The sequence below is a fragment of the Amphibalanus amphitrite genome, unplaced genomic scaffold (genome assembly GCF_019059575.1).
Source record: "Amphibalanus amphitrite isolate SeventyFive unplaced genomic scaffold, NRLGWU_Aamphi_draft 000638F_arrow, whole genome shotgun sequence".
NCBI classification, from domain to species: Eukaryota; Metazoa; Arthropoda; class Thecostraca; order Balanomorpha; family Balanidae; genus Amphibalanus; species Amphibalanus amphitrite.
The window spans coordinates 1,766-108,188 of record NW_024882132.1 but is presented as its reverse complement, the minus strand read 5'-3'; the positions used below and the strand labels follow the sequence as shown (position 1 = coordinate 108,188).

Here is a 106,423-nt window from a genome sequence, read left to right as displayed (position 1 = left end):
TATTTTTTACAGAAAAGTCGGCTCAATATTAATGGACTCAATGAAAACAGCTTTATTATCACAATTAAATTCATAAAACATATTTACAAAACTGAAACTCACATGTTTTGAAGCTCAGCATTCTAGATACGAGAGCCTTACTGATGACGTCATCAAAACTCAAAGGCACTTTATAACCCAAACGGTCTCGAAAGAGCAACATTTAGAACATATACCAGCATATTCACGATAACTAGCGACACCTATATAGCAGATTATAGCTATGCTAGCGCTACCTACAACGCATGTATGTACAGCCCGGGTTACGGACAAAAGTACGTATCGCTAAAGTACGTAGGACAAAAGTACGTAAGCAAAAGTACGTAGGATTAAAGTACGTATCGCAGAAGTACGTACAATATAAAGTACGTATGGATAAAAGTACGTCAAGGACAAAAGTACGTATCGCAGAAGTGCGTACAATATAAAGTACGTATGGACAAAAGTACATCTGGGACAAAAGTACGTATCGCAGAAGTACGTACGTACTGTATAAAGTACGTATGGACAAAAGTACGTCAGGGACAAAAGTACGTATCGCAGAAGTACGTAGGGTATAAAGTACGTATGGACAAAAGTACGTCACGGACAAAAGTACGTATAGCTAATGTACGTAGGGTAAAAAGTACGTATAATGGACAAAAGTACGTCACGGACAAAAGTACGTATCGCAGAAGTACGTAGGGTATAAAGTACGTATGGACAAAAATACGTCACGTACAAAAGCCTACGTATAGCAAATGTACGTAGGGTATAAAGTAGGGTAGCCTTGGGCAAGACGCCCCAGATAATTTATTTTGCTACATAGGTACCTACTTTTGTCTCACATCACCTGGAAGGCCAAATTTGTGCTCAATGTGTTCTTTGGACATTTTACTCTAAATTCCATCCCTCAAATTCATTCACTTATGATCGGACTCCCAGCTAGGAAGTGCTTTGTGAAGCAACTGCAAATGGGACATTTTGCCCCAACCCCAGGGCAAAACGCCCCACGGCCTGAGGCAAGAAGCCCCATACACTAGATTAGCCCTCGCGGGCCCGGGGGAGCGTTTTTCGCCCCCCCCCCCCCCTCCTGGCAAATATTAGCGATAGCTCCCGAACGCTTAGGGATAGGAAAGCAAAACTTTCAGTACCTTTTCTCCCATCAATTTGACATCATCTGAAGTAAAAAATTTGGACCTAGCCCCATTGATGCCGTCACAAAGTCGATTTTTCTAGACCCCTGCACGGCAAACTTCGGTGTCACAGACGCGAACTTCAAATAGCTGCTAAAAATAGAGTTTTAAAGATAAAGACAAATTACAAGCACGGTTGTGTAGCATTTGACCTAGACAAAAATACAAAAATAGTTTTAGTGACCTGAGATCAGAGGTCAGGTCAACGACCCCGAGCTGTGGTTTTAGTTTTTCGCAAATAACTTCGACAAAAAAGGTCCTAGAGCTACGGCAGTGGTATCATCGCATTTGTCTTGTCAAGCCGCGTCGAATGATATATATTTTGTTTGGAAAAAGGCAAGTTTTATGTTGACCTCATGTGACCACGAATGACTTTTGGTTGACCTTGACACATCAAAAGTCGTTTATGATGGATTCGTACCCGCTGATCACGAATCTGGCATCTATTTTCCTCTAAGCCTTTATTTAGAGCCTCCGGATGGCAAAATTGTCTTATTTATTATTACTAACTTGAATCAGTGAAATAGCCTCTAGCAAGGACTCTCTTCTGTGACCTTGACCTTTGAGCAGCCTTGTATCGTAAGATGAACCACAAATAGGGACCTGATAAGCCTCAAAACATTTCAAAACATCTTGGAAGTTGACACACAAGATGTACGAAAAAGTGTAAGTTTGAGGTCAATTTTGAGCATGACCTTGACCTTGACCTTTGATGTTGAGCACATTTTCGGAATTCTCAGATTCTCTTCTTTCGTTTGACACCCAATGTTACCGGTTTTATGCATCCTGCCGTCCTCTAGTACGCTCACTTTGAGATCACTACACATGTGCCGGTTTTTGCCTTTGACCTTGACCTCTGACCTTGAAAATTGGCCTGAGGTCAAAAAATTAGGTGCTTTAGAAGCGTCTCGTAAGGACCTTTCGTTTGGTATCGCCTTTGTTTGCGTAGCTCTCTTATTTACGGAGTTAGACAGGGGGGCGAAAAACGCCCCTGTCTAAACAGTGTTTACCTCGGCGGGGCGACTTGCCCCGGTCTACCCTACGTGTGGACAAAAGTACGTCACGGACAAAAGTACGTATAGCAAATGTACGTAGGGTATTAAGTACGTACCCCACCCTTGGGTTAAGTTGATCAATGTGTAATACCTTTCTTATTCTTTTTTTAATGAGCATTTGTTACAAGGCATAGCAAAATTTCTCGATGAGTAAATGGGCGAAATGGACAAAGGTATATTATTTGGTATATGAATTTATCATGAGTTCCCTGTAGTATGGCAACAGAGCAGCAATAAAGAAAAAGTGGCTCAACTTACACTACTATACCCTACTTCTAGCATACGTACTTAATACACTACGTACTTTGGCATACGAACCGTGCGTACTTTTGGCATACGTACTTTTTACACTGCGTACTTTTGCATACGAACTTTTGCGTACGAACATTTGCGTACGTACTTTTGGCATACGTACTGTATACACTACGTACTTTTGCATACGTACTTTTGCGTACGAACATTTGCGTACGTACTTTTGGCATACGTACTTTATACACTACGTACTTTTGCATACAAACTTTTGCGTACAAACATTTGCGTACGTACTTTTGTCATACGTACATTTTACACTACGTACTTTTGCATACGTACTTTTGCGTACGAACATTTGCGTACGTACTTTTGGCATACGCACTTTATGCACTACGTACTTTTTCATACGTACTTTTGCGTACGAACATTTGCGTACGTACTTTTGACATACGTACTTTATACACTACGTACTTTTGCATACGTACTTTTGCGTACGAACATTTGCGTACGTACTTTTGGCATACGAACTTTATCGCCTACGTATATTTGCGTACGAACATTTGCATACGTACTTTTGTCCTACGTACTTTAGCGATACGTACTTTAGTCCTAAAATCGTACAGCCCTCGGCAGACTGCGTGGTAGGTATTCTCTTTTTGACAAAACCGATAAATTAATAACTCAAAGGCTATGTTATCAGTCGGTTGGAACTCACTGCTAATAGCTGCGCCATGCTCCACTCCTTCGATTGGGGATATCACTAAACAAAGTATAGGTACCTATACCTACGCCTTGTGGTGGCAACAAAATGCAAATGTTTGTTTTGGGGGCAGATATGATATGAACTTTGGGTTTGTTGCCAGACTGGATGAAAAATGAATACGATGGTAATGCCAATCTAAGATGCGTAGTCTCGCGCGTCTTCTGTTACGATTTCTGAGTAACCGATAGCATATAATTTGCGTTATTCTCGGTTTTGTCGAAAAAAATAACCACTCAGTTTGCAGAGGGCTGTACAGTGTACACTGTACAGGGTGTCTCAAAAGTTCGTATACACATTTCCCATGCCCATAAAGCATATAAGAACCGGCAAAAAATTTAAGGTTTTTGTGTCTGTGTGCACACTAGACAAATATGCCTGCTTTGACAACTGATTCGGGAGGTTGGAAATCAAACCCTTTGCTGTATCTCCAAAAATATTTGCCCATACCGATTTTCGTCGCTCCGTCAGCTGCCGGAGGCTGATAAAAGGTTACCAGCTTTCAAGCTCTTGTAAGGGAATCCTCTGCAGTTTCTGCGTCGGAATTAGGTTTGACGAGCTCCCCGGCAACATCCGCTTCTCCCTGAAAGCCGACAGCGTGCATCGACACCATCCGTGAGTATTTTGTAGGTCTTCTCTGGCGCTAACTCCTTCATGAATGACTGGCGCCGACCTCCCAAGCACCATTTTCCTTTTCAAAACAACCCCATTCCTGAACAAATGGGAAGTGCCAGGGAAAAAATTTCGCAGCATATCGTAGAAGAATGTGTCGGCCATCTGTTTCTTAGACACATTGTGCAAATTTTGCAAATCCCAAACGCTCGTCATTCCCCATGCCAAGACCTTCGCTGGGTTGCGGAGTGTTTTCCTCAGGAGAGGTTCTGCTTTGTAAACGGCCAAAACCTGTCCATCGTGTGGTTTTGTCGGGATTTTGTGTCTAAAAGAAAGCTATTCGCTCCAGATCTGCCTCTTGAAACTTCGTAAGATAAAACTTTACATTAATTGACACTTTTGGAGGGTCAGTTGTCCTTGGTGTTGATGATTTTCGTGTTATTTTCCCAAAAAATTTAGCGTTCTAGATATTATAAACAATTTCAAATGATACTTTGTCTCTATTTTACGATGACCTGCAATTTTTGAAACTGGGTAACCTCTGTCTGTGAGCTTCTTGTCAGTTGTCAATAGTTATGCCTTCATTTTCAGCTGCTTTCCGGAGCACGAGTCTGCTGCCGTACGAGGGTCGTTCAAAACGCTGTTAGTCTCGCATGGTTTTGTCCTTCAGAAATTTTAGCCACCGTTTTTATTAGATGATCATCATGTTGTACTCATCCTCGCCGACACTTTGCCATGTGTCATTTCCGACTTAACCATTCCCATTACTCCTGAAACAGAGAGTTTCTCAGCCGACCCGATTTTGCAACCTCCATTTTCATGCTTGACCCATGGTCAGAGATCATGAGATGAACCCTTTTTGTGGGCTCATGAAGGGTCGAATGCGCTTGAAAACAATGCGACTGCTGGGGGAAGGTTGTTACCAATGCCCATGCAAAATTTCGACTGTTAATTTCTCGTTTATTCAGAATTATTGACAAAAAAGCATGGCTGGTACCTGTATGCGAACTTTTGAGACACCCTGTACACTGCACAGCGGCCTTGATACAGAGACGGACGTAAGTACCTAGGCAATATAAGGATCTTTAGCATCAGGTGGGCACTGGGACATTAGGCATTAGTGTCGCCACGGGGGGGGGGCAAGCGGGGCAGCTTGCCCCCGACCTCGGACCGGGCACCCCCTGAGATCGATACAGATCCGATGAGATTCTGGAGTCGGGAAAAATTGGGGATACCTTGCGGGGTAGGTACAGCCCACCGCTAAAGTAATGTAGGGTTTTACCAATCTCAACGGTTGGCTTTGACTGGCGATTGTTTAATGCGGAGTGATCGAAAAGGAGATGTCAATAGCTAAAGTTGCAGCTGCAAGGGTGAGGATACATATAAGCTACATTCAAAGTTTCATTGTAGTCTGGCTAATCGTTCCAAAGCTTCAGAAGCAGAACATACCCATGACTGAAACCCCACATTACTTCTGCTGTGGACTGTACCTTTCTGAGAATGCCTGTGAGGCCGGACCCGGTTAGCATGGGCGACGGGCGTCGAAACCGGGGGGACGGGCCACGGGGGGACGGGGGACGCGTCCCCCCCATTCGAAGAATCCGGGGAGGGGGACGTCCCCGCAAGAAATATTCCCATGAATGATATAAAAAGTGACCTATGAAATTGGCCTTTGAGAATTGGCCTATACTGTTGTTTTGAAATGAAATTGCAGATATAGAAATTGAGTAATACGAATCGCTGGCACTGTAGGTAGGTACCCTTGCTTACAGGGCTGCGGTCTGCGGAGTAGATTGACTTTTGGTAACTCCGACTCCGGCTTTTAAAAATCGCTCGGAGTCTCCGACTCCAACCCCACCCCCGCCCACGGCATCTCTAAGCCCGCATCGGAGTGAAATAACTTGTGATGTAGTGCTTTGTCTCACTGAACGCTTCTTGGCACATTCAAAGATTACATTACTTAGGTGCCTACAAATTACAATGAGGTGCAGATCTAGACTGTCCGGCCCGGGTCCTCGATATAGGGAGTGGAGCCAAAGCTTCAGTTGTAGGGGCGACCACATCCAACAAGGGCTGGAGATCTGTCCCAAAGTCTCGGGGTGGGATGACAGCTTGCACTGCGAGACTACACATTTTAGGATATTGGTAACAGTCAAGACCCTTAGCTCACTCTCAAACGGCCTTCCTCCCGTTCGAGGCCATCTGACAGTACCTATGGTCTCACCATGGGCTTGCTCTTGATTATTCAGGGAAGGCAGTATGACTCCAAACATTTTGGTCATCATGGGGAAGTCAGGCCCTTTTGTCCCCCACAGTGACGCCAGTGACGGATGCCAGAACATTAGACTTTGAACAATAGCCCTCGCCCTGGCAGGGCAGTTTTCCCAACGCAGCCTGGCAGGGGGGGGGGGGTCGATGCGACCCCCTGGCGTTTCGAAAATAAGCGTCGTAGTGCTTCGCAACAAAAACCACTCGATTGCTCCCAATGAGTAGGTACTCGTGATTGGTGGTATATTTTTGACCCTAGGTAGGGGAAAGTGGGGTAAAACGGTCAGGGTATGTAAGACGGGCATCCCCTCTGCAGACCAAACCAAAAGCGCTACGAGCGAGAAAAATTTGGACCAGAATTGCCTTTCCCACTACACACCACCATTGAAGTCTGGTGAATTTGTGTTCAGTCGATAATCTTTTATTTTTATTTCTTTAAAACACTCGTTTCATCGAAAACATCCATGATGTATTGTGCAAGCTTTTGTGTGCAGCACTATAGAGTTAAAAACTCGCAATCACTTGTGGTGCACTCATATTGCCACAGTGTTCATTTACCGCGGATTTGCTTTGTCTGCATTAAATTATCCACAGAGAAAAATCGTGCTGAACTTCTGACATTGAGTTTTGGGTAACACGGGCAAGTATGAATCCAATGGGTCTGTAATGGTGAAAATATTTTTGTTGCTGCAGGAAAAAAGAAGCATTTCTAATAAAAATATGTTCGATTCCGATACTCACAGACATGTTATTCCTTCGGCACAGTTTATTCTCGAATAATGAATGTGAAAAACGGTTCTACATGGCTTCTGAACTAGGGCCTATATACGAGCATGTGCCTTCTGCCGCATCTCGTATACTGCCTTTCCGAAGCACTTGAGACCAACGAGCGACTGTATCAATGCGGCTAATCTCGGGCATTTGTTGCGAGCTGTGCTTGCGACCCATGTGACCGTCTTACCCCATGGGGTGGGGTAAGACGGGTTTTTGCAAGGTTTTGCAAAAATGGCTGCAGTTTATTTGTTGAATCAGGTCTAAGTCTCATCTTCTGGCAAATGGAAGTAAAATGTCTACCTAGTATCCATTAGGAGTGTCACAACTTTAATATCTCGGATTTTTCCTAAAGGTCATATGAGGTCAGGTCATTTTCGTGACCTCACCATTATAAGTCAATGGGGAAAATGAAAACTGCTATTCTGGCACCGGAAACAAACTCCAAATATCTCAAACACACTGAATCATGATTTCATGACCTCCTTGCAAGGTTCGATGCGTCACTTTTGCGATATTGACCTTGCATGACGTCATTCATGACGTCATCAAGGTCACATTAGTTTTTCGTCAATAACTCCCAAACAAATTGAGCTAGCGAGTCTGGGAAAGCCACCAATGGACTCAGGAAGACCTGCTGAATCGAATGATATGCGACATGACCTCCTTCGACCAAGTTCGTGACCTGGGGGCGCTGACCTGACCGTGACCCGAGGTCAACACCCTAAGTTGACCTCATCCAAACAAAAAGTATATAATTCGATGCGACTTAGCGAGGCGAACACGATGCTGCCAAAATCGCGGCACTGCGGCCGTTTTTGGCGAAGTTATTCACCAAAAACGGAACCGTACCTTGGGGCACTTGACCTGACCTCAGAGGTCACCGGTTGACCCAGGACCTTAAAATCGGGTATCAATCTCTGCGTTTCGTAACTGCGCACACGCTCGTGTTTTCCGCGACACGCTAGCTCCACCAGAGGCGAAACGGCGAGGGGAGTCGTGCCCTCCCCCCTTAGGTTTTTCGCGAATATCTGAAGAACGGCGTCGCACGGCGCCGCCGTTTTTTAATACAACTGTTCATGCAACTTTTCCAACTCGTACCCGCCTCCCCCCCCCTCGGCCGGTGCGTATGTAGAAAACCAATAGGTCCGGCGAGGGTTAAGTCTAATCTGCAGGGGGCAGTTTCTGCCCCCCCCCCGTAATTTGTGTGTGTGTGTGTGTGTGTGTGTGTGTGTGTGTGTGTGTGTGTGTGTGTGTGTGTGTGTGTGTGTGTGTGTGTGTGTGTGTGTGTGTGTGTGTGTGTGTGTGTGTGTGTGTGTGTGTCGCCGCGCGCGGTGTGCGTCCCCAGTTCAGAGTGGCCGACCGGCGCCGGCGGTGCCGCGTTATCTGGTGTCCCCGCGTCGGCATGGTTGGGCCGATAGCTCTGTGATAGCAGCCTGGCGTGCCCGCACCACCGCCGAGTGTCAATCCCGACTTTCGCGCCATCGGTCAGCCCGCGCCAAAACGGGACAGCACCATCACACCGATCTGCCAGCAGCAAGGTGAGCGCCGAAACCCCCACGAAGGGTGTCGTTTTCCGAAAATGATTGGTAGGGTCCAAAGACGGCGGACGGCCATATATGATAGGGCTTACCAGGGTATAGGGTTCCCCAAATGTGCCTTTCTCATCGGATTTATGCCGCTATGTTTCAGTCTTGGTCAATGCATCGACATGACAAAATAGATTTTTTGTATTGTGTTATATCGTAACAAAACTTCGCATTGAGATGGTTAGGGTATGAAGGTTAACAAACAAACTAGTCGATGCTCAGGAGAAGGATCAAGATGTATTTTTGATAAGTAAAATTACTAAACGTAGGTATGCCTATCAAGGTGCATCCTTGACAAAAACACATCCTAAATAGTTCTAATGGACATCAGACCAAATTATATGTGAACGTGCATAACAATCATATCAATCATGCAGGCTCACCTGCACATCCACTTACCACATATTGCGTCATTGAAATATCTAGTTTTATTAGACAGATTACCGTTTGTCATGCATGTCACCAACAGCAGAGACCTGCAAGGCGCATTAACCTAATTGTTTTCTAAAGGTATATTCCCTAGCTCAAGCTATGCAAGGCGGCGTAGGTAGGAGTTGCTTGAAGCGGAACGATATTGAAAAAGAACACGACGATTTCATATTTAATTTCTGAATAGATTACACACGTTGCATTACCTACTTGGGAACATCACAGACGGAGTTGGGATCAATGTTCAATTCCACATATCAATGCAATTTTCCTTGCTTTTGTGCATCGGATAGGTGAAGCGCTATGAGAGGCACCCTAGGAAGACATAAAGACATAAATTTGCAGTACAACAAAGAGCCACTGGGGCCCATACTTGGTTGCAGGAAGAAGTCACTAAACCGATAAGTCGGTACTTACATCGGTAATTAATTCACTTTAATGTTCTTTAAATAGAAACTGTTTTTCCCCATAAGGTGAACTTCGATCGTTTCGTCATAGCTGTGTCGCAATGCGTCAACCTCTGTGATTCACATTTCACGGCGACCGTATCGCGCGACGCCCATGTAAGCCGCAGCGTCGGCCCCGATTGGGGGGAGGAGGGGGGGGGGGCACTACTCCGGAGTCCGGTTACTTCCGACCCCACACAGCCAGATAACGTCGTTCATATCGCGCTGAGCACATCAGCCGTGACCGCGGTTCACTCTGTTTTGCGTTCCACTCCATTGGGCGATACAGGTCTTTGTTACTTTACCTAGGTGGGCATACCGCACTTATCGACTGTCCTGCTGAAGCGCCTGGTTCGCCACGCCACCCATCCCGCCCAGCATGCCACATTCAGCCACTGTCCGAGCGCCACACCCGACCGTTGTCATCCCGGCCACTGTCCGAGCACCGCCTCGCCACTGTCCGAGCTGCTGTCCGAGCGCCACCCCACTACTGTCCGAGCGCCACCCCACTTTTGTCCTAGCTCCACCCCGCTATTGTCCGAGCCGCTGTCCGAGCGCCACCCCGCCACTGTCCGAGCGCCACCCCGCCACTGTCCGAGCGCCACCCCGCCACTGTCCGAGCGCCACCCCGCCACTGTCCGAGCGCCACCCCGCCACTGTCCGAGCGCCACCCCACTTCTCTCCTAGCTCCACCCCGCCACTGTCCGAGCGCCACCTCGTCACTGTCCGAGCCCCTGTACTAGCCCTACCACGGGTACTGCGCTGCCCAAGCGCCACTCCCCGCCACCCAGTGCCAGCACGGCGGGTGGTCTCCGTGGTCTGCAGTGGCACCGTCCCTGTCGGCCCGCGCGGCACTGCCAGCGGCGCCGGCTGTGGTCTGACGTGCGGTGGCTGTTCGCAGATGCCCGCGCCCAACGCCGTCCCGCGGCTGGCCGCCCTGCTCTGTCTGCTGGCGGCCGGAGTCGGCGGATCGCTGTACGCCGACCTGTTCGGCAGCTCGGCCTCCGTGTGCACCGAGCAGTCGCCGCTGGGCGCGCCGTGCTTGTGTCCGCGCGAGCAGTCGCGCCTCCACCAGGGCGCCGACTGCTCGGACCGCCAGATCGCCGAGCTGCCCGCCGAGCTGGAGCTGCCCGACGGCATTCCGTCCGTCTCCTTCCAGCAGAACCGCATCGCCGAGGTCAAACGCGATCAGTTCCGCTACAACGCCGCCGTCGAGGTGCTGCGCCTCTCCAAGAACCGAATCGCCGCCGTCGGGCCGCGCGCCTTCTCCAACCTGCCCGGACTGGAGCTGCTGCTGCTCGACAAGAACGGCCTCGCCGAGATCGACGCCACCGCCTTCGAGGGTCTGACGAGGCTGGCGCGGCTCGACCTGGGCTTCAACCAGCTGCGCACGCTGGAGCCGTCGCTGTTCTCGGGCACTGCGATCCGTGAGCTGCAGCTGCACTACAACCCGCTGGTGACGCTGGCCCCGGACACGATGCTGTTCCTGCCGCAGCTGCAGAAGATCGACCTGGACAGCACGGACCTGAGCGAGCTGCCGGCCGAGCTGTTCGCCTCCTGTCCGCACCTCATCACGCTGCTGGTGCCGCACAACCGGCTGACGGAGATCCCGCACCAGACGCTGCGGCGCGCCGCCGGCCTGCGCCACCTCGACCTCAGCGGCAACCAGCTGCAGACGGTGCCGGCCGGCGCCTTCGCCGAGTGCCCCGAGCTGCGCCGGCTCGTGCTCAGCTCCATGAAGACGCTGCAGCGCGTGGAGGGGCACGCCTTCAGCGGCCTGGACCAGCTCGAGGAGCTGCTGTGCCAGTTCAATCCGGCGCTGACCGAGGTGGACGCGTCGGCATTCCGCCACGAGGGCTCGGAGAGGTTCCTGGCCAGCCTGCAGCTGGTCGACCTCAAGGAGAACGCGCTGACCCAGCTCAGCGCCGAGCTGCTTCCCTGGAGCAGCGTCGAGTTCATCGACCTCGAGATGAACCCCTGGACGTGCGACTGCGAGTTAGAGTGGGTGACTGGAGTCAACCACTCCTTCAAACAGGAGCCGCTCTTCAAGTGAGTGCGCACTTCTTTGGTAACGGGCGTGCTGGAAACTAGTTAGAACGGGTTTTAAGTCCCGACGTGTCGCCAAATACATAACCAGCGCCGTGCTGGGGGGGGGGGGGCGTGATTCACGCCCCCCCCCAGATTTTTCGCAACTACCTCAAAAAACGGCGGCGCGTAACGCCGCCGTGTTCGGCACACATTATTATACATCTCCTCTGCACACGCTGTGAAATTTTCAGACCAAGGCCACTCAAGGTCAGGCTACCAGGTCACTTTCAGTGACCTCACCTCATAAAAAGTTTCAATGTTTGCCGTAGCTACACCGAGTGACTAATCAATAACTACAATAACTCGGTGAACTGATTACTGGGGCGATTTTGCTGAAACTTGGCATGTAGGTAGGCATCCAGCAGGCAATGGCCGTTTTCACGACGGGCTATCCGGCGAGTGCGCCTAATTTGACCAAATATGCACCTAATCTCTTTTACAGCAAATATCTGTATTTTATGAATTTATTTCAGTGTTTTCATTGATGATACTCTGATAATATGACAAAGCAGGCATATAAGCAATTAGTGCAACCCTAGCTGATAGCTTGAAAGAGACATTGGCAGTTTTCACGACGGGCTATCCGGTGAGTGCACCTAATTTGACCAAATCTGCACCTAATCTCTTTTACAGCAAATATCTGTATTTTATGATTTTATTTCAGTGTTTTCATCGATGATACTCTCTGATAATATGACAAAGCAGGCATATAAGCAATTAGTGCAACCCTAGCTGATAGCTAGTAATAGACACACTGAACCTGATTGGACCAAATCTGTACCTAATCTGCACCAAATGTGCACCAGATGTGTACCAGATGGCCGCCGTTAAACGGCTATACTGAGCCTGATTTGACCAAATCTGCACATAATCTGCACCAATTGTGCACCAGATGTGTACCAGATGGCGGTCGTGAAAACGGCTAACGCAATTCGTATGTGTTGACGGTTACCGACGGATGCTGCTTCACATTTCACGTGCAGGGAGCGCTTTCAGATTTCGAGAACGGCTGGGCCGATTGCGCTCAAGTTTTGTACACGGTTGGGGACCGGATATTAGGGTGCCGTGCAAAAGTCAATTTTGACTCAGTTTGCACGTGCGCACGTGCAGGATGCCGCCTCCAGATCCTGGGACGGCTGGGCCGATTGCACCCAAATTTGGCACCCTGTTAGCGACCGCCTAGCCCTCGCCAGGCCAGGGCCTTTTTCATAACCCGGACGGCCGGGGGAGGGGGGGGGGGTACGACACCCCTGGCGATTGCCTATGGCACTTAGAAACGCAAAATTTACAGAGTAGGTGGGCCCATAGGAGATCTCGCCCCTGTGCGAATTTGGCTACTCTAGGTCAATATTTTTTGGGGGGCTATGGGGGTTATAAATGCAAAAATTTCGCTTAAATACAACCCTGTAGTTTAAAAGATTTTCGCTTATATTTTTATCTCACTGAGATAGAGCAAACACAAAAGCATCAGTGAACTCAATAGGTCCGTGCACATCGAATGGTATACCTACTTTGTTACGAGTTTAAGTTAGCTTCAAATTTTCCTAATTTTTAGTGAACTTAAATCAATTAATTAAGTTCAAGTTAACCAAATTGCACCATATCGCATGTCATTCGATTCGGCTGATCCCAAGAAACACAATGATACGATTTCTTGAAGCTCTAGCCTCATTGTGGGCGAAGTTATTAGCAAAAACGTAGTTTGACCTCCATTTGACCTCAGCTGACCTGAACTAAGTAATTTTTCAGCAAGAAAACACCGAATTCATCTTTAACCCGCGCCCTAGACGAGTTATAGGTATTAGCTGTTTCCACGGCGGGTTATCTGCGAATGCCCAAACTTGACCAAATCTGCACCTAATTTCTTTTTTCAACAAATACCCTCATATCATGAATTTATTTCAATATTTGAATCGAAAATGATGGCTAATAAATTGAACATTCAGAACAATCCTATATTAGCAACTGTGCAACCCAAACTGATAACTTCTGAGAAATACTAGCCGTTTGTACGACGGGCTATCCGGCGAGTGCACCTAATTTGACCAAATCTGTGCCTAATCTCTTTTACAGCAACTATCTTTACTTAATGAATTTATTTCAGTGTTTTAATCGATGATGCTCTTTGATATTATGACAAAGCAGGCATATAAGCAATTAGTGCAACCCTAGCTGATAACTACTAAAGAGACACACTGAACCTAATTTGAACAAATCTGCACCTAATCTGCACCAGATGTGCACCAAATGTGTACCAGATGGCCGTCGAGAAAACGGCTTTAATGAACCTTATTTGACCAAATATGCACCAAATCTGTCCCGAATGTGCACCAGATAGCCGTCGTGAAAACAGCTATTAACCCGCGCCCGACTGGGGGTCCTGGATTTCCACGCCCTGCTGGGGGGAGGGGGTGTTTGTACACCAGCCCCTTCTAACTCGGCTCCTGGGCCACGTAGCGATACGCGGAAGGCGGCGTTCGAGAGAGCGCCAAAAATAATGACGAATGACGGAATCACTTCGGTCACTTTTTTGGTCAGGTCAAAGGTCAGGTCACCAGAGGTCATTGAAGGCAAATTTTCGCCGATTTTCAGGTTGAATGTCGACAATTTCCAAGAAGCCAACGCATAACTCGGGAACCAATAGAGAGAGAGAGAGAGAGAGAGAGAGAGAGAGAGAGAGAGAGAGAGAGAGAGAGAGAGAGAGAGAGAGAGAGAGAGAGAGAGAGAGAGAGAGAGAGAGAGAGAGAGAGAGAGAGAGAGAGAGAGAGAGAGAGAGAGAGAGAGAGAGAGAGAGAGAGAGAGAGAGAGAGAGAGAGAGAGAGAGAGAGAGAGAGAGAGAGAGAGAGAGAGAGAGAGAGAGAGAGAGAGAGAGAGAGAGAGAGAGAGAGAGAGAGAGAGAGAGAGAGAGAGAGAGAGAGAGAGAGAGAGAGAGAGAGAGAGAGAGAGAGAGAGAGAGAGAGAGAGAGAGAGAGAGAGAGAGAGAGAGAGAGAGAGAGAGAGAGAGAGAGAGAGAGAGAGAGAGAGAGAGAGAGAGAGAGAGAGAGAGAGAGAGAGAGAGAGAGAGAGAGAGAGAGAGAGAGAGAGAGAGAGAGAGAGAGAGAGAGAGAGAGAGAGAGAGAGAGAGAGAGAGAGAGAGAGAGAGAGAGAGAGAGAGAGAGAGAGAGAGAGAGAGAGAGAGAGAGAGAGAGAGAGAGAGAGAGAGAGAGAGAGAGAGAGAGAGAGAGAGAGAGAGAGAGAGAGAGAGAGAGAGAGAGAGAGAGAGAGAGAGAGAGAGAGAGAGAGAGAGAGAGAGAGAGAGAGAGAGAGAGAGAGAGAGAGAGAGAGAGAGAGAGAGAGAGAGAGAGAGAGAGAGAGAGAGAGAGAGAGAGAGAGAGAGAGAGAGAGAGAGAGAGAGAGAGAGAGAGAGAGAGAGAGAGAGAGAGAGAGAGAGAGAGAGAGAGAGAGAGAGAGAGAGAGAGAGAGAGAGAGAGAGAGAGAGAGAGAGAGAGAGAGAGAGAGAGAGAGAGAGAGAGAGAGAGAGAGAGAGAGAGAGAGAGAGAGAGAGAGAGAGAGAGAGAGAGAGAGAGAGAGAGAGAGAGAGAGAGAGAGAGAGAGAGAGAGAGAGAGAGAGAGAGAGAGAGAGAGAGAGAGAGAACTGTATTTACGGACTCATGGTCCAATTGTAAATGAGACAGAACCACTTTACACTGCCAACAGTGCCCGATTCCACACAGCCCTATATCTAGAGCGTATGCTCACATCACTGTTCACAAGAGCGCTCAAAACAGTGTTTTTGGTCAAACCGAGCCTTCGGAGAAATATCCATGATGACTTTCTGAACATAACATCAAAGCTATCAATGCCTTCGCGAACATGCATTGCAGAAGCACTACAGAATCTCTCGTAGCCAAAAAACATTCGAGCAGCATTATTCAGGCAAACCTTAAACTTGTTGATAACAGACACATTGAACACGTGCCAAAGGTGAAGGCAATATACAGTGGCACAATAGGACATATACAGAAACTTCTTTACCTGATACGAGCACATCGAGAATTTCCGAATCAGCGAGTTCGTTCGACAGCACAGTAAACGATATTGCTGCTGGATTTCCAAATTGTCAGTTGAGTCTTTAGAAATATTAAAACCTAAATATTTATAGCTATTCACATATTTCAGAGTTTCACCGCAAAGAGTAAGCTGTGGCAAACACATATTCTTGAACATTTTTGGGCGCAAGCACATACACACAGTCTTTTTCGTATTATAAACAATGTCATGTTCATTCGCATATTTTTCACATGTGTTTAGTAGGACCTGAAGGCCAAACGGCGTGGGTGACAAAAGAATCATATCATCAGCATATGCTATGTGGTTCATACTACCTAGGTAGCGACAGCCAACACCAGTGTTATCAAGGCTCACAGACAAAGAATCAACATACAGATTAAACAAAAATGGTGAAAGAATGCCCCCCATGTCTGACCCCATTGCAAACAGTGAAGCCACTTGTAACGTACTGTCCCCATTGCGTATGAAATGATTGTGTACCATACCAGGGGCGGCGGATTCGGGGGGGCAGGGGGGGCAGCTGCCCCCCCCCCCTGGCAAATTCGTGGGGGGGGGGGGCAAAAGTATCTTTTTGCCCCCCCCCCCATAATTTGTGACAAAACTTAGACAACAAACATACCTGATTGTTCTGTTCGATCATCTGAAGATGTAACCAGATGCCCATATACTTTATCATACGATGCCTTTCATGACAAGTGTTCGCGTTCAATTGAACTTTTCCTCTCTTCAACCTAGTTTTGGAGGCCTTATAAGCGTCAACGTGACGCAGCGGCAACCCAGGCCTTCAGTGACCGCTTACAGGGGCGACGGACACGGAGCGGCAGAGGAGGCAACGTTCCCTAAGAAACTTCTGGAGGAGGGACAAACGTATATTCTTGCCCCTCCATAATTCGTGCCCTAAACATGAGAAACATTTCCATAGCCTGATATTGCAGCTATGCGCTCCTACAGTTTGTCCAACGGTGCCTTTTGAATATGTTTAAATGCTAACCATTTCCGCTTTATAGCCTTTTTTGTCTTTTCAGATTCGATTTAGAGATATTTTAAGTGTGCAAGAGACGCAATTCACACCCTCAATGGTCGTTTGCCGCTATTTTGTACCTACATGAATGTCAAATCGCAAGCGAGCGGAGACGGAAGGGCTAGCCATTCGCTTGCGGGTAGTTTAGGACTGATGAGCGCTCGTAATAAGCCACTCCCCTGATTTTTTTTCGAGCGCAACAGTTTCCAGTGCAAGTAACATGGTAAACGCCGAGGTCGTTATCATTGACCACATTGACCAATGCACGGTATGACACCCAAAGGCCAGTCATCAGAGATCTGCTTTGGGCATTCGGAGGCTTGTGTGGGGCCAGTGTAAAAGCTGGATGTTCACAGTTCAGTATCCGCTTTATTTCAGTATTCACTATTAAATAAGTAAAAAATAACGTTGGAAACTTTTGAGGGTTAGGGCACTGATCATTAGTGGGCCCCCCTCTGGCTAAAGAATATAGAGCATCGAACACGAAAGCAAAATCTAAGGCATTTTGGAAAAATGAGTATGCCCCACAGCGTCCGATAACTACCACCTTCCAGTGGGTCAAGCCAACGGGGTCCAAGTCTATAATTGCACTTAACGATAGCACTAACCTTGTCTCACTTTTCGTTGAAGTCTGTTCCGAATGGTTTCGGCGACAGACTGGCTGCACTGAGGTCGTTTGGTATATGTGCAACTGTAATTAAAGCCACCTGAGGCGCCCTGACACCAGGCTGAAGCTGGGTTGGAAATGCTTCGTCTTTGCAGATATCACTGGCCGCTGATTCTCGAGTGCCTGAATCGGTAGATGTCGTGGCAAAATTTGGTGTGATAATTTGGACCTTACCGCAGTCAGCGCACCCTAAAGCCCTAATAAAGAAACGCCCCCCCCCCCCCCCAGAGCTTCTGGATTTTCGTTCCAGTCCACCGAATTCCTTTACCCTAGTCCGCTGCTCGACTCCCTCACCTCAGCCCTCCGTTCCCAGCTTGACGAGCGTTTCGGCCTTAGTTAAGCCTTGCTGTGGGCTTACTGTAGGATAAACCCATCGAGACAGCCCGTCTCGGTGAGCTTAGTTGGCGAACTACTGCCTTGGGGTGGGTTTCTGGCGGATTGCTGTCCCAATAGGTTTAGATGCGACCGACTGTCTCTGAATGTTTGAGCGGTCTCCTCCCGCTGTTAGCTAGTTTCAGTTGATATCTGTCTCAGAAATACTTTTTAAAGGAAGGTTAAACGGAAATCGAACGTAAAATGAACAGAGGAAATGGTAACGAGTTACCTCATTGAAGAATAGCGCTCGCCTACTCCAAAAGGTTCGGAACCGTTCTTCAAATCTGATTTGCGATCGGGTTATGGTCTATGACACAATTTTTCCCAATGGAGCTTTTTTCTAACACAGCAATACGAAAATGGTTATACCTACCGTCCACTGGCAGATCCAGGGAGCGCGTATATAAAGCAAATATTTACTCCCCCTCCCCTTGCATCGCCCGAAATAGATAAAACGTACCTTATGTTTCCTAAAAATAAAACTTTTATCAGAATTTTTTTTTTTGCTTCATACTGTTCAGCAGTAAGGAATCGAAATCCGAGGAGTTTTTGGATTTTGGACATTGGGGGGGGGGGGTATGTCCCCTACAGCGTCGAAAACGCCGATCTGGATCCGCCTATGACATCATCTCGACTGGGATCTTGCCCCCCCACGCCAAAATCGAATCCGCCGCCACTGTACCATACCATTCCACGAGAAGATTTACAAGGCAAGCATCCATTCCCCTACGCAAAAGCTTGTCAAACAATTTCCAATGATTCACTCGATCAAACGCCTTTTTAGCATCAAGAAAGCACAAGAACACTGGGCTATTGTTTCGCAAGTAGTACTCAGATAATTCCTTTATAGCATATATGGCCATGTCAGAAGAGTGTGACGGCTTAAAACCAAACTGATGGTCACTGGTACAAAAGACGTCACGGCTACGATTTAAAACGATTGACTCCAGCACTTTGGAGCTGACACTCGCTAAGGCAATCGGTCGGTAATTATCCTTATCAGAAATATTCCCAGTTTTGTCCTTCACTATGGGAACAATCACAACTTTGGTCAAACTTTTGGGCAGGTAGCCATGTTTTAACATCATGGTGAAACACAAGGACAAGTGGGTGAGACACATATGACCAGCATGCTTAAAGTGCTCTGCACTTAAGCCATCATGACCACTGCTCCGTCCTGACGCCAGGTCTCGCAAAGAGTTAGACATTTCCTGCACAGAAATGTTATGCACAACACCCATGTTCTCTCTCACTCGATGAAGTACAGATTCCTTTAACGTATCATCACAAACTGAATTCAGTATACCAGAAAAATGGTCTTTCCACATTTGTGCAATGTCTTTCGTCCCGCTCACAGCATTCACTGTTGTAGCAAGAGGAGGGGAGCTATTCAGATTTCTGACCTCCTTCCAAAAGGAAGCGGGATCACGTGGGTACCTTGCGAGCTTATCAGCTAAGTTCTTAGCCCGAAGATCCTTATCATTGCGAATGCACCATCGCAGGGAGTATTTGAAACGAGCCTTTGCTAAACGCAGCTGATCATAAATGTAGCCGGTCTTGGGCTTTCCGACAATAGCCCACAGACAATATATGTCACCAAGCGTCGAGTGAGCCTTCTGTACAAACTCACTCCAGCCCGGCACCGGCTTATGTCCGCCGCGCACCTCTCTAGCTATACTGTGGCGAGATGATTCATGCAAGCAAGATATTATTTCACTATAATATCTATCAATATCTGAACAGTGATCAACACAGTGCGTATCGTTACAATTTAGAACATTAAGAGGAGCATTTATCTCGTTTAGCCTTTCATTCACACCCGCAGTGTACAGTTCAAGGCGTGCACGATCGACCGTTGACCAGTCAACCACCCATTTGAAATTCTCTCTGTCTAGGTCATCTGGCGTTACTGAAACCCCACTGGGGATCCTGAGCTCAGCAGTCATAGGGAAATGGTCAGAGCTAGAAATAGAGTAGCGAATATCGATTGCCTGAATTAGCCCATACGCACCTTTCGTGCACACAATATGATCCAACCAAGACTCTGTACCATGAGCGTCATTTACATGAGTCACAGATCCCCTTCCCAGGAACACTGGATCAGCAACAATAAGGTCAGACTCCTGGCAAAATGAATCTAGTTCTTTACCAAAAGAGGTCTGTCTCTCTATATCAGCATTGAAGTCACCGAAGACGAAAACGTAGGGGGAATCAAACTCATCAATAATTGACCTAATTTTACCGAGAGAAAATACAAACTCATCAAAATTATGAGTTGCGTTATAAGGCAAATACACTCCCAATAACAGCATTTTGATACCATTAAAACAACATTCCAGTCCAATTATTCTCCGATCATCAAAACTGATGGGTTTCACCTGAGATGTTAAGTCCTTTCTCCACATAACTGCTACACCACCGTACGGGCGTCCTAGCACAATACCATCGGATACATCAATGGATGAAATTCCAAATGTCATGAAATCTTTGTGCAAGGTATTAAGGCTGGGAAGATCAAAAGGATAGAGCCAGTGCTCCTGCAGCAAAACTATATCTGAAACATCGCAAAGCAATTTGATTCCTCCAATGTTACGTTTAGAAGACTGGCAGTTATATGAACTTATCCGCATCTGATTGTAAAATATGTGGGACAGTACAGCAAGAACCAGACAGATGGAGAGGACGCCAGAATAACAAGTCATCGAGAAGATACAGGTCTACGGGGCTCCGATGAATCAGGATCAGATCTTTTCACGAAATAACGGCGCACGAGAAGGCCCTGTGCCCATATCTCTGGTTCCAGGACGTCATCCACTGACGGATCGGTCACATCGAGACGATAGGATTCATAAGAGTCATACCTAGTCTCCAGTTTGGTTGCCACCACTTCTGACGCTCCTACCTGCTCCTTGGCATACTCCTGCAGAGTGACAGTGTCTGTGCCAGGTGGGAGCCGAGATACGAAAAGCGAGATGCGCTTCACAGACTGAACAGCTTTGATCACATTTGATTTTTGGAGCCCAACTACACTTTTCGCTGGCATAACTTTGCCTTTCGGTTTCGCAGCAGCCACCTTACCTCGCTCAGCAGGATTGGTACCGCGCTTAGCCTTGTTGGCAATGTTCCAGCCCTCCTCCGTTGAAGGCACAGGTGCAGCAGCAACAGCAGCGTATGACGCCGCCGCCGCCGCCGCCTCCGGCACCCTACCCCCTGGATGGGCAGGAAGACGAGAATCGCCAAGCTCTGGCGCAGATCCAGGCGTTCTCTGGGTGGCGGGGTGTCCTCCAGGACGGGTCGAAGCAGTCGGTCCTTCCGCGCTGGCAGTGGCAGAGGTCCTCTCCTAGACCTCTGCCAATAGAGTTACAGCACCCCGGAAAAGCGCATTCGATAGCCCTATAAACGCCCTTTCTGAATAATTCTCTCAGATTTCATCTAACGCCAACGGTTTTGCCTACAGGGCGCAAAAGCTGCCAAAATAGCCGACTTTTTCGGAAACAGTTTTTCTGCAATAACTTTTGACCCAAGCCTTGCACTACAGGCTATTGCTCTTAGCAATCGCTGAAAGTTTCAAAGTGATCAATCACTCGGTGTAGCTATGGCAGACATTGACACTTTTTATGACGTGAGGTTTTGAGATATTCGCGAAAAGCCACAAGGGGTGTTCAACCCCCCCCCCCCCCCCGCCAGCAGGGCGCGGGTTTTAAAGACCAAAGAATGTCTTGCCCTCAATTTCGTAGCCGGACAAACTCTTGTAAGAAATGTCAAGGTCGGATGCTGTAAACAGTCATGTCCCCTAGTGACCTAGCACTACCAGTATGCCTGACGTTAAGTGACCATGCCGAATATTTTGGTTGTCATTTTTGTTGACGTCCTGTACGCCAGTTCCTGCCGTTCGCTACCAGATCTCCAGGAGGCCAATGAAGCGGGGGTATCGTGCGACACTCCGCCGGCTCAATGTGGTCTGGACGGACCGTCATCACGATTGAGCTATAAACGACTAACATCGAATCACGGCGCGAGAAATCGAACGGCGGTACCTGTCGACTTCATTGTGACGTGCTCAATAGCTGCACGCCGTTTACAGGCACGTTTACCAAAAACGCTACGGCAAAAAGTGACGCCGGTAATGAACAAAAAACACTTTTTCCGCGGCATGGCACTTACCCATTGATACAGTGACAAACTGACACGACTGGCATCGTTAGTTCTCAGGTGATCTCAAACACAAGACTGGGGATTCTTTTCAACAAGTCGTAACAATAATTTACGAAGATATCAAAATAAAGGAGCGAAAATATGTAGGTATATCGCAAACAGGCTAGAATGGTTACATAATCTGACATTTAGTTCCATCAAATAGTAAAACTTTTACGCTGTCAGACTATTCACATAGCCAGAGAACGGATCAGTGCGGTTTCATTTGACCTTACTGTCCCTGTGGGGTGTGGGCGAGGGTATTCCCAACGGCACCAATCACAGGCCTGGGCGTGCTCTGTGCTGCAGGCATTACCTACCTATTCGGTGTGATAAACGGTACTTGTTTGAAATATGATAATGATCAGACGAAATCATCCTTTGCATAAATTGAGATGTTTGGCAATTGATGGTACGTATGAAACAAAAATGCAATAATATTTTTTTTTTTCAGAATATTTTAACATGTAATAAAATTTATGAAGCTTTGTGTACCTACCATGCACCCATCCCATTCCTATGAACCCATGCACTCCAATTTTTCCCAATGTCTCTACGCATCTAGCAATTAACAAATAACATCATGCCTCCTCGCGAAGAGGAAAAAACCCTTTGGGCGAGCTGGGCAGAGCAGACTTGCAGTGCTCACTCTGCCCGGATGTGTATTGTCCAACCTGCCGCTGTGAGGCGCCGCCGGGCAGCCTGGAAAGCCGACGGCGCCGCCGAGCAGCCCTGCGCGGTAACTTGCAACGCAGCTTTCATCCCGCTGGCAGTGGATCACAGCGGTGGCAATGCTGCTGATTTGGTGATCTGACCCGCGGTGCCGCGTAATACAAATCTGGCAGGATGGATATTAAAACGCCAGCAGTGCTCCGATTGCTGTTATTTTGTCTCGAGAGGATCATAAAGATAAAGGAAATTCCCGAGAGCATGTCGCCCTCAGATTGTGTCGCCCTGGCTGCAGATCGTGGTCAAAGCACAGGCCACGTTCTATCTATGTAAGCGATACAAATCACAGTTCTTCTACATGCGTCACCAGGCGAGACCATCGAATAGCCACCGCTGGCTATTCCATGTTCCCCGAATCCTCCGCAGGGATTCGCTAATCTTAACCCTCGCCGGACCTATTGGTTTTCTACATACGCGCCGGCCGGGGGGGGGGGCGGGTACGACCCCCCCCCCTCGCCGTTTCGCCCCTGGTGGAGCTAGCGCGTCGCGGAAAAAAACGAGCGTATGCGCCGTTACGAGACGCAGAGATTGGTACCCGATTTTAAGGTCCTAGGTCAACCGGTGACCTCTGAGGTCAGGTCAAGTGCCCCAAGGTACGGTTCAGTTTTTGGTGAATAACTTCGCAAAAAACGGCCGCAGAGCGCCGATTTTGGCAGCATCGTATTCGTCTCGCTCAGGCGCGTCGAATGACATACTTTTTGTCCGGGTCAGGTCAACTTGGGGTGTTGACCTCAGGTCAAGGTCAGGTCAGCACCCCCAGGTCACGAAGTTGGTCGAAAGAGGTCATGTCGCATATCATTCGATTTGGCAGGTCTTCCTGAGTCCATTGGTGGCTTTCCCGACTCGCTAGCTCAATTTGATCAAGAGTTATTGACGAAAAACTAATATGACCTTGATGACGTCATAAATGACGTCACGCAAGGTCAACATTGCAAAAGTGACGCATCTTACCTTGCAAGGAGTGCATCAAATCACGATTCTGTGTGCTTGAGATAGTTGGAGATCGTTCCCGGCTCCAGAATAGCAGTTTGAATTTTTCCCCATTGACTTATAATGGCGAGGTCACGAAAATGACCTGACCTCATATGACCTTTAGGAAAAATCCGAGATATACAAGTTGTGGGACTCATAATGGATACTAGATCCTGCAAGTTTCATTTCCCTGTGACATCTCCTCTGGCAGTGAGGGCGTTGCGAAGTTGCGACATCTGAAGACCGTGCAGAGGTTCACTTATGACGTCATAGGTCAGTGACCTGACCTGACCCAAAAATGCGGTTGGTGTCAAAAGATCCGGCTTGGATCAAAGGTCAGGTATGTTAAGTTTCAGCTCTCTATGCCCAGCGTGTTCGGAGCTATCGCGAAAAAAACCCTATGGGGGGCGGCACCCGCCCCCCCCCCCTCGGCCGGCGAGGGTTAACACAAGACTTACCCCTGAGGCCTGAGAGCAGCTGAGTGGGAAGACGCCCCTGCCAGGAAAATGGTTCGATACAGAGGAGCCCATTGTAAGCGCTGGGTCAAAGGTAAACGTGAAATACTGCTGATAAAAAGCTAGAAATTTCCTTTAGCGCAGCTGTCTCATAGTTTACAGCCCACATAGTGTCTGTACATACATACATGGGCGTTTCGCGATGATCTCATGACGTAACGATGGGCCCGGATGACTCGGCCATAGAGGCCCGATAGGCCGATAGCGGTGTCTGCCTGAACGTTTATGACAGAGGTCGGCTTCCTATCAATGCTCCGATCAGCATAGCATCTCTCGAACACACTTGAACATCAGCTCTTCTGCCAGGGATGGGCAAAGTTCGAGGTGTCTTCACCACTATGTGCAGCAGGGGCGGATCCAGGGGGGGGGGGCATCTGGGGGCCGATGCCCCTAGCCTATCGAAAAATGCCGCCCCTCCGCCGCCGAAGGCGGCGGAGGGCGGCTTTTTCCATACGTGATGAAGTGCATTTTACGGAAATGACCCGCATTTCTTTGAAGCTCGTTTCATAATAATCTCTGGTAGTAACTATCATCATCATCATCATCATCATCATCATCAATTGTATTACGTCTAGAGACAAGACAAGCATGGGCATAACAAACATACACAATGCACACAAGACATACGCCAGAAAACATATGCACAATCATACCTACACCAAAACATAGGTATACCAAAAACAACATAACACTATCATATGGGTGGCGCTAATATCATTTGTATTAGTGCCCATGCCTCCCCAGTGTTCTGAGCCAGGAGCCAACTGAGCGAGTCGGTGACTCCACAGGGGGGTCTTGGGGTGTACATGATCTCAGGTGGGATATGACCTCCAGCAACCTGTAGAAGCACACTCATATTGGCCCCACATACGATGAACATAAATCTAACGATAGGCGCGCAGTGTCCCGATGAGGCATCCCCAAGAACAAGAGTGGCCAGGCTGGCAACCAGAATTTGGCGTAGGCGGTGATTTTCGCGGAACGCATCACGGAAGCACGCGATGATGGAGCGACGTAGAGTCTCCTGCACCTTCGGTATGTGCAGAGCAGCGAGCAAAGCTGTGTGGTGGGCTCTGGATGGCAAACGTAAGGCAGCTTTGACTGTTGCTGCTTGCCAGGACTCGAGACGAGAGATGTCGGCGGGTCCCAGAGGGCACAGAGCACAACCAAATAACAGGGTCGGGGATACTATGGCTCGCCAAAGGAAAGCTTTGTCAGGGCCAGGGAGCTGCGAGCTGAACAAACCCGCTCGGGAGAGACCAAAATAGGCGCCTCGTCCACGGGACACGCGTGCATCTATACGTGCACTCGGCCCTGAAGGTTCGGGTGCAGCTGAACACCAAGGTGCTCAGTGTATTCCTTACACGTGAGCAACTGGTTGCATAAGTGCCACTCAGGTCGCTGGGCTAAAAGACCAGCACCGAAAATGAAACAGTGACTTTTGGTTGCGCTCGGAACCGGGTTAACAAATTCGAGCCTCCAGCTAACTGAGAATTCTGAGACAGAATCCAATAGCTTTTGCAGGTCAAGTGCGTTCCCCGACATGACTAGGAGGTCATCAGCGTAAGCCACTACTGGGACGTGCTTATACCACAGACCATTGCACCAAGGCCGGTAGCGTCCAGTTGCTGTATCAGCGGCCTTAAGAAAATATTGGCCAAGCATGGTGACAGAAGCGCACCTTGCCTCACCCCTCGTCGTACGGAAAACGCATCCGATATAGAACCTCCGAACCGAACTCGTGCTGAGAGGTCGCTATACCAGAAGGCTAAAACCAGCCAGCTTCGGCGAGATAAGTAGTCTTTAGCCCGAAGTAGGATGCCAGCGTGCCATATTCGGTCAAAGCACTTACGAGCGTCGAGATTAGCGACAAACAGCGGGGATTCGTGCAACAAATAGTGGCCAGCCGCTTCCTGGACGAGTAGCGTTGCCTCTCTGGTGCCCCGGCGCTGAAGGAATCCAAACTGTAGGTCTGAAGGTCGGAAAGAAAGTTGGATTTCTCGAAGAAGCAGTAATTCGAGCAGCTTTGATACCGTGGACACCAAAGAAATTGGTCGGTAGCTATCCGGACAGTTTGGGTCCAAGCTGCTTTTTTTAATAAGTGGGACCACTGTGCTTCGCCGGAAGCTGTACGGTACTCGCATCTCGGCCAGGCTGGCAGATAAGAGGAGAGCGATTATGTCCAGAAGCGTTGGTGAAGAGCCATGGATAAGATGGTCGGCGGTGACACCGTCAGGGCCGGGAGCTGCATTCCTGTTTAGCTCCGTTATAAGGCCCGCTACTTCACGGGCACTTATGATCCTACTGGGACCCGGTGCTTCAAGCGCAGATGTCCTATATGCGTCTACTAACTTATGAACGGTCTCGTGCTCAGCTGCAAGCCCCTCAGAGTCACCGTCCCTGTGCGTGAGGCGGAAGTGGTCAGCAAGATCATCAGCCGAGAGTGTTGATCAACTATCTGAATTTATATTTAACCCTCAGAGTATGTCGCTTCTCTCCCTGAAGTCAGAGTGCCGCCCCTTAATTCGAAGTACCGCTACTTAAAGTCATATTGCTACCCTTTGAAGTAGTAGTGCCGCTCTCGGAAGTCGAAATGCCGCCCTCGGAAGTCGTAGTGCCGCCCTCTGTACTCGTAGTGCCGCCCTCTGAAGTCATAGTGCCGCCCTCCGCAGTCTTCGTGAAGCTCCTTGAAGTCATTGCGCCGCCCTCTGAAGTCAAAGCGCCGCTCTCTGAAGTCATAGTGCCACCCTCTGAAGTCATAGCGCCGCCCTCTGAAGTCATAGTGCCGCCCTCTGAAGCATAGTGCTGCCCTCTGAAGTCATAGTGCCGCCCTCTGAAGTCATAGTGCCGCCCTCCGCAGTCTTCGTAAAGCTCCTTGAAGTCATTGCGACGCCCTCTGAAGTCATAGCGCCGCCCTCTGAAGTCATAGTGCCGCCCTCTGAAGTCATAGCGCCGCCCTCCAGTCTTCGTGAAGGTCCTTGAAGTCATTGCGCCGCCCTCTGAAGTCATAACGCCGCCCTCTGAAGTCATAGTGCCGCCCTCTGAAGTCAAAGTGCCGCCTCTGAAGTCATAGTGCCGCCCTCTGAAGTCAAAGTGCCGCCTCTGAAGTCATAGTGCCGCCCTCCGGTTGTCCCGAAGTGACGAGATATTTCCCACCCAGTCGGAGTAAATAAGGCGCTTCAAATATTATCCAGCATAAAATTAGTTGTTGAACCCGATGCCTGACAAATTTGCTGTTTCACTTTCTCATTTTGGCGCCAGTGTTTACACGGCCAATAGCCATTCGTCTAATACCTATAGTAGGGCAGGTCATCAAGTGGCGTATTAATATGTTGGAAAGGGGAGGAGGCCAAACATGGGAATTAAGAAGGGGTCCTATCTTAACTTTAGGGGCCCCAGTGGTAACCTACTTTACCCGAGACCGGGTGCGGTTCCTAGCCAACTTTGCCAATTTTTCCCCTCGCATCCGGGCGCATAGCTCGTGAACCGTGAGTGTTACAGCGTCACGGAACAATGCATTTGATAGATCCTTGGAAGCTTCCACTGCGTTGTCCTTAGATTCGAGCTCAGTTCGACAATTTGGCCCACACTGAGAGCAAAAACTGCCAAAATAGACGGATCTTGCAGAAGCATTTGTTCCATTTCTTTACGTACTATACATATATCTACTCACTCCACGTATGGTAGGCACAGTTTTTACCGTAATTGTGTCTCTCTTATCGAAGGCGTTAAATTATCTATAGTATGACCTATAGTCAGTTGCATGCTCTAACCGATAAAGGTCATGCTGTACATAAACTGATCTGTGTTGTTGGGCTGAAGGCATTACATAATACACTCTTTCATCACTCTACTATGTCTTCTTTTAAAGTTATTGTTGAATTTTTTGGTGCCTTTGGTGACCTTTCTTGTGACTTCTACAGGCTCCTGCACAGACCGGTAGAGGCCACGCTGGTCACTGAGAGGTCACGCTGGTCATAGGTCGGTCTCTAAGAGCTCCATGTCGTCGACCTCTGAGGACCCTGCACAGGCTTTGGAGGCTCCACATCGGACCCTGTAGATCCTATCTCCGGCCTTAGATCCTTGAGGACTCAAGATGGTCCCCGAGAGCCCCACGTCAGCCTCAAAGAGCAGATATCGATCTGCCTAGAGTCTTGCGCTGGTTGAGGGCTGATACCCTAAGCTTTAGGAGGGTCCAACTCGGGCTATGAATTCCTCTGATGGCTCCATGTCGCCCTCCAGGGCCTCAGTCCGACCTCTAAGGCCCAATCATGCATAAGTGCTGAATTCTGCCTGTCGAGGCCTTCAATGTGGCCTCTGATGGCCCAGCACCAGTCTATGAAGACCCCGCGCTGGCTTCTGAGGACTCAGCAGTCAGCACCAATCTCAGTTTTCAGAAGACAGAGGGCCCCACGCTGGCCTCAGAGTGTCCAACGCTGTCCACAGAGGGCCCCCACACCGACCAAAGAAGGCACCAGGCCCATGGCCTAAGAGGGCCCAAATTGTCATAGGGCCCTATATGGCCTCAGAAGGCCCTACCCCGTTGGTCTTACAAGGCCTACGTGCGGGCTTTTTAACGCCACACGCCCCCCTCACATTTGGCCTTTTAGGGTCCCCAAAGCGGCCTCTGAGTGCCCCATGCTAGCCTCCGAGGGCTCGTCCTGGGCCTTCGAGCGCCTTACGCTGGCCTCTTAAGTCTTAACCCCTCGGTAGAAGTAGGTGTACGAATACTTATTTTTGGGCAGAAATTTTGTATCCTAGCCTGTGCATGTTACATGCGATGTACACGGTATATGTATGTTACGTGGTGTCATTCTGGCTTCTGAGGTCTGGTTTGCCCCTTAGTCGAAATTCATTAGCCAAGACCCTGAGATACAGTGCCGCCCTCTGAAATGAAAGTAGCTTCCTCTGAACTCGTAGCGACGTCCGAAGCCAGTTTACCCCCTTCTTAACCCTCGCCGGCCGAGGGGGGGGGGGCGGGTGCCGCCCCCCCATAGGGTTTTTTTCGCGATAGCTCCGAACACGCTGGCGATAGAGAGCTGAAACTTGGCATACCTGACCTTTGATCCAAGCCGGATCTTTTGACACCAACCGCATTTTTGGGTCAGGTCAGGTCACTGACCTATGACGTCATAAGTGAACCTCTGCACGGTCTTCAGATGTCGCAACTTCGCAACGCCCTCACTGCCAGAGGAGATGTCACAGGGAAATGAAACTTGCAGGATCTAGTATCCATTATGAGTACCACAACTTGTATATCTCGGATTTTTCCTAAAGGTCATATGAGGTCAGGTCATTTTCGTGACCTCACCATTATAAGTCAATGGGGAAAAATTCAAACTGCTATTCTGGCGCCGGGAACGATCTCCAACTATCTCAAGCACACAGAATCGTGATTTGATGCACTCCTTGCAAGGTTAGATGCGTCACTTTTGCAATGTTGACCTTGCGTGACGTCATTTATGACGTCATCAAGGTCATATTAGTTTTTCGTCAATAACTCTTGATCAAATTGAGCTAGCGAGTCGGGAAGACCACCAATGGACTCAGGAAGACCTGCCGAATCGAATGATATGCGACATGACCTCTTTCGACCAATTTCGTGACCTGGGGGTGCTGACCTGACCTTGACCTGAGGTCAACACCCCAAGTTGACCTGACCCGGGCAAAAAGTATATCATTCGACGCGCCTGAGCGAGACGAACACGATGCTGCCAAAATCGGCGCTCTGCGGCCGTTTTTTGCGAAGTTATTCACCAAAAACTGAACCGTACCTTGGGGCACTTGACCTGACCTCAGAGGTCACCGGTTGACCTAGGACCTTAAAATCGGGTACCAATCTCTGCGTCTCGTAACGGCGCACACGCTCGTTTTTTCCGCGACGCGCTAGCTCCACCAGGGGCGAAACGGCGAGGGGGGGTCGTACCCGCCCCCCCCCCCCCTCGGCCGGCGCGTATGTAGAAAACCAATAGGTCCGGCGAGGGTTAAAGGTAGTGTGCCACCTTCGAATGATTTCCCATTTTATTTTTCCTAGGATAAGAAGCTTCTGTTTTTACCTAATATCGCAAAAAAAAATCAAAAATGGACCTAAAATAGTGCTTTTTTCGCCTAAAAGTTTATCGGTTTTTCGATATGCATAACAACCGTAGTGGGCTGACCTGCAAACAGGCGTCGGCAACAATCACGAATGCGGCGCACATGTGACAATAAGCAAAGGTCATTATAGAGTTACGACGTACGGGAATGAGTTATCAGCTGTCTAATCGTAGACAACACAATGTCGAATTTAAACTGTAGGCCTGTATTGGTATTGTTGCTTTAATTTGGCTGTCGAACATTAATTTATGGTTTGAAATATTATTTTATGTAAAATAATTGATATGAAACAGCCGTCTCTAAAGTTATGACCCCATTTCACCACATGAAAGTGGCAGAGATGACAATGAGCAGAAGCCGCGCCCAAAGCCAGGGCCCCGGTAACGTGAGGTAGCCGAGTCGGGGCATCGTGCGCTGACCCAAGCCGGGGCCGCGGCTTTGGGCGCGGTCTACCGCATCCCCGCGGGCAACCCCGGGCTATCACATGACACCGGGAGGACGCGCGGCCCTGGCTTGGGTCAGCGCACGCTGCCCCGACTCGGCTACCTCACGTTACCGGGGCCCTGGCTTTGGGCGCGGTCTACCGCACCGTACCGCACCACCTAACAGGCGTGTTCGAAACCGCAGGAGATGATGATGAACGGGTTTATCGAAACTTGATTGGATGAGCCTATCGGTAATAGCGATTTCAGTGTGTGCATTTATTGTTCATAGGGGTGTGAAATGTGGTTGGGGTACGACCGACAACCCGTCGGGGCGAATTTTGCACTGGGGTACTCAAAATTTGAAGAATTTAAGACGTTTCCATGAGTTTTGAAGGTGTGGATAAGTTCTAAAAATCCGGTTCTCCTTATCTGGGCCATTAACTCCATACGGTCCAGGAAAGCTGGCACACTACCTTTAAAGGTGAAAGAGAGCTGAAACTTGGCCTACGTGAGCCCCCATCCAAACCAGACCTTATGACACCTGATTCATTTCCAGGTTAGTTCAGGTCCATAGGTGGATAATTGTGCCGAACGGTGGGTGCTCGGGCGCAGCAAATCCGCCGCCGCTCTAGCGGTGACCTTGACCTCCAGTCTGTTGCGGCTCCAAAGCCAAGCCGGCGTGGAATTGGGAGAGCTCGTGCACCCACAGTTCAGTACAATTCTCCAACTATGGTCAGGTCACTGACCGATGCATAAACCTCTAAAGGTTATAAGTAAACCTCTGCACTCTGCAGTCTGCACTGTCAAAAAAATGTTGCAACTTCGCAACGCCGCCAACGCCAGGCAAAGTGTCGGCGAGGATGATGGCACTTTCAGAAAGTAACAAGCTCCCGGGTACTCATACTTCGTATATCTTAGATTGTTCGTACAATTCATCTTGGGTCAGGTCAGTCACCTGACCTCCCCCATTATAAAACTATGGGGGAACTACTGAACTTGCTCTTTTTGGAACATATAGTTGTTATATAATCCGCCCGAAGACGCAAATAAATGTGTTTTCACACGCTCGTCAAAGGATTCCGTGCCTTATTTTGGCATTTTGTACCTACTTGTATGACGCCACAGAGAACGTCACAGAGGACGTTCTTTTGGGTCATAATCGTTTTTCGTTAATAACTTTCGACCAAATTAAGCTAGAGTCGGGAAAGGCACCATTGTGATTGCAATGAGCTTCCAAATCGATTGATATGCAGCCTGACCTAGTCCGAACAGTGTCCTGAGGGGGCTTGACTTGACGACCTTTGTGTCAATCTTGATTGTGACCTTTACCGAACAAAAAGTACCCACAACATTCGACGCAGCTTGAGAGGAATACCATTTTGCCTAAATTTTTGCTCTATGGCCATTTGTTTGCAAAATTATTTGCCAAAAACAAAAACCCGACTTTAGGGTAATTTACCTGACCAGAGGTCACCAGTTGACCTGAGACCCTAAATTTGAATATCAATCGCTGCGTCTCGTGACGGCCGTCAAGCTCGTTTTTTTTTCCACTGGACTGGAACAGACCCTATAAATGCCGCCCCCTTAGGCGGAAAATGTGCCGCCCCTGTGCTTGACTGCCCCCACCCTATCGAAATCCTAGATCCGCCCCTGATGTGCAGTATGCACCATATATATGTACATTATACAATGAATAGGTATGCCTATGCACTATGCAATTATGCAATAGGATTCAGCGTAATTGTCAAATTTGCTATGTAGTTTTGGCTCACCTTTTTCTTCTGTGAAATTGAATTTTGAAGTGAGTTTGCCTAGTGTTTTTTATCAAAGGGATTACCAGGAATTGGAAAATTAAAAAGAATCTGCTTGTGTTGTCTACTGCACTGGATTGCTCAGGATCAGGCAGTTCGTCAGCCGCTTAAAAAAAAAAACGCTGAGTGGAAATACTACGACCAACCTGACAGCTGCTCGCAGCCGTGTTAATCTTTCATGTGGCTGGTGAAACTTGTGGTGGCTAGTTTAAGGGATAAGAATAACCGCAGCCCGTGCTTTTTCTGCTGGCTAAACTATGTAGGCCTTTGACCTCAGGTGCTGACCTGACCTGCCCCGTGCCCGCAGTGAGTGGCGGACGGTGACCTGACCTGACCTGTCCCGCGCCCGCAGGTGTAGTGACGGTGACCTGACCTGACCTGTCCCGCGCCCGCAGGTGCAGTGACGGACGGTGACCTGAGCTGACCTGCCCCGCGCCCGCAGTGAGCCGCGGACGGTGCCCTGACCTGACCTGTCCCGCGCCCGCAGGTGCAGTGACGGACGGTGCCCTGACCTGACCCGTCCCGCGCCCGCAGGTGCAGTGACGGTGACCTGACCTGACCTGTCCCGCGCCCGCAGCGAGTGGCGGACGGTGCCCTGACCTGACCTGCCCCGCGCCCGCAGGTGCAGTGACAGTGCCCTGACCTGACCTGTCCTGCGCCCGCAGGTGCAGTGACGGTGACCTGACCTGACCTGCCCGCGCCCGCAGTGAGCCGCGGACGGTACCCTGACCTGACCTGACCTGTCCCGGACTCCCGCGCCCGCAGTGAGTGGCGGACGGTGACCTGACCTGACCTGCACCGCGCCCGCAGGTGCAGTGACGGTGACCTGACCTGACCTGCCCCGCTCCCGCAGGTGCAGTGACGGTGACCTGACCTGACCTGCCCGCGCCCGCAGTGAGCCGCGGACGGTGTCCTGACCTGTCCCGCGCCCGCAGTGAGTGGCGGACGGTGACCTGACCTGATGACCTGCCCCGCGCCCGCAGTGAGTGGCGGACGGTGTCCTGGCCTGACCTGACCTGCCCCGTGCCCGCAAGCAGTGGAGGACGGTGACCTGATCTGACCTGCCCCGCGCCCGCAGTGAGCCGCAGACGGTGTCCTGACCTGACCTGTCCCGCGCCCGCAGTGAGTGGCGAACGGTGCCCTGACCTGACCTGCCCCGCGCCCGCAGGTGCAGTGAGCCCCCGACGGTGTCCGGTCGGGCCATCCACACGCTGAAGGCGGAGGAATTCGTGTGCGAGGATGAGGGCGCCAACATCGCGCTCATCGTCTGTCTCACGCTCCTCGGGGTGGGCGTGGCGGCCGGCCTCATATTCGCGCTCTGGAAGTTCAACGTAAGTAGCCATCACTTCATAACGCATCCAACGTATAAGGTCTGATTGAAAAACTAGGGTTTAATCGAAGACTTGTGTTCAGTAGTTAAAAACATTATTCGTTAGAATTGTACCGTTTATATAATTTTAATAAGGTAGGTAGTAACCCGGTGACCCGACCAGACTTGAATGGAACTTGATATTTGCAGGAAATATGCCAAAATGATTGCCAATTGATATATCAAATTTGGCGGCGCTAAGCGTAGCCGTTTTTACATTATCTGCGAGAGACCTTGGAGGGCGTTGCATTAACCCGCGCCCCGTAGGGCTACCGGCGGACCCTACCACCCGTAGGGGGGGGCCGTTTCGGCCCCCCCCCCTAAGATCTCGGAAAGTTACCGGCCGATTTTCAAAATTCAAACGGCGTTCGATAGCCCCATCCGGGAACTACCTTGTGACCAAATTTCATTGACCTAGGTCAAACCGATGACGTCACAGGTCAGGTCAAAGGTAAGATTTTCACCGTTCACAGGCAATTCAAGAAATGTGCTGTGAAAGCGAGTAAATTGGTAATTTATTGAAAACCATCGATGGTACATTGTTCGTCAAACACATACTTTGCTATCTGAGGTCACTGATACCAGGTCAGGTCACAGCGAGGTCAGGTCACCGGGGGTCACAATATGAATGTGTCGTGTGATACATGTTTTATGGTCCATTTTACATGACAAATGCGATTATGTGGGTTAGGCAGCCTTTGGGGCCAGCCTAGGTCACGTTTTGGTAAAGGTCAGGTCAAGGTCAGGTCAAATTAGGTCAAATTTCAAAGTTGATATTTTTGCATAAAATGGGTATCAATTCGATGTAGCTCGTCACGGGGAGTCTAATGGTGGTCTTCGTTTTGCTCTACGAGTTCTAGAATTGCCAAAAATTGAGTTTGAAAATTTGACGTCATCATTTTTGAACAGTTTTTTCGCTATAACTTGGCCAAAAAACGAGGTATCGATCTGAAATTTGGTATGTAGATAGAAGACGGTAGGCACTATCACATATATTCCGGTTTTTTCGAAACTCAAAAAACTTTTTGGATTTTTTGGCGAATATATCCAAAAAAATGCTTTTTTGATTTTTGGGGGTCAAAACTCAAAAATTTCAAAAATTCGAGATAGCAGTTTTGTAGCCCTGTCAATTTTACACCTTTTATGTCTTAATCATTTTTCTGTATCTTCAAAGCTGTAGTCCTGACAGGTCTTCTCGCGAAGGTCTTTTTTCGGTCGAAAATGACAGAACATGACGTCACTCTGACGTCATTTGTGGCCAACCTATCATAGCCTTTGGAAAATTTTTTGGTCACAATGTGTAAAATTGATGCCCGGAGAGGTCCTGAAAGTTTGGTGGCGATATCTCCAGCTGTTTAGGAGATATCGACCGAAAAGGACAGGGAGGGGCCGTTTCGGCCCCCCCCCCTACGGGGCGCGGGTTAACCCCCTGGTCTTGCGAGGGTCAATGGGGCAAACAGATTTAAACAAATTTAAAATTCAAAAGCACGTTCTTACGGCAGAAGATTGCTTAAAACCATTCAAGAGACCCCAAATTTTCATTCATACAGATTAACCACCATTCGGTGCAGTACCCATTGACAAGTGGCGAAGTGAACGGAAAACTTCAGAACCACGTACCACGTGCCGTTGAAAATGGCCCTGTTTACCGGGAATTCGAACGTTAGACCATTTCGGCGCACCTGCAGCGTAGATTAGGTAGTTATGGCGTTATAGCCCCCCCCCCCCAAAAAAAAGGATGCATCCGGTCGGCAACTGTTTGGGTTCCGATCAGATGGGTCAAAGTAGTAGTTCCTTGTCCACTTCAGGCTGCTGAACATCGTAACAAAAAGTCACATGAATTCACAAATCACAACAGTCTTGTGGTGTCGAATAAATTGTGATCACATGAGCACTTGGTTATGTAGTGTTTTGTACTGGTTACTGTCAGTGGCCATGGCACTGGCCGGAGGTGACCCGAGTAGCTGCTGACGGTCCAGTTAGTGTCGCTGCTGACCGTTTGTTGCGACTGCCGCCCTCGAGTGACCGGTGCTCACTGCGCAGGTCTGCGAGACGATGGAGAAGAAGCTGACCACCAGGCCCAAGTACGGCGCCGTGCCGGTCCGCTCTCACCCAGACAAGATCGAGGTGGAGGGTCTGGAGTGGGACAGGAACGACATCGGCGTGTGAGTGGCCGGGAACGCGACAGCGGAGTGTGAGCGGCCGAGAGGACGACAGCGCGGTGTGAGCGGCCGAGGGGACGAAGGGAGGGGGACAGCGTGCGGCGGCCTGCGTAGACACCCGGCCGACACCCTGGGCCGGCCTCGCACTGGCCGTGTGTGTGTGCGTGTGTGTCAGATGTATCCATCGGCGCGACATGCCCGACAGTGACGCGGAGAGGACCGCTGAATCTGGAGAGAATGTCGACTAGACAGTGAAGGCCTTATATTTCCGGAGAGAGGGAATAGCGAAATTTGCAGGGATCTCCAACAAAGGTCATTGATTGTGAAAATTAAGTAGCCTTCAATTGAGGCCAGATTTAGCAACAGAAAAACTGCCGGATGCCGTTGCTTGAAGCCTAAAAAGTCGCCCACGAGTTTTGCCAGCCCCTATGAAGTCATATATGAAAACCACCAGCTATGCTGGCTGATCTTTCATCACATTAGTTTTGGTGTGTCGGGCTGGTGAAACTTGTGGGCAGCTTTCAGGAATAAGAGATAGCCACAGCCGGCAATTTTGTCTGGGCGAGACAACAGGCTCTGGTGAGGCGACATAAAGTCAGTGGTATCTATTGAGTGTTGACCGTCCTAGGCCTATCGCTAGTTGGCTTTGGTCGTATGTGCACAACTTTGACACAAATTTTATTCCAAAGAGGCATAAGTACTTCTTCGTGTTTCGATAGTCAAAAGCTTATGTGTTCCATGCCCTTAGCAATAAGTTGTGAAGTTGATGAAAGTTGCGTATCCAAGTGTAGCCACCCTTGGTCTGACGCGACACTGAGAGTTAGGCGTGCTGGTGTGTGAGCCCCAGTAGCGGAATCGCAGTGGAGGGATTCCTACTAACGGTGACCGAGACGCTAAATGCGCCTTGCCGTTCACACGCTGAATGCCCGAAGGTTGTTAGTTGAGACGATGTCATGCGCTGGCAAGTGTTTTGATGCCACCGAGTTGTGTTTTTAATAAATAAATTGTTTCAAACTTGCCTATCGTTATAAGGTGTGCGCGTTGCTGTAAGCCCTGTTCAGTGATTTTGTACCGCTCTGAAGAGACCGGACCCGTCGAGGAAGCGGCTAATGTGTTGCAGGGACGTGGCGATACTGCGGATTGTGACCACAGTGCCGAGACGTTCTGGGCCATCCACGGTGCCGTCCGGCAGATTCCTCGACAGGGCCACCTGAACCTGCAGCGGCCGGTCAACCAGTGCAGTGGTCCCGCGGGCCGGCCGCGTATTTACAAATTGCAACCGAGCTCCGCCGTGGGGTAAGGTGGGCAGGGGTTTTCGCACTACGGCTGCGGTTGAACTACCGTCTGTGGTAGAAACTTCAGGATGATGGCGCGTTTCATACGAAATCTGGCGCAATGTTTATTTGCTTCTGAACTTGTATTGTTATTGCTGTGAACTCTTGAAGTGGGAGTGTTTCAATAACAATTTGTGGATTATTTGGGTTTCTTGATATAAAAATCGAATAATATTATGAAACATTGTGTGGAAACCGCAAATACTGATATAATCAATTGCTTAGTTTGGGAATTGATACACATTTTGTAGAGGTTTGTCTGGCAAATGGTGTAACAAACTTCAAGCCTATCATGATCTGAAGCTGTTGCAACAAATCAAAATTGCTTTGATGTTCCATAGTACCTTGTTGGAAAGACTGGAGCATGGTTCAAGATGATGTGTAAAAATTCAAGAATTGTGCAAAAGCTTATGACTGAAGAGCGAAAACAGTTCTATATGATTGCTCAATGAAACGTGGAAATGGACGACAAAAGTAGAGTTTCAACATTCCAGCATGTGAGAATAACTTCAGAACTTCATAGTTCTTGTAGAATTGTATTCTCCTTTTGTACAGTTCTAGGTTTTGTTAGGGTATTTCAATTTCAATGTGTTAGTTGAGATATAGGTACACTTTGCGGACAAAATTTAGAATCATTGCATGGTAGGTACTTGTTCGGTAAAAAGGTATGTGATTAATGCCATGAGAAAGTTTTTTATGATTAAATATATGTTCATTGTTGTACCTACAAAAATGCAAGCTTACTAGCACCTAGTTATTGAATCAAATCGAAAGTATTTGCTATGAATGTAAATATGTACCTGCAAAGTATGTCAATAAATTTGTGTGATGTTGACCAGAGAGCTGTTGCTGTATCATCTGGGCATTTATGTTGCTTCTTACATTAGGTGTTAAGCATAGTAATTACCTATGGGTGAACTTTGTGCCAATATCTTCAATTCACAGTGTATGTAGCATGTCTACAACCCTCACTGATCCTGCTATAGCTATAGGCATTTGGCTCCAGCAAGACCAAGGGCATGAACTTCACAATTGCACAACCTTTTTATGCACCACTAGTCACTTTTTTTCCTTAAGGTGCACATGGCAGTGTACACAATAATGTGCAGAGGGCCTACACAAAAACAACATGACTAGTGTGCACTATGATGCACAGCATTGTACCCTGATTATTTGAAGATTCTAATCACTCAACAGTCAGGAGGTCATTTTTGAATGTCACATTTATTATACATCACTTGTCAAACAAGAGTGCATGATGACACACATTTTGACAAGCAATCATGGTAATATTCCAATAAGTTGGACACCTCCCTGGGCGTGATTTTCCAGGAAGGTACCTCTGCAGGTGTTGTGGTAGGTTAGGTTGAATTGGGGTTAGGTGAAGTAAGGCAGTCAGGATCAGGTCAGACCGTAAGACCTGGTCAAGTTGATTTTAATATTTCATTCTAATTTGACATAGATGCCTATTACCTATGTTTTTGCTCCAGACTGAACTTCATTAGGCAATGAGTTCATTTTGTGTTGTTTTTTATCTGTCTTGTTTTGTGTTTTTGTCCCTTATGTTTTGCCCCATAGGCAAGGGTGGAGCTTTTCCAGCGAAGGTGGTGCTGGTGGGGCAAAAAGCTGTCAAACCTGCAATGCTCGGTTGTTAAGTTAGATTATGTGCAACACTGAATCAATTCTTTTAATTACAGAACTAACATTTTGAATTACACAGACATTTCAAAGCTCCTCAATGCCAACAACATAGTGGTTTGCTAAGCAACGAAGTTCTACAAATAAGCAAAAGTTGGAGGGGCAGAACGCTTTTTTTCTGACAGCTTCGTAACATGTTACGAAGGCACTAAAACTACTTCAGTACAGGGTGTAACGAAATTATCCGGACATCTATTTTTTCGCCATATCTGTTTGCACAGTTTCCTAATCCTTCCTGATGTTAGAAGTGGGGATATTGGATGAATACGTGCCTCTGCTATCGGTTTTCAACTCAGCAGTGACCTGACCTTGTCATGTGACTGTTGCTCTGAGTAGGAGTCGATTCGCAGACGGGTTCACATGGTAGTTTTCGTCCAAGGCAGTTGCGAGAAAGGGATGCAATCTCTCCTTTCGTGGTAAAATTGCATGGCGGCATCCACGGCGTCATGAGCCAGAAGCTGGTCTGCCAGCAGCTGGACATCAGCAGCAGCCAATTGCACATCTGCCTGAGGTGTAATAATCTGGGACTTCGGTGGCAGACTCAGCCCAGTCGTGACCACAAAAGCCGCCCTTTGCCAAGTGGTGAGGAGAGTCATCAAGATAGCGGCAAGGAAACGGCACCAATCAATCCGCAAATTGACTCGAATTCTTACCAAGTCAGATAATAAGAGATCCCATATCATGCTTTACCGCTACCCGCCCTTTAACTTGGTTCTAGTGCCCTTCAAACTGAAAAAGACAACGAAACTGACGGGAAAACAACCAGTTCACCACCTTTCGCCTCACGCCAGATCGCGTCCACTGGTTGAAGAATGATAAGGGTGAGGTGGTCTGGTTGGATGGGTAGCCGTTCGAGCTGTATTATCTTTTGAACCGTCAAATCGGCCATGTATGGGCGGCCAGCCGCTCGAACTTCCTGGCCTTCGCCGCCGTCAAACATCCGGACAACATCCAGAACTGGAGCATGTTCAGCTGCCTAGCGATCCTCCAATAGAACATAGTGTCACAAAATACCGCCATCAACGTCAAGTATTACCGGAGAAACATACTGGCCAATGAATAGTCGGAGGCGCTCAACCAGACGGTATAGGAGGCCCTCCTATACCGTCTGGTTGAGCGCCTGAGGGCTCGGTTTCTGAACGCGCACTGATGCCTGATTCAAGCCACGCTGTCTTCATGCGGGACGGCGCGCTACTTAAAAGTCCCTAAAAGAACGGGAAGTGATGCCGATAGAACCTTCAATCATTCTGGGCTAACGCTTATGACTTGGAAAAAGTCGCGATCCCAATTCAATCGAAAACCTGTGGGCTCTTGTTCAGTATGTATGTATGTATGTATGTATTGACACCAAAAGCCTTCCACATATGGTGTGGCGATTACGGCTTAGGTGACTGAAGAGACGCCCGCCACAAGCACCGCCCAACCGCTGCCACAGGTTTAGACGGCGTTGGTCCGCATCAAAGCCAGTGTGCTGGAGAATACATTGGCTGAAATGCTCCAAAACATTCGCCACTGTGTTTTTATGAAAGGTGGCTACATGCTCAGTCAAAATAAAAAGTACCAGAATGTTTTGCTTTTTAATTACAGCGGGAAGAAAGATGTCCGGATAATTTCGTTACACCCTCTGTAATGTTCAAGTGGTTGCTAAATTCGAAATCAGCTCCAAAAACTAGCCTAGAAACATGTTAAACTCGAAAAAGTGAACCGAGGTCATCAAAGGTCATTGAGCTGACCTGACCTTCATGTGACACCCACCCTAATGTATGGGACCAGCATCATATCACATATTTCAACGCTTGAAACCACGTAAAGACTGCAAACGCGCGGCTAATGTGAGCCGACATACGCCGAATCGCGATTCGGGCCAAACATGGCCTCGAGAAATAGGTCACAGGTCAAAGGTCATTTGGGTCAGGGTCATGAAATTTTCAGGCCAGGAGTAAAATTGATAAAATCGGGGGTATTGAAAGTTTCGTCGCGATCGGACGGTTTTTACGCGAGTTACTCACGAAAAACCGATGGGGTCCGCTCAACGCCTCCCCCTATACCGGCGAGGGAAAAGCGCAACCAAAAAGACAAAAATATGCACATGCGATAACCTATACTGCGAAAAAAGGTGCATCATTTTTTAACGTCGCCGACAAATTGTAATTACCCCAAGCTCAGGCGGATGTATGGTAGAAAATACCCCAACTGAAATACACTACGGCGGAAATAAAATACCCTACGGCGGAGCTCGGTTGCAATTTGTAAATACGCGGGCCGGCCGGACACGCCGGGCGCCGGCCGTCCTCTGTGACAGCTCTGTCACCGGTCAGCTGCCCCCTGTGACAGCTCTGTCACCGGCCAGCCGTCCCCTGTGACGGCTCTGTCACCGGCCACACAAAGGTCAGCTGCGGCGCCGGTGACCGGCGCGGGGCGTCCCGGCGGCGCAGTGACGCGGCGTCAGCGCTCAGCCATGACCTCCCTGCTGGTGGCGGGCCTCTGCGCCCTTCTGGTCGCCGGACAGCACGGTAAGGCACTGAGCATCACCGTCCACGTCTGAATGTACCCTGAATCTGAATGTAATGTTATGGATACCAGATAACCACTGTCACGTGCTAGGTGCCTGACTAATGTGACTATTTCATTTTTTATGTGGGCGAGGATGGATGACATGATTATTATTAATAAACCGAGGCTTGAAATGATCTCACGCATGTCAAAGTGTTTTTATTTTAGGCAAAATAAATATCTTAAACAGTTAAACAAGCTTTCGGCATTACGCCATCATCAAGTTTGAATAAATTAACATGTTTTTGATTTTCAAAAGCTAGAGCACAATCATATTGTTACAGGCATCCTCATAGCAGCTCACTTTTTTAAACGTATTGCAATACGTTGTAAATAGTGTGGTACATTGCACATGGCAAGTAAATAATGTACAACAATGTATCATTACGTACGCTACAACATGGCATGCACACAATATATCATAGGTACAACAAGGTCAATAAATCTCATCTCAACATCAGCCGCATACATCAACACCCGGTCAGTAAACATTGACATTATAATCATATTGAAAAACATTGCCGCTGTTCTTAGCTCGATTCCAGTCAACCAGTCGTGAGTCGGGCAAGTCAGTTAGGTGCAAGTGTACGTGTGCGTGTGCGTGGTAGAGTATACATGTGAAACAAAGGGTAGAGATAAGTGAGTGAGTGTATAAGTTCGTGAGAGAGTGAGTGAGTGAGAGAGTGAGTGTGTGAGTGAGTGAGGGGTGAGTGAATGAGAGAGAAGTGTGTGTGTGTGTGTGTGTTATGACCTATGGTTTACGAGCGAGGGGCCATGAGCTTTTCATCATGTTTAATGTGGGCCTTAGGTCTCTAATTTTGATAGATTCAGTGATTTTTAGTTCAGCAGAATCCCGTCCCCAACCGATTACTTCAATAGTAAAGGCGGAGTTGATTTCAGTGCTACTTGCGTTAAAGTGCGAATCAGCAATATGTTCACCTAGTGGGGTGTCTGGTTTTCTCAGGCGAGCGTCACTTAGGTGCTCGTTGAATCGATAACGTACAGGGCGGGTGCTTTCTCCGATATAAAATTCAGTTCGTCCGTTTCTTTCACAGAGGCTACAGGTAATTTTATAGACTATGTTTTTCTTAGTACACTTACCCTTCAGCCCACTCTCACAGGCATGTGACAGTGCTTAGTCCCGGCTGGGCAGGGCGGTTTAGAGAAGGCGGAAGAGATAAGCTTGTTTCCTATTGTGGGACCACTAATCCAGGCTACTTTGATATTAGTTTTAGATCTTCTCAAAACACCATTGACTCTTGAGAGTCAATGGTGTCTGAAGTCACCATTGAGTTCAGACTAACCCGACCCCTAGACTAGAAGATCAAACTAAAAACCTCATTAAATCAACTCTGAAACAAAAAATCCCAGACGACTACATACAACGCGGCGTTGCAACGCCTTCTCCCACAGCACACCCGAACAGCAGAATTATATGGTCTACCGAAGACTCACAAAACAGGTAACCCGCTGCGCCCCATAGTCTCAGCTTGCGGTGATCCCCTAGATAAGCTGTCCTGGTTCATTCAGTGTATTCTTACCCAAATTCTAAGTCTTATTCCGGCACATCTACCCAACACAGAGGCTTTCCTTACTAAACTCAACGCTGCCTTCCCCAAGAGCCTCCCGCCTGGATCCATCATCTTCTCTCTAGATGTGTGTAACCTTTACGGGACCATCCCTATCCAGGAGGGGATTGATGCTGTGATAACCCTGATAGGAAATAATATCACCAAAGTCAATTTGTTCGGAATCACACTTTCGGATCTTCGCACACTGCTGAGTCATGTTCTTACTAACAATTTCGTGCGCTTCGGATCTAAAATATTCAAGCAAACGTCAGGCATCTCGATGGGAAACAGGATAGCCCCTCCCGTGGCGATCACCTTTATGCATATACTAGAGACTGGATTTATGTCGAGCTTGGAATTTGCCCCTGTCCTTTACTTACGCTACATTGACGATATTGTCGGGGTCTGGACACATGGGATTGATCGCCTGAACCATTTTTTCAACTGTATTAATGCTTACAACCGATCCATAAGCTTCACAATGGAGTCTACCTTCAGCACCGGTCAACTTCCTTTCTTAGATACCCTCATAACAGTATACCCCACCGGTGAGTACACCACGGAATTATACTTTAAACCGATGGCAGCCCCGATCATTCTCCACTTTACGTCCGCCCACCCCTGAGTACCAAGAAGGCCGTTCTCAATTCCCAGATCAAGCGAGCGATGAGGGTGTCATCTGACGACCGAACGAGGGATCGCAGCGTAAAGCGGATAAAACTTCTGTTTGAGCAGAACGGGTACCCAACAGCCATGTTAGACACGAGCATAAAGAATAACCTTCGCAAGCGTAGTGAACGTAAAACTCGGCGCAACAAAGAAAACGAGATATTCATGCGGCTTCCCTATTTAGACGAAAACGTCGTTAGAAGAGTCAATGGTGTTTTGAGAAGATCTAAAACTAATATCAAAGTAGCCTGGATTAGTGGTCCCACAATAGGAAACAAGCTTATCTCTTCCGCCTTCTCTAAACCGCCCTGCCCAGCCGGGACTAAGCACTGTCACACCTGTGAGAGTGGGCTGAAGGGTAAGTGTACTAAGAAAAACATAGTCTATAAAATTACCTGTAGCCTCTGTGAAAGAAACGGACGAACTGAATTTTATATCGGAGAAAGCACCCGCCCTGTACGTTATCGATTCAACGAGCACCTAAGTGACGCTCGCCTGAGAAAACCAGACACCCCACTAGGTGAACATATTGCTGATTCGCACTTTAACGCAAGTAGCACTGAAATCAACTCCGCCTTTACTATTGAAATAATCGGTTGGGGACGGGATTCTGCTGAACTAAAAATCACTGAATCTATCAAAATTAGAGACCTAAGGCCCACATTAAACATGATGAAAAGCTCATGGCCCCTCGCTCGTAAACCATAGGTCATAACACACACACACACACTTCTCTCTCATTCACTCACCCCTCACTCACTCACACACTCACTCTCTCACTCACTCACTCTCTCACAAACTTATACACTCACTCACTTATCTCTACCCTTTGTTTCACATGTATACTCTACCACGCACACGCACACGTACACTTGCACCTAACTGACTTGCCCGACTCACGACTGGTTGACTGGAATCGAGCTAAGAACAGCGGCAATGTTTTTCAATATGATTATAATGTCAATGTTTACTGACCGGGTGTTGATGTATGCGGCTGATGTTGAGATGAGATTTATTGACCTTGTTGTACCTATGATATATTGTGTGCATGCCATGTTGTAGCGTACGTAATGATACATTGTTGTACATTATTTACTTGCCATGTGCAATGTACCACACTATTTACAACGTATTGCAATACGTTTAAAAAAGTGAGCTGCTATGAGGATGCCTGTAACAATATGATTGTGCTCTAGCTTTTGAAAATCAAAAACATGTTAATTTATTCAAACTTGATGATGGCGTAATGCCGAAAGCTTGTTTTACTGTTTAAGATATTTATTTTGCCTAAAATAAAAACACTTTGACATGCGTGAGATCATTTCAAGCCTCGTTATATTTCATTTTTTCATTGATTTTGAGCTGAGATAGCCAAATTGGGATCCCTATATGTTAACGTCACTTTTCCGGAGTGTAAGAATATTTATGTACGACACTTTGCGATTTAAGACCACATGTGCTTAAATGATTATTTAAGGGAGTTCATTTATGAACAAGTGCTTAAACAATCATATAAGCACGAGTGGTCTTAAAATGCAAAGTTGAGTGCATAAATATTCTTGCACGACGGAAAAGTGATGTTAAGTGTATTTAAAACAATTTTAAGTCGTGATTTATTATCTCGAATGTGTAAAATTGCCCATTTCTGCATAGTTTTGTGTGTAAAGAGGGTTATTTGTGAGGTAAAGAAAAACTTGGGACTTGTTTTTTGGGGAAGAGGAAAAAGCACATGATCATAAATAATAACCCGAAAATATATGAAAATATATGCAGCTAAAAAATATATTTATAAACATGCGTCGTTTGTATTTGGCGTGTAAAAATACGAGTAACACACGGAACGTAATCGTTAGGCACTGATTCGAGCTGCACATCAGACGATCACTGGTTCAAGACAAGGATGCATGGGCTGCAGCTCTTGAAGATTCCGACGATAGAATGCCGATGAGAGTTCTCGCTGTATCCCAATCCTCAGCCCAATTGTTCGGCTCCTTGCATATTGCAATTGAATATTGAATCCTTGCAATTGAATAGAAAAAATATTCACCGGTTTTCAAGATATTACACTTTTACTTTTATTTAATTTTTGGATCTCTGCTATTCCTAGCAACTTTATTTGAAAGTGCGGCATTTGTTGCGCGCAAAACAGCATATAGGACATAGGTATATTTGGAAATTCCGACCTCGACGAGCGTCTGTGGTAGAATACCACTACATTGGTAGGGGAAAATACTGCTGTCTGCTACCATTTGCACTGCATGTGTCGCTATAGTTGCGACATCTATGCAATATGCATACGGCAAATCGCATATAAACTGCGACATCTGTGTGCGCCGATTCTAGTTATGAACGTTTCAAGGCGATCGTGCCGTCGGACGTCGGTGTAGCTATAGCCGAACATTTTAAGTTTTTTTTCGAGGTGAGGTCAGTTGGACTGACCTGGAAGCCTGACAATTTCAACTTTGTTAACCTCAACTTCCGGAACCGACTGAGCCGGTCCCGTAGCTCAGTCGGTAAAGCGTTGGACTACGCGAAGTGAGATCTCGCGTCCCGGTTATAACATGACCAGTGGCGCGGGAACCGGGGGGGGGGGCTAGCGGGGGATGAGCCCCCCAGCTTTTCGGCTGGGGGCTCGTAATGTATTTGAGCCCCCCTCCCCCCCCCCCAGCTGGAGGAATCGAAATCGGAAATCTACCAACATAATTTCATAGATTCATACATAGGCGCGGGAACCGGGGGAGAGGGCAGTGGGGGAAGCTTGCCCCACAACTCTGCGGCCGTGGGGGCGGTGCCCAACAACTTTTCATGAGGCCAGGAACCGTTGGGCAGCTTGTCCTCCCCAAATTAGGGGTTGTGGGTCACAAAGGAAGAAAGCATGTATAAGTGAAAAATCCGCCTCTTTCACTGGCTCGGCAACTCATTTGGCAGGTTAAACCTTTACTCCAGGTTGCCAAAACGGTAGTTTCTTCACTCAGCTGAGACGGAATACCTCACTTTTTTGCAATTTTGTTTCGTTTCTTTTTTGTTGTTGTTGAAAAGGCCATAGTCTAAAAAATAAGTGGCCTAAAACCGGTGAGAAAACTAGATTTGGGGCTACCCTAGGTTGATCTATTATGGTTCAGCCCCCCCCCCCCCCCCCGTCTGGAAGAAGTTCCCGCGCCACTGAACATAACAGTCCGGGTTTGAAGCGCGAGGGGCACTCGATGTTTATGAGCCTCCTGACAGGTACAGGTTGCCGTAGAGGTTGTATGGTTGCGGTTGGTGGCAGGCCGTAGTCAGACCGGCCGTGCGCGGCTATGCGCGTAGGACTTCGGACTCTAAATTCTGTCATATATCAAGAATTGCGCGATCGGGAGATGGAGGGCAGGGGCCGGCCAACGCAACGAGCTCTGCCTAGCTGGGGCTCTGTCCTTGTGAATCCTACCATTCAAAAGGCCTGCAGCTAGCTGTGGCTCTGTCCTTGTGAATCCTGCCATTCAAAAGGCCTGCAGCAGCACGGACTAAATTTATAAGAAAACTTACATATTTTCCGCACATGCTGTTAAAATTTCGGACCCAAGTTCTTTAAGCTAAAAAATAGCGACGCGAAACGCTGCCGTTACTACTTACATCACGTTACGACCTTCCAGACCAGTTGCACATGGGGGGTGGTGGGTGGTTGCCACCCCCAACCCCCCAGATAGTTTTTCTGCTCTGCACTCAACATTTTAAACCTAGAAGCCTGATTTTTCGTATAGCTGCTCCTCTATCCTTTCTCGATGTTCACTGAAAATTTCAAGCACCTGTGGTTTTTGGTTTCGGAGATATGACCTTATTTTTCAAGTCATGTCATGACCCAAATGACCAATTCTCAACACCTTGCGTTGGCTATGGGCCTTGTGAGCTTCTGACACCTTGATTTCGGCCTTTTTTGCCAGTCTCCCCTCCCACCTATCATGGAACATGTTCGACGATGTACAGATGTCAAGGTCAAGGTCAAGGTCAACCTAGGTCATCTAAAATAATTGCGTTTCAGGCAAGCTGAATTTACTTTTCGTGAAGTTTTTTGACTGCATTTTTGGTAAAAGCTTCTCAGATCATGATTTCGTGTAATATGGACACATAAACCATCGGTGCACACATCAGTATACACAGACACACACAGACATATAAACACATATAATTGACCTTGACCTAACTTGACCTGAAATGACCTCAGCACCAAAAACCTGGTCGGGTAGTGTGACAAAGACCTTCTAGCTGGCTTGGCACCAGAAAACGGCATCGTCATCGGTATATGATAAGCAGCGCACTTGATATCCAACGGTGACCCAAAACAGCAACATGTTTTAGTTTGACCTGACCTGAAAGGTCAATGACTGACCTGAGAAGAGAAGGTAAAACTGAGTATCATTGGATTCGTCTCTTCCCAAAGAATCATTTTGGTCTTTACCGCGAAGCTCTATCTCCAACAGGAACGAAATGGCGCGGGGGGTGGCACCCCCCCCCCCCCCATGTGCGTTCTAGGATGGGAAAATGGCATGTGCGGGCGAGGGTTAAGTAGTTATATGTACCTTCTACCTATATTATGTTTATCCATGTGCTGTGCATAGATGTCGCAACTGTAGCGACACATGCGGTGCAAATGGTAGCAGACAGCAGTAGTTTCCCCTGCCAATGTAGTGGTTTTCTACTACAGACGCTCGTCGAGGTCGGAATTTCCAAATACGCATACCACCATGTATTACCAAACGTTTTAGTAAAAGATTTGAAATCGTTAGATCTGCGCTGACGTCACACATTCAGAGGGGGCATCCTAATGCATTAGCCCCTCTGAATCCAAGTGCTGCAACTCTGAAATTATATATTTTCGATAAAGAATGTTTCATACCACGCAGTTGCTGGCTGAGTGCTGTACTTACTACAGATGAACTATTCCCCGAGTGCCCCGCCCAGCTGAGTTTCCCCCCCCCCCCCCCCCCCCGCCTCTCCCTGCCGCAGCGTCCGGCCGGAGGAGGGCCGAGCAGCAGCCGACCTCGCTGCACAGGTGGCTCATCTGCTCCCAGTCGTGTCAGACGGCCGACGCGCTGTACGGCGCCTGCGAGCCGGCGCACCGGTGCCCCGACCACCGGCTGCGCGCCTCGTCGTTCGTGACGCTGTGCGAGCTCGGCCTGGGTCACCAGGCCGTCTGCTGTCCATGGGTGCGACAGGGTAAGACCAAGGCTATAGAACTCCGGCGGTAAGACGGCGGTAAGAGGGTAAGACGGCGGCGCCGGCGGACGGTTATAGTTTGATGACCGCCCCAATAAATTGAGGTCGAACGGCACAAAACCAAGCGCACAACATGTGGCGCACAACAATTGGCGGAATCGAGCAGAATGAGTGATGTGAGTAAAGTTTGTTTTTATTGACGCAATGCTGACTGACTGACGGACTGACTCCTCCCTCTATTGATGTCGTGCTGAGCCCCCACTAACGTACTGCCCCCCCCCCCTGGCGTGCCCTCCGGCGCAGAGCGGGTGCACCAGCACGAGCTGATCCAGTGCGGCCGGCTGTGCGCCACCGACCGTTCGAAGCGGGCCCTGTACGGCACGTGCCTCTACCGGGACGAGTGCCCGGCAGACCGGCGCCGGCTGGTCGGCCGCCTCTCCGCCTGCACCAGCGCCGGCTTCAGGGGCAGGGTCTGCTGCCCCTTCCAGCCGCCAGGTGAGCTCCGACCCCTTCCAGCCGCCAGGGGAGCTCCGGCCCGGGCAGGGTCTGCTGCCCCTTCCTGCCGCCGATGAGCTCCGACCCCTTCCTGCCGTCCGGTGAGCTCCGACGGGGCGCGTATTCCACACGCAGCGGTAGCCAGTAACAGTTGATTACGTCAGTGTATCACATGACCTCACATTTGCCCAAGAGCAAAAATGGCCTCAAGGCAGTCAAGGTTGATCGTATATGAAGTCATTCATGGTGTATTGGGCCATTCCGACACGTTTTAATGGAAAAGACAGGGATTTAATTTTTCCCCTGTTGACTTACAATGGGGAGGTCAAGAAATTCATCTGACCTTAGGTCATCGATATAAAAATTCCGAGAGTTGCGAATTGTAGCTACTAATGACCTCGTTACATCCTGCAACTTTCAAAGGCCTCCACCATCTACTGTAGCTCTGACAAGGTGACAAAGTTGCAAAAAAGTGATTTGAGGTTGGTATATTTGAAGTGACCTGGTGACCTGACCTTGAAAGGTGGGAAGCTCAAACTTGCTGGTCAAAACAAAAAAAAAAGAAAAAATCAGAGATAGCAGTTTTATAGCCCTGTTATTTCTACACATTTATGTTCTGAACATTTCAACTCTGAAAGTTGACCTAATTTGACCTGACCTGACCTGACCTTCACCAGAGCATAACCTAAACTGGCCCCAAAGGCTGCCTGACCCACTTAATCGCATTTGTTATGTAAAATGGACCATAAAACATGTATCACACGACACTTTCATATAGTGTGACCCTCATTGACCTGACTTCTGTGACCTCCCGTGGTATCAGTGACCTAAGATAGCAAAATTTGTGTTTGACGAACAATTCTCCATCGACGATTTTCAATAATTTACCAATTTGCTCGATTTCACAACACATTTCTTGGAATGCCTGTAAACGGTGAAGATTCGACCTTTGACCTGACCTGTGACGTCATTGGTTGGATCGAGGTCAGTGAAATCTGGTCACAAGGTAGTTCCCCGGTGTGACTATCAAACGCCGTTTGGATTTTGAAAATCGTCTGGTAAATTTCCGAGATATTTGGGGGCCGAAACGCCCCCCCCCCCTACGGGTGGTAGGGTCCACCCCGATAGCCCTACGGGACGCGGGTTAATAAGCTGCACGTGCACGCCAACAGCGGTTTGATGTTTCTCGTGTTTCCGAAAAATGGTAAACACGTTCAACATCATAAACAGATCGGTTTTGAACGACTTACTAGACACCCTGTAGTGAGTGTAGTATACACCTTCGATAGTTTCGGTAGAATGGCTAACTCGGGCCCTGGCGTTTCACAGTCCTGGTAGCGAAGAATCAACTGAACATCACCCACTTGAACGGTCTGAAGAGCACCAGTCCCTTCGACAACCGGGGTGAGCACCGAGCACTGAGCGCGGTAAGGTTTTCGAAATGGCAGTGGCTAGCAGCTACGTATCAACCGGTCAGTGTCAGTGCCGGTGTCAGTATCATTGTCAGCCACTAGCCAGTGTCAGTGTCAGTCAGTGTCAGTCAGTGTTAGTATCGGTGTCAGTCAATGTAGGTGTCAGTCAGTCAGTGTAACGTATGAATATGCACACTGCAGGGCTCGGCTCGCTGCGTGGTAGATTTTTTTTCTCTCTCTCAACAAAACTGAGAATAACTCGATGGCTCATATGTTATCGGTCACTCGGAAATACTACCAAGGCTCACGATGCTGAAGACCTAAAATTGGGCTCATTATTGTCTAGAATTCTAGTATATAAAAATGCTAAGGTGTATCAAGTGATTGTCCAAAATTGTCCAAAGCCTGGTGTCATTGTCCAACCAAATTCCGAATTGGACATTAGACAAAGTAGGAATTCTGAAGATTCAAGTTCCGATTGACACCACAAAGAAAGCATCGCTAGCATAAGCAGAACAATATGGCCTTGCGCCGAACAATTGTGCTTACTTCCATACATCACGCACTTATTTAGCAAATTTCTCTGATTCAATCTGCATATACCAGTTGATAGACATACATTTCATTAAAAAATGACAAAAAAGACCGAACACTGTTATTACCTACCGTTTCCACGGAACTGCGCAGGAGGCCACATCACTGCACGGCGGTTGGTGCGCAACTGAAACTCTTTCAAAATCTAACGGCCGGAAACGTTTTTGGCGCCACCTATATAACAAGTAACAGCTTTGTGTATGTTACTACTAACACGTCTAACTAGCGTATCTAAGTCCGTGTTGCAAAGGTGTAGCTGATACCTTCGACAAGGACATAGATTACATAAGTATGTATCAGTATTGTTGCAAAGGTGTAGCTGGTTCTTTCGACAAGAATATAAATTACAAATCATAAGCAAATCTATGTTCCATATTACGAATAAGCTCCTGGTAGTTTTCACAAAAGCCTCCATAATCCTCGTCAATTGTATGAATGGTTGACTAGGTGTTGGGGCTGATACTTATATTTGCCCCGTTGATTCAACCAACTAAGACAAGCTATTCGTCGTTCGACATAACCTTCATTAGTATTTTTGTCAAACGCTCGTCGTTGTACGACAACCCCTTGTCAAAATGAGTTTACAGTGTAGTGAATACAGAGCGCTGGCGCAGCTTTGTCACGACTGGAAACACACTGATTGGGCGATAGTTATTGGGTTCGTCTTGAGACCGATAACACAGCCCTCCAGCTATTCCCGGTTTTGTCGAAAAGCCAGCCACGGTGTGAGACGAGGGCTATAAATCGTGATAATACACTTGTAGGTAGGTACAGCGTAATATAGAAATACGACGGTACACTAAAAAATAGTGTTACCAAGAAGATCTAATTCAAGATGATAGCGCAGCAGTGTCATGGACAAATCAAACCGATTGTTTTCAAACATGGAGCCTCGTTTCAGGATTTGTCGATTCCAAGTAGTTGATAAAAAAGCACTGTATTACGTAAAAATAAGCAGGAATGCTAAAACGGACGTGCAATGATGGTGCAATGTGCATAACCATTGCGTTTACAACATAATTTTCCGCTTTCAGAGCCCATCGAAAAATCTACTCCAAAGCCAAACATCGGCCCTGCACCTGTCCCACTATCAATAACAAAATCTGCAAGGCTGGTCGATTCAAAACCATTCACCGAAACTGCTACTGAGCCTACGATATCGACTACCCCAAAACCAATTACCAAAACTACCTCCAAGCCTATAATACCAACTACCCAAAAACCAACCACCCAAACGACTACCAAACCTACAATACCAACTACCCTAAAACCCATTACCAAAACTACTACCAAGCCTTTAATACCAACTACCCAAAAAGCATCCATCAAAACGACTACCAGGCCTACAATACCAACTACCCTAAAACCAATCACCAAAACTACTACCAAGCCTACAATACCGACTACACCAAAACCATCTCAATCTTCCTTCTCGCTCTCTCCCAAACCCTCAGCCATTCCTGACGAAGAAACAACGGAGCAACCAGCAACAATAACGACCGGGTTTTCATGGGCATCACCGCAGAAACTACAAACATCAGGTAAGTGTAGCTTAGCTCCTAGCTAGTGTAGCTAAGCTACGTGTAGCTGCTAAGCTACGTGTAGCTGCTAAACTACGTGTAGCTAAGTATTTTTTATATAGTAGCTAAGCTCCTAGCTAGTGTAGCTAAGCTACGCTAGGTGTAGCTATCAAGCATTATTTTTCATTAATTTCATTTTATAATGATTATTTTTATAAGATTTAAGGGGAATAGTCCACTTTCCAAAAAGTATTTTTTTGCAATTGATTTATGATATTTTACGCTCAAAATGAATAGAAAATATTTTTTTGTTAAAAGGATTATTTTTTATATTTTGATATAGGAAGAACTATATTTTATATCAAATAATGTTTGACGCAGAAGCTTAGTAGCTACGTGTCAGGGGGATGCGCTCCGGGGTTTTAACATTGCGAATAGGTATCGTTACTAGTTAAAGCTGCTGCATGAAAAGTTCGCAAAAACTGCTTTCTTTAGCAGCATATACTTTCACTAGTTACTGCAAAAAGGACTCATCAATTACCAAAAAGGAAATTGTAAAAAGCCGAAAAGGCGTGCAAAAAAAAACGGTTATATCCTAGATCAGTGATAACTACAGTCTCAATAATTGTGTTTTGCATTCTGCAATATTCCCGTGTAAGGGGGGGAGGGTCGCTGAACCGATGTTCCGTACATGGCCATGAGTTTGACCCCATCCACGACCAGACGGCGTTTAGTGATAGACGGTACCGGAGACCCCGTGTTGTTGTCGTAGTTGTCCTCCATTGATAAGTGACAGTCGACGGAAGAACTGACCAGGCCCCATGTCTGGAGCAAAAAAAAACTAGATCAGTTCCAATTTTTTTAGCTATTTTCACAAACAACACAACTTTCCTTTCAGACAAGAAGCGCGATTTGCCAAAGTCGGAATATGAAGCACTTAAACAATATAAGATAATGTCGAAAGATATAATGTGTCAGACTCACCAATGTCGATCAACGTCGGTGTCGGTGGCATGTGTCGATGGCAAATGCTCATGTCCACCCGGCCCCAGAGCACTTCACTTCACTTCACTTCACTGCACTGCTGCACTGGTGCACTGCACTTCCCTCCACCTCACTGCATCCCGGAGCAGGGGCACGCACTCCCATGCCACGCACAATGGATTCCACCGATAATAGCTGATTTAAGCTATCATTCTAGAGCTATCACTCGGTGGCATGTGCCCGGAGCACTTCACTTCACTTCATTTCACTTCATCCCGGAGCACGTGCACACACTCCCACCACGCGACCAACGGACTGCACTAAAATGGCGCAACACCTGGCCGGAAACAGCTGGCACGCGCATGCGCATATCGCTCTGCGCCGTCAAAACGTGCTAGTGTAAGACTCCCAGGGGCCAGGGATTTGTAAAGAATGGCTTAGCTACTTCCTTTGGCGCCAATTTCAAATTTAAGCATCTTTGGTTCCTCTGTAAGCATGTCCGGTTCGCCAGATGTTGCCGAAGCGTCATTATTCTTTTTTTTAGATATGTCCGGTTCATTTGTGATACTAACGTAAGCACCATATTCAGCATTACCAACTTCTAAAACACTTAAAATGGTTCTAATTAGAAATCCAGCTTGAATGAGCACTCACTGATGGACTGGGTAGGTACTAGCAGAAGTAGACGTTAAGAGACACGCTGAACCTAATTTGACCAAATCTGCACCTAATCTGCACCAAATGTGCACCAAATGTGTACCAGATGGCCGTCGTGAAAACGGCTATTATCAACACATTATGGTAAGCCACTGATTTCGGCCGGGACAGGGGCTTGTCATCCTGGGACATCCCATGTAGGGGAAAGTGGGTGTATTGCGCCCTCCTAACCAATTGCGCCCACCAACATGCCCACGGATTCAATGGCATGTTTAGAATTTTGTGTTCGAAAACATTATTTTCATCACTGGATAGTTCATTTTATGGCCCAAACTCTCCGATGAAGCCAATCAGCAAGGCTCATTACGCCATCAAAGATGTTATGGCGTTTTCTTAGCTTTTTTGCAGTATTTTGAACCGTTGGCTATAAAAACTTGCGATATTTGTGTGATGTTCAGAGTGATATTTAGAAAGAAAAACCCTTTTTTCATTGTATTTCACTGAAACAATAAACTTCCTTCAACATCTTTATGATAACTTCTACGCTTTTTTTAAGTACCTCAATTTTAATTGCGCACATGGCAATTGCGCCAGGGGGGCGCAAATAGAATAATGGTGTAGCTATTGTATCACGACAGTATGAATGCATCATTAACTGATTGCAATAAAGAAAGAGTAAAGAAGGAGTCAAGCAAGGAAGCAGCCCGCTGTCGTCAGTCCGCAAATTATTTATCTCGTCAAACTTATAATGCAGCTGCCATTTAGGCTACGACTTGTGGTGTAATTGCCAAAATACCACATTTTCAACATGGACTCAGGCGTGAGGAGTGACAGCTATGATAAATAGTAAAAACTGATGTCATAAAGTTGTCAAAACGATAAAAAATTATTAATTTTGAGAGAAACGATTGAAAATTTATCTGTATAGGCGCATACGTTCACATATATCTAGTCGGTTACAGTAAACGTTTTCGTTGCACTTTTGCAAGCGTACGGACACATGTAAAGTTATCTACCCGGGCAAAAAAAAAACATCGCGATTTTTATCTACATTTATTATTTATCCAGCCTGAATAACATTATAAATGTTTAAGTAAGCCGCAATGGCATTAGACTGCCGGGGTGTATGCATTCCGTCTCATTCACTTAGCCATGTTTAAGTGTAGGGCGCAATTGGGTTCTAATTGCGCCATCCCCCTGGCGGCGCAATTTACAGCAGTTGTTGGCAAATGCGCCCTTTTGCATGTTTCTGAAAAAGCAGCTGTCAGAAGCAAACGAAACATTCTTAATTGCTCGGGAGGCTCTTAAATCGTAGCCAATGAGTTCCTCTCTGAAATGGTTACCAGTGCATGCTTATATCTCCAGCGGTTTTCTTACAATGAGCGTTTTTCCTTAAGGTGGCGCAATTCACCCTCCTTCCCCTATACGTGTTTTCCGCCAATCAGCTTTACGTTATGTCGTGAGGCGTCACTATGGTGGAAGGTGAGTCAGCCGAATAGAAAACGGGGGTTTTGTAGCAAATGTCTACATCTAACGTTCAAATAAATTTAGCTAATTTACATCTGGCCACAAATGGTCAAATTATTAAATTCATTCAATTCACAAACACTAGACACCCATATTCACTCTATTCAATCCACAAGTTATTCTCATATCATTCTGGTTCAGAAATCAGTTCAATCCTTCGCGAATTATTCAAGGCCTGTACACATTCAGCTGCTGTGCTGTTGTCAGCCGAAATAGGCTCCGCCCACCGCTTCTGGCTGACGGAACTGTATACATTCGGCTGACGAACTTTTGTCAGCGGTGGCTGACGGTCTACAAATGTGACGCGTGTAAACAAATATTTCGTCTACAATCCAAAACCTTCAGCGCCTTGCCTTCAGTATGAGGAAGTCCTCTGAATGGAAAACTGAAAGAAAAGTAAAGATTTAAAAACTATAGTTCGTTTTTTTTTTCAAAAGGACGCTGGCTCAAAGTGCAATATCGAAGCTTTCACGTGAGTTTTGGCAGCTTCAGTGTCTGGCACTGAACTCTAATATATACTGGAAGCATAGGTGTAGCAACGTATCTCTTTGGTGAAGGATACCTTTCACCAAAGTTTTAGATTGGTGAAGGATCCTTCACCAATCTTGAGCAATGCAGGTGAGGGTCTTCACCAATGCTGGAACGACTGGGTTCGACGGTCGATCTAATGTTAAAAAAAGCAATGCCGAATGGGATGAACAAAAAGGCTAAAACGGCAACAGGTACCCAATTATCCCATCCTTTCAGTTATGAAGCGTTATGCCCACCTTTTTCACAATTCACGCCATTTAATAAATGATAGGTAAAGCCGAAAACTGTATTGAAGTTGGTAAACGTGTAAATGTGTCTCAGTAAATGCCGTGAATATCGAAATAAATTGGCTTGTTTTTACTCGTGGGAAAGTTGTAAGACTTTGGTCACGAAAAAAATGCAGTGGAGCATACCTTTAGGTTCCAAAGGTATGCTTGGATGGTGGATACCTTTGGTAGGTATCCAAAGGTATGCTTGGATACCTAAAAATTGAATTTTAGGCATGTACTGAAAAGTTGACGTTAAGTAGATTATAATGGCGTGAGACATTTGCGAGAAAAAAAAAAACAGGAGTTGGCGAAATTTCCCCCCCCCCCTCCACTGCGGTAAGGTCCTGCACCCTCTCCGAAGGTTCAGGTGACATCCTTCACCAATATTTTTGGCGCTCCTACACCCATGACTGGAAGGACCATTGGTGGCTTGTTTTTGTCTATCGATTTCCGCCATGTTGTGTATACCAGAAATATAAATTGCATTACGGTAGCAGAGGTGCAGTTTAGTGAGAGGTACACTTCTCAAAAGTGCTGCTGCTTCATGCTTGCAGTTTGATTGCAGCGATCAACTTTTCAAGACTTTGGTATACACAACATGGCCGAAATCATTAGACATTCTGGCCCTATACGGCCAAGGCGAGTGCTTCCCCCTGGTGTCTGGCCAAGAATTTCTTACCGAAAAAATAATCGATTTCAAATTGTGCACGGTAAGTAGCTGGAAATTGTTTCTTAAAAATGGACATACTATGATGACGTCACTGGTGGCAGCAGGCACCCAAGTGTCCGTGCAATGGGACAAGTGTCAACGAATTTGGGTGAAACTTAGTTTTTCACTGTTGCTGAGCTTATAATCGCGTTAGCGGTTCCGTCCATGATAGTTATAAGTTACATTGCAATACATGCTCGACAGCATGACGTCACCACTGTTCTCATAGCTAGTTCCAAAACGCACATAAGGAAATTATCGGGAAGAAATCACATGTTAAAATTAGTCGACGTTCGATTTTCTCAGGTTCAGTTTTTGCTCGTTTTGCTGGTTTTGCTCGCTAAAACACGTGCTTGTTCGAAAAACATACTTGGAGCCAGCGTCCTTTTGAAAAAAAAACGAACTATAGTGTGTCAATATGGACTTGCATGAATATCTTCGAGCGGAACTGGAGAGAGAAATTGAGCCGGTGTTTGTTGAAGATAACGATGAAGAGGAATTATTGATGCTCGAAGCACATGCAGGGTAAGTTTAATTTGTTGCATGTTGAGAAAGTTGCCTAAAGTGGGAATCAATTGTCATGCTTCTTGATTATGGCGCTGAATATCCCCAACCGAATAACCGGATAATTGAATAATTGAAGAATCAAATAATTGCGTTTTCCGAGGCGCTGCAGCTCTATTAGCTTTCGAGTTATGTGCCGGTTTGTTGAATATTGGATGACCTCCGGTGACCCGACCTTTGTTGACCTCACCAAAAAAGTAACCAGAGAACTTTCGTCATTATTTTTACGCTTTTTCGAACGTCGCCTTTCCCGTATCGCTAAGAAGCCCAGTAACCGAGTTGTGTTCAACTCCTCCCCCCCCCCCCCCCCCAGCAGGGCGTGGAAGTGGAAGTCAAGGAGCTCCAGCGGGGCGCAGGTTAACATTGCTGCTCCCCCCACCTCCGAAAGTGGGGGCTATGGCCACCGCCCCCCTCCTCCCTGTTCCCTCGCCTATGTGTTATGATATCGTCATAACTTATGACGATGTCTTTGTTTTCCTCATTTCAGATACTGCTTACCCTCTAGTACCTGGGGAGTGTGGTGAGCTTGAGGAAGGTCGCCATGCTCTTTGGCGTTAGTACCATGACAGCACTGAAGTATATTGCCGAAGTGACATCTTTACTGGCCGATATGCATGCTGATGTTATCAGGATGCCAGAGACGGCGCAGGAGCAAGAAAACGTCAGTGCTGCCTTTGAGACCCTGCATGGACTGCCTTGTGCAGTTGGTGCCCTTGATGGATGCCATATTACAATGAACAAACCGGTCAACACTGAAGACCCAGAAGCGTTCGTCAACAGGAAGGTCTTCTATTCAATAAACCTATTGGCTGTGTGCGATGCCAAAAGACTATTCCGAGACATTTGCGTAGGATGGCCAGGGTCGGTTCACGACTCGAGGATCTTCCGGAACAGCAGTCTGGGGAAAAGACTGATGGAAGAAAACTTTCTTGACAGAGGAAAATTCCTCATCGCCGATGCTGCCTTCCAGCTGCAACCTTGGCTGATGACGCCGTTCCGTGAAAATCAAAACTACTTAAACCCAGACCCAGTCAACAACCGAAAAAAGAAACACTTTAATAAAGTCCTGTCAAGCACAAGAGTCAAAGTGGAACACGGGTTTGGTCTACTCAAGGCAAGGTTCCGAAGGCTGACTTACGTGGAAACCAAGTCTGTCGAAAAAGCGACGAAAATTGTCGTAGCGTGTTGTGTGCTGCATAACCTAAGCATGCAATTGGGTGACCAATGGGAGGAGGACAACGGTCTGGCGGCACCAGCCATCCCTGAGGGACAGAAGCAGGGAGAGCTGCAACAAGGGGAGTATGCAGCTGCAGCGGGGAGGAGGGCAGAGCTGGTGGAACAACTGTGGCTGGTGCGAACATGATCGACCATGCAGCACGATCCGCTCCACTGCCGAACGGCGAAGTAGCGCCGGAGGCTCCGGATGCGCCGGCCGCTGCACTAGCGGCAGCCCCTGCTGCCGCCCCGGCGCCGGCTGCCGCTCCTGTCGTGATCACTCCCGCCGCCCCCGCCCCCGCCCCCGCTGCCGTCCACGACGGCCCCCCGCCGCTGGTGGCGGCCCGCCTGCGCCGTCCGCCGGCCGGCCTGCCCGGTCCGAGGCGGCGGCCCGTGCTGCCGGCCGCCCAGCTGCTCGGCACCGAGTCCCGCACGTGCGAGCTGCTGTCCGGCCTGCCGGCGGTGGAGCACGCGTGCCGGCGCGGCCAGAGCACCAGCGCCTCCTGCAGACCAATTGGGTCTACACCATGGTGTTCGTCTATTCGGCGTTCGTGTAGGTACAGGGCGGCCATGATGTCCCGGCCCGGCGGCGACGGGGTGGAAATCAACGTGACCCTGAATAAAATGACCTTTGGCCTGTAACCTCTTTATGGATACCATGCCAGGCCAGAATGGTGATTCCACGCATGTCAGCACATTTTATTTGCGCGGTTCCAGACATTTTGTGATTGGAAACATCACGTGCCAACATGTGAAATGAACAGGGCCGACGTGATCATTTCACATGTCCGATCAGGAGCCGAACAAGTAAGTCGGGTTCCTACGGACCTTTCCCATATGCTAGACGCTATGGAATGGACAATACGGGCGGGGTTAACCCGCCCCGTGCTGGGGCGGGAAGCGTGTTTACGCCCCCCCCCCCCCCACTCAGGTTTTTGTGAATATCTTAAAAACGGCGGCACCGGTTCATACATCATTTCCGCACATGTTGTGAAAATTTCAGACCCTGGTCGTTCAAGGTCAGGTCACGTCAAGTGGCCTTACCTCAGAAAAAAAGTTTAAAGGCTCTATACCTATGTACACCGACTGAGCGATCACTTTAAAACAGCAATTGATATGAGTAAGTATGCATACAATATATATCTCGGATTTTATATAACTGTGACCCAAGGGCCTAAGGCCAGGTCAATTTCGCGACCTCTACATTATAAGTTAATTGGAGAAAATTGAAATGCGCCTCTTTTGTATAAATGCCGCTCAAAACCAGAGGAGATGTTACAGGGAAATGAAACTTGCAGGATCTAGTATCCATTATGAGTCTCACAACTTGTTTATCTCGGATTTTTCCTAAAGGTCATATGAGGTCAGGTCATTTTTGTGTCCTCACCATTATAAGTCAATGGGGAAAAATTAATTTAATAAAAAATTTCGAAAATTTGAGATAGCAGTTTTGTAGCGCCGTCTTTTTTCTACACAACCACATAAAGAACTTAAAAATTGGTTGGTAACTGTAGAATTGGTAGCGTTTCAAGATGTCATGTTTTTTTGCTCATTTTTACTCGAACATGACCTCAGTTTGACCTCAATAACTCCTGACCTGAGGTGACCTGTGACTTGAAATTTTGTGTGAAGGTGTCAAATTGATGCCCGGTAAGGTACTCAAAATTTGGCGGCGCTGTGCGCCGCCGTTTTCTCGCTATTTAAGAAAAACCACAGGGGGGGCCAAAATGCCCCCCCCCATCAGGGCGCGAGTTAAAGTTCATTTGGGTCAGGGTCATGAAATTTTCCGGTTCGGTGTAAAAATGATTAACTTGAGGGTACTGAGAGTTTCTTCGCGATCGGCCGCCTTTTTCGCGAGTTATTCGCGAAAAACCGAGGGGGCCGTTCGCCCCCCCCCCCTATACGGGCGAGAGGACAGACTATACAACGAATAACACATTGCTATTTTATCCCTCATGTCACGAGAACAGCGCAGTGGTGATATTGCTAGTGCCTCCAGGCAACATAACGCAAAGCTCTTATTCTGCATCACACAAACAATAAGCAAGAAAGCAAACTCACTCCTTACTCAAAACAACATTGCAAGGCTCCAAACCAGCCGGCCTCTACGTAGTCGTACGCTGACCCAGTGTGTCATTATACCAGCCGGGTACCACTATCTTACACTCAGTCTCAGTGTTATTCTTCAAATACTACTTCCGCCGTTTGGCACGAGCAGTTCTTATGCACAAGCTGCGCCAGCAACGCCAGACGCGTTTCCTCTAGGGCCAGTCGCTTCTCTTCCATGTTTAGTTTCCTTTGTTCTAATGCGATATTTTTCTCAAGATAAGTTTCAAATGCTGCGTCAGAAGTCCTTTTTTGTCGAGCAGTTCCCGCTGTTTTTTTTTTTTTTGTCGTGAAACTTCATTGAGACTTGAACTAGAAGCTTTCATACAGACATCTTCAGCTGCAGTTGCAGATGGTGAGCTTGGAATCACGTCAGAGTTGTTTCCACTTGACACAGATGTCTGCCTGTCAGGTGTCAGTCCTGCCTCATTCTTTTCAAATTCAAGCCCTTCCCTCCCCTCCATTATCCGTTCTTATATCTCGGTCTTCGGCGCGCGCGTGAACCATACTGCCAGGATCATCGTCGTAACCATCATCAACAGTCACTGGTGCAAAGTCATTCGAGGCCGTCTGAGCGCCCGAGCTGTCCCTAAAGGTGTAATCAGTTTTCCCCCAAAAATTGGAGTTACCGTAAACGGGGGTGACTTTGCCATGCTGGGTGACTTTGCCATGCTTCTCAAAAAATGTTTTAGGGTGATCTCCAGCGATATTTTACGATGCACAAATGAAAGATAATTGATGGGCCTTCCAACATAACCAACACTGAGAGATAAGCTACCACTAAATACCGAAATGGGCTCCATTTTATTGGAGTCATTGAAATGGTCAAATTTGAAGAGGTCCGAACTTTTTATTATCTAACCAATAACCATGTTCTAGACCAACTGCGATGCTGAAACTTGGTATGGTATATCATGACAAGGCTGTTAAGTTAGCATATCCAACAAAACTGGCATTTGTCACTTCATTTAGCTAAAATTTTTGATGGCGATTTTTCAAGTGAATTGCAGGCCACATGGGGTCCCAGCCAGCCTTCTCAAGTGGGGCCCACATGGGCCCCAAGTGGGCTCCAAACTGGGACCCATCTGGGCTACCCACCTTGGACCCAGATGGGAATGTCATGGGCGTCCAACTGGGTCCCATCTGGGCACCCCAGACGGGGCCCATGTGGGACCCATCTGGGGCCCGTATTGAGCCCGCATATGGGCTTTCCCAGTTGGGACCCACATGGGCAGCCCAAGTGGGGCCCATATGGGACCCAGCTGGGATATATGCATATATATGGGTCCCACACGGGCTTTCCCAGTTGGGACTCAGACGGACACATGCAAAAAGCGCACATGGAATTTAATTGGGATTTGGTACCTAGCTTATGTCGTCCACTATTTCCGCGTGAATCCCAAAAAGCAATGTGGTCACACGTGGGAGAACCGCATACCCTTTGCCTCTCACTAGATCCCCGGAGATTCGAACTCAAGACCTATGGAACATGATGCGGGGACCCTAACCACTACACTACGCTAACACTGCAGGTAGGCGGCCGGCGGCCGGTAGAGAACGGAAGCGTGGATGCGTACCTATTGTGAAAAAAGGGAAGAGTTTGTAACGATAGTGATAGAGGCCCGAGCGGTCCGTCAGCGCCGTATTGCGTCTATTTATAGTCACCAACTGCCGGCGCGGCCGCCCCCGCGGCCGCGGCACCACACAACGAACACCGGCGACGCAGTAGGTATCAGCGACCTCGCAGGGACGCGGGCAGGGGTGTGCCCAGGCGGCTGTCAGATCAGGAGTCTGGCAGGGTAGCGGCACAGATCAGGCAGGGTAGCGGCACAGTGGAGGCGCTGGCCAAGTCCAGCACGTAAAGTTAGCACATCTAGCCCATCTGGGACCCAGTTGGACGCCCATGACATACCCAGATGTAGCCCAGCCCACATTCGCCCAGATGCCCCACTTCCAGCCCATGTGGGCCCCATTTGGGATGGCTGGCTGGGGTGACTTTGCCACCATGTTATCAATGCAAAAATGAAATACTTATCCGATGCAATTCAAAATAAGTTTTAAATGTAGCATCATTTTGATCTCCCAACTGGTTTTCTTGAATGTAAAAGTTTATATGTTAAAAATTAACACAGGAATGCACAGTGGGAGTATAAAAAGGTAAAGGTTACCAAAATAAAAAATGGATGAAGCTGGGCATAACCTTTTAGCACAGCCATGATCATCTACAACTCCTGAGTTTGCCAATAAGACTGGCTGAAAAAATATGTATCATTTTATAGATCAAAACGCTGATAATAAGGATGTCGGTAAGTTAAGTTCCCGCAAGAACGTCCTCTTTCTGTTCCTCTTAATGCCGCTGGAAAAACGCGGCAAGGTCCTAGAGTGCCAATACAATAATATCTTTGCTTATTTATCTATTCTGAACCATTTTCAGTTTCTATTTACGATCAAATCTTAGTTATTTTCAACAAATATAATGTATTATAAATAGTAAGGTATCTCTCCTTTTTTGTACATCATTTAAGAGCAAAAAATACCGAATTGCTTTATTTTTTCCTATTAAACAATTAAGGATGGTTGCCCTTCCCCATGCTATGGAACAAAAATGCTTGAAAAGTATTTGTTAGCGTTAAAAAAAAAAAACATTAGTTGGCATAGTGGCAAAGTAACCCCTTTTTCAGTTTAACTTTGCCACGACTCATTTTCCTTAATAATTTATATTTTAGGGAAGATATAAATACGATAATAGCAAAACCCAAAGAGCTAATCTTCATCCGTGTTTTGAACATTGAGTCATCCCAATAAGTTAACAAGCTTAAAGAATACAGGCGTCTAAAGTTGAAAACACGGCAGTCACCCCCGTTTACGGTATTAAATGTAACATTTACGAGGAGGTGGCATATGCCCCAATGAGATGACCTAGGGTACATAAAGAGAGGTCACGGGTGTCATTTTCAAGTTCAGTATGTTATATTTATTTGTAATCCAATTCCAGTGTTAGATGTTGTTTAGCATGGCGTTCCTCCAAAAGAGGCGCCTTTCCGTTTACTTCAATTGACTTAGAGTTCACTAAATTGACCTGACCTTAGGTCACCGATATCAAAATTCCGAGATAAACATTTTGTACTTAGTGCTGCTCTTATCAATCGCTAAAAGTTTCAAAGCGAACAGTCACTCGTAGCTATGGTAGACATTGACACTTTTTATGAGATGAGGTCACTTGACGTGACCTGGTGACTTGAACTTTGTCTTATGTACGGGAAAGATGTATGATAATATTTGCCAAAAACCGCAGGGGATGTTCAGATCCCCCCCCCCCCCCTCTTGCAGGGCGTGGGTTAGTTAGGGGCCTGGTAACGGAGCCTGTTCCTAGAAATGCCGTGACACAGAGACCTTGCAAACAAGGGACAGTTATAAGAAATTCGTAGATTTTGGGCCTTCTCATGTGCGGGCTGCCGTCCGGCTATATGAAATTATTGACAGGGGGTTATTCGGGCAAAAGGAAAGGGTCCAGTTCAGCTTTACTAGAACATCGACTGATTAGTATTACCAAACTATTGTGCGCTTAAAACTTCCCAATACAAACTCTCTCGGGGTCATCGTGCAGACATAGGGGCCTGCTCAGCAGAATGCCCATAAAAATGGAGATTTCGAAAAATGGGTGGGGTCCCGCACATCAGGGGGCCGCTTTGAAGGCGACGACCCCCCCCCCCCCAGGGCCACCATTTCAAAATTAGGCAAAGTTGGTATGAATGACTTCGGATTGAGGCACCAGCCACCTTCATCTGCACGTTACACTGAATAACTCCGAATGTTTAGAAAACAACCCTGATAATACCTTTACTCTCGCCCGTGTCGGTGTTTCGTCAACGTCGAACGCATGGGGGGAGCAAGGCGGGTCCGTTGGACCCCCTGCCAAGAGCGTGCTGCCCGGATGGCAGGAAGCCGATGATACCCAATTATAAGATCCATGGTCACTGCTTCACCTTCTACGTCTGACCATTGGCCAATGAGCCAAAAGTCGGGAAAGTCAGGATCTGCACTAGAACTTCGTAAAATGAGGTTGTAGGTTTTTTCGAGGTGCTGATCGCGAATGTCATTGATAGACGTATTGATATAAATGGAAAAGGCAATGGGAACGTGTTGGATATAGCTGTATGTACCTCGATTGTATTTGGATATAGCTACTTTATATGATGTGATCAAGGGATTATTCCCGAATCACATGTGTTTGTGTAACTGATTTTAACATAAAAAACAACACGCTCCCATTGCCTATTTCCCATTTACACGAATGTCATGCTAGTTTCGTTCACAGATGATGTCTTCATCATACATTTAGGTCAGAAGTCATCAAAGGTCAATGACATTGCAGTGAACTTGATACCCATCATCATGCATGGGACCAATATCATTTGAATTCTTGAACATTTACAGTCAAAAAGGCTAAAAATGCGTGGAAAATTTGATCTGGCATACGCCCAATCGCGGTTCCGACCAAACAGTCTCAACAAATAGGTCACAGTTCAAAGGTCATTTGGATCAGATTTACGAAATTTTCAGAGTAGGTGTAAAATTGAGTAACTCGAGGGTACTGAAGGTTTTGTCGCGATCAGCCACTTTTTGCTTGAGTTTTTCGCGAAAAACCGAGGGTGGGGGTCTATTCCCTTAAAAGTGCGAGGGTTAATATAGAAAAGCAACAAAGTAACTGGCCCTCATTTGAAAGGTAAAAAACCGACAAAATAAAGCTACACCTTTTTGCATGTGAATTCTACCATTCGCCATAACTGTTTGGGGAGCCATTTCGACAATCGACATTGAGCACAACTATTCCGGCGTTGTGTGTCTCATTTTAGCCATTCAGCAAAACAGATTGAACACTGAAATGAGCGATGTGCAAAACAGTTTGACACTTCGCCAGACTTCGGCATTGAGTGAGCCAGCTTGGCATATGAAGAATATTTTCGACCATTGACGATTTGTTTTTCACAATGTTGAGCCATTCACTCAACGCCGAGTTGTATTGGAGGACCGCCGAATAGTTTTGCTCAATGGTGATTCGGGTGATTCTTTGTGACCAACCGCCCATTTGTAGCGCCACCTATATGGCGAATGTGTACAAATAATGGTCAAAAGCTAACGCAAAAAGGTGTATTACAATTCCTTAACAATCAAAGGGATTAACAGATATATGATAGGTACCCACTATTCCGTCGCGAAAACGACATGCATGTGCCTTCTTTTATCTTCAGATGACTTTGGTTTGCGCATGACTTGTCTCTTCCAGTTTCTGTTTGACTATGAACTGTTACAGTATGTGGCAAGCCACAAGAAAAGCACCGTCAAACTGCTATTGAGAAGATAGAGAAGCTGCGTGAGATGGAAGAGGAGACAGGCACACATTCAAAAGATTTCGGAAGAAAAATCGTGGGCGGAAGGCTCGCCAACCCTACCCATTGGCCCTGGATGGTGAGTGTGCGAGGTGCTATCAAAAAGTGCCGGGACTGCTGCTTCCGTTCGGATGTGGTGACGGGTAGCTACCTGCACATAGCGATATGGACTAGCATTCATTCAGGGGGCGACACGGCTATTCATGCAACGTACTCAGTTATGGGCCTCGCGGGGTCTCGCGATGACGCGGCTGGAGGCAACTACTCAGCGCGCTAGGATCCTTCTGGCGGGGCCGGGCGCTGTACGGTGTCCAATGTATAGCATGTGTATAACTAGATTTAGAAATAGACATATGGCAATTGTGATCACCTCACCCGACGTTTTGTAGTTTCCACAAAGTATTTCAGTCCTCCGTCCTCGGAGATCAGATAACTGTTGTATTACAGCTTCAGCTTGTGTTAACCTGCGCCGTGCTGGTGGCCTGAGTTTTCCAGTGTCGTGCTGTGATCAATTTTCGAAAAAAAACCCGACGGTTTATTTGGAAACCAATGGAGCTACACCGCCGCGGTAAAGCGCATTTGGTAGCCCTTTACAGACCTTTCTGGGTATTGTTCTCAGATTTGACCTCAGGTCAACGGTTTAGCCTCCAGAGGGCAAAAACTCTAAAATGAGCCATTTTCACAAAACATGTTTTTGAACTTTTGACTCGAGAAAGCCACGACATTCATTTTGCCAGCATCGTGATCCTCTTGTCGAGAAGCGTCAACTAAACTAAGCTGACCTTAGAAAGTCATTTTTAAGATTTGACCTCAGGCAGGGTTGGCATTTTTGCCGGCAAAAACTAGTTTATGCCATTTGCCGGTTTAAACCGGTTTTAACCGGCAAAAAGTGGCAAAAACTGGCAAAAACTAAGAAATATCACAATGCTATGGCTAGACATGAATTTGAACATGAAACATTTTAAGGAGAATTCGGTGAAAGCTTTATGCTTTCAAACAGAAGTGACATTACCATTGCAATTGAAATGCTTCATAACTCAGAAACATTTTCATGGGCTTTCCATAAGAAGCTAGGAAGATGCCTTTTGGGGGTGACAAATGAGCCAGTGCAAGGGTGACTGGGTAAGTCCTGCACAATCAGAAGTGCGAAGGGGTCTCTGCCACTGATAAGCGCACGGCACCGCATGGCACCCTACTTACCGTGGCTGCTTTGCCCCACTCTCCCCTACATGGAAATACATTCCGTTGTGGATGTCTACCGACATGCATAGACATTTTAAGCAGGGGTAAGTAATGAGGCAGCTTCAGAATGTTTAGTGCATCTATATAACTACCAGAAATGCATTTGTACATTTCAAATCCATTCCTGACTAGAAAAGTTGTAGGTTTGGTCATCTGAGTTTTAGCCAGTTTTTGCCAGTTCTTGCCACCAGGGTTTCTGCCAGCCGGTTTAAACCGGTTAAAACCACTGGCAAAAACCAGTTTTTGCCACCCCCTGCCAACCTCGACCTCAGGTTAAGGTCATGACCTGACCGGAAAGGGTCATGCTGCATATCAGTCAATCTGTATCGTCGAGCTGAACACATCTGACGTGTTTTCACCGCTCTAGCACGTCGCTATCAAAAGTTATAGTAAAAAAAACTGTTTGTAACCTTTCATGACCTGAGATGACCTCAGGGGCACAGAGAGGGATCACAGGTGCAATATTCTGATTCAGTGTGTCATGTTTAGCCATGAACAGATGTTTCAGAGGGTTTAGAACGACATTCGTCCAAAAGAGGCGCGCTTCAATTTTTCCCAGTTACAGTGGAGAGGTCGCAAATTTGACCTGACCTTAGGTCACAGATATATAAAATAATCCGTTTTAACTTTTAATGCATACTATTACTCGAAATAATTTCTGATTTTTTAACCCGCGCCCCACTGGGGGGGGGGGCTATTCATAGCCCCCTTCCCGTTTTCTGCAATAACTTCCATATAAACCGCTTGACCTATCGACGCCAAACTTTCAGTACTTTCGGCTGCATCAATTTGACACCTTGTGTCAGAATATGAAATTCGCAGCTGCCATAGGTTGGCCGGAAATGACGTCAGAGTGACGTCATGTTTGGCCGAATTCGACGAAAAACATTGAACCACGGCTATCGCTCCCAGGAGCTCAGTTTTTAACCCTCGCCCTGGCAGGGGGGGTTGATGCAACCCCCCCTAAGGTTTTTCAAAGATAGCGTAAAAACGGCGGGGCGCAGCGCCGCCAAATTTAGCATAGCCTATGGGGCAGCGTTTTTACATATGACCTGAAAATTTCAGGTCCGGGTGGCCTTGGGTCAGGTCACCAGGTCAGAAAAACCGTACAAGGTCATTGTCAAATTTCAATTTTCTTTATACACCTGTCCAACTCACAGTTTTGGACTGATTTCCTTCAAACTTTCAGGATGTGTTAAGGTCACCGAGTTGTATAACATATAGTTAAGATTTTTATGTCACTGACCTGAGGTCAGTTAGAGGTCATTGCGTCGTAATGTTAAGCCTATGGGAAAATATTCAATTCGGAAAATACTTGGAGATTTCCGCTTCGTTCTATCACTTTTGTGCTTTGAAACCACAGTACTTAACAGCATGTCACTTGGTGCTTCTTTATTTGGCGAACATATCCATGAGTCAGGTCAAATGAGGTCAACTGAGGTCAAATGACGTTTTTGCCAATAACTTGGCACACAATGACGCTAGAGCTTAAAAAATGGTGTCATTGTGTTTCCTGGTGATCAGCCGAATCGAATGATATGCGATATGATGCTACTTGGTTAATTTGGACTTAATTAATTAATGAAAGTTTACCGAATAATAAGGAAAATTTTAAGTACACTTAACCCGCGCCGGGCCGGTGCTCTGAGACTCCGCGCCGGGCCGGGGGGGGGGGCTGTCTGAACACCCCCCCCTTCTTACTCGGCTTCTAGGCCACGTAGCGACACGCGGTAAGCGGCAATCGAAAATACGATTGACCGAATTCCAAATCAAAGCACATTATCGGGTAGCCGATGATGTGCTGTGATTTGGAATTCGGTCAATCCCTCTACTCGAAAACTGCTGTGCAAGTGTATTTTCGACATAGCCCACAAATAACCTTAGGTCATCGCATGACCTTGAGAGGTCAAATGGGTATTGGGAAAGTAAGATTAGATGCTGGCGAGTCGATTGGTGCCATTTTTAGCGCTCTTGCTCTACTGGGTGGGCCAAAATCTGCTGTGCAAATTTGGGCCACGTGACCTTTGCTGACCTCTGTACTGTAGGTCAAACGGCTGGGAGTGCCACCGAATCACTCGGACTGTGGATTGGGCATGTCAGGGCCTACATTGAATGCGAGTTTCAACTTGATCGGAGGTGTCCCGAATCTGGGCTGAATCCGGGCTGCGACGTATGGAGTGTCGTTTATTTGTACATTTTGCCCTGCCGAGGTCAAACGGGGTCACATATCGAGAAGCGGTTTTTAAGGAAAGTTACTACGGCCTATAGGCTGGCCGATGATGTGCTTTGATTTGGAATCCGGTCAATCCATCTACTCGAAAACTGCTGTGCATATGTATTTTCGACATAGTCCACAAATGACCTTAAGTCATTGCATGACCTTGAGAGGTCAAATGAGTATTGGGAAAGTAAGATTAGATGCTGGCGAGTCGATTGGTGCCAGTTTTAGGGCTCTAGCTCTACTGGGTGCGCCACAATCTACTGTACAAATTAGGGCCACGTGACCTTTGCTGACCTCTGTAGGTCAAACGGCTGGGAGTGCCACCGAATGACTCGGACTGTGGATTGGGCATGTCAATTGTCAGGAGTACGTACCTACATTGTGTGCGAGTTTTAGCCTTATTGGAAGTGTCCCGAATCTGGGCTGAATCTGGGCTGAATATGGGCTGTCTTGATGGACATCCCCCCCCCCCCCAGTAGGGCGTGTTATACGCAGACCCCAGTGGGACGCGGGTTAACCCTCGCCGGCCGAGGGGGGGGGGCGGGTGCCGCCCCCCCCCCCCATAGGGTTTTTTCGCGATAGCTCCAAACACGCTGGCGATAGAGAGCTGAAACTTGGCATACCTGACCTTTGATCCAAGCCGCATCTTTTGACACCAACCGCATTTTTGGGTCAGGTCAGGTCACTGACCTATGACGTCATAAGTGAACCTCTGCACGGTCTTCAGATGTCGCAACTTCGCAACGCCCTCACTGCCAGAGGAGATGTCACAGGGAAATGAAATTTGCAGGATCTAGTATCCATTATGAGTCCCACAACTTGTATATCTCGGATTTTTCCTAAAGGTCATATGAGGTCAGGTCATTTTCGTGACCTCACCATTATAAGTCAATGGGGAAAAATGAAAACTGCTATTCTGGCGCCGGGAACGATCTCCAACTATCTCAAGCACACAGAATCGTGATTTTATGCACTCCTTGCAAGGTTAGATGCGTCACTTTTGCCATGTTGACCTTGCGTGACGTCATTTATGACGTCATCAAGGTCATATTAGTTTTTCGTCAATAACTCTTGATCAAATTGAGCTAGCGAGTCGGGAAAGCCACCAATGGACTGAGGAAGACCTGCCGAATCGAATGATATGCGACATGACCCCTTTCGACTAACTTCGTGACCTGGCTGTGCTGACCTGACCTTGACCTGAGGTCAACACCCAAAGTTGACCTGACCCGGACAAAAAGTATATCATTAGACGGGCCTGAGCGAGACGAACACGATGCTGCCAAAATCGGCGCTCTGCGGCCGTTTTTTGCGAAGTTATTCACCAAAAACTGAACCGTACCTTGGGGCACTTGACCTGACCTCAGAGGTCACCGGTTGACCTAGGACCTTAAAATCGGGTACAAATCTCTGCGTCTCGTAACGGCGCACACGCTCGTTTTTTCCGCGACGCGCTAGCTCCACCAGGGGCGAAACGGCGAGGGGGGGGGGTCGTACCCGCCCCCCCCCCCCCCTCGGCCGGCGCGTATGTAGAAAACCAATAGGTCCGGCGAGGGTTAAGTGATCGCTCAGTCGGTGCATCTAAAGCGAGCCTTTGAACTTTTTTTCTGAGATAAGATCACTTGACGTGACCTGGGCCTCGTTTCATAAAAGGAATTACTTACGGCGTTCCGTCAATTATGCCAGATTTGGCGTATTTGATGCCAATTCGGTTTCATAAAGCCGGAGACCGGAGTAATTCACGCCATCGAAATTACGGAGCTTCATTTACGGCAAATGCTCGATTCCGGACCAATTGATGCCATTTGGGTTTCACAAAACGACGTAATTAACGCCAAATATTTTATCAAGCTCTTGATATCAGTGGTGTAAACTACGCACAAAAATGTTGCGTGAATTTGAGTTAATGTGAAGATTCGAAGCTAATTTTTGATATATTTTATAATGTTGAGCCCGGTGAGGAAGAAAGAACAGCCAAAATGAGAAAAAGAAACTGCAAATCTTCTGTACCAGTCGCTTTTTGTGGCCACTATCGGAATTTTGTTTATTCGCCGCGCCGCGCCACTTTCGTAGTTAGGCACTTCTGCTTAGCTGGCTTTCTGCTGTTTTCAATATATTGATTTAATAAAGGATGGTCATCAATATCAATTTTGTTTTTTTCATAAATAATTTTTAAGATCTAAATTCAACATAATTGTTTTCTAATTTCTCGTAAAAAAATAAGTGTTGATATGAAATTGTAATTTGTAGGACACTTGATAAATTACGGTAACTACGCAAATGTGCTTAGTTACGGAGGTGTAAACAATTCCCGTTTTGGCTTTGTGAAACGGCTTTATTTACGCTCCGTAGTTTGAAAGGGTGTGAAATACGGAAAGGTGTAAGTTACGGCAGAGTTTTATGAAACGAGGCCCTGGTGACCTGACCTTGAACGACCCGGGTCTGAAATTTCCACAAAATATGCGGAAAAGAGGTATGAAGGTGTACCAAAAAGGGCATGAAAACGCCCCCAGCACGGCGCGGGTTAAGCAAAGTATAACTGCAATTTTGAATTCTGTTTTCGTTGGATTGGCAGGCAGAAAAATATGCCTGTAGAGTAGGTTATGCTAGTTGGGTGATATACGTTTAGGTATCCCTCCGTTCATTCACTCACCGGATTTAGGAGGCCCCCATACACAAAAGGTCCCTTTTCGCCAGGAGGCCCCCACGATATCTTGCCCACCCTCTCAGAAATGCATTCCGCCGGCAGTCGGCACTGCATGCAACATATTAGGAAGCTGTCATTAATGGTTCACTCCCATTATAGATAGCCAGCCTTCTGGTTGACCTGACTTGAACTGACCCGACCTAGCCCACATGCATGAATGCATCATCTTTGATAACAAATAACATAAAATTCCTATTCGTGATCCCGAGAACACGTGACCTTAATTTTTCCCCACTAAAGCATTAATTCTTTTTCCATTCTTGTAGTAAATCATCCCATAGTTCGTTGTACCTTTCATTCAAAATACCCTGTGTGGCGGCACTGGCACTGCTGGCTGACAACGCCCTCCCCCTCCCCCCCTCCCCCCGTTCGGCTCCTGTGGCAGGTGCTGCTCGACATATGGGACTTATATGAGGGCCGCTATAAGCTGCACTGCGGCGCCACGCTGATCGACCACATGCACGTGCTCACGGCGGCGCACTGCCTCAACGTACCGGCGCAACTCGCCAGAAATGCATCCATCCGTTTTCAGCGGCTGTACAGCAGGTATCTCCGACAATGGCTGAGCGGGGGGTAGTTATACTTTAGCCGTGTGGGAAGGTAGGGAGGGGGCGGTTTTGACCGTACCTGCCAGTTTGTGTGCGTGTGTAAAGATAATTGCGGCGCGCAGCGCGGCGAAATTTGGAATTCTCATGATACAATAAGTGAATTACTGTGAATGTGGTCGTGAATCCGTGCGAACATAAGTCTTTTTCAAAAATCTTTTATAGGCATGGTAGAAGGTAAATCGGCCGATACAATCCAGCTTCAGACGGGGAACTTGAAATCTGCCTTCACTGTTGCCTGTTTCTATTGAGTTGGGTGCCTTCACGTGCAGACTAAACAAAAAGTTTGAATAATGCTACGGCAATATCAGCAGCAGCCATTTTTATAAGTCGTACAATTAGGCCGTCGGAGCCGAAGGCGTTTGATGGATCCAGGCTGTTGATTATGTTCATTATACCTCTCGAGGTGTAATGGAAGCAAAGTGGAAATTGTATAGTGTTCGTGGGCGGGAAGTTATGTCGCGCACCGACTGAAAATGGTCATTTGTTATGTTTATCTCAGTCTGGGTCGACGACCATCAAAATATCGAGGCGCCTAATTTGTACTTATGCGTCTGGGAGCAGAAGTACAAATTAGGCGCCTGGATATTTTGATGGTCGTCACTCAGAATATCATCTGCTACAATCAAAGGAACCATACGCGTGTTTTGTTTAACCCTATTAGTGGCAAGCTCCTGATTACCCTTATAACATAACATAACATATATTGATTGCAACAACAGGCCACTGGTGCCCAACATGGCTGCAATATATGATACATCAAAACAAGAACACTAGCGTCATGGTAAGAACGTCATGACTTCATCTCCTTTCACATCAGTATCATTCACATTTCACAGGTACATATTTCAGATCATATGCACAACGGACACCATATCATTTCAATTTTATCTAATCGTCAATTGTGTCAAAAATGGTACCACGCTCTATGAAGCACAGGTCAATAGAATGTTTAAACTCGTTAACCCTCGCCCGCACATGCCATTTTCCCATCCTAGAACGCACATGGGGGGGGTGGTTGTCACCCCCCCCGCGCCATTTCGTTCCTGTTGGAGATAGAGCTTAGCGGTAAAGACCAAAAAGATTCTTTGGGAAGAGACGAATCCAATGATACACAGTTTTACCTTCTCAGGTCAGTCATTGACCTTCCAGGTCAGGTCAAACTAAAAAATGTTGCTGTTTTGGGTCACCGTTGGATATCAAGCGTGCTGCTTATCAAATACCGATGACGATGCTGTTTTCTGGTGCCAAGCCAGCTAGAACCTCTTTGTCACACTACCCGACCAGAATTTTGCTGCTGAGGTCATTTCAGGTCAAGTTAGGTCAAGGTCAATTATATGTGTTTGTATGTCTGTGTGTGTCTGTGTGTATACTGATGTGTGCACCGATTGTTTTTGGGTTCATATTACATGAAATCATGATCTGAGAAGCTTTTACCAAAAATGCAGTCAAAAAACTTCAAAAAAGTAAATTCAGCTTGCCTAAAACGCAATTATCTTAGATGACCTAGGTTGACCTTGACCCTGACCTTGACCCCTGTACATCGTCGAACAACATGTTCCATGATAGGTGGGAGGTAAGACTGGCAAAAAAGGCCGAAATCAGGGTGTCAAAAGCTCATAAGGCCCATGGCAAACGCAATATGTTGAGCATTGGCCATTTGGGTCATGACATGACCTGACAAACAAGGTCATATCTCCGAAACCAAAAATCACAGTAACTTGAAATTTTCAGTGGACATCAAGAAAGGATAGACGAGCAGCTATACGAAAAATCAGCCTTCTAGCTCTAAAAATGTTGAGTGCAGAGCAGAAAGACTACCTGGGGGGGGGGGTGGCAACCACCCCCCCCCCCATGTGCGGGCGAGGGTTAAGTGAACTACTTGCAATGACCCAGGATGGCTTATTAGTGGCAAGGGGGCTGTTTGGGACCCCCTTAACATTTCGAGAGCCGTGCGGCGTAGCCGCACGACTCTGGAGGGTCCTCACGGCGACCACCAGGGTCGCGGCCTCTCCGTCTTCACGGACCGCCTCCGGACCCGGAAAGATGGTACCGAATCGACGGAGGCACGTTCCCATGAGGGCTGGACGCCGAAGAAGAGATGCCAGGTCCACCTCCTCCCGGCGCACGATGCACCGGCCCACCACGCAGTCGATGTCGGAGCACTGGCGGCATTCGTCGGTAAGATTCCCTCCGATCCGGTGGATGTTCTGGCGGGAGCCCAACCAGTGGATCGTGCAAAGCTGGTGGACATCGACGGCCGAAGTTTGGTCCCCCACCGCCACCGGCGGCGGCAGGCGGTCCTACATCAGGGACCGATACCAGCCGTGTCTGCCTAGCCTTAGCCGCGACGTCGCTGTCGCGGGCCGATCTGGTGGCCGCACGGTGAGCGGTGCCGACATCCACCGGGAACGTCGCCGGGGGGAGCGCGGCCGCCTCCTTGGCGACCTGGTCGGCGTGCTCGTTGCCATCGATGCCGCAGTGGGACGGCACCCATTGCAGATGGATGTGGCGGTAGGGGCCAGCCTCGGCCACAAGGCGGCGCCCAGCGGGGTCTTCTGTGCGGCTGAGCCCTCCTTCAGCGTCGCGAGTGCCTCAGTGAGTCTGTGCAAAAGACGGCAGAAGTTCGGGTGCCGCGGGTGGTCGCGCAAGCGGTTCCTGGCTGAGCGGAGCGCGACCATCTCCCCTCTGAAGCTGGAGCAGAGCTGGCCGGCCGGGGCGCGTAGTTCATCATTCGCGCCGTCCGGCCACTCCACGTAGGCCCCGCTTCTCCGCTGCGGACCCCAAGGTCCGCCGATCCGACTGTTCACACACATGTGGCTCGTTACGAAAGAGAGGCTAGACGTCGCTGCACCGCTTGACGCAGCTCATTGGCCGAGGCCCTCTGTCGCAGCGTCCCAATGTTGGGGCTTAAGGATATGTGGGGGCAGGCAGCCATCTGCCACGGCGGTGCGCGGGCAGGCGGCAGGGGCTCGAGTGGTTTGGCGTTCCCAGCCGCCCGCCCGACCTCACGCCAGCCCGCCACGGACTTCAGCCGATGGCGCGGCTCCGCAGCTGCGACAAACCTAAACGGGTCGTCCACGGGGAGCGTACGCGCTTTGGCGAGGAACTTGGACGCCAGGATAGTCCCGCGCGCGGCCACCGGCATCAGCACGGCCTCCGTCATCACAGCATGGGCCGGGTGGGCAGCGGGCAGCCGGTGCTGGCGCGTGCAGCCACCCGCATCTCCCTCTCAAGAAGCTCCACGTGAGACCGTGGTGTCGCCGGGAGCCAGGTGGCGGCCGCGGACTTGATCGCTCCACGGATGTAGCCCGATGCCAGAGCGCGGAGCTGCCGCTCCCCCAGTCCCTAGCCTCGTCTGGTCAACTTGCGGAGCTGCGTGGTACGGGACCCCACGTGGGCGCTGGGGCTGCGACAGTGACCCCCGAAGTAAAGGAGTCGGTCAAGGGTCACTTCGAGCGGTTTGAGTCGGTCGGCAGCTAGCACCAGTTTGCCGTCCATCTTGGTGGCGCAGTCCCCGGCGTCGGCGGCACTCTGAGAGAGAATGAGCAGCTGGGTCTTCTCACCCGAATTGTTCCTCATCTGGACTGGGCAGCGTCCTGACGCCTGACGCCTGTTTTACCCAGCGCACCAGAGCATCCGCCGCCCGCTGCTCTCGCTGCTTGGTGGTAGAGATGTCGTTACCGGCGCACAGCGCCGCGGTGTCATCTGCGTACATGAAGGGTGACATCCCGGCCATGACAGAGCTTGGGAAAGCGACAAGAGGTGACGACCATTTAAGAAACATGGTCGACGCCAGAACGCTGCCGTGCTGAATTCCAGCCCAGAAGGTACGTTCGCTGTTGCGCATGCCGTTCAGTATCGCACACTCGCGACGGTGGTGGAGAAACTGCCACACCCACTGGACGAGACAGCGAGGCAGCCCCTGGTCCAGAGGCGCGCACGGAGGAGGCGGTGGTCCACCGTGTCGTGCACCTGGATAAATCGAACGTCGGAAGGAGATAGGTCTGAGCAGACTGACCGTCTGGGGTGTCGTACCGGCGGGACCACAAGCCTTCCCGGCTGAACTACTGATGTTATCTGCTGCCTTATGCACTAGCTACCTTTCTTTTTCTTCGCGCTAATGGCCACCTTGAGCTTATGGGGCCAGGACGCATGCATCTTGAGTTATTGAGAAAAGTACTGTTTTTCGTCAAACTGATCTACTATAAGAGGTCTATGGATGATTTAATTCAAGCGTCTTTCTTGTATAATTAATTTTTATTTGCACATTACTGTGAAGAACATTGTCATATTCACACTTAAGGACAGGCAAGGTTTCACAACGTTGAGCTATTTAAAGGGACTATCCCACCTTCAGAAAAGTACCGTTTAGGACTCGGAAATGTTACTCATGATATTTTGACGAATTCTGCAAGTTTTTACGCGTTTTCATCGTATACTTTTTGAGATATTGCGACTTTCATATTTCATCGTGGCGTCATTTATATCGAATCTGTGACGTAATGAAGGATTTACTTCATGTCAATGTGAGGGGAAATTTGGCAGCAAATATATTTGCTCTCAAATACATATGACGCGGCTCATATACAATAACAAGAGTGTCTCTGATTGCATAGGCGTAGGAACGTTTTCGAAAGTGGGGGGGGGGGCAGGGTCCCAGAGGTCCAAAACCTAACCTACCCCCAAAATCCGATTTCTCCTCGGATTTCGGCCACTTTGTTTTCGCAAACATGCTCAGAGGTAAAAAAAAATCGAGACAAAAAAAAGAAAAAAAATTGGTTGAAATTTCAGGGAGTCTCCCGTCCATAAACTCAAACTGATGGACGCGTTCCCCTGTCCTCCGCAGCCGTTGGCACCCATGCAAATTCCAGAGGCATGCAGCAACTTTTTCATTACGAGCAAGCGTGAAACGTGCAAAGCGAGTCTTTTCAATATACCTATAAAAATCAGCATGAACGGCCCAGCTAGGCTCAGCCAGGCCTATAACGTTTTTAAGAGGTTTTATATCAGCGACCACTGCAACTGGGCTGATTGACTATCACTTATCAGAGGCCGGTGTGGGACTTTTAGACGGTGTGGGCCTTCAGAGGCCAGTTTAACCCTCCACGGCCCGGTCCTATAGGTTTTCTACATACGCGCTGGCCGAGGGGGCGGGGGGCGGGTACGACCCCCCTCGCCGTTTCGCCCCAGGTGGAGCTAGCGCCTCGCGGTAAAATGAGCGTGTGCGCCGTTACGAGACGCAGAGATCGATACCCGATTTTATGGTCCTAGGTTAACCGGTGACCTCTGACACCGTTCCGTGCTTCTATCCTCAGGATACTGAAATCCTTCTCCTCCACACCGCAACCCCCTCCGGGCTGGACAGGCAACTTTATCTCATGCGGGCTGCTCCCTTGGAGCGGCACCGCTGCTCCCGAGGGAGCGCACCCCGTAGCCGGGTGCAGTGAGTGCCTTGGGGCTGGGTGGCCTGTCCTCTGGACGGGCTCAGCCCCGGCGACTCACTAGGGTGCCTGCCCAGACCAATGTCTCCCCCTATATCCTATCATCCTTCCGGCTCTGAAATGGTCTCATTGGACCGAAAGGGCCTAACCCAACAAAACAAACAAAAAACCGGTGACCTCTGAGGTCAGGTCAAGTGCCTCAAGGCACGGTTCCGTTTTTGGTGAATAACTTCGCAAAAAAATGGCCGCAGAGCCGCGATTTTGCCAGCATCGTGTTTTCCTCTCTCAGGCGCGTCGAATGATATACTTTTTGTTTGGGTGAGGTAAACTTAGGGTGTTGACCTCGGGTCACGGTCAGGTCGGCGTCCCCAGGTCACGAAATTGGTCGAAGGAGGTCATGTCGCATATCATTCGATTCGGCAGGTCTTCTTGAGTCCATAGGTGGCTTTCCCGACTCGCTAGCTCAATTTGATCGGTACCTAGTTATTGGCGAAAAACTAATAAGACCCTTATAACTTCATAAATGACGTCGCGCAAGGTCAACATTGCAAAAGTGACGCATCGAACCTTGCAAGGAGTGCATGAAATCACGATTCGGTGTGCTTGAGATAGTTGGAGATCATTCGTTCCCGGCGCCAGAAAAAGTTTTCAGTTTATCCCCATTGACTTATACCTAATGGTGAGGTCACGAAAATTACCTGACCTCATATGAACTTTAGGAAAAATCCGAGATATACATTATACAAGTTGAGAGACTCCTATTGGATACTAGGTCCTCCAAGGTTCATTTCCCTGTGAAATCTCCTCTGGCAGTGAGGGCGTTGCGAAGTTGCGACATCTGAAGACCGTGCAGAGGTTCACTTATGACCACATGGGTCAGTGACCTGATCTGACCCGAAAATGCGGTTGGTGTCAAAAGATCCCGTTTGATTCAAAGGTCAGGTATGCCAAGCTTCAGCTCTCTATCGCCGGCGTGTTCGGAGCTATCGCGAAAAAAAAAACCTATGGAGGGGCGGCACCCGCCCCCCCCCCCGGCCGGCGAGGGTTAAGGCCCTCAGAGACCAGTACAGGGCCTGCAAAGGGCAGGATGAGACCTTAAGATGCCGACTTGGGCCATCAGAGGCTAATGTGGGTCCTTACAGGCCAGTATGGGCCCTCAGAGGTCAGTGTGGGACCCTAAAATGCCGGCATGGGCCGGTGTTGGACCCCAGAGGCCAGCAGAAGACCCTCAAAAACCAAGATGGGCCTCAGAGGCCAGCATCGGGTCTTCAGAATCCAGTGCAAGGCCCTCAGAGACTAATGCGTGTCTTTACAGGCCAGCATGGGCCCTTAGAGGTCAGTGTGGGGCCGTAACAGACCGGCATGGGCGGGACTTGGAACCTAGAGACCAGCGGAGGGCCCTCATAGGCCAAGGTGGGCCCTCAGAGGCCGATGCGGACCCTTGGAGACCGGCATCGGATCTCCGGAATCCAGTGCGGGGCCCTTAGAGGTCAATGTGGGACCCTAAAATACCGGCATGGGCCGGTGTTGGAACCCAGAGACCAGCAGAAGGCCCTCAAAAACCAAGATGGGCCTCAGAGGCCGGCATCAGGTCTTCAGAATCCCGTGCAAGGCCTCATAGGCTAGTGTGGGTCCTTACAGGTCAGCATGGGCCCTTAGAGGTCAGTGTGGGGCCCTAAAAGACCGGCATGGGCCGGCGTTGGACCCCTCAGGCCAAGGTGGACCCTCAGAGGTCGATGCGGACCCTTAGAGGCCGGCATCGGGTCTTCAGAATTCAGTGCGGGGCCTTCAAAGGCACCTAAAGGCTAGTCTTGGGACCCCAGAGACAGAAATGAGGCCACCAGAGGCCGGTGTGAGGCCCTCAGACGCCGGCTGGGCCCTTGAGGCCGGTTTAGGGCCCTCAAATGAGGTCAATGTGGGTTCTCAGCGGTCAATGTGGGCGCTTGACCGCCACTGAAGGGCCCTCCGAGATCAGTGTAGGACCCTCAAAGACTGGTTTGGGAGCTGTTAATGGCTAGCGTGGGATTCTTGAGGCTCGTGACAATCGAATAAGGGCCAGAGCCCCATACGCCCATGGGGGCCCATTGGTTGTTTGGGGGGGGGGGGGGCAAATGATATGATGGCCCCCTGATTAGCCTTTGGAGGGGGGAAGGGCATGGCCCTGATCCCCCTCTGCGACCGCCACTGCACTGAAAGTGGAAGGGGGAGGGGCAGAAACAGACATTGCTGGCCCCCAGCCTGTTTTGAACCGAGGCTGAGGCACGGTCACCCTGGCCCCCAGCTAGTACGCCTTTGACGAACTATGCCGACCCCAAGCAGATAAGGTCAAGCGTTGGTCGTTTGTATACGCATTCTCCTGCACCGTGCTAGTATTGTCTTAGTATTGCCTATACCTTTTTAGTGCTCGCTGTCCCGCGCCTCGTATTCAACAAAATGCTGTCACCAGGACTCAAAGTCTTGTCTCTGATATGGTTTCCTTCATTGAGTGAAGGAAATTGCGGTCAATAACGCTGTAGAAACAAAAAGGAATCCTCATTAAGGCAAGCTGAATAGTTGTCAAGTTACCGGGTGGTAGGTTAGGTACAGACCAGTACAGACAGACACTTAAGTCAGCAAAAAGTGGGGGGGGGCCAGTTAACATTGCTGGCCCCCCCACCTCCGAAAGTGGGGGGGCCATGGCCCCCCCGGCCCCCCCCTGTTCCTACGCCTATGTCTGATTGGCTTATTCGTAAATCAAGTGATACTTCACTTGAATGTGTGACAGGCGTTCAAAAGGCAAATGAGTAATGACGTCATCAAATGGCCGTTAATAGTTAAGAGATAGGGCCTTAGCTAAGGCCCACTTTTCAAATGAAGGGAACGAATTTCTTTAACACCACGAAACTGAGGATATTGCGACCAGGATATATAGTGGTTTCTGAACCTGGCCGCCAACTTGGCTATCTCAACTCAGAACTAATGCAAAGGTGGGACAGTCCCTTTAACATTTACATCATGATAATTACAAGATTTAGATTTGGGGTAAGACGGACCACTGTGGTCTATCCTCCCTGTGGTGGTCCATTTTAGCCCGATGACGAAAAATCTTGCTAAAATATTGACCTGAGTTTTAATCAGCTATTTTGCAGGTAGGAGTCTTTGTTTCTTGTGAGCTATGCATAGAAGTGCTGAGCTAGCACGCATTCACCCTAAACGGAAATCAACAGTTTCCTAGCTTTTAGTTGCACTTCCACCACGTATGAGTACGGAATAAAGGCTTTTTTGTTATTGAACCACTCTGGTTACTTCTACTTACAAGAGAACAGAGCAGAAATGTAACAAACATGAATGGATAGCAGGCACTGCTGTGTGGTCCGTCTTAACCCGCGTTTTTCTTGTCGGTGATTTTGACTTGTCCCCCTTTACGAGCAGCCACCGCCTATATTTCTTGAATTTAAAAATCGTTCTCTGCACATGTCAAAAGAGGAAGGATTAAGCATTCAGAAGACTATAACAATATGAGGCTCGAAGCAGTGTAGCAAGATATAAGGCCTCAAACCTTAGCTGGTCCGTCTTACCCCACCTTCCCCTACCTCACATTACTTCAGCGGTGACTTGATGAGTTGAACCTTCCTAGAGGGCTGACGTACATCAATTCCCTGCTTCATCGACCGCATTCTGACACCTTTACCACCTTCCACTCCCAACTTTCCTTCAAGATTTTTATAGATTTCTCTCTGAATTATTCTCTCCATAGTGGTTAATAGCCCAGATTAGTCCATCCCAAATTTGGCGGATCGAACTTTTACTCGGATGGTAACTAGCCGCAGCCCATTTTGAACGCTCTGACCCCCGAAATGAAATCCAGACTGGGGCGCTGTGTTTAGTGTTAATTGATGGTGGAGTGAACATGACATTTTACAAATAGGGATCGTGCTTCATTGAATGGGTGTGAATTTCTGGGTCAATCCGCGCCCGAGTAGTGTCCTGGTCGACTTTGCCGTGCTGAGGTCGTGACGATTTTTATTTCTGAATAATTTAATAAGATACATAGATAAATCCAGATTTCGCTAGATGTAACACCATGACCTTTGGAGTTGCGGGAAGCATGTCTTAGTTTCTCAAATATTTGATTTTAACCTCTGATTTGGACTGGAGGTGGTTATTCATAGGGTCCCTGGGCCACAATATCGCCAGTTTACCCCCCCCCCCCACCCAAAAAAAATGCCAACCATAATTTGCGAAAATGGCTTTGTGACACAATGTAATATTAATCTCTGTGTAGGACTGTAGGTATAGTGCATACTGCATAATGTAATTAATAACCGTGGATCACATTTTCAGCGAAATATTTATCAGAGTTCGCGTGGGCGTGTATGTCCGCAGCCAAGACACCCCGGGTAGTTACGGAGTTCATCGCATTTTCATCTATCCGAATTTTCAGGTAAGTGCACGCCAAATACCTATGGCATTTACAGTTAAAAGTCGATCAGGAATAATAACACAAACGTACGCTTTGCTCCACAATTTTGATTGGATCAATCATTATGGTGATGCAGCTATCCAACCAAAAACTGCAGGTTTATTGTCCTGGTGTTTGCTGAGATTTGTTTCCTCAGAAAAAGTGGTCGAAGGAATGGGGGATAACCAACAAAAAAGACTGCAGGAGCAGGTCAATCTGTGAACTGTTTCGGTCTCTGATTGTGGTTGAAACCAGAATATAGGTACATACGTGATAGCTCACATACCGATTGTCCATTCTCGAAGGTTTTAGCCCGATAGGCGATATCTTCAAAAATGGCTAAGTTGTATGCTTTGTAGTCAAAATTATACCATTTTCAAAAATCAAATCCTTTTTTGCAGTACGTTTTCGACATCGTACAACAAAATAAAAAGCGCCATCGTGTTCCTAAGCTCAAACTGTATCTAAACGGCATTTTGTTGTTGTTGAGAAATCTTAACTTCAAAATTTGACCTTTTGACTTCAAAGTGACCTAACCTCAGCTATATTCAGCTTAAAATGACCTCAAATGACACAAATGACCCTGATTTCGGAATCTATGGCCTAAATGGATCATTACTGTGTCACGTGACTAGTGAATGATATTTGGTTTCTTTGATCGACAGGGTTTTTCTCGGTGACTATTTGATCTATTGACGCGCGTTATATCGTGTCCCAGAAAGGTCAACTGCAGGACGACATCGCCATCCTGCGTCTGACGATGTTCGTGCCCTACACGTCGCTGGTGCAGCCCATCTGTCTGCCACGGAGCGACACGGGCGACCTGGAGAACCACACCGTCATCGCGGCCGGCTGGGGTCTCACCTCCGATGGAAGTGAGTTTTTGCACAGCTCTTTTTATCATTTCAATTGGTATTGCCTGACGAGGAGCCGAAACCTCCGCCCCAGCGGGTGCTGTAATCGTGTCGCACACTGCGCTCTACATATAAGTACTGCGTACCAAGTGAGATATGCCTGGGATCAAAGTAGGATGCGACCCGGTTATTTTCTTCCCAAGGTCTGCGATAATAAGACTTGCCAAATTTGCCTTTTAAATGCCTTTACACCGCGCCGGGCCGGCGTTCAGCGCTTTCGGTGCCGTGCCGTCGCGGGGCTGTTGCTAAAAAACTTATTCGATAGCTCTTTTATACGTAGCTCTCATATAAAAACAACACCTAAGTAGCTCTCATAGTTATTTTCTCAGCATTGACTTAAGGTTGACAGCTTAGCCTCCAAGAATCAAGAATCAAGGTTGTTTGGGCTCTGGGAGAAGACGTCGAGGTCTATGTTGTACCCCATTTCTTTTTTGAATTATACGTTCTTCTACATCAGTTTGATTTCTCTTGGGTCAGTCTTGTGTGTCTGCCCGATGTTTGTCGTATCTTGACTTAAATTGGTTAGATGTTTTTGCCATCTTGATGTGAGAACTTAACAAATTCCATTTATTTATTACTCTTTGTGAGAAAAATCTTCCTCTCTTCAATGTTCGGTGATGGGGCTTGTACAGTTTGAGGTAATCTCGCTCTGTTCGGTTTCTAACGTTAAATAATTGGGTGAGGTCACACTCGTGGAGCTATTATAGGTTGGGGTCAAGCAACTATAATGCAACAATACCCAGCCATAGTAGCATATCCAGAGGGCAGTCTCATAAAATGACGTGTTACGAAAATGTTGACATGTTGTGACTCAATACTTGCCCGATATTGATTGTACTGGCATCGTGCTCCGTCGTCGAGGCGCGTTGCTCAGCCATAGTAGTATAACGAAATTAAAGGGACAGTATCATCGAAAAAAATCAATGTATGGAGCTGTTTTTTTACTAGCGTTTCTTATTTTTCTGAATCAGAAAAACATAGTTTGAGGACCGAACTCGGTGAAAAATATTTTTTTTCATGAGCGAGTCATTTTCATGAGCGAACCACCACTACAAGCATGGCCGCCACTTTGGAAGCCTGCGAAATTACTACAGAACTGGCGCAGATAATACATTATTGACGCTACGCTTACGCGGCCGCTTTTCTGATTGAGTTGTCGTTAGGGAAAGCACGGGCGTAGGAACGTCATGAAAAGTGGGTGGGCCACCCTGTCAAGGGGCCTCCTTTTTCAGGGGCCTCCTATTTTCAGGGGCCTCCAACTTTTGCCTCGTCCTGCTGGCTGCTTTCAAGTATGACCTCCAAATCTAGCTTCTGAGATCGGGGCTCGGGCAGATGTACCCAGGGGCGTAACCGCTTAAGCGAACAGTGCGGAAAGTCCGCACCATTTTTAAAACTTATTCCCCCTCCGATTTTTTTTTTAGAATCTATTTGCCGCAAACGGCGCATGACCCCTGAAAACCCTTACACAAATGTCTTCCTCGTTTCCCAGGTGCCCCCATTAGCTTCATAGGCGCCCTCTTTGGCATATAAGCGCCCTATGTATAGTCATCAGAGACATCCTATATGTCCCACAGTCGCCCCGTTGTCGCATACAATGTGCGCTTATCATAGGCGTCTCTCTTTTATGGACACTTGAAGGCGCCTCTCTTTGCCATGCCGGCGCCCATGTTTCTTATGAATGCACCCCCATGGCATTGATCAATGCAGACCTCTATTGCATGTGGACGCCCATATATTATGTAGGCCTCAGAGGCGCCCCTCTTGCGCATTGAGGTGCCCCTATGGGCTTCATAGGCGCCCCTCTAGATATTGCACGTAGGTGCCCTACTGTCTCAGAACCGCTCCCCTTTGGCATGCAGACGCCCATCTTTCGTACGGAGGAGCCGCTGTGGTTCTTAGAGACGGCATGTTGCTCCCAGACGCAGATGGGGCTCTCGGAGTCGACAGTGTGGGACCTTCAGTCGCTGATGGGTGCCCGCCAGATGTGGACCCTCGGAGACGCCGGTATGGGGCCCTCAGAGATGCCGGTATGTGGCCCTTAGAGACACCGGTGTGGAACCCTCAGATACTTCAGTGTGAAGCCCTTACAATTGCTGGTGTGGAGCTATGAATGCGCTGGCTTAAATCCCTCAGAGACCGGTACATGGACATTAGAGCTCAGTGAGAACTTGTGTGGTGCCTTCAGTGGCCTTGTGGAGCCGTTAGACATCAACATGGTGCTCTCAGGAGCCGGTGAGTCCTCAGAGTCACCGGTGTGGGGCCTTCAGAGCTCCGAGATACTGGTATGGGGCCCTCCGAGGTGTCGGTGTGGGTCCTTCAGATGTACCTATAGAGCCTTGAGATGCGCAGGTGTGGTGGCCCACAGAGGCGCCGGTGTGGGGACCCCAGAGCCACCGATATAGGGCCCTAAGAGACACTAGTATGACCCTCAAAGGCGCCGCTGTGTGACGCTCATAAACACTGGTGTGGAGCCATCACAGGCGGGTGGAGCCGTTAGAGGCCGGAAAGGGCCCTTAGATGCCTGCAAGGAGCCTTCAGAAGCCGGCGTGGCACCCTTATGGGGATAAGCGTGTCTACTTAGGAGCCCTTGAGGTGCTCTCATGAGCTCTGTGGGGCCCCACCGGGCCGAAATATGGCCACGGCCAGTTGCCGCCGCATGGCTCTTCGGACTATCATTCTCAGGGGCCTCATCTGCCTAGTTTGAATAGAAGGGCCTCTCAGACAATCAGTCTCATGGGCCTCCTCTGGCTAGTATAGATAGAAGGGCCTGTTAGACCATCAATCCTACCTAGGGGCCTTTTCTGGTTAGTATAAATAAAAGAGCCTCTCAGACCATTTATATCAGGGGGCTCCTGTGGACAGTTTAAATAAAAGGGCCTCTCAGACCATCAGTCTCGGGGGCCTCCCTAGAAAAGTGTAAATGTGGATAGAAGGCCCCCCTCAGATTCATTAGGAGTGGACCTCTCTGACTATCAGTCTCAGGGGCCTCTTGTGGTCAGTATGAATATAAGAGCCTCTCACACCATCGGTCTCAGGAGCCTCTTCTGACTAGTTTGGATAGAGGGCCCTCCCAGACCACCGGTTTCAGGGGCCTCCAGTGGCCAGTTATATGAACAGAAGGGCCTCACAGCCATCAGCCTCGGGGGCCTCTTCTGACTGGTGTGAATATGAGGGCCTCTCATACCATCAATCTCAGGGGCCTCCTCTGCCTAGTGTGAATATAAGGGCTTCCCAGGCCATCAGTCTCATGGGGGACTCTTCTGACTGGTGCCGGATTGAGGACCTCCCAGACCGAAAGTTTTGGGGGTCTCCTGTGGCCAGTATGAATAGAAGGGCCTCTCAGTCCATCAGTCTCATGGGCCTCTTCTGCCTGGTGTGATTATAAGGGCCTCTCAGGTCATCAGTCTCAGGGGCCTCCTCTGACTACAGTGTAGATGGATAGGCCTCTTAGACCATCAGTCTCAGGGGCCTCTTCTGACTATTGAGGATAGAGGGGCCTCCTCTGACTAGTGAGGGTAGGGGGCCTCGGCTAGATCGCCAGTGTCAGGGGCCTATTCTGACTAGTGTGGATGGAGGGGCCTCCCAGACCACCAGTCTCAGACGTCTGACTAGTGTGGATAGAGGGGCCTCCCAGACCGCCAGTGTCAGGGGCCTCCCCAGACCAGTGTGTATATTAGGGCCTCCTCAGATCCACTAGGGCCTCTCAGGCCATCAGTCTCAGGGGCTTCGACTGACAAGATGAACAGAGGGCCTCGTTGAATCCATCACGGCCCCTTGGAGTCCGTGCGTGGGGATTCGTGGAACTTATTTTTACCGAGTTTGTTTATTCTGGAAGGTGACGACGTCCTCTCAAATCGAGACGAGGGGCCTCGAGTAAAAAGTGGGTGGGCCAGAACACATGGTTGGCCCCCCCACCTCGAAAAGTGGGTGGGCACTTGCCCACCTGGCCCCCCCTGTTCCTACGCCTATGAGGGAAAGGCAGCATTAGGTATTGCCCAGAAGATATCACGTGACAAGCTGAAGGAATTCCTTCAAGCTGAAGGAATTCCTTTGTTGAGCCGCTAGAATCCGAAGGAAACAGCGGAAATTGCCTACGACTATTTAATGAATTTAACGGTGATGAATAAGTGCGAAAAACGTTTTGGCTTTATAAAATTTGATGAAATGACCAGGGTAAAAGTTTTATTACTGGCGGTCAATTCAAAACGGCGCAAACATTTAAACAGTGAAGATAGTGAAGCACGATTCAAAGTGTAGTACACCTTTCGTACTTTGAGCGGCGATAGCGGGATAACGGTGTGGAGCTTCGAGGATCGGTCTTCAGTTCCCGGACCAGAAAGGTGGGGCCTATGCAATGTCAAATTTCATCAAAATGGTGATACTGTCCCTTTAATGCACCGTTTTCCGCTTACTGTGGTTTTGGGTTCTTCACAGTGTGATAGTTGCTTGAATTCCATGCCGATGTAACTATGTATTTACCATTAAATCTCAGAGGCATGAAAATAATGACATTTTGTCTGCATTTCATAAGTGCATTCCTCGAAATATTTTCAAACGGCTCTGTTCAAATATAGCCTTTGTATTGCATGTTTAATGCAGATTTTGAAAAGAAAACATGTTGCTTAAAATCACTCAACTTCAACAACGCACATAATGGGTCATTTGAAATAACGATACACACTTATCTTGAGTGCTAGTGAGCAATGTTAATTGGTACCACTCACTATAGCAGTGAACAACATTATTTAAAGGGACTATCCCACCTTTAACATGGGGTTTGAGTTGAGATAGCCAAGTTTGCGGCGAGGTTCAGAAACCACTATCTATCTAGGTTGCAACCCCCGCGGCCTCTTGTGTTGAAGAAATTCGTTCCCTTCATTTGAAAATGGGCCTTGTACAAGGCCCTATCTTCAACATGGAGCGACCGTTAGTGTGACGTCACCTCGTTTAGTCATTCTGATTTAAATGGGTTTGTTCGTTGAAAAATCGCTTAAAACTTGGTCTGAACTTTGTTGCGGTGCCTACAGAGTAAAAAGAATCAGCTTTATGACAGTAATGTGGCCTGGGGAAGGAGGTAATTTTGGGCTGTGACGTCACATATTTGAAAGTTTGTGTTTGGAATATGGGAAGCCTAAGATGTTTAATGAAAAATAATTGCCAGAACCGTGTTCCTGGTCATCCAATCTATAAAGTCGGGCACAATTTAACTGGTTTTAACAACATTTTAGAAGGTGGGATAGTCCCTTTAACAGTCTTTCACCACATCGCGTGGTCCGAAACTGAAGTCGTAGGTATGTATAGGAGCACAGCTGTAATCTTGCAACCACCACCAGTCCACCAACCACCGCTCAGTAGAAGACACAGTTGTGGAACTGGCCGCTGAACACTTTGGAGGGCGGCGGGCGCTGTCGGGTATCCGACACGGAAGGCAGGGTGAACCGGGATCGGTGGCGGAGGCCGAGTCAGGTCGGCCTGGTGCAGTGGCACCACTGGTACAACCGGGACCGCAGGTGCTGGCGGTCTCGTCACAGCTTGAGCTTCTTGCTGTTGAAGGTGGCGGTCGCCGACTGCCTCGTCAGCCTCCGCCGCAGGTGCCGGCGGTGTCTGGCCACGTTCACCTGAATCGGGGAGCTGCTGGCTCGCGGCTGCAGACCGGACGACTGCACGCCAAATCTTCCGTGCCCCGTTTTCGCTGATCAGGCCCCCCAAGGCCCTGATGTGGCCCCTTCTCACAGATGGGCTGGTGCTCGGAGCCTAAAATTTACTATAATAAATTTAAATGCCGAATACTATACCAGCCATGATACGGTCGCTTTCCTCAAGCGTGTTTTCATTGAATGTGCTCGCAGACTCGAACATTCAATTCGAAAATTGCACTTATTTCATTCGTGCAATTTTCGAAAATATCATCCTCACTCCGTTCGGACGCTATTTTCGGCAAAATAATGTCCTCACTTACACCCTTGGGGAAAGCGACCGAATAATGCCTGGTATGGTGTTCGGACCAGGCAATTAAATATATATTATCTTCTCTTTTTGCGTAATATTATCTGTCTTCCCCAAGGGAAATGAACAACATAATTGAACAGCTATTAATTATTGATTAAAATGAATTAATGTCGTCCTGAGATCAAGATTAACGGACCGTTTTTAATCCCTAGGTTTCTCCGACAAGCTAAGATCTGTGGCCATCAAGGGCAGGAACCTACGAGAATGCGAGAAAAGATACCTGGCGATCGCTTCTGAGCAGTTTCCGGGAGGCTTTGGCGACACCAAGCTGTGCGCTGGCTCTCCGATGGCTGGCGAGGACGCCTGCCAGGTGAGTACCGAGCGCGCCAACCGCTGGCCAGCCCAGCGTCCATTGTGCATCGTCAGACAAACCTTATGGTCTACCAAATATTGACCATGAAATAGTAATTTAGCCGCATACCAATTATAAACTCATTGGCAAGGATATGAGCTTTGCTGTCAAATGGTTGTCAGGATTGTCAAGGTTACCCCGCGCCTTCGGCATCCCGCGCCGGGCCGGGGGGGTGTCTAAACACCTCCCCCCCCCCCCGTCTAACTCGGCTCCTGGGCCACGTAGCGACACGCAGTAAGCGGCATTCGAAAGAGCGTCAAAAATAATGGCGGAAACATATGGACATTTTTTGCGTCCAATAGAGCTACAACGCCGCGGAAAAGCGCGGCGTAGCCCTTTTATAGACCTTTCTGGATATTGTTCTCAGATTTGACCTCAGGTCAACGGCTTAGCCTCCAGAGGGCAAAAACTGTAAAAAATCGCAGTTTTCACGAAAATGGTTTTTCGTCATTAACTCTAGAGAGCCACGAGATTACTTTTGGCAGCATCGTGTTCCTCTCGCCGAGACGCGTCGAATGAACTATTTGTTGACCTTGAAAGGTCATTTTGAAAATTTGACCTCAGGTCAAGGTCGTGGCCTGACCGGAATGGGTCATGTTGCATATCAGTCGATCCGTATCGCCGAGCTGAAGACATCTAACGTGTTTGCATCGCTCTAGCACGTCTTCATCAAAAGTTATAGCCAAAAAAAATGCTGGTGACCGTTCATGACCTGACATGACCTCAGGGGCACACAGAGGGGTCACAGGTGTATTTTTTCCGATTCAGTGTGTCATGTTTACCTATGAACCGATGTTTGAGAGGGTTTTGAGCATCATTCGTCCAAAAGAGGCGCATTTCAATTTTCTCCCATTGAATGGAGAGGTTGCAAAATTGACCTGACATTAGATCACCCATATCAAAATTCCGAGATAAACATTTTTTGCACACTGTTGTTACTCTTATCAATAGCCGAAAGTTTCAAGGCGATCGTTCAGTCGGTGTAGCTATGACGAGGACGAGGAGGAGTTTTTCTGAGGTGAGATCACTTGACCTACCCTGATGACCTGACCTTGAGAGCCCTGGGCCTGAAATTTTCAAAACATGTGTGGAAAAGATGCATCAACAGGTATGCCAAAAACGGCAGCGCCGTTTTTGAGATATCTGCGAAAAACCGCAGGGGGGGGGTGTTCAAACGGTGTCCGGACAAATTGCCGAAAGGCGATTTGCCGAATGTCATTTTGCCGAATGCATTTCGCCGACTGTCATTTTGCCGATGTGCTTTTTGCCGACGTGTCAAAAAGTCGAAATGCTAAAAGTCGAAATGCCATTTGCCGAAATGCTTATTAGTCGAAATGTCCATTAGTCGAAATGTCAATTGGCCAAAATGTAAATTTGCCGAAATGTCAATCTGCCGAATTGGCAGTTTGCCGAAATGTCGATTAGTCGAAATGTAAATTTGCGAAAATGTCAGTTTACCGAAATGTTGATTAGTTGAAATGTGAATTTGCCGAAATGTCAATCTGCAAACCTAGGTTAGGTTAGGTTAGGTTAGGTGGTATTTATTTACTTCAGGACCGAGTACGAATTTGCTTTTGGTGCAATCCCCAAGTAAAGAGCAAATCACATGATATCCTTTGACCTCCTGATCTCATAACTAGTTAATAATTATTCGAGGCACAAACAAGTTTAAAAGCACCAATACAATATGGAAATTAGCATCAAATTGCTCGTGGCGAAGCAGTGCAGTGCCGAAGGCAATGCCTTAGGAGATATTACAGGCAATGGTAAGCCAAATATTTTTAGGTTAAGTGGTTGTGTATTTGGCTTCAGGCCTGATGCACAACCACATAAAGTGACCATCCCACCTTAACATTAGTTTTGAGTTGAGATAGCCAAATTGGTGGCCATGGCCTGCAAATGCCGGTTTGGGCACTCACAACATCGAAAAATGTTTTAATTCGGAGATATGGAACTTCAAACTTGCAGTTTTCGGATTCTAAGGGGCTAATGCATTGGGATGCCCCCTTAGAATTTGTGACGTCAGCGGTGATCTAAAGATTTTAAAACCTTATACTAACATCTTTGTGAAGCAGTGGTGGTATATGCTATTTGTGCGCAACATCTGCCGCAAACGCCGCACTTCCAAAATGAAGTCGCTAGAAACAGCGGAGATCCCAAGAAAGTAAACAAAAGTAAAAGTCTAATAATATCTTGAAAACCGGTGATTATTTTTCGGTGAAATTTGGTAGATATTCGTTTTTGCTCTTTCTGAACCGAGCGACATCACTTTCATGCCAACTCATTAACTTTTTTGAAGGTGGGAGGGTTAACCTAAAAAATAATTGACTTATCATTGTCTGCAATCTATTCATGTGAGTAACTTTTTCCTTATCCACGGGTAGGCAAAAATCAGTAGGTCAGGTTAGGTAAGGTTTGGTTATGTTTTTCTTATATTTTCAGGTGACATGAAAGTAGGTATCATATCAGGATTAAGGGGCTCAAAAAATGGGAGAATGTGTAAAATTTGCCTTTGAAAAGTGAGTCGGTCATAAAGTTAATACTTACGGGTGACTTAACCCTCGCACGACCAGGCCATTTCTCATAACACGAACGACCAGGGGGGGTGTTGTTACGACCCCCCCCTGGCGTTTCGAAACGGAAGGTCGTAGAGCTTAGCGGAAAAAACCAACGGATTGCTCTCAACGAGATCTCGCGATTGGTGGTATATTTTTTGGTCCTAGGTCAATATTTGACCTACTTATGACCGGTCAAAGGTCAAATTTTCCGAAAAATCAAACTTTTTCAACTTTCCGCGGCGATTGCGGCAAAACGGTGGGAGATATCGACTTGAAACCTTCACTATCGTGTTCCTTGATCAATTCTCTATCGTTTGGTATGTATTTCGTTTCCCTAGCTCTAAAAATGGCGCGTTGGGAGCGCCGGAAGTCGGCAAGGTCACAGTCGGCGGCAGAAATTCGAAAAATCAAAATTTAAATTTTTGAAATCTGATTGTATTTTTGGATTTGGGAGGTCCATTTGCTCCCTATAGAAGCTAATATTGCTGCATATTCCCATTGAGGTGACAAGAATTAGCAAAATAGTGGTTCGGGCGCTTTTCAAAAATAGTACCGGACGCTGTTCCTCTTGTGACGTCATAGCTCCGTGACCTGACCTGACCCGGTCAATTTTCTTGCACCACACGATAGCCAATGCTTGCCCCAACATGCATGGGAAGTTTCATCATGATCCATCAAACAATGTGGGTATCACCGGCAGAAAACCTAGGGATTCGGCGCACAGGTTTGGTAACTGTCGGCCGGAGGCTGTACCTCTTATGACGTCATAACTCCGTGACCTGACATGACCCGATCAATTTTTTTCGGCAAAAGATGCGCAAAGGTTGCCCCAGAGGGTATTGAAAATTTCAGCCCGCTACGACAAGCCGTTTAGCGTGCACTTCGAAAAAACCTCAGGGGGGGTTGATACAACCCCCCCCCCCAGGCGTTCTAGGGTTAATACTTACGGGTGAAAATGACCATAGGCGCGGGAACTACTTTCAGACTGGGGGGGCACACCATAATGGAGATGAACCTAGGGTACCCCCAAATCTAGTTTTCTCACCGGTTTTAGGCCACTTATTTTTCATCCCTTGGCTTTTTCAACAAAAAAAAAGAAAAACATTTGCAAAAAAGTGCAGAATTTCGTCTCAAAGTTGTGGGGGCACCGCCCCCACGGCCCTGGAGTTGGGGGGGCAAGCTGCCCCCACTGCCCCCCCCCCGCTCCCGCGCCTATGAAAATGACTAACTTCATTTGAAGATGATTGATGCCGCTTTCCACTTAACGTTCAACCGTTGCTGTCAATAAAAAGCCCAACTAATTTTCTAGCGATAAAAAAGAGCAGCCATATGCTAAGAAATGGCCAGTTTTTAAGATATAGACGATCTAAAAACCCTCTGCAGTTGCAGGAAAGCAACGTAAAATCTCATCGAGCTTATATTTTTACTATGAATAAATCAATTTTTAAAGTTTTTCAATATAGTATCGATTTAATTAATAACTTAATTACACTATTTTTGTGAATATTGTAAAAATATTGTATTCTCAATATACAATGTTTTTATTATTTTTAACTTTCTTTCAAAATTATATTTTCAAAAATGGCAGCTGTTGGCAAGTAGCTTGGAAGCGTTTGTGGCGCACCGCGCCATTATTGTCCTAATGCCCCTTTATGATGTCATCAAAAGTGGAGTGACATGGGCCTGAAAACGCCTTTCAAAAGCGTCCCCACGGCCGGCCGGCCGCTCATACTCAGCTACATATGTGAATGTCTGCTGTTCTACGCAAGGCTATTTCTACGTGACTTGGCTCGCTTCGCTCGCTCCGTAATAAACTGCAATTCTAGATCTAGATTGTAACCGCCACTTCCCTTGTGCTTTTGGCGCAGGGCGACTCTGGCGGTCCGCTGGTGATCGTCGACTCCGAAGGATACCGATACCTGGTCGGCATAGTGTCGAGTGGACACCCGCGCTGCGGCGACTCCCAGTACCCGGGCATCTACACGCGCGTCAGCTCCTACCTCGGCTGGATCAAACAGCACACCACCTTCGGGATCAAGCCGTTTACAACGGACGTCTCCCTACAACGCTCAGCTCCCTGGAGGAAGAAGACCAAGTTGCACATGATCTTACCCGTTCCTTTCAAAAAGAGTAAAAGAGGAATTTTGCTTCCCCCTCCTATTCCGTTTCCTAATGAGCCTCGGTCATCACTCGATGAATAATGGCGCACGGCACCAGGATCGCGCATATCTGTGCACTATTATCGACCCATAAATTGATGAACGGTGAACACGATAGAAATATGTCCAGATGCATGGCCAACGCCCTTTTCTTTTCAGGATCTATGCAGTGCATGCATGCATGTAAAAAAAAAATTGTTGACATGTTGCCATCGACATGGTGATTTTAGGCAATATACACATGTCTTCAAGGATGGAACTGCTGCCTTTGATCCCAATAACCCGCATGTGTCTTGTCTGTCAAATGCATCGCAATTCAAATAGGCATACGGCGTGCGCCTTTTCATTTGAGTATGCCACACGGTTATTGAAATTCTACACGCAGCCACCCGGGTCAGGCACATACCCATTTGCATTGGTGCAGTACCGCGATTCGGTGGTGCAATACGGCGTATCCTCTGCGCCTTTCACCAGCTTCGTCTTAACAAGCTATTGGGCTGGCCCAGCCAAGAATCTAGCTACAGCGGATCGGGCGCTCGCACACCACAGACGAGTTCTATAGCCTTGCCACAGACTGCGAGGGGTGCAGCGACCAGCAGCGACGGCTGGTCAGGTGTGGGAAGGCACTCTGCCAAAGCTAAAAGCCGGCCTAAAAAGCTACAACCTACCCTTCCCTCCTTATTCGACCCGTCTCCCCAAGACCCGTCCGTCACTTGAAGCCAGGGGCGGCGGATTCGGGGGGGCAGGGGGGGCAGCTGCCCCCTGGCAAACTCGTGGGGGGGGCAAAAGTATCTTTTTGCCCCCCCCCCATAATTTGTGAAAAACTTAGACAAGAAACATATACGGCCTGATTATTCCGTTCGATCATCTGAAGATGTAACCAGATGCCCATATACTTTAGCATACGTTGCCTTTCATGACAAATGTTCGCGTTCAATTGAAGTTTTCCTCTCTTCAACCTAGTTTTGGAGGCATTATAAGCGTCAACGTGACGCAGCGGCAACCCAGGCCTTCAGTGACCGCTTACAGGGGCGACGGACACGGAGCGGCAGAGGAGGCATCGTTCCCTAAGAAACTTCGGGAGGAGGGACAAACGTATATTCTTGCCCCTCCATAATTCGTGCCCTAAACATGAGGAACATTTCCATAGCCTGATATTGCAGCTATGCGCTCCTACAGTTTGTCCAACGGTGCCTTTTTAATATGTGTAAATGCTAACCATTTCCGCTTTATAGCATTTTTTGTCTTTTCAGATTCGATTTAGAGATATTTTAAGTGTGCAAGAGACGCAACTCACCCTCAATGGTCGTTTGCCGCTATTTCGTACCTACATGAATGCCAAATCGCAAGCGAGCGGAGACGGAAGGGCTAGCCACTCGCTTGCGGGTAGTTTAGGACTGATGAGCGCTCGTAATTAGCCACTCCCCTGATTTTTTTTTCGAGCGCAACAGTTTCCAGTGCAAGTAACATGGTAAACGCCGAGGTCGTACTCATTAACCACATTGACCAATGCACGGTATGACACCCAAAGGCCAGTCATCAGAGATCTGCTTTGGACATTCGGTGGCTTGTGTGGGGCCAGTGTAAAAACTGGATGTTCACAGTTCAGTATCCGCCTTATTTCAGTATTCACTATTAAATAAGTAAAAAATAACGTTGGAAACTTTTGAGGGTTAGGGCACTGATCATTAGTGGGCCCCCCTCTGGCTAAAGAATATAGAGCATCGAACACGAAAGCAAAATCTAAGGCATTTTGGAAAAATGAGTATGCCCCGCAGCGTCCGATAACTACCACCTTCCAGTGGGTCAAGCCAACGGGGTCCAAGTCTATAATGGCACTTAACGATAGCACCAACCTTGTCTCACTTTTCGTTGAAGTCTGTTCCGAATGGTTTCAGCGACAGACTGGCTGCACTGAGGTCGTTTGGTATGTGCAACTGTAATTAAAGCCACCTGAGGCGCCCTGACACCAGGCTGAAGCTGGGTTGGAAATGCTTCGTCTTTGCAGATATCACTGGCCGCTGATTCTCGAGTGCCTGAACCGGTAGATGTCTTGGCAAAATTTGGTGTGATAATTTGGACCTTACCGCAGTCAGTGCACCCTTAAGCCCTAATAAAGAACCCCCCCCCCCCCCGAGCTTCTGGATTCCTGTTCCAGTCCACCGAATTCCTTCACCATAGTCCGCTGCTCGACTCCATCACCTCAGCCCTCCGTTCCCAGCTTGACGAGCGTTTGGGCCTTAGTTAAGTCTTGCTGTGGGCTTATCTGTAGGATAAACCCATCGAGACAGCCCGTCTCGGTGAGCTTAGTTGGCGAACTACTGCCTTGGGGTGGGTTTCTGGCGGATTGCTGTCCCAATAGGTTTAGATGCGACCGACTGTCTCTGAACGTTTGAGCGGTCTCCTCCCGCTATTAGCTAGTTTCAGTTGATATCTGTCTCAGAAATACTTTTTAAAGGAAGGTTAAAAGGAAATCGAACGTAAAATGAACAGAGGAAATGGTAACGAGTTACCTCATTGAAGAATAGCGCTCGCCTACTTCAAAAGGTTCGGCACCGTTATTCAAATCTGATTTGCGATCGGGTTATGCAAGATTACTTTACTACTCGGGTTATGGGCTATGGCACAATTTTTCCCATAGGAGCTTTTTTTCTAACTCAGCAATACGAAAATCGTTATACCTATCGTCCACTGGCAGATCCAGGGAGCGGGCATATAAAGCAAATATTTACTCCCCCTCCCCTTGCATCGCCCGAAATAGACAAAAAGTACCTTATGTTGCCTAATAATAAACTTTTATCAGACATTTTTTGCTTCATACTGTTCAGGAATCGAAATCCGAGGAGTTTTTGGATTTTGGACACTTGGGGGGGGGGATGTCCCCTACAGCGTCGAAAACGCCTTTCTGGATCCGCCTATGACATCATCTCGACTGGGATCTTGCCCCCCCACGCCAAAATCGAATCCGCCGCCACTGCTTGAAGCTCCCTGTTTTTTTTTTTAAATTTTATCTGGTCCTGTTATTCCCATTGGCCGGTTACGGGTGTGACGTGTATGTCCGAGCGATAGAGCCGGCCAGCCGACGCACGGTAGGCGATCCGGCCGGTCTAGACTCGCGAAACCATCAGACAGTTCTTTCGGAAAATTGGAAGACAACGCACATAAGCCGACATAACATTCGTCAAAGATTACGATTAGTACATTTGCAAGGCTCAGAAGACATTTTTTCGTAGACAAAAGTATTGTTAAAGACAGCGCTCCGTAGCACTTCATAAGGGAAATAATCACAGCCGATTGTTTACGGTCTTTAAAGATTTTGCGGAACGATAAAAATGCTAGGTTTTTAACATCCATTTTGCATGGAAAGTGACATTTAGCTGTTAAGCCCGATTCCGTAATAAAAACAAGGACTAAATCAGTTCAAAATGTCTTATGATTAGTTACACTTTTTGTATTGTTTTCTGCCGCTGAACATTACTTTCACTAAATTCACCAAGCCCAACAAAAAAAAAGTATTACGAGAAAGGACTCAAAATAATGGTGTCCCTTTACGAAGACCCTGTCTATTAGGGGAGTAAGTGAAAACTTGCGGCTTCACTTGCAGCCTTGGCATCCAGACACTTTTTTCTTCTAAGGGCTGACCGTGGCTTGGTGCACTTGATCGCAGGGGGTAAATGCCGTGATGATGTGTTTTCGCAATAGCTCAAAACGCCCAAGCGATAGAGAGCTGAAACTTGACATACCTGACCTTTGATGCAAGCTTGATCTTGCGACGCCAACCGCACTTTGAAGTCAGATCAGGTCACTGACCTACAACGCCATAAATGAACCTCTGCACGTTCCTCAGACGTCTCAACTTCGCAATGCCCTCAATGCCAGAGTAACTTTCACCGGGAGGTGAAACTTAAAGGACGGTAGTGTCCCCTAGAGGTCTCATAAGAATGCAATCAATGTCTTGTACCACCTTCACATGCATTCCGAAATCAGTCAATCAGAACTGAATTTTGAACTGAAATATAAAACAAATGCAAGGAAAACGACTGCTTCTGCATCAACTAATAGAAATCATTGACAAGGGATTTCGTACAATATATAATATACTTTTGTTTGAAAAGTTGAATATTTCCTCAGTACCTATTGATTCCTCAACTCTGATAATTAGGTTTTCCTCAACCTCAACCTTCAAGACTTACCTAGGTAGATACCTACTATGTAGATCCAACCAAGATCCAACTGCTTTCTTTCGTCGCTTTAAACACACTTACCTCTCGCTACTATCCCAACGGCATGTTCAGAAGCTGCGCCGCGTTGTGCCGAGTGCGCAGGGTTTGTGCTAGCGTTTTCCCTACTGACATTTTTTCGTGTCTCCGGAGACAGCCGAGATATACCTAAGGCGCCTCCAGAGGCGCCTCGCAAAAGCGTGACCACGGCCGCCGGCCGGCCGCTCATACTCAAATTTCCGTTTATCTAAGGAAAGGTACTATAGTTCGTTTTTTTTCAAAAGGACGCTGGCTCAAAGTTCAATATCGAAGCTCTCACGTGAGTTTTGGCAGCTTCAGTGTCTGGCCAAGAATTTCTTACCGAAAAAATAATCGATTTCAAATTGTGCACGGTAAGTAGCTGGAAATTGTTTCTTAAAAATGAACATACTATGATGACGTCACTCGTGGCAGCAGGCACCCAAATGTCCGTGCAATGGGACAAGTGTCAACGAATTTGGGTGAAACTTAGTTTTTCATTGTTGCCGAGCTTATAATCGAGTAAGCGGTTCCGTCCATGATAGTTATAAGTTACATTGCAATACATGTTCGACAGTATGACGTCACCACTGTTCTCATATCTGGTTCCAAAACACACATATGGAAATTATCGGGAAGAAATCACATGTTAAAATAAGTCGACGTTCGATTTTCTCAGGTTCAGTTTTTGCTCGTTTTGCTCGCTAAAACACGTGCTTGTTCGAAAAACATGCTTGGAGCCAACGTCCTTTTGAAAAGAAAAAACGAACTATACGCTCGCTTCGCTCGCTCCGTGACAAATATGTATAACACGTGCGGTTGTGGTGTTAGGGTGTGCGCAGAACGTTTCGTTCTACCTACCTCAAATTTATAAAACAAATACAAGTGTTCGCTTTGCACCTTTTTATTCTCAAATGTCAGGCGCACCCTGCATATGTACCTAATGTTTTGTGATCTAAGTTTGTGTGATGATCGATCGCCTTTTTATACATTATATATAAAAAGGCGCATGCGCGGTCTCGAGTAAGACGTGCCCGTGGAGCTTTTTACGGGCTCACACCTGCAGGAATGTTTAGCAAGGCTATGTCTGCTTTAGACAAAGCTTTTCTATGGCGCACGATTGTAGCCCCTTCTTTGACATCTGGGAGCATCGTTGCTCCACTGAGAGCTGCTGACATAAGTAACCTGGAATTATTTCAATCTTCTAGTATAAAGGCAGCCATTGGGCTCCCTGTGTATGCCCATCATTCTGCCCTAATGTCAGCGCTTGGCATTCCTAAGGTTCAAGAGCTTCTCCGATCGCTTACGCTTCGCGGCTTTGCTCATCTGTTTCGCTCGGATCATAGGCTTAAGCAGATAATGATTCGCAGCCTTGCTGTTCTAGCTACTACGCCTTCAGAGTTAGACGGATCATTCTTGAGTTTTACACATAGCCTCGGAAATAATAATTTTGAAGTTACAATGAACATAGCATGTGGCAATGTTGATGGTGAGCTTATTCGTGGCTCTTGTATGAATGATGGAATTGTGGACACAATCAAATGCCTGCTCAACAGCACTTGCTCTCATTCGCGTAAAATTCTTAGGCTCATAACAGTCACAAATGAAAGCACCAGGCACACAACTTGAACTAAAGTATAGGTACTATCGATGGTTTTAGAATGTCCAATGATTAGCTCTTGTGAATGTCCTTGCGTGGCCTAGCATTGTTCTGCAGGCATTAATGTATGTACAGTCACCAGCACTTGCTACTAATCACCTCGTTTTTGTTCAGTAGTTTGAAGACCGATCAATTTTCAGTCGCGCAAGATACGTCAAACGATCCGTTTGGTCCTCCGATTTTCGAATATCTAACTTGTTTTTGTATGTTCGAAGCATTTTGGGATGGAGAGCCAAAAAACCTCTTTTCTGCCCTAAAGTGTGCCCCAAGAAGTCGTAGAACCTAGCCCCGCCTCTGATCCACAGACCACTAGTGCCATCTCTTGTCAGCCGAACAAGCCGCAGAAGTAAATAATGTCACGTGACCTTTGCACACGCTACAATTACTACGCAGCTGTAGTGGGGGAAGCGGGGCGGAGGCGTGGAGGGGGACGCGATCGGTCGGCTGGGGTCAGGTCGCCGAGGTCAGAGGTCATCCGCCGGAGGGTGTTTGAGCGGTTGAGCCGTGTGGGCTGGGGCCTGCGGAGTGGAGAGCGCCTGGATCTGTCTGGAAATAAGCCCTACAGCGCTGTGACAGTCGAGAATATTGTGAGGAAAGAGAGAGAGGGAGAGGGAGAGAGAGAGGGCGAGAGTGAGGGCGAGAGAGAGCAAGAGAGAGAGGGCGAGAGAGAGGGCGAGAGAGAGAGGGCGAGAGAGAGGGCGAGAGAGAGCAAGAGAGAGAGAGAGGGCGAGAGAGAGGGCGAGAGAGAGGGCGAGAGAGAGGGCGAGAGAGAGGGCGAGAGAGAGCGAGAGAGAGGGCGAGAGAGCGAGAGAGAGGGCGAGAGAGAGCGAGAGAGAGGGCGAGAGAGAGCGAGAGAGAGGGCGAGAGAGAGCGAGAGAGAGGGCGAGAAAGAGCGAGAGAGGGCGAGAAAGAGCGAGAGAGAGGGCGAGAAAGAGCGAGAGAGAGGGCGAGAAAGAGCGAGAGAGAGAGGGCGAGAAAGAGCGAGAGAGAGAGGGCGAGAAAGAGAGAGAGGGCGAGAAAGAGAGAGAGGGCGAGAAAGAGAGAGAGGGCGAGAAAGAGAGAGAGAGGGCGAGAAAGAGAGAGAGGGCGAGAAAGAGAGAGAGGGCGAGAAAGAGAGAGAGAGAGGGAGAGAGAGAGAGGGAGAGAGAGAGAGAGAGAGAGAGAGAGAGAGAGAGAGAGAGAGAGAGAGAGAGAGAGAGAGAGAGAGAGAGAGAGAGAGAGAGAGAGAGAGAGAGAGAGAGAGAGAGAGAGAAAGCTAAGAAAGACTGGAGGGAAGGGATAAGGACGGGAGGAGAGAAAAGAGAGACAGAAAAGGAAAACCAGAGAGGGTAAAATGAGAAAGAGGGCAATGGGTAAATCAGTGAGAGGGAGCAAGAGAGGAAATATTTAGGTGTGTCAGCTTGTTTCACATGTAAAACGTAAATTTGCTTTTCATCATTACAGCTTCGGATTGGAAATTAAATCTTAGCATCCTTATGATAAACCCACGTTGACGGGATGCAGTAGCGGCGGAACACCTTCAGTTAGGGGGGACTTTTGGTCTTATTATTTCCATGCAACGCTCATAGGGCTTATGTTGAAATGCAAAAATCAAAGGGGGGCACGGTGCCCCGGTGCCCTCCCCGTTCCGCCGCCTATGACGGGATGGAGACGCTTTTATGGTCGTCGTTGGGAGCTCGGCACTAATGGGGTCTGGGGATGATGTTGAAGGTTTCGCAAATGTTTCATAAAAGAGATGCTATTTTTTTGCACAACCTATAAAATACTTTTTTTACGTTTGCTATGAAAATGTTAGGCCCAGTTCCTTCAAGATCAGGTCCACGACTCCACAGCTTACTACAGAAGCTAGCTAGCATAACAATTAAGTTAACCCGCGCCGTGTTGGTGGCATGAACTTTCCGTCGGGTGCTGGGAGGGGGGGGCGTTTCACGCCCCCCGTCTAACTCGGCTCCTGGGCCACGTAGCGACACGCGGTAAGCGGCAATCGAAAGAGCGTCAAAAATAAGGAGGAAAACACTCGGTCATTTGAAGGTCAGGGCAAAGGTCAGGTCACCAGGATTCATCAAAGGTCAAATTTTGTTGATTTCAACGATTTTGAACACCCGACGGACGGCTAACTCGGGAACCAATAGAGCTACAGCGCCGCAGAAAAGCGCATTCGATAGCTCTTTTAACGCGCTTTCGCCAACATGTCCTCAAATTTGACCTCAGATCAACGGTGTAGCCCCCAGAGGACACCACTCTGATTGACCTCAAATTTGACCTTCAGATCAACGGTGTTTTCACCGCTCTAGCACGCCTCTGTCAAAAGTCAAAAAACTGCTGAAGACACTTTATGTCCTAAAATGACCTCAGGGGCACACACAGCGGTCACAGGTGCGATTTTCCGATTCAGGGTGTCATGTTTACCTATGGACCGATGTTTGAGTGGGTGTAGAACGAAATTCGTCCAAAAGAGGCGCATTTCAATTTTCTCCCATTGACTTATACCTAATGGAGCAGTCGCAAAATTGATCTGACCTTTGGTCACAGACATAAAAAATCCGAGGTATCCATTTTATACACACTATTACCCTAAGCAATAAAGTTTTAAAGTCTTCTAGGTCGGTGTAGCTGTACAGCGAGCTTTCGAATTATTTTCTGAGGTAAGGTCACTTGACGTTACGGTGACCTGACCATCGCCGTTTTTTGAGATATTCGCGAAAAACCTGAGGGGGAAGGGCGTAAGACGCCCCCCCCCTCCTCCCCCCCCCCCCCCCAGCACGGCGCGGGTGGTCGACATAGCGACTCGGACTGAACAAATGCCTTTAACGTTTCAACGGTTGAATAAGGTGAGAGGATTGAGGTAGGCTTGTATCGGATTTTCTTCTGCTTGTTGGTAGTTTGGGTTGAAGTTAATTTCGCGAGCTGTCCATAATAACTAAACAGGGAAAATTCAGCTGCACATCATTCGGGTCAAAGAAATACCACACATTCTCAAATTTTGTAGTAAAGAGCCAGTTAGTCTACGAATATATTCAAAAAAAAAAAAAAACAATTAGAAAAAGAATAAGCGGACCGGTTTCGTCTATCAAAGACTTCTTCAGCGCTTTTTCAAAAGCGTATAAGAAAAAACTAGCACAGTGACAATCGTTTGAAATAAAATTGGATTCAGTAAGAACTAAGAACTTCATTGTCCGAAAACCGCTGACAGTTGATAGCTCAATGACACTTAGAGCCGTGCATAAGGAGGCGTGAAAACACTCTCCTCATCTCGTTCTATTACGAGAGGACCATGTCATGGCGTGAGAAAGGTGTTCTCAAAATAAATGACACTGTATGAGTCAGGGTTGTGCTTGACTCATGAGTCGAGTCAGAAATTTGACTCAACTCTGACTCAAATGAGTCAGATTTGAGTCCAGTCGGATAAAATGTTGAGCTATTGAGTTAGTTGAGTCGGATAAAAATATTAAGGTGTTGAGTTGAGTCAGAGTTGAGTCAGTAAAATAACTTTTGACATTGAGTTGAGTCAAAAACATTTAGGAACATGAGTCAGCTGACTCAACTTTCTAGAAACAATATATAGTATAAGTTTTTCATTCTCCCCCCGCTTAACAACTTAGGCCTGGCCCTGCTGCCGGATTTTTTCACCCCCCCCCCCCCGCTTAACAACTTTTTGTCAGAGTCAATTTTGAGTCAACACACTTGACTCAACAAAAAATTGGAGTCAAGTTTGAGTCATATTTTCAACTCATATTTTCGTTGAGCCGCTTGAGTCATGAGTCGAGTCAAGGGAAAAAAATCCGCTCCTTGCTTGAGTCAGAGTTGAGTCAGGGCATTCTGAAGTTTAATGATGAGTCGAGTCGGCAAATTTTTTTGAGTCGAGCACAACCCTGGTATGAGTGAATAAATAATCCGCGCCCCCTTGGGCTATTGGCGGACCCTACCACCTGATCGGGTGGTGCAGCCGTTTCGCCTTCCACCTGAGATCTCGGAAAGTTACCGACCGATTTTGAACATTTAAAGAGCGTTCGATAGCCCCACCAGGGAACTACCTTGTTGCCAGGTTTTGTTGACCTAGGTGCAACCCATGACGTCACAAATCAGGTCAAAGGTCGCATTTTTTCACCGATTCAGTCTAAGGAATGCGTTACAGTCAGTTAACACTTAACACATCAAATAAAAGGCATGTAATCGAAAAACATCGATGGAGCGCTGGTTGTCTAATACATATGTTGCCTAAAGAGGTCATTGATGCCAGGTCAGTTCACAGAGGTCAGGTCACTAAGGGTTACAATATGAACCCAACTATGCTAGGGTCGTGTGATACATGTTTTATGGCCAATTTTACATTTAGAATTCAATGGTGTGGGCTAGACGGCCATTGGGGCCAGTTTAGATTACATTCTGGTGGAGGTCAGGTCAAGGTCAGGTCAAAGAAGGTCAGATTTGAAAGTTGATATTTTGCATAAAAGGGGCATCTATTCGATGCAGCTCATCACAGGCAATCCAATGGTGGTCTTTGGCTCGCTCTGTGTGTTCTGTGACGGCTTAAAATTGAATTTGAAAAAATTTTACGTAATAAATTTTGAGCTTTTTTTTGGCCATAACTTCGCTAAAAATGGAGCTAACGAGTTTAAGTTTGGCATATCTAGAGCAGATAGTTCTATAACATATATTTCAGTTTTAATTTTGAAAGTTGTTGGTGTTTTCGGGGTGCTTATTTCTATAGTTTTGATGGTCAAAATCAATTTTTGTTTGGAAATAAGAGTTAGCAGTTTGGTAGCGCTGTTTATTTTACATCTTTTTTATTTTGAATATTTTTCGTTATCTTCAAAACTGTAAGCGTGACAGCTCTTCCCGCTAAACCTTTAATTGGGTCGAAAATGACAGAACATGACATCCCTCTGACGTCATTTGTGACTAACCTTTCATAACAGCTCTGGAAAAATTTGGTCACAAGGTGTAAAAATGATGCCTGGAGGGGTCTTGAAAGTTTGGTGGCGACATTTGCTATACTTTAGGAGATATCGACT

General features: G+C 47.7%; 2 protein-coding genes across 3 annotated transcripts; both read left to right on the top strand.

Moving 5' to 3' along the window:
- Positions 1 to 8,278: 8,278 nt before the first annotated feature.
- LOC122363757 (phospholipase A2 inhibitor-like) lies at positions 8,279 to 36,887 on the top strand. Its single transcript, XM_043333367.1, has 4 exons — positions 8,279 to 8,473; positions 10,298 to 11,445; positions 33,508 to 33,670; positions 35,752 to 36,887. Exons 2-4 carry the CDS (start codon positions 10,298 to 10,300, stop codon positions 35,875 to 35,877), a joined length of 1,437 nt encoding a protein of 478 aa, XP_043189302.1. The 5' UTR covers positions 8,279 to 8,473; the 3' UTR covers positions 35,878 to 36,887.
- Positions 36,888 to 41,330: 4,443 nt separating this feature from the next.
- On the top strand, positions 41,331 to 95,803 carry LOC122363756 (transmembrane protease serine 9-like). Of its 2 annotated transcripts, none has more exons than XM_043333365.1 (11): positions 41,331 to 41,415; positions 48,676 to 48,885; positions 49,189 to 49,380; positions 50,710 to 50,784; positions 52,421 to 52,927; positions 66,783 to 66,937; positions 73,414 to 73,574; positions 83,401 to 83,500; positions 84,237 to 84,393; positions 90,594 to 90,751; positions 95,220 to 95,801. In XM_043333365.1, exons 1-11 carry the CDS (start codon positions 41,361 to 41,363, stop codon positions 95,550 to 95,552), a joined length of 2,103 nt encoding a protein of 700 aa, XP_043189300.1. In that variant the 5' UTR covers positions 41,331 to 41,360; the 3' UTR covers positions 95,553 to 95,801. The 2 variants fall into 2 exon arrangements, with proteins under 2 accessions (XP_043189300.1, XP_043189301.1); XM_043333366.1 differs by having other exon boundaries at positions 41,334 to 41,415; positions 83,443 to 83,500; positions 95,220 to 95,803.
- The last annotated feature ends 10,620 nt before the right edge of the window (positions 95,804 to 106,423 follow it).

Coding starts and splice junctions, on each gene's coding strand:
- LOC122363757 (XM_043333367.1), top strand. CDS start 10,298: ATGCCCGCGCCCAACGCCGTCCCGCGGCTGGCCGCCCTGCTCTGTCTG. Junction 11,446..33,507: donor AAACAGGAGCCGCTCTTCAA/GTGAGTGCGCAC, acceptor CCGCGCCCGCAG/GTGCAGTGAGCCCCCGACGG. Junction 33,671..35,751: donor TCGCGCTCTGGAAGTTCAAC/GTAAGTAGCCAT, acceptor CTCACTGCGCAG/GTCTGCGAGACGATGGAGAA.
- LOC122363756 (XM_043333365.1), top strand. CDS start 41,361: ATGACCTCCCTGCTGGTGGCGGGCCTCTGCGCCCTTCTGGTCGCCGGA. Junction 52,928..66,782: donor GCAGAAACTACAAACATCAG/GTAAGTGTAGCT, acceptor GAACTGTTACAG/TATGTGGCAAGCCACAAGAA. Junction 84,394..90,593: donor GGGTCTCACCTCCGATGGAA/GTGAGTTTTTGC, acceptor TTTAATCCCTAG/GTTTCTCCGACAAGCTAAGA.